The sequence below is a fragment of the Choloepus didactylus genome, chromosome 1 (genome assembly GCF_015220235.1).
Source record: "Choloepus didactylus isolate mChoDid1 chromosome 1, mChoDid1.pri, whole genome shotgun sequence".
NCBI lineage: Eukaryota > Metazoa > Chordata > Mammalia > Pilosa > Megalonychidae > Choloepus > Choloepus didactylus.
Window position 1 is genome coordinate 139082606 of NC_051307.1, and position 144179 is coordinate 139226784.

At 37.0% G+C, this 144179-nt stretch overlaps 1 protein-coding gene across 1 annotated transcript; it reads right to left on the bottom strand.

The window, feature by feature from the left end:
* Window positions 1-30547: 30547 nt before the first annotated feature.
* GMPS (guanine monophosphate synthase) lies at window positions 30548-113074 on the bottom strand. Its single transcript, XM_037842065.1, has 16 exons — window positions 112742-113074; window positions 87368-87549; window positions 76672-76786; window positions 69969-70066; window positions 66837-66940; window positions 63895-64088; window positions 63457-63622; window positions 59901-60052; window positions 59255-59428; window positions 57529-57634; window positions 55637-55752; window positions 52092-52217; window positions 48872-48987; window positions 35336-35466; window positions 32918-33090; window positions 30548-31804 (listed from the first exon to the last, which is right to left on the bottom strand). Exons 1-16 carry the CDS (start codon window positions 112766-112768, stop codon window positions 31703-31705), a joined length of 2082 nt encoding a protein of 693 aa, XP_037697993.1. The 5' UTR covers window positions 112769-113074; the 3' UTR covers window positions 30548-31702.
* Window positions 113075-144179: the final 31105 nt, after the last annotated feature.

A 144179-nucleotide genomic window follows, 5' to 3' on the forward strand; every position in this document is an offset into this window, starting at 1 on the left:
GCAGCAAACTGGCAACTCCAGTGAAGGTGTTCGATGAACTCCTCAGGAAACGCTTTGCTGGCTAGCCAAAGAAGTGACGGTCCTCTATCTATCTCACTTAAGAGTCTTCAACTGATTGGATTAAATCCAGCTGACTGCACTTTCACTGTGGAAGACAAGGCCTTTTGTTGATGTAATCAGTCACAGCTGCAGCCAACTGACTTGATGATTTAATAAACGAGCCACAAATGTCCTTGCAGTAATGGTTAGGCCAGTGCTTGCTTGACCAGACAACTGGGCAGTATCACTTGGCCAAGTTGACACATGAACCTAACCATCACATGGAGTTTGGCTGAAACCATGGTTGGAGCTAGACATAGGATGGTTGATCAGACCCACAGAGTGTGATAACACTTTCAGAGGGAAGGTGATTTATGGCAAATATTGAGTTTGTTGCAAAATCTTCTAATCTCAATTCACTTCACAACTGAGGGGTAGGTGGGTGTGTGCACAAGACACTTCCTTAAGCAACTGCTTCGGCTCTGGCTGCTGTAGGTGGCATTTATCCTTGAGATCTGAGATTTCTAAGTGGCTCTTTTCTGTGCAGGGAAGAAAAACTATCAGGGCTAAGCTAGATTATTAAGGACAAAGAAAATGATACATTGCACAAGGTGTAGTTAAGGAGCCTCCCACTTTACAGGAGGAAAAGTATTGCCAGTCTTAGAACGGGGTATAGGGGGTTGGTGTTTGAGAATCTTTAGGGTTTTCTCTTTAAGAGAGCAGAGCTTCTCAAGCGTTATGAGGCAGCTTTGTGGAATGGAAGGACCATAGAATAATTGCAGACTCAGCAATTATGGCTTGGGTTGGGAAAGGGAGATGGAGTGCCTGGGTTTTTTATTGGCTCATGATAAAGTGAGGGGCAAGGCGGGAGTGGAATAAGACACATAGTCAGAGAACCATAAGAAACCGTTGAAGCATGAAGTTGTCCAAGACTGATTTTTAGAGAGCTGATCTTCTCTATAAAGCTGGAATCAGAACATTAGGAACTGTTCTGTTGAATTTGAGGGGACCGCAACTTGTTTTACTCTAAGGGGAGATTCTCTGGTGTCACTTCCAAAACCCATGGAGAGAAAGGGATTGAAAGAGATGTGAGTGTCAAAACGCAATGAGATAAGAAAGTACAACAAAAGGGAGAACCTGCTAGATAATGTGTACCTAGTTCTACCCCCTATTAAGTATCACCACTGGATCTATTGAGACAGTGGCCAGAGTTTGGACTCTAAACAAGACTAAGGAACACTGAACTGACAAGGGTTAACTATGGTAGGTTGATTTTTGACCATGGAACAAGTAGGAATGTAAGGACAGAGGCTGGGGCATTAGACAGGAGTCCTCTTCAGCCTTTAATTAGGGCTGAGAATTGGGTTCTGGGGTTGCTGCTTTACAACAGTATGCTTGAATCCAGAGATACAGGTGGGGCCCACAGTAGTATGGACTGGACCCTGGAAAAGTTAGCATCCCTGCTTATCACAATTAGAGGAACACAGGACAGACCACAGAGAGGTCTGGAGTGAAACTGTAGTAGGATAAGGCTTGGTTGACCAATCTTAGTTAATAGAGATAAACCAAGTAGTGTCTATATTGAGTGAAGAAATGGTGATAGTAACTGGAAGAGCTTTTGGGCAATTAATGAGGAGGCTGGAGTCAAACAGTAGGGCGAAATTTGAATGGTTTCAATTCAAATGGGCACCAGCTAATTAGTGCCACACCAGATGAGGAACTGCACCACTGAACATATTGCTTTCTTTGCTGATGGTAATTGGAAAAGTTCTAGGGTGACTATCAAAGAGCCTAGAGAGAAACTCTCAAGACAAAACCTAAATGGCAAAGTTGGATTCATAAGGACAAGGTTAGGAAAGAACTAGTTTCTTAAACCTGTTGGATCAGTGGGCCCTGCCCCTGTGGGTGCTCAGATGATGCAATTCCTATGAGGTCTGATGTTATAGTTTAAAAAAAAAAAAACTAACAGATACAAGGGTGAGACAGACCAAAAGTTTGTCACATAGAAAGAGAAAACTCCAAAACACAGAATTGATGTAGACATTGAGAATTAAAACAGAAAGAAATGTAGATATAGGGAGAGAGAAGAAAAATTTCAGACACATGTAAAGGTTATCAAAAATGTCATGAGAAAGGGCAAGGAGCAAGAGAAAAGCAGTATCAGACATGTAAGAGCCAAAGAAATCAAAAGAAACCTTTCCTTCCTTCTCATTCTCTTTCCTTCCTACCCCCCGCCCCCAGACCCGACCTGTTTTCACAACCACTGAGTGCCCACAAATCAAATACTAAAGATAGAGTATAAATAAGACTAGTTTCCTGCTCTTGTGGTCATTACTTGGAGCTAACACTTGAAAGAGTGAAACCGTAAATTGCTAGTAAGGTGGACACCAAGCTTTTAAGAGGGATAAAGAAGGAGAGGCAGAGTGAGGAGGGATTACACATTTAAGGATGTGGCTACTAAATATTCCATCCCCCATGAAGATGGGAAAGTGAGCCTGCTGAGGAGAAGGGCCAGAGTGAGCATGGCAGGTGGACAGCAACACGAGTCACTTCCAGGGCCTATAGGCTCTGATGGGCCAGACATTGGGCTCCGACCCCACAGCTTGTGGTTAACTTGCCAGTGATTGACCCTTCTGGAGTAAAAGCATTGAATTGCCTGTGCTCAGAAACCCAGCCACCAACCTTCCAGTCATCTCAACAGCAAATGACTTACATCATCCCACAAGCTGTGACTTAGCTACCTTAGCAAGATGCTGCTGTCCAAATGCCTTTGGACATAGGGAAGTTTAAAAACTCTCCAAAACTGCAAAGTGTAGGAGACAAAGAGGAGATTCCACACCTGAACTTGTGTTTTGGGTTAGACTGGGCTGATTAGGGCATCACCAAGCTCCAACCTGGAGCAATCTCAATTAAACATTCTTTTACATGCAATTTGAAAATGTACTGAAGGAAGTTCTTATTTTTTAGCATTACTAACTGATATGTAAATACATTCTTTAATATGATATTGATTGACTGATGTTCAGCTCCCAAAAGACTTTTGAGGAAATGTTAACAGTACTCTCTTCAAGGTAGAAAATGACAAAAGCCACTGGAGAAGAATGGCATATATACCAAAACTGCTCAGAAACAAGAATGCGAAAAAAGATTTCAAAAGGAAGAGAAACTTCTCCTCAGAATCTTGCAATATTCTGTCCATCTACATAAAATGTAAGGAACATTTTATCCCTAGTACAGACTTAAAAAATAATAATACAGAAATATGAATAATACATTAATTTATTCTCTTGAAAGATTTTAACATACAGAACAGAGTAAAATACTGAAATTCTAAGTTCCCTCCTTCCTCCACTGACCTACCTGTAACTTGAAAGGTAACTACTTTAGACATTTTATAGTTCTTTTTTCTAGGCATTTACATAATTATATATGCACTTTCCAAATGATTGTTATTTTCCATATCAGCACATAGAGTTCTTCATTTTTTTGAATATCTACGAATATACTGGATTACTCATGAACTCGTTTTGTTTGCTCATTCTATGGATGGACTATGAGGTTTTCTCGTATCTTGTATTATTAATACTCCTATCATGATCATCTTTAAATAATTCAAGGATCTATGTGTCTGTGAATCATTACATAAACTTAAAGAGGGTATGTATAATTACTTAAAAGTCTATTATAAAGTTTTTCTTCATTACAAAGAAAACTGTGAAATGTCCCAATTGAATTAGGACCAAGAAACACACTTTTCAATAAACACGCAGGAGTAATTTTTAAAATAGATTATGTATCTGGTATGCATAGGGAAGACAGTCCAGGAAAGGAGAAATAGAGAAAAGTAGTGAGGGAGAAAGGAAAAGACAGATAAAATTGAACTGCTTTCTAAAGGTAAGTACTAATTATCCATATATCAATATACTTTCTAAAATAAATCATCTCAGCTTTTGAAATTTCAAAAATATGAGTAAATTTGCCAAAGTTAAAAATTGCTACTTAAAATAGGGAGGCAAAAACATTCCTCAGATCCCTTATTTTCTTAATTTTCAATGGAAAAAAAATTAGCTCCATAGACTAGAAAAAAATGGCTTCACAAATAATAGGAACCAGCAGTTGGATTTCATAGAATATCCTTCCCTAGCAATCCCCTAGTCATAGACTATTGTTAACAAAATATTTGGAATGTACATTACATTTGTCTACAATACCTGGGTCAGTTGATATTAAGCCAAGATCAGATTTGGGGGAGAGGTTATCCTCTTCCCTCCTGCAGTTCTAGACCCTGAACTTGACATTTTTTTAAGAATGTATTTAATAAGTGTGGTATCCAGTGGCCAAAGAACAGCTGAGGCTTTGAATTTAATTATTAATCTGAAAAAATAACTTGGCATTAATTATTTTTTATTCCTCAGAGACTGAAAGATTCAGAAATATGATTTTGAAGCAGACAAGGTCATACACAAGGTATGGTCTCAACGGGCTTATTCCTAAGTCTTTCAGTAACTCTTTTAATGTATGTATTTAACCAACACTAATACAGAACTTTCTTTAACCCAGGCTCTTCTCTACTGCCTTTGTACTCAGTGCCTGTTCCTCATCAGTAAACTGGAGATACCTATTTCATAGAGTTGTTGTGAGATTCTATGAGGTCATGTAATTAAGTCCAAAGCTACATATCTACTGCCTGGTGGAGCCACTTAGCCATGCTTTATCTCCTTTACAATTGGTTTCACCTCTTCAGCTTCTTTTAACTACTGGTTCATCCACTTTTCCCAGTCTATTCCAAAGAATGATGGAGGTGAGATGGAGTCTACAAGTTTTCTAGCACTTGTTCTTAATGAGTGCTCAGCTGAAATTTGTGATACAGAAAATATTTTTAAATCTTCATGTAAATCTTGATTTAAAATCTCATCATGAATATAAAACATAAAGGAGTCAGGAGGGCCAGAAGCAGCACCTAAGGAATTTTAAAAATAATTTTTTGGGAAATTATGAAAGCTTCCCTTTCTTTTCTTCTTATTCAACGAAAACATTGACATTTGGGATAGAAAAAAGTTTTCCCAGGCTCAGGTAGATTTGGGTAAATTTTCCAAATAAACTCTTCTGGAAAGGTACCTTATTAACTTCATATTAATTACAACAGTGACTCAATATTAAAAGTCAAAAAAAACAATGTAACCAAAGATAAAACAATGCATGCCAAAGTACTTCATTATGTGTAAGCATCCTTATGTGCACCTTACGAAAATCACTGTTTATCTTCTACAGAATGGACATTCAAGTCTCCTGGAGACCTGAGCTGTATCTTCCATAGGCTGTTAATTCATGGTTTTCCCCACTCTAATCCAGTACCCATTGTCATCTGGCTTCCAGTTAAGGATTTATGTTTACTTAAGTCAAATAACATGGAGCTCATTTGTCCTTGTAAGGTGCCCAAGTTCATTAGGTATACTTAATTTAAAACACGAGTCAAGCCTTGTGGATCACACTCCTTTTATCCAGTGTATGAATGGATGAGTAGAAAAATGGAGACAAAAACTAAATGAACATCTTCTTGACCAAAAGGGGGATGCAAAATGAAACAAAATAAAGTATCACTGGCTGAGAGATTTCAAATGGAGTCGAGAGGTCACTCTGGTGGACATTCTTATACACATTATATAGATAACCCTTTTTAGGTTTTAATGTAGTGGAATAGCTAGAAGTAAACACCTGAAACTATCAAACTCCAACCCAGTAGCCTTGACTCTTGAAGATGATAGTATAACAATGTAGTTTACGATGGGTTATGGTGTACTGTGAAGAACTTGGGGATAGCACTCCCTTTATCCAGTGTATGGATGGATGAGTAGAAAAATGGGGACAAAAACTAAATGAAAAATAAGGTGGGATGGGGGGGATGATCTGGGTGTCATTTTTACTTTTATTTTTTATTTTTATTTTTTCTGGTATAAAGAAAATGTTCAAAAATAGTTTGGGGTGATGAATGTATAACCATATAATGGTGCTATGAATAGTTGATTGTATATCATGGATATGGTATGTGAATATATCTCAATAAAACTGAATTTAATTAAAAAAATAGGGTGAGGGGGATGATTTGGGTGCTTTTACTTTTATTTTTATTCTTATTTTTACTTTTTCTGGTATAAAGAAAATGTTCAAAAAATGCACAACTATATGATGGTACTGTGAACGGTTGATTGTACACCACAGATGATTGTATGGTATGTGAATATATCTCAAAACTGAATTTTTTTAAAAAACCATTTAATGCAGCTGCAGAATATATATGTAAAATTTCATGTTAGCACACCATTTCAAAAAAAAAATCTTGGGAGAAAGCCAGGAACTGCGTGGACTGGACAACACAGAGCAATCTGACTTTGGGCAAACTTCATACAACACTCATAAAAATGTGGAACTGCTGAGATCAGCGAAATCTGTAAGTTTTTGTGGCCAGGGGACCCGCACCCCTCCCTGCCAGGCTAAGTCCCGTGGGAGGAGGGGCTGTCAGCTCCCAGAAGGAGAAGGGAGAACTGCAGTGGCGGCTCTTATCAGAAACTCATTCTACTGATCCAAACTCCAACCGTAGATAGACTGAGACCAGACACCAGAGAATCTGAGAGCAGCCAGCCCAGCAGAGAGGAGACAGGCATAGAAAAAAACAACAGGAAAAACTCCAAAATAAAAGCAGAGGATTTTTGGAGTTCTGGTGAACATAGAAAGGGGAAGGGCAGAGCTCACGCCCTGAGGCTCATATGCAAATCCCGAATAAAAGCTGATCTCTCTGCCCTGTGGACCTTTCCTTAATGGTCCTAATTGCTTTGTCTCTTAGCACTTCAATAACCCATTAGATCTCTGAGGAGGGCCCTTTTTTTTAATCCTTTTTTCTTTTTCTAAAACAATTACTCTAAGAAGCCCAATACAGAAAGCTTCAAAGACTTGCAATTTGGGCACGTCAAGACAAGAGCAAAACTAAGAGAGCTCTGAGACAAAAGGCAATAATCCACTGGCTGAGAAAATTCACTAAACACCACAACTTCCCAAGAAAAGGGGGGTGTCTGCTCACAGCCATCATCCTGGTGGACAGGAAACACTCCTGCCCGTCACCAGCCCCATAGCCCAAAGCTGCCCCAGACAACCCAGTGTGAGGGAAGGGCTTCAAATAACAGGCACACACCACAAAACTGGGTGTGGACATTAGCCTTCCCTGCAACCTCAGCTGATTCTCCCAGAGTTGGGAAGGTGGAGCAGTGTGAATTAACAAAGCCCCATTCAGCCATCATTTCAGCAGACTGGGAGACTCCCTACACAGCCCAGCAGCCCAGAACTGCCCTGGGGGGACGGCACTCACCTGTGACATAGCACAGGCATCCCTCAACAGAGGACCCGGGGTGCACAGCCTGGAAGAGGGGCCCACTTGCAAGTCTCAGGAGCCATACGCCAATACCAAGGACTTGTGGGTCAGTGGCAGAGACAAACTGTGGCAGGACTGAACTGAAGGATTAGACTATTGCAGCAGCTTTACAACTCTAGGATCACCAGGGAGATTTGATTGTTAGAGCCACCCCCCCTCCCTGACTGCCCAGAAACACGCCCCATATACAGGGCAGGCAACACCAACTACACACGCAAGCTTGGTACACCAATTGGACCCCACAAGACTCACTCCCCCACTCACCAAAAAGGCTAAGCAGGGGAGAACTGGCTTGTGGAGAACAGGTGGCACGTGGACGCCACCTGCTGGTTAGTTAGAGAAAGTGTACTCCACGAAGCTGTAGATCTGATAAATTAGAGATAAGGACTTCAATTGGTCTACAGATCCTAAAAGAACCCAATCAAGTTCAGCAAATGCCACGAGGCCAAAAACAACAGAAAATTATAAAGCATATGAAAAAACCAGACGATATGGATAACCCAAGCCCAAGCACCCAAATCAAAATACCAGAAGAGACACAGCACCTAGAGCAGCTACTCAAAGAACTAAAGATGAACAATGAGACCATAGTACGGATACAAAGGAGATCAAGAAGACCCTAGAAGAGCATAAAGAAGACATTGCAAGACTAAATAAAAAAATGGATGATCTTATGGAAATTAAAGAAACTGCTGACCAAATTAAAAAGATTCTGGACACTCATAGTACAAGACTAGAGGAAGTTGAACAACGAATCAGTGACCTGGAAGATGACAGAATGGAAAATGAAAGCATAAAAGAAAGAATGGGGAAAAAAATTGAAAAAATCGAAATGGACCTCAGGGATATGATAGATCATATGAAACGTCCGAATATAAGACTCATTGGTGTTCCAGAAGGGGAAGAAAAGGGTAAAGGTCTAGAAAGCGAATTCAAAGAAATTGTTGGGGAAAACTTCCCAAATCTTCTAAACAACATAAATACACAAATCATAAATGCTCAGCAAACTCCAAATAGAATAAATCCAAATAAACCCACTCCGAGACATATTCTGATCACACTGTCAAACATAGAAGAGAAGGAGCAAGTTCTGAAAGCAGCAAGAGAAAAGCAATTCACCACATACAAAGGAAACAGCATAAGACTAAGTAGTGACTACTCAGCAGCCACCATGGAGGCAAGAAGGCAGTGGCACGATATATTTAAAATTCTGAGTGAGAAAAATTTCCAACCAAGAATACTTTATCCAGCAAAGCTCTCCTTCAAATTTGAGGGAGAGCTTAAATTTTTCACAGACAAACAAATGCTGAGAGAATTTGCTAACAAGAGACCTGCCCTACTGGAGATACTAAAGGGAGCCCTACAGACAGAGAAACAAAGAAAGGACAGAGAGACTTGGAGAAAGGTTCAGTACTAAAGAGATACGGTATGGGTACAATAAAGGATATTAATATAGAGAGGGGAAAAATATGACAAATATAAACCAAAGGATAAGATGGCTGATTCAAGAAATGCCTTCACGGTTATAACGTTGAATGTAAATGGATTAAACTCCCCAATTAAAAGATATAGATTCACAGAATGGATCAAAAAAAGTTAACCATCAATATGTTGCATACAAGAGACTCATCTTAGACACAGGGACACAAAGAAACTGAAAGTGAAAGGATGGAAAAAAATATTTCATGCATGCTACAGCCAAAAGAAAGCAGGTGTAGCAATATTAATCTCAGATAAAATAGACTTTAAATGCAGGGATGTTTTGAGAGACAAAGAAGGCCACTACATACTAATAAAAGGGGCAATTCAACAAGAAGAAATAACAATCGTAAATGTCTATGCACCCAATCAAGGTGCCACAAAATACATGAGAGAAACACTGGCAAAACTAAAGGAAGCAATTGATGTTTCCACAATAATTGTGGGAGACTTCAACACATCACTCTCTCCTATAGGTAGATCAACCAGACAGAAGACCAATAAGGAAATTGAAAACCTAAACAATCTGATAAATGAATTAGATTTAACAGACATATACAGGACATTACATCCCAAATCACCAGGATACACATACTTTTCTAGTGCTCACGGAACTTTCTCCAGAATAGATCATATGCTGGGACATAAAACAAGCCTCAATAAATTTAAAAAGATTGAAATTATTCAAAGCACATTCTCTGACCACAATGGAATACAATTAGAAGTCAATAACCATCAGAGACTTAGAAAATTCACAAATACCTGGAGGTTAAACAACACACTCCTAAACAATCAGTGGGTTAAAGAAGAAATAGCAAGAGAAATTGCTAAATATATAGAGATGAATGAAAATGAGAACACAACATACCAAAACCTATGGGATGCAGCAAAAGCAGTGCTAAGGGGGAAATTTATAGCACTAAATGCATATATTAAAAAGGAAGAAAGAGCCAAAATCAAAGAACTAATGGATCAACTGAAGAAGCTAGAAAATGAACAGCAAACCAATCCTAAACCAAGTACAAGAAAAGAAATAACAAGGATTAAAGCTGAAATAAATGATATAGAGAACAAAAAAAACAATAGAGAGGATAAATATCACCAAAAGTTTGTTCTTTGAGAAGATCAACAAGATTGACAAGCCCCTAGCTAGACTGACAAAATCAAAGAGAGAGAAGACCCATATAAACAAAATAATGAATGAAAAAGGTGACATAACTGCAGATCCTGAAGAAATTTAAAAAATTATAAGAGGATATTATGAACAACTGTATGGCAACAAACTGGATAATGTAGAGGAAATGGACAATTTCCTGGAAACATATGAACAACCTAGACTGACCAGAGAAGAAACAGAAGACCTCAACCAACCCATCACAAGCAAAGAGATCCAATCAGTCATCAAAAATCTTCCCACAAATAAATGCCCAGGGCCAGATGGCTTCACAGGGGAATTCTACCGAACTTTCCAGAAAGAACTGACACCAATCTTACTCAAACTCTTTCAAAACATTGAAGAAAATGGAACACTACCTAACTCATTTTATGAAGCTAACATCAATCTAATACCAAAACCAGGCAAAGATGTTACAAAAAAGGAAAACTACCGGCCAATCTCCCTAATGAATATAGATGCAAAAATCCTCAACAAAATACTTGCAAATCGAATCCAAAGACACATTAAAAAAATCATACACCATGACCAAGTGGGGTTCATTCCAGGCATGCAAGGATGGTTCAACATAAGACAATCAATCAATGTATTACAACACATTAACAAGTCAAAAGGGAAAAATCAATTGATCATCTCAATAGATGCTGAAAAAGCATTTGACAAAATCCAACATCCCTTTTTGATAAAAACACTTCAAAAGGTAGGAATTGAAGGAAACTTCCTCAACATGATAAAGAGCATATATGAAAAACCCACAGCCAGCATAGTACTCAATGGTGAGAGACTGAAAGCCTTCCCTCTAAGATCAGGAACAAGACAAGGATGCCCGCTGTCACCACTGTTATTCAACATTGTGCTGGAAGTGCTAGCCAGGGCAATCCGGCAAGACAAAGAAATAAAAGGCATCCAAATTGGAAAAGAAGAAGTAAAACTGTCATTGTTTGCAGATGATATGATCTTATATCTAGAAAACCCTGAGAAATCGACGATACAGCTACTAGAGCTAATAAACAAATTTAGCAAAGTAGGATACAAGATTAATGCACATAAGTCAGTAATGTTTCTATATGCTAGAAATGAACAAACTGAAGAGACACTCAAGAAAAAGATACCATTTTCAATAGCAACTAAAAAAATCAAGTACCTAGGAATAAACTTAACCAAAGATGTAAAAGACCTATACGAAGAAAACTACATAACTCTACTAAAAGAAATAGAAGGGGACCTTAAAAGATGGAAAAATATTCCATGTTCATGGATAGGAAGACTAAATGTCATTAAGATGTCAATTCTACCCAAACTCATCTACAGATTCAATGCAATCCCAATCAAAATTCCAACAACCTACTTTGCAGACTTGGAAAAGCTAGTTATCAAATTTATTTGGAAAGGGAAGATGCCTCGAATTGCTAAAGACACTCTAAAAAAGAAAAACGAAGTGGGAGGACTAACACTCCCTGACTTTGAAGCTTATTATAAAGCCACAGTTGCCAAAACAGCGTGGTACTGGCACAAAGATAGACATATAGATCAATGGAATCGAATTGAGAATTCAGAGATAGACCCTCTGATCTATGGCCGACTGATCTTTGATAAGGCCCCCAAAGTCAATGAACTGAGTCATAATGGTCTTTTCAACAAATGGGGCTGGGAGAGTTGGATATCCATATCCAAAAGAATGAAAGAGGACCCCTACCTCACCCCCTACACAAAAATTAACTCAAAATGGACCAAAGATCTCAATATAAAAGAAAGTACCATAAAACTCCTAGAAGATAATGTAGGAAAACATCTTCAAGACCTTGTATTAGGCGGCCACTTCCTAGACTTTACACCCAAAGCACAAGCAACAAAAGAAAAAATAGATAAATGGGAACTCCTCAAGCTTAGAAGTTTCTGCACCTCAAAGGAATTTCTCAAAAAGGTAAAGAGGCAGCCAACTCAATGGGAAAAACTTTTTGGAAACCATGTATCTGACAAAAGACTGATATCTTGCATATATAAAGAAATCCTACAACTCAATGACAATAGTACAGACAGCCCAATTATAAAATGGGCCAAAGATATGAAAAGACAGTTCTGTGAAGAGGAAATACAAATGGCCAAGAAACACATGAAAAAATGTTCAGCTTCACTAGCTATTAGAGAGATGCAAATTAAGACCACAATGAGATACCATCTAACACCGGTTAGAATGGCTGCCATTAAACAAACAGGAAACTACAAATGCTGGAGGGGATGTGGAGAAATTGGAACTCTTATTCATTGTTGGTGGGACTGTATAATGGTTCAGCCACTCTGGAAGTCAGTCTGGCAGTTCCTTAGAAAACTAGATACAGAGTTACCATTCGATCCAGCGATTGCACTTCTCGGTATATACCCAGAAGGTCGGAAAGCAGTGACACAAACAGATATCTGCACTCCAATGTTCATAGCAGCATTATTCACAATTGCCAAGAGATGGAAACAACCCAAATGTCCTTCAACAGATGAGTGGATAAATAAAATGTGGTATATACACACGATGGAATACTACACGGCAGTAAGAAGGAAGGATCTCGTGAAACATATGACAACATGGATGAACCTTGAAGACATAATCCTGAGCGAAATAAGCCAGGCACAAAAAGAGAAATATTATATGCTACCACTAATGTGAACTTTGAAAAATGTAAAACAAATGGTCTATAATGTAGAATGTAGGGGAACTAGCAATAGAGAGCAATTAAGGAAGGGGGAACAATAATCCAAGAAGGACAGATAAGCTATTTAACGTTCTGGGAATGCCCAGGAATGACTATGGTCTGTTAATTTCTGATGGATATAGTAGGAACAAGTTCACAGAAATGTTGCTATATTAGGTAACTTTCTTGGGGTAAAGTAGGAACATGTTGGAAGTTAAGCAGTTATCTTAGGTTAGTTGTCTTTTTCTTACTCCCTTGTTATGGTCTCTTTGAAATGTTCTTTTATTGTATGTTTGTTTTCTTTTTAACTTTTTTTTTTCATACAGTTGATTTAAAAAAGAAGGGAAAGTTAAAAAAAAAAAAAAGAAAAAAGACAAACAAGGAAAAAAAAAAAAAAAAAAAGATGTATTGCCCCCTTGAGGAGCCTGTGGAGAATGCAGGGGTATTCGCCTACCCCACCTCCATGGTTGCTAACATGACCACAGACATAGGGGACTGGTGGTTTGATGGGTTGAGCCCTCTACCATAAGTTTTACCCTTGGGAAGACGTTTGCTGCAAAGGAGAGGCTAGGCCTCCCTGTATTTGTGCCTAAGAGTCTCCTCCTGAATGCCTCTTTGTTGCTCAGATGTGGCCCTCTCTCTCTGGCTAAGCCAACTTGAAAGATGAAATCACTGCCCTCCCCCCTACGTGGGATCAGACACCCAGGGAAGTGAATCTCCCTGGCAACGTGGAATATGACTCCCGGGGAGGAATGTAGACCCGGCATCGTGGGATGGAGAACATCTTCTTGACCAAAAGGGGGATGTGAAAGGAAATGAAATAAGCTTCAGTGGCAGAGAGATTCCAAAACGAGCCGAGAGATCACTCTGGTGGGCACTCTTACGCACACTTTAGACAACCTTTTTTAGGTTCTAAAGAATTGGGGTAGCTGGTGGTGGATACCTGAAACTATTAAACTACAACCCAGAACCCATGAATCTCGAAGACAGTTGTATAAAAATGTATCTTATGAGGGGTGATAGTGGGATTGGGAATGCCATAAGGACCAAACTCCACTTTGTCTAGTTTATGGATGGATGTGTAGAAAAGTAGGGGAAGCAAACAAAGAGACAAAGGTACCCAGTGTTCTTTTTTACTTCAATTGCTCTTTTTCACTCTAATTATTATTCTTGTTATTTTTGTGTGTGTGCTAATGAAGGTGTCAGGGATTGATTTAGGTGATGAATGTACAACTATGTAATGGTACTGTAAACAATCGAAAGTACAAAAAAAAAAAAAACGAAGGGAAAGTTAAAAAAAAAAAAAAAAAGAAAAACAAGGAAAAAAAGATGTAGTACCCCCTTGAGGAGCCTGTGGAGAATGCAGGGGTATTTGCCTACCCCACCTCGATGGTTGCTAACATGACCACAGATATAGGGGACTGGTGGTTTGATGGGTTGAGCCCTCTACCATAGGTTTTACCCTTGGGAAGACGGTTGCTGCAAAGCAGAGGCTAGGCTTCCCTATAATTGTGCCTAAGAGCCTCCTCCTGAATGCCTCTTTGTTGCTCAGATGTGGCCCTCTCTCTCTAGCTAAGCCAACTTGAAAGGTGAAATCACTGCCCTCCCCGCTACGTGGGATCAGACACCCAGGGGAGTGAATCTCCCTGGCAACGTGGAATATGACTCCTGGGGAGGAATGTAGACCTGGCATCGTGGGACGGAGAACATCTTCTTGACCAAAAGGGGGATGTGAAAGGAAATGAAATAAGCTTCAGTAGCAGAGAGAATCCAAAAGGAGCCGAGAGGTCACTCTGGTGGGCACTCTTATGCACACTTTAGACAACCCTTTTTAGGTTCCAAAGAATTGGGGTAGCTGGTGGTGGATACCTGAAACTATCAAACTACAACCCAGAACCCATGAATCTTGAAGACAGTTGTATAAAAATGTAGCTTATGAGGGATGACAATGGGATTGGGAAAGCCATAAGGACCACACTCCACTTTGTCTAGTTTATGGATGGATGAGTAGAAAAATAGGGGAAGGAAACAAACAGACAATGGTACCCAGTGTTCTTTTTTACTTCAATTGCTCTTTTTCACTCTAATTATTATTCTTGTTATTTTTGTGTGTGTGCTAATGAAGGTGTCAGGGATTGATTTAGGTGATGAATGTACAACTATGTAATGGTACTGTGAACAATCGAAAGTTTGATTTGTTTTGTATGACTGCGTGGTATGTGAATATATCTCAATAAAAAAAAAAAATTAAAAAAAAAAAAATCTTCGAAAAAAACAAACAAACAAAAAACCCAAAACACCCAGTCAACTTTGTGACTACACCAAGAGCCACTGATTGTACACTTTGTATGGACTGTATGGTGTGAGAATAAAACTGTTAAAAAACAAAACAAAACAAAACAGTCCAACATGGGCATCAGGCCAAACTACAAGGTTAGAGGTTTCCTGGCAGGCAAGTGCTTTTCTGTACTTTTTTCAGTTTTTTTGGGCTCTGGGGGAATTCATGCTCCCTTGCCCTTCATAAAAGTTTTGCTTTTATCAAGACTTGTCCTTTCCCATGTTCCCCAGCTTCTGAAAACGACTCTTAATCCATAACTTAATTTAAAATTCCTATTCCTGGTCTCTTCAGCTAGTGGTTAAGCAAAATTATACTCTAATTAAAGAACTGTTAGGTCTTCCTCTCAGAGGAGTGTCTAATATGGGGAAGGATTTTGTGCGTGTGCATTAATAGTGGGGGAATTCAGAAAATTCAAATAAACAGAAAAAAATGAGAATCCTCTAATCCCTCACTGATAACATTTTAGTGAATATCATTATAGTTTTTTTCCATATGCCTATTTTTCCAGATATGGGTTCATTTAACACATTTTATAAACTTTTTTCCCTTAACACACAAGAAATATTTTTTTGTGAATACAATTTTCAATAACATCAATTTTAATGATCCATTACATGGATAGGCTTTAATTCATTTAACCAATATGCTGCTATCCTCAGGTTACCAGATTTTGAGGACTTGAACCCAGAAGAGAACTGACACCAACCAGAGACCCCAAGAACAGGAGCCCCATAATGTGGTGGCAGTTGCCTTCTAATGGGGAGGGAGAGAGTGCATTTGTGGTTTAACGTGAGATAGGTGGATTATTTCAGGTGAAGGATTCTTTGGAACTGTATGTGTCCACTTATGAAACAAACAGTTCTATCCTATGCTAAGAAGTCAAAGTACTTAACACATTAAACCTCTTAAGGTGTCTTTCCATTTCACAGTGTAGATACTTAAAAGTCATGTTTAGCTTAAAATATATACAGCTAGCAAGATATTGAAATAACTACAGATGTGTGTGTGTGTGTGTATATATATATATATATATATATATACACACATGAGCTAGTATACATACATATATTTCCTAGCTTTATCCACTAGCAGGGCCTAGAAGCAGTGACAAACACCCTAGTAGCAATGAGCGCACCCAGCACTCAAGATTTTGGTTTCTAATACCATTCTCAAATAAAAGAAGCCAGCACTCCTTGGAGACATGTCTGATTCTAGGGCTGGGGCAGGGAACATATGAGATGAGCCTAGAGCATCTTGCAGTGCTAGAAAGTAAACTGCCAAAAAAGTGTGTGTGTGTGTGTTTGGGGGGGGGGGGGTGTCAAAGGGATATGGAAGCCAACCTGAAAGCACTCCAACGGTCAAAGGTGGAACAATGTGGAGGACAATATAAATAAAATAATATTGGATTATAATACAAAATATAAAGATCCATGATTCCATACTGATATAAATAAATGACTGCATAAATAAATGGGAGAGAACAGACAAATCTCTCTACAGAAGAACTCCAAATAATTTATGTAGGTACTTCTGCCTTCCACCACTCCCCCCACTCCAACCCATCCCTTGCTTCCAAAGAGTAGAGTACAGAAAGGAGGGGAAAAGCAAGTTTACAGAGAAGTGGCAAATACTACCTCAGCTAAGTGATCAAACAATTATCCTCAGTGGTAAGTCATACTGAAGCATGTACCCTTCGATAGGATGTCATGGGATGACTGAGGTATATGGAGTGGGCATTCAAATGTTGGCTGAATAAATAAATAAATGAATTGAAGGTATTAGATATCTTTTCTTCAAGCATATAAAAAATGATACTTTGCTTTACAAACATATCTCAGATTCAAAAATCAGTACCTATAATCTGATATAGATTAGCTTGAAGGAGGAGGGAAAGATCTTACAAATGGTGGTTGTATCTGCCTAAAGGACTTTGATCCTGCTTTAATTTTAAACTAGGCTTGACAGAGGATCCAAATGGTACTGCAGGGACCCAAGACATAGACAAGACCAACCAATGGGAAGAGGTGCTTGCTTTCAAGTGTGGTGGTGTAGGGGGTGGAGGGTATTTTCAAGGTAGAGAGACAGTTTTGTGTAGCAGTAAAGCACTACCAGAAGGGAATCCCAGGATGGGACTTCTCCCCTCAGCTCCAGATTAACCAGCTGGAGCAGAGGATGTAAATAATTAGCTTGTATAGCTGAGGAATGGACAGATATCAAAAAACATTTTTAACTTAACTAAAATTATAATTGGAATAAGTCACACTATATGAGCTCCAATAGTCTGCACCCACTGATACGTATGCCCTACTTTTGTTTTTCCTAGAAGCCAAAAGGCTCCAGAAGTACACTAAATGATAACTGTTTAAAACAAAGCAAGGCTAACTTCATATCATTTTCTTTCCAGACCTTGGTTGCAAATGTATTTTAAATTGCAGGAGGCTAACTTCTGGTGCTAAAGGAATAAGAAGAAAAGAAATCAATTAAATAGGAACTCTTCTCCAGGCAGAATCAGAAACGAAGCTGGTAAAGAGTTTTGTGCCTCACTCTGGGTGTGTGTGGGGAGATGGGGAAGATTTTGGGGGTGCTTAACCCATGGTGTGTAAAGAGGACTCTTAGGTAAACCTTAACATTGTTTCTGAACTATTAAACCAGGGTGGATTTTATAAGCTCAGAGTTTCATTGCTTAAACAGAAAAACTGAATTAAGATTTTAATTCTGTTACTCAAATTTCCAACACTTACAGCCTCATTTTGTTCATTTCACATGAGATATAAATTGTGCAACTTATAGATCCTGCTCTCTGGCTTGCTTACTCTAGGTCTTAATGCCAAGCTCCTATCCATCATAGGAGCCATGATTAGGATCTACCACCCCAGTGCCCAGTATTCTAGAACTCCAAGTGACCAAACTTGAACCTCATATGGAGAACAAACACTGCCCCTGCCATGCCTTTCCATTGCCAAAAGGATCCAGAGTCCAGGGACAGTTATACTCGCAGGTCACACTGCAGACAATTTCTCAGTAACTCCCTGTCTGGAGAACCACATCAGGCACCAACTCTGCAGGCACCCTGCTTGAGCCTATCAGATTAGTTGGACTGTCATAGCCCTGAGCAGAAGAGGTAGGAGCATCAAAGCCCACATATACACAATGCCACCTCCTCTGTCTTCTGGTGGCAAGAAGCAGGGCCACCCATACCTTCTGAAAAACTACTGAGAGCAGAGACTGTCTTCTCTCTCTCTCTTTTATCTACCACCACCCCCACCCCCCCTTTCTCTCAGCATCCCTACTCCTTTCTGCATCTCTTCTACTCTCAGTTGCCAGCTTCCCCTGCTTACACATAACCTCACCTTGCATGGGGCCAACACAGCCTCTCAGGGCCCAACTCTAACTTGCCTTAAATTTTTAGTTCCCATACCCCTACATAGAAATACCTTAGATGCAATCCCTAAGGCAGGAAATAATTATCATCCCTACCTAGGCAAAGCCATTTATGCCAGACTGTGACTCAGGTCGACTGCTACTCCATGGACAGGCTGCCTTTGTCTGTCCCTGTCAGTTGTAGCTCAGAACGTGTAGGGTCATATGAAAAAAACTGGACTACTGAGAGCAGAGGCTGTGGGTGGAGCTGGCAATATGTAAATGACCACCATTTACTGAATACCTGTTCTGTGCCAGCATTGTACTAGGTGATTCATCTAATATAAGTATCATCTCAATTAATCCCCATAGCAATTCTAATAGGCAGGTACTGTTATCATCACATTAAAAGTGAGGAAAAAGGCTCAGAAAGATTGGGTAACTTGTCCAAGATTACAGAGCTGGTAACTGGTAACAATCTCAATGAAACTCTGATACCATATCCCGTATTACTTCTACTGTGCTGACCTGCTTGCCATGTACAAACTACCATTGGTCTTCCTTCCCCAGTGCCTTGGATGATAACAGTCCTATTGCTTTTTAAGACTGATATTGGTAACTTGTGAAAACTAAAAGACCAAAAGGCAAACACATTAAAAACACATTTCAAGCACAGAAAATAACACTCATTAAGTATTTGCTGAGCACTGGTTATAAGCCAGGCACTGGTATAGCTGTTGGTAGAACACAAAGATATTTAAAACCCATTCTCTCCCTTCACAAAGTTTACAACCAAATATGGGAAATAGAGAAGCAAACAGCTGCAAAACAAGGCAAAATGAAATAAATGCCATAGGACAGAAGTTCGTAGTGTTATAGGAATACAGAGGAAAGAGAATTGAGGAGGGCTTCTACAAAGAAGTGACTTTTCAGTTGGACCATAAAGCATGAACTGGCTAAACACTGAGTATGAGGTCACAGAGCACAGCCTGGACACACACACATGGAGACAGAGAAGCCTACTAGAGTTTGAGAGGATCCAGTAACTGGAAAATAGGGTCTTATGAAGATGAAGCTGGAAAAATAGTTATATGCCAAGTAAAGCAGTCTGGGCACTGTTCTGTGAACAATGGGAGATTATTGATGTGTTCTGAGCAAAGGAAGGAGGTGACCACAACTTTCTATGAAACCATGATCTAGGTTTTGAAATGGTGATACTATCTTGAAGAGGGATCAAACTGGGGAGAGAAAACCCCTAGGTTGTCAATACAAAAAGACACATCAGAGACAACTAGTACCTGAACTGTGGAAGAAGCTGGGAATGGAAAGGACAGACAAAAGAGACATCACTGAAGGAGAAACAGTCATTTAAAAACAAACTGGGGGTGACGTCATCAAGATACAGGCATAACACATCCTGAAGAAAGTTTCTCCTTAGTTCCATCTAAATAAAATGGCAGATTCAACTCTCTTGGAACTCTGGCAGACTATCAAGTCTGGAAAACAACTCTACAAACACTTTATTGAAGGGGGGGGGCACCTAAAGGTAGGAGAGCAACAAGGCAGGTTTGTCAGTCTGAAAACCACCTCCATGCTTGAATCCAAACAGTTTAAGAGATATACAGTGATGGCTCTGTAGCCTGGACACCTCTGGCATGGTCACTGGTCACAGATCCCTCCACAGCAGAGGTTTAGAATTCCATATGAATCCAGGCACAGGGATCCAAGGTCACACAGACCCAAGCCACCTACATCCTAGCAATCTGTGCATGCATATTCAGTGCAGCTCCCTGAAACTAGAGCAACCTGCAATGGAACTTTGGGCAAGCTGTGCACACTCCCAGCCTGGACCCTAATTGCTGATGTACATAAAAAAATTGTGTCTCTGAACAATGACCCCACCTGACTCTGTGGGTCAGGATCCCTTTACTTGGGAGTTACCAAAGGCAGAAGAGCCAGATGGAAAAGAGAAGCTAAGCTGCTGTATGGCTGTGTGGGCTCAGCTCTGAAATCTGGAGTGAAAAGGCAATCCAGAGCACAGGAAAGGAGTTAAGCAAATCACAGTCACCAGAGAGAAATATCTGTATAAAAACAAAGAAAACAGCTCAGGACTCTCAGAAGAGGAACAGAGGAAAGGAACTTCTCTCCAGGAGAGGAAAGTCATGCATACTAGGGTAACCTTGAAAGTTATTGCAGACACCCAGGGCAAGATACAAGCATACAAAGATCCAAGGAAAACCAAATGGGTAACCATGGGCTGCTCTAAAGCTTCAGTATAAGCTGGGCCAAGCATTGAAGAAGAGCCTTAACACACAGCCAATCTACAATAAACCTTAGGCAGGAGTAAGAAACTGACTTTCAGAGTTACCACATCAAAATATTCAAATGCCCAAACATCAACACAAGTCATACAAAGAAACAACAAATTAAAACATCAGGTGAAGCACAACACTGGAACAACTAATCAAAGACATTCAGTCAAATAAATCTCTTAAATGGGTTCAAAAAGCTAAAGGAAAATATGGATATAGAATGAAAGGGTATCAAGAAGACCATGCATGAACAAAAGGAAGAATTAGAAAGTTTAAAAAGGAACATAACAGAACTTATGGGGATGAAAAACACAATGGAGATAAAAAATATACTAGAGATATTCAATAGCATACTTGAACAGGTGTTGTAAAAATCAGCAAACTAAAATACAGAAACATCGAAATAAAACAGTCTAAAGAGCACATAGAGAAAAGAATGAAAAAGAAAGCAAGCAGAGCCTAATGGACCTGTGGGTCAACATGCAGCATAACAACATATTATGGAGGTCCCGGAAGGAGAGGAGAAAGAAAAAGGGGCAGAAAGAATATCTGAGGAAATAACGGCCCAAAACTTCCCAAATCTGACGAAAGACATGAATTTACAAGTCCAAAAAGTGCAATGAACTGGAAACAGGGTAACCCTAACAGACCTACTCCAAGACCTATACTAATCAAAATGTCAAATGTCAAGGTAAAGAGAGAATTCTGAAAGCAGCAAGAGAAAAGTAATTTGTAACATACAAGGGACCCTCAATAAGGCTAAGTGTCAATTTCTCATCAGAATCAGGATGGCAAGAAGGCAGTGACATGATATATTTCTGGTACTGAAAGAGAAAAACTGCCAGCAAAGAATTCTGTCCAGCAAAACTGTCCTTCATAAATGAGGAAGAGTTTAAGACATTCACAGATAAACAAAAACAGAGAGTTCATCACCAAGAAACAAAAACAGAGTGTTCATCACCAAGAGATCTGTTCTACAAGAAATGCTAAAGGAGTTTTTCAGATTGATAGGAAAGGACAGGACATAGTAGCTTGGAGCAGTATGAAGAAAGGAGGCTCTCCAGTAAAGGCAATCACATGGGTAAATGTCAAACCCAGTAGTATGGTTTCCTCAGTGTGTAGCTCTTTATTTCCTAGGATATTTAGAATACAAATGAATAAAAAACAATCATATTCATATTTCTACATCATGGACATGCAAAAATAGAGGTAATGTATGACAGAAACAACAAAAAGAGTGGAAATGGGGTATAGGAGCAGACTGTATGCATTTGAAATTAGGTTGGTATCACTTTGGACCAGTAGATTATAGACTTAGGTTGAATACAAACCCCAAGTTAACCCACAAAGTATATAAAATATATACAGAAACAGAAATGAAAAAGGGATCAGTTGCATCACAAAAGATCAACTATACACAAAAGAAGGCAGCAATAAAGGAAAAAGAAGGACAAAAATATATAATATGTATAAGAAGAAATGACAAAATGGTTGAAGTAAGTCCTGCCTTATCAATAATTATACTGAATGTAAATGGATTACACTCACCAATCAAGACACAAATAGGTTGAAAATTAAAGGATGGGAAAAAAAATTCCATGCCAATATTAACCATTAAGAGAGCTGAGGTAGCTATACAAATATCAGAAAAAAGAGACTTTACCTCTAGAGACAAAGAAAGGCACTATATCAAGAAAAGTGTCAATCTACCAAGAGCATATAACAATCAAAGCATATATGACCTAATTGCAGCACCCCAAAATACATGAGGCAAATGCCAACAAAACTGAAGGGAGAAATAAACACCTCTACAATAACAGTTGGAGACTTCAATACACCACTTTCAGACAGATAATATAGACAGAAGATCAATAAGGAAACATGGAACTTAAACAGTACTATAAACGAACTCGACCTAACAGATATACATCCCCAAAACAGCAGAATTCACATTTTTCTCAAGTGCACATTGATCATTCTTCAGGATAGACTATATGTTAGGTCACAAAACAAATCTCAGTACATTTTAAAAGGCTGAAATTACTCAAAGCGTCTTCTCTGACCACATGGAATGAAGCTACAAATCAATAACAGAGGAAGAAATAGAAACTCCACAATTATATGGACATTAAACAACACATTCTTAAACAATCAATGGGTCAAAAAAGAAATGACAAGGGAAATCAAGAAATATTGTTATGTGAATGAAAATGAAAACACAACATACCAAAACTTATGAAGCATAGCAAAAGCAGCGTTCAGAGGGAAATTTATAGCTCTAAATGTTTACATTAAAAAAGAAGATCTCAAATCAGAGATACCTAACCTTATACCTGGAGGAACTAGAAGAAGAACTAACTAAAGTAAAGTGAGCAGAGGGAAGGAAAAAACAAAGATTAAAGCAGAGACAAATGAAATGGAGAATTAAAAAAAAAAACAAACAGAAAACAGATATTTGGAAAACACATATCCAATAAGGGTTTAATATCCAGAATAGATAAGGAACTCCTATAATACAACAACAAAAAGACAATACAACTCAATTAAAAATTTGAGTTGCTAAACAATTGCTAAAAGATGGAAGTAACCCAAGTGTCCATCAACAGATGAATAGATAAACAAAATACATACACAGAAATATTATTTAGCCATAAAAAGGAATAAAGTTCTGATGCATGGCACAACATAGATGAACACTGAAGACATCCTGTTGAGTGAAATAAGCCAGACAAAAAGGACAAATATTGTGTGATCACCTTTATAAAGTAAGGCAAATTCATAAAGACAGAAATTAGAATACAGGTTACTGAAGGCTAGGTGGGGTTGGAGAATGGGGAATTAATACTTAGTACAGAGTTTCTATGTGGGGTGAAGTTTTGGCAATGGATGGTGGTTATGGAAGCACAACTTTGTAAATGTGATTACCACCAGTGAATTGTATATTTGAAAGTGAAGAAAATGGGAAATTTTAGGCTGTATATATGTCATCAGAACAAATTCTTTAAAAAAAAAAAACCTATAAAACTGTACAACGCAAAGAGTGAACCATAATGTAAACTAAGGGCTACAATTAATAATATAATAATATTATTTCTTCAATTGTAACAAAGGTACCACAGTAATACAAAATGATAACAACGGGATACCATGTGTGTGCGAGGCAGGTACATGGGAACTCTGTATTTTCTGCATGATTTTTCTGTAAACCTACAAATGCTCTAAAAAAAAACAAAACAAATATATATATATATATATCCACACATATATATATATATATATGGATATGTGTGTGGAGGGTTGGGGACTGTGAGAGAGCCAGAAGAATCAAATGACATGACCTCCTCCATGCTCAAAGACTTGTTCTCTATGGAGTCTAACACTGTGCTGGGCACAAAATGATACTGCTCAATCAATGATGAATGAAGTCCATGTTAATTTGGAAGATGATAAATGTCAAGTTGCATAACCTTTTCCCCTTACTGAATAACCATAAGTGTGAAATGTTTAAATAATTATTATGACAGAAAATAAATTTCTCTTTGACCATTAATCCATAAAGTAAATGCTGCCTCTGCCTCACATATACCAGGCCACTCAGCAGCCTAACAGTACTCAGAAACCTCAGAAGATAAACACTGTAATTCTTTACTTTTGTTAGTTATGAGCTATATGGTATTCCCTTGCTGCAACAAAAGCTGAAAAACCACCCTGCACATCTGAGATTTAATTGCCTTACCTTCTTTTTAAAATTGAGCTTATCTTTGTAACAAAGTACTTTCAAGATATGCAGAAAAGAATTAAAGAGAACAATTTCCAAATGAAACCTGAACTGCCAATTAACCAGTCTAAATATAAGCATACAGAAATTGTTCCAACTACCTGATGTCAGTACTCACTCCATTTCTCTGAATTCTCTAGTTGTCTGCTTAACCAGACAGGGAGGCCCTTAACCACCCAATCTCATTAAAAGATAAGATTGAACAAATCTCCCATAATTACATGCTATTCTCCAAGCAATCATATTTTAATTTACAATCTGAACTAGAATTAAAGAAAAAAAAAATCACAGTAAGTACTTGGGGCTGTAACACAAAAGGCTGAAACTATACAAGGGAAAAATATTACTGGTTTCCTATTTGGTGATTTGTGGTGTGGAGGCATGGGTGCAGGGTAGGTTAACTCTCCTAGACAAGCTGCATTGTATGCTACTTGGAATTCTACTAGACATTTATTCCTTTGAAGCAAGCCTTATCCTCTTCTTGCACGTCTTTTTGAAAAGGCAGAAACTCCTTACAAAGATAATGAATTTGATCACTAATACCTCATTGTAAATAAGCTTATTCATTCATTCAGATTTTATATTTTATGAACCAGGATTTGGGAGTTCAAAGAAGAGTAAATCATGGACCCTGCCTTCAAGAAGTTTGCAGACTGGCTGAAGAAATATAAACAAATAATTGAACTGAAGACAGAGAATTCCTCTATGAGTAGTGAGAGCTCAGGAAAGAGTAGTCAATTCTACAGTCATGTGGAAGGACTAGGAAGTTTTCATAGAGGAGACCTTCATGTTGAGTCTTGAAGTTTGACTCGATGTTTGAAGAGGCACTCAAGGCAGAGAAGCAGTGGGGGCTGAGAAGTGAAACAGCAAGGGCCATGAGGGGATCTGTAAGTAGAGCAACCTGACTGCAAAAGATAACATAAGGATAAATTGGTGGGCAAGAGCTAGACCGTGGAGGGCCTTTAAAGCCATACTAAAGCCTTTTCTCAAATATACTCCATGCCACTTGACCCAGTCTCCACATAAATAGCATGCATAAAGTTTAGTGACTGGATGGCATCACCAGGTTTCTCATGGAGCCTTATCTACAGCAAGGGAAAAAGGTTGGTGCCACTTTCTTACAAAGTAGCTACGTTTCTGCCAGAGGGGAGATCCTTCAGCTCTTTTTGCTCTTCCAGTAGAGCTCTGAACTGAACACAATTCAATCAATCCCTTACCTGAATCACAACTCTCCACAATTTTGCCAGAACTCTCTAATCCTACCTTCCCAAAAGACCTGGGCTGATCAAAATTTATTCACTTCTGGATCCTTCTGGCCTCCACCAACCCAGACTATTCACACACCCTCTACCTCTATGTAGCCTACTTCGAAGACTCTAATTCCAGGGGCAACATAAAGTGCTTAAACATGTTAGCTTGAGGTGTTCTCCCTCAACTCAGAGCATTTTAAGGAAATCACTGCCTGAATATTTTATTCTGCAATGTCACAATCTTTCTTTTTCTAACTATGAGACTGATAGGACAAATATTTCATTATTGCACACACCACTAGAATCAGAACAGAGACCAAACTGGACATCCAATTTTTGCACTTTTCAAAGGTTGGAGATTAGAGGACAGAAGCCACTGAGTTCTGTTCCCCGTTAGTGTAATATCATTTGGCAGAAATTTCATAAAGATTGAATGTACTTATCTGTCTCTGTATAGTTCAAAGCAAATTATCCCACCCCACTCTCAAAATCTAGGGATCTGGCATGGTATAAATTTATCTGACTTCTCCCAGCTAACTGAGTACAACGGTATTATTAACCCCTTATTAATCATTTCATTTGTACTACCATCCATTTTAAATAACAGATTATGCTTAAACCAGCATTTTACAAAAAAGCATTTTCATATGTAAATGTATGCATTTCTTATATATATTTCACGCAACTTACAGCAGCGATTATTATTCCTAAGTTACATGTTGGTTAACAGATGCCACAGAATTTGGCGCCTTCCCCAAGGTTATACAGCTACATGGAAGTGGAATCAGAAATAAATCAGGTTTATCAGATTTCAGGATGATGTTGCATCAGCTGAATTAGGAACAAATATTACTTAAAAGATAGGTTTCCCCAAATTATACCTAACAACTGAACTAGGAATGTTACTCTATGTCACAGATAGCTGTCTCTACAATATTTGGAGACTTCAATTCACCACTCTCATTAATTGATAGAACATCTAGAAAGAGAATCAAAAGGAAACAGAACTTGAATAATATTATAAATGAACTAGACTTAACAGACATATATAGAACATTGCACCCCAAAACAACAGGATGTATGGTCTTCTCAAGCGTTCATGGATCATTCTCCAGGATATACCACATGTTGGGTCACAAAACAAGTCTCAATAAATTTAAAAAGATTGAAATTATACAGAGCATTTTCTCTGACAATAAAGGAATGAAGCTAGAAATCAATAACAGATGGAGAATAAGAAAATTCACAAATATATTGAGCTTAAACAACATACTCTTAAATAATCAGTGGGTAAAAGAAGAAAGTGCAAGAGAAATCAGTAAATATTCTGAGACTAAAAATGAGAACAAAACAAAACTTAAGGGATCCAGTGAAGGCAGTGCTGAGAGGGAAATTTATAGCCCTAAATGACACATTAAAAAAAGAAGAGCTAAAATCAAAGACCTAACAGCACACCTGAAGGAACTAGAAAAAGAACAGCAAACTAACCCCAAAGCAAACAGAAGAAATAATAAAGATTAGAGTAGAAATAAATAAAATTGAGAATAAAAAAACATTGAAGAGAATTAACAAAAGCAAAAGTTGGTTCTTTGAGAAGATCAATTAAAACTGACAAACCCTTAGCTAGACTGACAAAGAAAAAAGACGCAAATAAATAAAATTAGAACTGATAAGGGGGACATTACTACTGACACCATAGAAATAAAAAGGATCATGCGAGGATACATTGAACAACCATATGCCAACAAATTAGACAACTCAGATGAAACAGACACATTTCTAAAACACATAAATAACATACACTGACTCTAGAAGAAATGGACGATCTCAACAGACCAATTACGAATAAAGAGAGTGAATCAGTCATCCAAAACTTCCCAATAAAGAAAAGCCCACAACCAGATAACTTCATGGATGAAGTCTATCAAGCATTCCAAGAAGATTTAATATCAATCTGCTTAAATTTTTCCAAAACACTGAAGAGGAGAGAACACTACCTAACATTTTATGAAGCCAACATTACTCAAATACCAAAGCCACATAAAGACACTACAGGAAAAGAAAATGACAGACCAATTTATTTATGACTATAGATATGAAAACCCTCAACAAAATACTGGCAAATCAAATCCAACAACACATTAAAAGAATTATACACCATGATAAAGTGGGTTTTATCCCAAATATGCAAGGGTGGTTCAACACAAGAAAATCAATTAATGTAATACATCACATTAACAAATGGAAGGGGAAAAAAAATACACAGTCATCTGGACTGATGCAGAAAAGGCATCTGACAAAATTCAGCATTCTTTCTTGATAAAAAGACCTTGAAATATAGAAATGCAAGGTTCTTCAACAAGATAAAGAGCATATATGAAAAACCCACAACGAGCATCATACTCAATGGTGAAAGACTAAAAGCTTTCCCTTTAAGACCAGAAACAAGACAAGGATGCCTACTGTCGCCAATGTTATTCAACACTGGGCTAAAAGTTCTAGCTAGAGCAATTAGGCAAGGAAAAGAAATTAAAGGGATCCAAATCAGAAAAGAAGAAGTAAAACTTTCACTATTTGCAGATGATCTAATCCTATACCTACAAAGTTCCAAAAAATCTACAACAAAGCTACTAAAGCTAAGCTAATAAATGAGTTCAGCAAAGTAGCAGGGGATACAAGATTAACAAGCAAAAATCAGCAGTGTTTCTAAATGCCAGTAATGAGAAATCCAAGGAGGAAATCAAGAAAAAAATTCCATTTTACAATAGCAAATAAAACAATAAAATATCTAGGAATAAATTTAACCAAAGATATAAAGGACTCGTACACAGAATACTACAAAACATTGTTTAAAGAAATCAAAGAAGACCTAAATAAATGGAAGGACATTCAATGTTCATGAATTCTACCCAAATTGACTAACAGATTCAATGCTATCCCAATCAAAATTCCAACAGCCTACTTTGCACAAATGGAAAAGCTAATTTTCAAATTTATTTGGAAGGGTAAAGGGCCCCAAATAGCCAAAAACATCTTGAAAAGGAAGTTGGAGAACTTACACTTCTTGACTTTAAAGCATATTATAAAGCTACAGTGGTCAAAACAGCATGGTACTGGCCTAAAAGACATCTTGACAAATGGAATCAAATTAAGAGTTCACAAATAGACCCTCATATCTATGGACAACTGATATTCAACATCGCTGCCAAGTCCACTCAACTGAGACAGAAATCTTCATCAAATAGTGCTGGGAGAACTGAATATCAATATACAAAAGAATGAAAGAAGTCCCCTACCTCACACCTTATACAAAAACTAACTCAAAATGGATCACAGACCTAAATATAAGAGCTAGGATCATAAAACTCCTAGACAATGTAGGAAAGAATCTTCAAGATCTTGTGGTAGGCAATGGTTTCTTAGACTTTACACCCAAAGCACAAACAATGCAAGAATAAATAGATATATGGGACCTCATCAAAAGAAAAAACTTTTGGGTTTCAAAAGACTTTGTTAAGAAAGTGAAAAGGCAACCTACTCAACAAGAGAAAATATTTGGAAACCACATATCCAATAAGGGTTTAATATCCAGAATATATTAAAAAAATCCTACAAGTCAACTATAAAAAAACAACCCAATTTAAAAATGGGCAAAAGATAAAGACATTTTTCCAAAGGGGAAATAAGAAATGGCTAAGAAGCACATGAAAAGATGCTCAACACCACCAGTCACTAGGGAAATGCAAATCAAAACCACAATGAGATATTTCACACCTACTAGAATGGCCACTATTAAAAACACAGAAAACCTCAAGTATTGGAGAGGATGCGGAGAAATAGGAACACCCATTCACTGCTGGTGGGAATGTAAAATGGTGCCGCTTCTGAGGAAAATAGTCAAGCGGTTCCTTAGGAAGCTAAGTATAGAATTACCTCCCAGAAATCTCACTACTAGGTATATACCCAACAGAATTGAACACAGGGACTCAGTTATTTGCAAACCAATGTTCATAGCGCCATATTCACAACTGAGAAAAAATGGAAGTAATCCAAGTGTCCATCAACTGATTAATGGATAAACAAAATAAGGTATAGACATATGAGGAATATTATTCAGCACTGAGATGAAATCCATGTGACAACATGGATGAACCCTGAAGACACTGTTGAGTGAAATAAGCCAGACCCAAAAGGACGAATATTATATGTTCTCACAGATTGGAAATGGATGGTGGTGATAGTAGCATGTTATTGTGAGGGTAATTAACATCGCTGAATTATGTGGATGAATGTGATTGAAAGGGGAAGTTTTAGGTCATGTATGTTACTAGAAGAAAAGTTAGAAGATAAAACATGGGACTGTATAATACAGTGAACCCCACCGTGTACGATGGACTGTGGTTAATAGTACAAATTTAATAATGTTCTTTCATGAATTATAACAAATGTATGACACTATTACAAGGTGTTAATAATAGGGTGGTACATGGGAAAAAATACATCTAATGTAAACTATGGACTGTAGTTAACAGTAATATTCTTTCATCAATTTTAACAAAGGTACCACACTAATGCAAAGTATCAACAATAGGGGGGTATATGGGAATGTTATATTTTTTACATGGCTTTTCTACAAATCTACCTCTCTAATAAAATTAAAACAATAAATACTATTCTAAGTGAAAGAAATCACACACAAAGAGCTATGTATTGAGTATGATTCCATTTATAGAAAATGTAAATATAAATACATTTATAGAGACAGAATTAGATTAATGGTTATATAGGCTTGGTAAAAGGATTTCAGGGTTTGGCAATATCTCGCATGTACCAAGACTAGTCATAGTCTTGTGAGCAGTGGGTGATAAATGTATCTTAAGATTAGATCTAAGGGTTCATTTTTGAACTCTTTATTAGATGCTATAAGCACATTCCCTCTCCATCTGTAAGCCGCAGGCATGCATAATGGCTTCTGTGATATCAGAGATGCTCCCCTAACCAGCCAGACAAGAGATTAAAACTCTCCTTTTGAACTTTATGTGTGCTATACCAGAGACTTTGTTTAAATAGTCTCTCATTTCTGGAGAGAAAACAAAAACTTTCTCTGCAAGGCTGCGGAAGCTTGTATCATAAGCCTGGGAGGATAAAGCTCCTTACTAATGAGCAAGTTGACAGCAAGCCACATGGCATCTATGTGGAACGTGGTTTGAAATCATTTTATACTGAGACCACTCAGAGTTTCTTCTTCCCACAGCTGTGATATCATTAAATACTAAAGTACAAATTCCTGGTGATTCTCCATCTTAAGGTGGCTTACATTTTATAGCCCCAGTGTCCTGCAAAAGGAGCTGGAACAGCCCACCTATAAACCTCCATCTGATATGTTCACCCCTCCCCACCCTTTGAGGAATAAGGTTACTTACAGGGAAACCCAGATTCTCCAAAAGGTATACACACTAAGTCACACTGATTTATAATAGGTGTTTCTATCAACTCTTAGAAACTGGCAAGAAATGGAAGCCCATTACTACCCGCAAAATCATCCACCTTCATACATCTTCACAGAATAGAGACATCAATAGCAACAGTGAATTTATACATAAAGAACAGTGAGGCAGAGGCAAAAGCAGTTTCAATCTGTCTCAGCGTTGGCAAAGGTGCCTCAATTATTTACCCGTACAAATTCTTCAGTCCCTTTTAGTTATCCCCAACTCAGCTCTTAAACAGAATCTTTCCTGTAGAGAACTCAGATGTGATGTAGCAGCTCCAATAACTCTTTTCACAGTACTGCATATCAATACTGGGAATGGTTTCTTATCAATTTAAACTGCACACGGTACTTTAATAGACAGAACAAGAAATTTATTACTCCCACTCAGTAGTTCCTGGGGGCTTTGATGTTAAGTCATACATAATTCGAGAAATACCAGGAATCTTCTTAATCTCAGTGACCATCTTTAACACCACCTGTTGTAAAACAAAGATTATAAATAGAAGAGTAGAAGAGCCAGAAACTACTGCATGTCAAACAGTCTTATTGAGCTTGCATTTGCAATTTAAAATTAAAATGTGATATATTTTCACTATTGTCCTCTATATATGTAGGATGGTCTCTGATTAATCTTACATAGTGAACCTATTTCCCTTTATAATAGATACTGGTAACTTATCTCAGTATTACTCAAAGTGGGGTCCACAAAACAAGTACCAGTCCATGAGCTGTATTTGTTACTGGCCCACAAAAAATTATATGCAGAAAATGAGAGTAAGTGCTTAGAACTTTTATAGCAATTTGACACTGATGGGTTGTCCAAGAATGTGATTTTATCTGTTAAAGCCAATGATTCTCAAGTTATCTGGGGCTGAAACATACAATTCTGAGGCCACCAAGGTGGCACATAGTGCACTGTCATAATAATCATTGTCAAGCATACAAGAGGAGAGGAAGGGCTGCTCAATTGATGGGACAGACATTTGGCAAATTTGAGCCAAAAGGAAAACAAGACTCTAAGTCACATTCTCCAAACCATCTGTAAGTACAGCCCTGCATAATCCATCAGAATACTAGAGCAGTGACCCAACTAATAAAGTCTGACTTTGGTTTTCATTTGTTAAGGAAATAGCTCCTCTGGCACACTCTGATGGCAGGACAGTAGAAAATGGGGAAGATGGTGGTCAAAAATGTAACTGGCAGTAGACAGAACATGCAGCAATTCATGGGTGTTGGCCATAATGACATCAAAAATCACCCTTATTTCTAATAAACTCTTCTTCACTCATAGAGTTTAATTCTTTATTTGGGGAGCCTTATTTACAAAGTAGACGTTGTTAGGATTTGATAAAATTATAGATTATAGTTGGTTACTCTACACAGAGTAAATATTTGAAGGAGTATATTAAATTTAGGCCTTTTTTTTTTGCTGCAGTGTAATAATTATGTGGAGATAGAAAATAAGAGCCTATCTTACAAACAGAAAACCAACTCCATAATATTAACATTATCACAGCCTATTCTATTCACTATATTATAAAATAAATGAGGTTTTGAAAATATACATTAGGAAAAAATACATAAATTACCTCTACAGGAATCTCATTGCCAGGTGTTGCAGGTATACCAGTCATGAAGTCACTGGTAATAAAGGTTCTAATAACCACAGATCTCTGGCAAGAAGGCTGCTTTTGAAGTGGGTCCCGATCAAAATGTAAAGGTGTCAAAATCACTGGCATCTGGCTGATTTTCCCAGCATACCCTAGAGAAAAGGAAGTTAACATGTAGATACCAATCACCACACCATAGAAAGGCATTCTAACCCAGTTCAATTAAACTCCCAGACAATATCTAGAATATCTTAAGTGCACGCGCGCACACACACACACACACACACACACACACACACACACACAGTTAGGACTGTTATCATGCATTGTTTTCAGCTATTCTAACAGCATTATAAGTAGACTATCACAACTATAAAAGAATTTGATCACTGCAGTGATATCACATTGTTGTGATATATATAGATAGATACATACACACAGTCACTACTGCAACCAAATTCTCAGCCACAGGTCTGAAGTGGCTCACTTAAAAAGCCATTCAATTTACAAGAGTTATGTTTTTATCATACCTCAGGGCATAACAAGATTCTGTTGGAAATTTTAACAAAAAATCGTATCAGAAAACTATTATGTTTTTAAAGGAAGAAAAAAGAGTCTGTTTGACCTGCTATGCTTTAAAAAAGGTGAGCTCTCCTAGTTCCCTTAAGCTTTAATAAACATTAAAATGTGATGGATAGGAAATTATAATCATGACAACTATATAGGCAGAATCTCTTCTTAAAAATGGTAGAGAGAAAATGCATTTCCACTGTCAAGCAGTTCCACTACCATACAGTCTGTCTTTTCATAACATGGCTCTATTAAATAATGAATGATATAAGTTACACAGATGGCTCATTAAAATATTTTCCAACAATGTACAGGCAGTTTTTATATGTATTTGAATGGGATGGGGATTGGAAAGTGAAGAAGGGAGAGTACAGAAGGAATGAACCTGTTTAAAACAGAGGAAACTTGTACAAGTTCTGTGAAGTGCAGAATGTCCTTTTTGGTCTTTCCAGATAGGCTCTGGGAGGATGCAATGATGTTCTGCTTATACTCTTAATATGCCACCTAGAAAGCAATGCCTTAGTAGCTCAGTTTTCACCTCAGAAGTGGCTGAGTATTTGGGGAGTATAAGAGAGTAAACAAGATGGGAGTGCTTTCTGACAATTTCCTTATGTACCAGGTTATAAAGAAGTCACCAGTCTGAGACCCAACCTATATGACCAAAGAGGAAGGGAAGAAAAATGAAGTTCTTAAAAATTTTTAAGCTACGATTATGGCACTCAAAGGAAGTCTGCATAAATCAAAGTGTACTCAATATCAAAATATAAGGTATAAAACTCCACAGTACTAATTTAGTTGACGGAGGGAAGATGGGGGTAGAGGGAGGTGGACAAGAGAGAGACACATTAAAACATAAATCTACAAGTAACAGATTGGTCTTTAATGAGAAATAGGGGAGATTTATTATAATGAACCTAGACACTTCACAGAGTAAAATACAACGAAAAGGGGAGAGAAATTCTCTGAACAATACTAGCATTCCTGACCAAAGCAGGACATATAAAGATGACTGGTCAATAAAATGAACCAGCTCCTTCACCACATCTTCCTTTTTGGGTAACTTACTTCCTAGCCATTCTCCCAAAGTTCAAGAGCAGAGACAAGCCAGAGTTGCCTCCCCACTTTCAGGGCTGCAGAAAGTAGACTGGGAAAAAAAACCAGTTTTCCTGATCTGAGACACCACATTTTACAACCTCCTCACCATTCCCTAAGATTCCAATAGGGCCCAGTGTTCATTGTTTTGGCCATTAAATAATAACAATAATAATAACAATAATAATAATAATGGTAATAATATGCTCTTCTCTACTGGGACCAGAAACAAAAGAGTATGGTAGCACCAACCCTCAAAAATTACAAAAATAAACTCCAAAGCTACCTGAAGATAGTTCCATACACAGAAATACAAATAAAAGCAAAAGACAAAACCAACTGTGCTCTGTATGTACTTTCATAGGTAGTGGCTTAGCTTGCAAGGCATTTTAACAGAGGGAAAAGGGGGGTGCCAGATGTGACAGAGGAGAGGATGGAGATCAAGGAATACCCATATATGCTTGAATATAATGCTTGTATATATATGAATACACTATATTCATAGAACTAGAATCATCCTTTTCAAAGTACATTCAACACATATTAATGCATATCTTCAAAAAAGGCAACAAGCCCTTCAAACAGTGAAATAAATTTTATTCAGAAGGCAGCACCATGCAACCATCTATGAAAGCATCTAAAAATTAAAAGCTGCACCCCTCTGCTTGAAATCATAATGCCAAGCTTCCCAAAACTCGTTACACAGTGCAGTGACAAACAAAATGAGCAACTTACCTGATTCCCTGAGAATGTTATGGGCCTCAAAATCAGCTTGGCGTAAAGTACTAAGCACTCCCGTTGTCAAGAAAGTGGGAGTAACATCTGTGGGAGGTTCTTTAACTGGTGGACCAAACATATAGACAACTCTAGAAAAGAGGGGAAAATTACAAGTAACACCTTAGTATGAAAAGCAAGACACATAAAATAATACTGTTTCACTTACTCTTAGGCCCCTCTCCTATCCATTTCAACTCCTGACACGGGTAAGATAGGATATAACATGATACTATGATCTGTGTTCTGTGAACTTTCCTCAAAGTGTGTCCTCTGGAATATTAGCATCTCAGAATGTACAAAGATATATGGAACTACCACAACCCTCTTTGCACATAAATCTGGAGAAATAATTAAATAAATGGGTTTCTGTATAAGACTTCAGAAACTGTAGTACACTAATAAGCACTGTAAATCTCCAAGATGAGGCTATAGTGAATGTCCAAACTTATTTGACCATTCAATCCTTTTTTCACTTTGGGAAGCACTGATTTCAAGAGAAAGTTTCGTTTCCCCTTAATTAAAAATCAACATGGCAACATAAGACACCCCCCAGAAAAGTCCCCCTCAGAAAAAAACTCTAAAGAAAACAAATTCCACTTGCTTGGATCTCTGGAACATGACAGAGACTGGAGAAGGACTCCAACAACACTGAACCAAAGAAGGTGGGGGTGAGGGGGTGTCTGGGTGGGAGAGACAAAATCAGATAGAAGATTTGCATCCTGGACCAGACAGTCCAACAGCAGAAATGGAAGAGCCAATCATTAAATTTCTTTGGAAGGGTAAGGGGCACTGGATAGCCAAAAATATCCTGAAAAAGAAAAATGATGTTGGAGGACTCACACTTCCTGTCTTTAAAACTTATGCTAAAGCTAGAGTGGTCAAAACAGCATGGTTTTGGCACAAGGATATTTTACAGACCAACGGAATCAAATTGAGAATTCAGAAATAGATCCTCATATCTATCGGCAATTGATTTACAAGGCTGCCAAGTCCACTCAACTGGGAAAGAATACTCTCTTTAACAAACAGTGCTGGAGAACTAGATATTCATATGCAAAAGAATGAATGAGAATCCCTGTCTCACACCATATATAAAAATTAACTCAAAATGGATCAAAGACCTAAATATAAGAACTAGAACTAAAAAAACCCTTGAAGAAAATGTAGTGAAGTATCTTCAGGATCTTGTGTTAGGCAATGGTTTCTCAGACTTTACACCCAAAGCACAAGCAACAAAAGAAAAAAAATAGATAAATGAGACATCATCAAAATTAAAAACTTTTAGCATCAATGGACATTATCACCAAAATGAAAAGACAACCTACTCAATGGGAGAAAATACTTGGAAACCACATATCCAATAAGGATTTTTTTTTTAATCTTCATTTTATTGAGATATATTCATATACCACGCAGTCATACAAAACAAATCATACTTTCGATTGTTCACAGTACCATTACATAGTTGTACATTCATCACCCAAATCAATCCCTGACACCTTCATTAGCACACACACAAGAATAACAAGAATAATAATTAGAGTGAAAAAGAGAAATTGAAGTAAAAAAGAACACTGGGTACCTTTGTCTGTTTGTTTCCTTCCCCTATTTTTCTACTCATCCATCCATAACTAGACGAAGTGGAGTGTGGTCCTTATGGCTTTCCCAATCCCCTTGTCACCCCTCATAAGCTACATTTTTATACAACTGTCTTCGAGATTCATGGGTTCTGAGTTGTAGTTTGATAGTTTCAGGTATCCACCACCAGCTACCCCAGTTCCTTAGAACCTAAAAAGGGTTGTCTAAAGTGTGCGTAAGAGTGCCCACCAGAGTGACCTCTCGGGTCCTTTTGGAATCTCTCTGCCACTGAAGCTTATTTCATTTCCTTTCACATCCCCCTTTTGGTCAAGAACATGTTCTCCGTCCCACAATGCCAGGTCTACATTCCTCCCCGGGAGTCATATTCCACGTTGCCAGGGAGGTTCACTCCCCTGGGTGTCTGATCCCACGTAGGGGGGAGGGCAGTGATTTCACCTTTCAAGTTGGCTTAGCTAGAGAGACAGGGCCACATCTGAGCAACAAAGAGGCATTCGGGAGGAGGCTCTTAGGCACAACCATAGGGAGGCCTAGCCTCTCTTTTGCAGCAACCGTCTTCCCAAGGGTAAAACCTGTGGTAGAGGGCCCAACACATCAAACCACCAGTCCCCTATGTCTGTGGTCATGTTAGCAACCATGGAGGTGGGGTAGGCGAATACCCCTGCATTCTCCACAGGCTCCTCAAGAGGGCACTACATCTTTTTTTTTTCCTTGTTTTTTTTTTTTTTTAACTTTCCCTTCTTTTTTAAATCAACTGTATGAAAAAAAAGTTAAAAAGAAAACAAACATACAATAATAGAACATTTCAAAGAGACCATAACAAGGGAGTAAGAAAAAGACAACTAACCTAAGATAACTGCTTAACTTCCAACATGTTCCTACTTTACCCCAAGAAAGTTACCTAATATAGCAACATTTCTGTGAACTTGCTCCTACTATATCCATCAGAAATTAACAGACCATAGTCATTCCTGGGCATCCCCAGAACGTTAAATAGCTTATCTGTTCTTCTTGGATTATTGTTCCCCCTTCCTTAATTGCTCTCTACTGCTAGTTCCCCTACATTCTACATTATAAACCATTTGTTTTACATTTTTCAAAGTTCACATTAGTGGTAGCATATAATATTTCTCTTTTTGTGCCTGGCTTATTTCGCTCAGCATTATGTCTTCAAGGTTCATCCATGTTGTCATATGTTTCACGAGATCGTTCCTTCTTACTGCCGCGTAGTATTCCATCGTGTGTATATACCACATTTTATTTATCCACTCATCTGTTGAAGGACATTTGGGTTGTTTCCATCTCTTGGCAATTGTGAATAATGCTGCTATGAACATTGGCGTGCAGATATCTGTTCGTGTCACTGCTTTCCGATCTTCCGGGTATATACCGAGAAGTGCAATCGCTGGATCGAATGGTAGCTCTATATCTAGTTTTCTAAGGAACTGCCAGACTGACTTCCAGAGTGGCTGAACCATTATACAGTCCCACCAACAGTGAATAAGAGTTCCAATTTCTCCACATCCCCTCCAGCATTTGTAGTTTCCTGTTTGTTTAATGGCAGCCATTCTAACCGGTGTTAGATGGTATCTCATTGTGGTCTTAATTTGCATCTCTCTAATAGCTAGTGTAGCTGAACATTTTTCATGTGTTTCTTGGCCATTTGTATTTCCTCTTCAGAGAACTGTCTTTTCATATCTTTGGCCCATTTTATAATTGGGCCGACTGTACTATTGTCATTGAGTTGTAGGATTTCTTTATATATGCAAGATATCAGTCTTTTGTCAGATACATGGTTTCCAAAAATTTTTTCCCATTGAGTTGGCTGCCTCTTTACCTTTTTGAGAAATTCCTTTGAGGTGCAGAAACTTCTAAGCTTGAGGAGTTCCCATTTATCTATTTTCTCTTTTGTTGCTTCTGCTTTGGGTGTAAAGTCTAGGAAGTGGCCGCCTAATACAAGGTCTTGAAGATGTTTTCCTACATTATCTTCTAGGAGTTTTATGGTACTTTCTTTTATATTGAGATCTTTGGTCCATTTTGAGTTAATTTTTGTGTAGGGGGTGAGGTAGGGGTCCTCTTTCATTCTTTTGGATATGGATATCCAACTCTCCCAGCCCCATTTGTTGAAAAGACCATTATGACTCAGTTCAGTGACTTTGGGGGCCTTATCAAAGATCAGTCGGCCATAGATCTGAGGGTCTATCTCTGAATTCTCAATTCGATTCTATTGATCTATATGTCTATCTTTGTGCCAGTACCATGCTGTTTTGGCAACTGTGGCTTTATAATAAGCTTCAAAGTCAGGGAGTGTAAGTCCTCCCACTTCGTTTTTCTTTTTTAGAGTGTCTTTAGCAATTCGAGGCATCTTCCCTTTCCAAATAAATTTGATAACTAGCTTTTCCAAGTCTGCAAAGTAGGTTTTTGGAATTTTGATTGGGATTGCATTGAATCTGTAGATGAGTTTCGGTAGAATTGACATCTTAATGACATTTAGTCTTCTTATCCATGAACATGGAATATTTTTCCATCTTTTAAGGTCCCCTTCTATTTCTTTTAGTAGAGTTATGTAGTTTTCTTTCTGTAGGTCTTTTACATCTTTGGTTAAGTTTATTCCTAGGTACTTGATTTTTTTAGTTGCTATTGAAAATGGTATCTTTTTCTTGAGTGTCTCTTCAGTTTGTTCATTTCTAGCATATAGAAACATTACTGACTTATGTGCATTAACCTTGTATCCCGCTACTTTGCTAAATTTGTTTATTAGCTCTAGTAGCTGTATCGTCGATTTCTCAGGGTTTTCTAGATATAAGATCATATCATCTGCAAACAATGACAGTTTTACTTCTTCTTTTCCAATTTGGATGCCTTTTATTTCCTTGTCTTGCCGGATTGCCCTGGCTAGCACTTCCAGCACAATGTTGAATAACAGTGGTGACAGTGGGCATCCTTGTCTTGTTCCTGATCTTAGAGGGAAGGCTTTCAGTCTCTCACCATTGAGTACTATGCTGGCTGTGGGTTTTTCATATATGCTCTTTATCATGTTGAGGAAGTTTCCTTCAATTCCTACCTTTTGAAGTGTTTTTATCAAAAAGGGATGTCGGATTTTGTCAAATGCTTTTTCAGCATCTATTGAGATGATCAATTGATTTTTCCCTTTTGACTTGTTAATGTGTTGTAATACACTGATTGATTTTCTTATGTTGAACCATCCTTGCATGCCTGGAATAAACCCCATTTGGTCATGGTGTATGATTTTTTTAATGTGTCTTTGGATTCGATTTGCAAGTATTTTGTTGAGGATTTTTGCATCTATATTCATTAGGGAGATTGGCCGGTAGTTTTCCTTTTTTGTAACATCTTTGCCTGGTTTTGGTATTAGATTGATGTTAGCTTCATAAAATGAGTTAGGTAGTGTTCCATTTTCTTCAATGTTTTGAAAGAGTTTGAGTAAGATTGGTGTCAGTTCTTTCTAGAAAGTTTTGTAGAATTCTCCTGTGAAGCCATCTGGCCCTGGGTATTTATTTGTGGGAAGATTTTTGATGACTGATTGGATCTCTTTGCTTGTGATGGGTTGGTTGAGGTCTTCTATTTCTTCTCTGGTCAGTCTAGGTTGTTCATATGTTTCCAGGAAATTGTCCATTTCTTCTACATTATCCAGTTTGTTGCCATACAGTTGTTCATAGTATCCTCTTATAATTTTTTTAATTTCTTCAGGATCTGCAGTTATGTCACCTTTTTCATTCATTATTTTGTTTATATGGGTCTTCTCTCTCTTTGATTTTGTCAGTCTAGCTAGGGGCTTGTCAATCTTGTTGATCTTCTCAAAGAACCAACTTTTGGTGATATTTATCCTCTCTATTGTTTTTTTGTTCTCTATGTCATTTATTTCTGCTTTAATCCTTGTTATTTCTTTTCTTGTACTTGGTTTAGGATTGGTTTGCTGTTCATTTTCTAGCTTCTTCAGTTGATCCATTAGTTCTTTGATTTTGGCTCTTTCTTCCTTTTTAATATATGCGTTTAGTGCTATAAATTTCCCCCTTAGCACTGCTTTTGCTGCATCCCATAGGTTTTGGTATGTTGTGTTCTCATTTTCATTCGTCTCTATATATTTAGCAATTTCTCTTGCTATTTCTTCTTTAACCCACTGATTGTTTAGGAGTGTGTTGTTTAACCTCCAGGTATTTGTGAATTTTCTAAGTCTCTGATGGTTATTGACTTCTAATTGTATTCCATTGTGGTCAGAGAATGTGCTTTGAATAATTTCAATCTTTTTAAATTTATTGAGGCTTGTTTTATGTCCCAGCATATGATCTATTCTGGAGAAAGTTCCCTGAGCACTAGAAAAGTATGTGTATCCTGGTGATTTGGGATGTAATGTCCTGTATATGTCTATTAAATCTAATTCATTTATCAGATTGTTTAGGTTTTCAATTTCCTTATTGGTCTTCTGTCTGGTTGATCTATCTATAGGAGAGAGTGATGTGTTGAAGTCTCCCACAATTATTGTGGAAACATCAATTGCTTCCTTTAGTTTTGCCAGTGTTTCTCTCATGTATTTTGTGGCACCTTGGTTGGGTGCATAGACATTTACGATTGTTATTTCTTCTTGCTGAATTGCCCCTTTTATTAGTACGTAGTGGCCTTCTTTGTCTCTCAAAACATCCCTGCATTTGAAGTCTATTTTATCTGAGATTAATATTGCTACACCTGCTTTCTTTTGGCTGTAGCTTGCATGAAATATTTTTTTCCATCCTTTCACTTTCAGTTTCTTTGTGTCCCTGTGTCTAAGATGAGTCTCTTGTATGCAACATATTGATGGTTCATTATTTTTGATCCATTCTGCGAATGTATCTCTCTTAATTGGGGAGTTTAATCCATTTACATTCAACGTTATAACCATGAAGGCATTTCTTGAATCAGCCATCTTATCCTTTGGTTTATGTTTGTCATATTTTTCCCCTCTGTCTATTAATATCCTTTATTGTACCCATACCGAATCTCTTTAGTACTGAACCTTTCTCCAAGTCTCTCTGTCCTTTCTTTGTTTCTCTGTCTGTAGGGCTCCCTTTAGTATCTCCAGTAGGGCAGGTCTCTTGTTAGCAAATTCTCTCAGCGTTTGTTTGTCTGTGAAAAATTTAAGCTCTCCCTCAAATTTGAAGGAGAGCTTTGCTGGATAAAGTATTCTTGGCTGGAAATTACTCTCACTCAGAATTTTAAATATATCGTGCCACTGCATTCTCGCCTCCATGGTGGCTGCTGAGTAGTCACTACTTAATCTTATGCTGTTTCCTTTGTATGTGGTGAATTGCTTTTCTCTTGCTGCTTTCAGAACTTGTTCTTTCTCTTCTGTGTTTGATAGCGTGATCAGTATATGTCTCGGAGTGGGTTTATTTGGATTTATTCTATTTGGAGTTCGCTGAGCATTTATGATTTGTGTATTTATGTTGTTTAGAAGATTTGGGAAGTTTTCCCCAACAATTTCTTTGAATACTCTTTCGAGACCTTTACCCTTTTCTTTCCCTTCTGGGACACCAATGAGTCTTATATTTGGACGTTTCATATTATCTATGATATCCCTGAGGTCCATTTCGATTTTTTCAATTTTTTTCCCCATTCTTTCTTTTATGCTTTCATTTTCCATTCTGTCATCTTCCAGGTCACTGATTCGTTGTTCAACTTCCTCCAGTCTTGTACTATGAGTGTCCGGAATCTTTTTAATTTGGTCAACAGTTTCTTTAATTTCCATAAGATCATCCATTTTTTTATTTAGTCTTGCAATGTCTTCTTTATGCTCTTCTAGGGTCTTCTTGATTTCCTTTATCTCCCGTACTATGGTCTCATTGTTCATCTTTAGTTCTTTGAGTAGCTGCTCTAGGTGCTGTGTCTCTTCTGGTCGTTTGATTTGGGTGCTTGGGCTTGGGTTATCCATATCGTCTGGTTTTTCATATGCTTTATAATTTTCTGTTGTTTTTGGCCTCGTGGCATTTGCTGAACTTGATAGGGTTCTTTTAGGATGTGTAGACCAATTGAAGTCCTTATCTCTAATTTATCAGATCTACAGCTTCGTGGAGTACACTTTCTCTAACTAACCAGCAGGTGGCGTCCACGAGACATCTGTTCTCCACAAGCCAGTTCTCCCCTGCTTAGCCTTTTTGGTGAGTGGGGGAGTGAGTCTTGTGGGGTCCAATTGGTGTACCAAGCTTGCGTGTGTAGTTGGTGTTGCCTGCCCTGTATATGGGCGTGTTTCTGGGCAGTCGGGGGGGGGGTGGCTCTAACAATCAAATCTCCCTGGTGATCCTAGAGTTTTAAAGCTGCTGCAATAGTCTAATCCTTCAGTTCAGTCCTGCCACAGTTTGTCTCTGCCACTGACCCACAAGTCCTTGGTATTGGCATATGGCTCCTGAGACTTGCAAGTGGGCCCCTCTTCCAGGCCGTGCACCCCAGGTCCTCTGTTGAGGGATGACTGTGCTATGTCACAGGTGAGTGCCGTCCCCCCAGGGCAGTTCTGGGCTGCTGGGCTGTGTAGGGAGGCTCCCAGTCTGCTGAAATGATGGCTGAATGGGGCTTTGTTAATTCACACTGCTCTACCTTCCCAACTCTGGGACAATCAGCTGAGGTTGCAGGGAAGGCTAATGTCCACGCCCAGTTTTGTGGTGTGTGCCTGTTATTTGAAGCACTTCCGTCACACTGGGTTGTCTGGGGCAGTTCTGGGCTATGGGGCTGGCGATGGGCAGGAGTGTTTCCTGTCCACCAGGATGATGACTGTGAGCGGACACCCCCCTTTTCTTGGGAAGTTGTGGTGTTTAGTGAATTTTCTCAGCCACTGGATTACTGCGTTTTGTCTCAGAGCTCTCTTAGTTCTGCTCTTGACTTGACCTGCCCAAATAGCAAGTCTTTGAAGCTTTCTGTATTGGGCTCTTAGAGTAATTGTTTTAGAAAAAGAAAAAAGGATTAAAAAAAAAAAAAAAAAAAAAAAAAACGGGCCCTCCTCAGAGATCTAATGGGTTATTGAAATGCTAAGAGACAAAGCAACCAGGGCCATTAAGGAAAGGTCCACAGGGCAGAGCGATCAGCTTTTCTTCAGGATTTGCATATGCGCCTCAGGGCCCTTCCCCTTTCTCTGTTCACCAGAACTCCAAAAATCCTCCGCTTTTATTTTGGAGTTTTTCGTGTTGTTTTTTTTCTATGCCTGTCTCCTCCCTGCTGGGCTGGCTGCTCTCAGATTCTCTGGTGTCTGGTCTCAGTCTATCTATGGTTGGAGTTTGAATCAGTAGAATGAGTTTCCGATAAGGGCTGCCACTGCAGTTCTCCCTTCTCCTTCCCGGAGCTGACAGCCCCTCCTCCCCCGGGACTGAGCCTGGTAGGGAGGGGTGCGGGTCCCCTGGCCGCAAAAACTTATAGATTTCGCTGATCTCAGCAGTTCCAGGTTTTCATGAGTGTTGTATGAAGTATGCCCGAAGTCAGATTGCTCTGTGGTGTCCAGTCCACGCAGTTCTTGGCTTTCTACCTACTTTCCTGGAGGAGTAACTAAAACATACAGCTCACCAGTCTGCCATCTTGCCCCGCCTCCCAATAAGGATTTAATATCCAGAATATTTAATGAAATCCTACAACTTAACAATAATAAACAAACAACCCAATTTAAAAATGGGCAAATGACTTGAATAGACATTTCTCCAAAGTGGATATACAAATGGCTAAAATGAAAAGATGTTCAACGTCATTAACTATTAGGGAAGTGCAAATCATATCCACAATGAGATACCACTTTACACCCACTAGAACTACTATTAAAAAAAAAAAAAAAAAAAAAACAACTAAAAATAACAAGTGTTAGAGAAGATGTAGAGAAATAGGAACACTCATTCATTGCTGATGGGAATGTAAAATGTACAGGAATTGTGGAAGATAGTTTGGCATTCCTCAGAAAACTAAGTTTAGAATTACCTTATGTCCCAGAAATCCCACTACTAGGTATATATACCCAGTAGAACTGAAAGCAGGGTCTCAGATATTTGCAAACCAATGTTCACAGTGATATTACTCGCAATTGCCGAAAGATGGAGGCAACCCACGTACACAAAACAATGAATGGATAAACAAAATGTGGACTTTATTCACAAATACAATGGAACTTTATTCAACATTAAGAAGGAATGAAGTTCTGATTCATGCAACAATATGGATGAAAGTTGAAGACATGTTGAATGAAATAAGCCAGACACAAAAGGACAAATATTGTATGATCTCACTGATATGATATAATTAGAATAAGCAAACACATAGAGTCAGAATCCAGAATGTAGGTTACCAGGGGCTGGACTGGAGTAGGGCATGGAGAATTAATGATTAAATAGTATAGAATTTCTATTTGGGTTGACTGTAAAGTTTTGGTAATGTGTGGTGGTGATAGCAGCATAATATTGTGAATGTAATTAACAGCATTGAATTATATATGTGAACATGGTTAAAAGGTGAAATTACAGGGTGTATATATGTTACTAGAATAAAAATTTTTAAAAAAACTTAGGACTGTACAACACAATGAATCTTACTTTAAATGATGGACTATAGTTACCAGTACAATTATAAAAATTTTCTTTCATGAATTAAAACAAATGTACCACATTAATACAAGATGTTAATAATAGGGTGCATATGAGAACTTTGTATTTTATATATATTATCCAAGATATTTCTGTAAACCTACAACTTCTCTAACCGAGATATATAGGTAAATTTTTAAAAATAAGAAAAAAATAAAGTAAAACAAATACCACTAAAATAGAACTTGGTATACCACTACTTCTTTCCAAAAGGTATGCTTCTCTATAGCTTTAAGTACATGTTTGTTTCAAAGACATGAGGATACACTGCAAGTATTAATAAAAGCACAGTTAGAAACCTAGATTAAAGAAATTAGGATCAGACAAGTACAACAAATCAAACTCAAAGTGTATCTTGCCACTGGTTCAGAGACCTGTTCCACAACTCTCACCCAGAAAACAAGAGATGGTCAGGGTGGAAGTATGAGAGCCACCAAGCTGTCCCAACTCCAACTCCAGCCAGCAGGCAGCTCTCTCTTTCAGATGGCCCTGTCTTTAACAAAAAAAATAAATCTTGCCTAGCAACTACCATTTCAAAGTTTAAAAACAAAACCATAAAAAAGATATGCAGCTCCACCTAGATATGCCAAATGACCACAATATGATAAACCGAAGTCAACAGTAGTCCCAAAAACCTTAAAGAACACCCAGATCCCTATCTAGAACGCTCTAAGTTTCACTCACTAAGTTTATTCTTCAGAGACTTAAATCCTTTAGAGAGCTCCTATGCTAAGTCCCAAAACCCAGAGGCAATAGCCTCTTCAAGAACATCAACTAGATGTGTCCCCTTTGCTCATAAAATTGATATCCCTTTTCAACATGAACAGGTTACAGTGGTCACTGCCTAGATATACCTGAAGACTGGGAAAATGATTAAACTAGAGGAAGGGGTAGCAACAGACAAGATGGACTTTAACAAAGGATTATGGATACTGAATCTTTATATAATTTTCTTTTTCTTAGTTGCTAGGGTACTAGAATGACTAGAAGGAAAGAATTGAAAGGGTGGAACTGTAATACATAGCATCCTTTGAAATTTGTTCTATAGCTACTTATTAAATTCTAATTTGAAAGTTATATCTTCTCGTATATATATTTCACAATAAGGAAATAACTGAAACTGTTACTATAACTCATAACAACTTTGGAAATTTTTATATATCTACTTATTAAATCATACTTTGAAAGATATTATCTTTGTGTATATATGTTATATTTCATAATAAGGAAATAATTGAAACTGTGGAACTATAACCTATAATATTTTTTGAAATTTGCTCTCTAACTACTTGTTAAATTGTACTTGGAAAGTTATCACTTCTATGTACATATGTTATACTTGACAACTAAAAAAATATGATTTACTTAAAAAAGCATATGCATGTATGCATGCAAGAACTCATGCAAGTATATAAAAAGGATGAATTATAATAATTTTTTTCCTTTTTTCTTCATATTTACTTGGAGGGTAAAACACACAAAAGAAAGCAGTATCAGATCACAACCACCATTACCACCTACTTCATTGCTCCCTCCAAATATAATGTAGCAGCAAGAAGGTTTTATTCGCATGCACAGAAAGTAAGTCACACCCCTCCTAAACAATATGCTTCCTAGATTTCATTATTTAAAAAAAAAAAAAAATCCTTAAAAGAGAAAGTAATTAGGTAAGAGAATGCCATGAATCTTTTCTTTTTGCCTTATTATTTCTTACAAACAAGAAAGATCACTAGAGTGTACAGAGACAGGTAGTCTTTCACATTGTACAGAACAGTAAAATTGCAACAGTCCCTCGTGTCAAGATTCTGTGATCCAAATTAGGGAAAAAACTGGCAAAAATGGAAAAATGTTCAATTATTTTAATTCCCAAAAAAGACCACTCTTCTAAGGGCTTACTAGGTTCATATTAAAACATCTAGTTTTCTCATTATTGGCTGTTAGATACGTGATTTTTTCTCTTTTCTGGAGAAAGAAGAAGGGATGGAAGGAACAAACAGAAAAAAAAGAGAAAAGAATGGCAGAGAAACCAGCATATAAAAGGATAGAGATTAAGTTTAAAGAAGGATGAGTACTTTTTGGCAAAATAAAAATAGGGAGAGAGAGATGAACTGTTAGAATGTTGTGAAATGAAAAATATACTGGTTATACATAAAAGCAGTAGAAACAAAATCAGGGGAAGGAAATTTTCTCTATGACCTATAAAGTTTATTTAGGTGCTAGCATTCTTCAGAAGATGAATTATGAATTATTGATTTAACCAAGAAAGTTATCACCATTCAGTACAGGCAATTACAAATTTACCTGTTTGTAATTTAGGACATAATATTTCACTTTTTTTTCAGTGTGTTAAAGATGCTTCTGTATTCTGGGACCTTAGGTTCACCTGAATAGGCCTTTTAATGGTTGTGTTCCCATCAGTAAATACTTCCTTGTGACTCATCTCTAAAACCACACTTGCAGGCAGTTTAACTACATAGACCCTGCTATGGTAACACTAATGGGTGGGTTTCTAATTTCTGAAGCAAATTTGAGTAAACTGAAACCTCAAGTAATTCATTTTGGTTGCTGATAATCTAACACCCATCAAGAAAAAAGAAAAACATGTTCAACTATAAAATAAGAGCATTTATTTGGCAATCTGGTATTAAACAAGTGAGATTTTTGAAGTGTATATGGGGTAATGCAAATGAGTGTTATAAATAGATTATAAATCAGTTGTTGATACATCCAACACAAAAAATAAATATGGAAATTAAAAGAAAAACTGAATCTGGAAAACTAAATTCAATGTAAATCACACATCTAATATAATTATTTTAATACCTGGCATATGCCTATTTCTTTGATTTTCCTTGGGATTATTCTTAAACTAAACAAATTCCTATTGGTAATTCTACAACCTTTACACAAATTTTTTTCTTCTATTCTTCTTATGGAATAAAACATGTTACCATAAAACCTATAGCTAGCATAAGCCACTGATTTGGAAGATAAGTTTAAAGCTGCCTTTAGTATTTTATACTAAAATAAAAATCCTTTCTATTTCTCCTGTAAACAGAGTGTTTTTATTTAAATAAATGGATGCCTGCATTGTGAAGAAATAGCAAAAAACAAGGTAATATTACATATCTTCCCAATTGTGACCTATGTACAAATGTGAACTACAAACAGAACCCTTCAATTCTATTTACTAACACCTACCTGTGTCTACAGTTTAATCCTTTAGTCTTTCACTAATGGGAAAACCTTAAAAAGCAAATCCTTAATTATACCTCACCTCCTACCATTAACATACCTGTTAATGTTGTGACACATTCGAGGTATAAGCCTAGCCAGAAAAATAAGAGATTCCCAGTCAGGCTCATCTTTACTGGAGATTCCACACACATAACTGTAGGAACGACAGTCACCCTAAAAACAGAAATAGAAACAATTATTTCTAATGGTTTTATAGAAGGCAAAATACAGGAAAATATTTTATGCATGGTGAAACTATTAAGAGTAATTTTTTGTGTTTTTTTGAATAGGATCATAGTGTTTGAATAAACATATGCCCTGGATATTTCTCTAATGGTATAAATAAATCCCAAATTAAAATCCCATATTAAATCCTACATAATCAGTTCACACATAAAAGAAAGTATCATGGTAATTTCAAAAATTCACTCAACATATGCCAGAGGCCTATAAGGGTTTCATTCCAGTTACCTGCCCAAAGGTAGCCAGCATACGCATACTGTATTTGGCAGACAAGATCTGCCCATGTTTACTGGACAGATAAATGATTCCTAAGTGGTAGACTGAAAAACAATTTCATAACTGTTTATAAACTTGATAAACAATGAGCTTAAAATTTTAATTCAAAAAGAAGTGAATAAAAATGACAATAACACCGATTTCCTCTTCCCTTGTCGTACTGTTTAATCCAAGTAATTTCCTTTTTAAAAAATAAAATTAAACTCAAGAACAATAAAAAGTAACAGATTCATGAGATTTAACTACCTAATACCCAAAATGTCAGTAACTGAGAATATGAGAAACCAGAGTATTTGAATGCTACTCTGATAGAATTTTTCAAAGTTAAAATGTACATGTTATTTAATCCAGGAATTCACCCTACAGAAATACACAGGTAAATCATCAAAGAAATGGGATAGTCCTTGCTAAAATGCCTATAAATAGTGAAAAACTATCAGTCCATCAGGAGAGGAATGGTTTAAAAAATTATAGTATATATAACTCAGCAAAAACTGGAATGATCAATGACCGTGACTAAATGTACAAATATAAAAATATTTAAACATGTGGCAGAACAAATAAATGTCAGCCATGCAGAATGTTGAAAAAGGGATGGTAATGGGGAAAAATATAATCAAAGCAAACTGGAGTCTATGGTCAATAGTAACATTGTAATATGCTTCCATCAAATGTAACAAAGGCAATATACCAAAGCTAAATGTGAATGAGAGGGGCATATAAGGGAGAGATACAGGATTCTTGGTAGTGGTGGTGTTGTCTGACCTTACTATTATATTGTATTGTATGATATTTTATTTTTCTTTTTATCTTTTTTTATTATTCACTAAAAAAACACTTTTTAATAGTAATCAATATGTTCAAGTGCTGACTATGGTGATAAATGCACAACTATATGATGATACTGTGAACAACTGACTGTGTATAACCTGATCGGTCTCTGGAACATTGGGTATCTGTGTGATGCCTGAAACTCAGAATGTGAGTATTAGCGCATACAGCAACTGTTTAAAAAAAAAGCTGAAAAAGAGCCCAGACTTCAGTTAGAGATATGAATGAAGATCTGGTTAAGACTAGGGCAAATCGGGCCAAAGGGTAAAGGTTAAAACTGTGTTTCAAACCTCACCTTCCATGTGAGACCAAGGGAAGAGATGTTTATTTGATGCAGGATCTATATTTTCTAAACAATATAACTTCTACAGTCAGTTTGTTCAAACACTATAATTACATGGAACTTTGAATAGGAAGTGAGATCTGGTAGGTTTGTATAGGTTAGTGTGAAATAGCGACACATCCCAAAATAACTTGGGCAGAGAATAAAAATATATATATAGGGCCCCCTTGAGGAGCTGGGGGGAAATGCAGAAGTGCTGAACTTCCTCACCTGGATTGTTGATGTTGTTACAAACATTGAGGACTGAAAGTTTGGTATGCCGAGCCCTCTGTCTTGGTGCTTACCCTTATGAAGCTCATTACTGCAAAGGAGAGGCTAAACCTGCTTATAATTGTGCCTAAGGGTCCCCCCGCCCCGAGTACCTCTTTGTTGCTCAGATGTGACTCTCCCTCTCTAGCTAGGCCAACTCAGCAGGTGAACTCACTGCCCTCTACCCTACATGGGACATGACTCCCAAGGGTGTAAATCTCCCTGGCAATGCAGGATATGACTCCTGGGGATGAATCTGGACCCAACATCATGGGATTGAGAACATCTTCTTGACTAAAGGGGGAATGTGAAATGAAATGAAATAAAGCTTCATTGGCTGAAAGATTTCAAATGGAGTCAAGAGGTCACTCTGGTGAACATTCTTACACACTATATAGATAACACTTTTTAGGTTTTAATATATTGGAATAGCTAGAAGTAAACACCTGTAACTATAAAATCCCAACCTAGTAGCCTTGACTCTTGAAGATGATTGTATAACAATGTAGCTCACAAGGAGTGACAGTGGGATTGTGAAAACCTTATGGATCGCACTCCTTTATCCAGTGTATGAATGGATGAGTAAAAAAATGGGGACAAAAACTAAATGAAAAATAAGGTGGGATGGGGGGGATGATTTGGACGTTCTTTTTTACTTTTATTTTTATTCTAATTCTTTCTGGTGTAAGGAAAATGTTCAAAAATAGATTGGGATGATGAACGAACAACTATATGATGGTACTATGAACAGTTGCTTGTACACCATGGATGACTGTATGGTATATGAATACATCTCCAAAAAACTGAATTTAATTAAAAAAAAATTATGGTACAGCCATACATGGGATATGATGCAGCAGTTAAAAAGACTAGTCTATTTATAATGGCATGGAAACATAAGACATTCATGATTTTCAGTTAAGAGGAAAAAAAAAAGTGAAACACAATGTGCTTCAAAACTCCCCTACCTCATTATTTTCTTTTGAAAAGATCCCTTGGTACCTGCCCCTCAAAGCAGACACAAGCATGCCAACCCTATAGTAAATGGTTCCTTTAATTTTCACTTTTGGTTAAAGCAGAGAGATGTTGCAAAAGTACAAAATCTCAGCCTGAATATTTACTTCCTATAACTGCATGCACTCTAGAAACAATCTAGAAAACACTGCCTTTTTACTTTTCTAGACTTGCTGTATACACCTTTGATTTTCTGTATATACCTTCATATACCACTTTTCTTAATGAGCCACCTCCATATCAGTCATTCCTATTTCAATATTGCTGGAAAGAGCAAACTGCTGAAAGTTGTGTCATAGGTTAATGAGTCCAAACAACTCACCTGCACACCTACAGTTTTAATTGGCAACAAGAAGGCATTTAGTGAATGAAGACTTGTAATTTGCATCAGCTTCTCTTGATCTTCCTCTGTCGTGCAGGCTTTGACTCTCTGTAACAGTGTATGTGGCTGAAAAAAACAAGGAAACATTTAAGATTTTTAAAAAATGAGGTATTCACCCTATATATTACTTACTGGTTATAGAAGATCATAATTGGTGTCTACTTGATTTCTGAGTACTATGTATATACCAGAAATTTATTTATAAGGTCTAGGACTGTGAAAAACTTACAAAATCTCAGATCAGATTTACATATATCAAGGCCTTAACACCCTGTCACCAGTGTGACACCTCAAATCTCCCCCTTATCTCTAACAATACTTTTTGCCATAAAGTCAACTTTGCCTGCTTCATCAACTTCCTTTTTTAGTTTATTATCCCCTGGTAAATTTTTTTCCCCCATTCTTTCTATCTGTAAGTATTAGGGTTGTCTCTAGTTAGATTTTATTTTTAACCTAGTTTGATAATCTTTCTCTTAACTAGAGAAATTATTCCTTTTAATTAATTGTGGGTTAAGGTTATGGTTGAATTTCATTCTACCAACTTATTCTGTACTTTCTATTTGTCTTCCTTTTTATATTCTTTCTCCTTTCTTCGCTTCTTTTGAACTGATGATTTCCCCCAGCTCATCTTCCCCCCTTTATTGGTTTTGAATTTAAATCCTCTGTTTCTAATCTTTTGTGTTAACATGCCCCTTAAGTGCATACTTAACAAAACAGAATCAGTCTCTCTGTCCTCTTGGCAAACAATACAAGTATTTTTGAATACTTTAACTCCAAAGAATCCCTTTTGTGTCATAGTGGATTGAATTGTATACTCCAGATTGGACATGTTCTTGGTCTTGATCCTCATTCTAGTGGGTGTGGACCCACTGTAAATAAAATCTCTTCCATTAAGATGTGGCTCCACTGAAATCAGGCTAGGCTTTAATCCGGATTACTGGAGTCCTTTTAAGCAGAGTGAAAGACAGAGAGAGTGTAGCCAGGAGAGGCCACCATACGTGCTGCCATGTGACAGAAAAGCCAAGGACCAAGGATCACCAGCAGTCAACCCCAGAATGCCAGAATAGAGTCTTTGGGAAGAAAGCATATCTTTATTGACACCTCAATTTTGGAATTCTAGCCTCAAAACTGTGAGCCAATAAATTCCCATTGTTTCAGCAAACCCACTGTATAGTATTTGTTTTAGCAGCTGGGAAACTAAAACAGTGTCTTACACGCTACTCTATCTATACCTTGTTATTTTTTAACAAATGTCAAAAATTAGAAATCATTATTTTTATTGTTTTATAACAGTGCACATTTGTTTCAATTTTACCCATCTACCTTTTTCTTTGTTTATCATTTTTCTTGTATCTTAGACCTTCCTCCTGGGATTCTTTTGCTTCTCCTAAAGTCAATTCTTTTAAATAGTAGTTCTCAACCCCAGCCACGCACTTAATTACTTGGGATGTGCAGGTCTGATCCCAGCCCAATAAAATAACAATTTCTGGGGAGATGGTACTCAGGCATGGAATACTTCAAAAGCTCCCCAGGACTGGCAGTTTGATGGGCTGAGCCCTCTGCCGCGGGACATGCCTTGGGAAGACTATTGCTGCAAAGGAGAGCCAGGCCTCCCTATAACTGTGCCTAAGAGCCTCCTCCTGAATGCCTCTTTGTTGCTCAGATGTGGCCCTCAGCCCTCTCTCTCTAGCTAAGCCAACTTGGCAGGTGAAATCACTGCCCTCCCCACTATGTGGGATCTGACACCCAGGGGAATGAATCTCCCTGGCAACATGGAATATGACTCCCGGGGAGGAATCTAGACCTGGCATCGAGGGATGGAGAACATCTTCTTGACCAAAAGGGGGATAGGAAGGAAATGAAATAAGCTTCAGTGGCAGAGATTCCAAAAGGAGCTGAGAGGTCACTCTGGTGGGCACTCTTACGCACAATATAGACAATGCTTTTTAGGTTCTAATGAATTGGAATAGCTAGCAGTAAATACCTGAAACTATCAAACTACAACCCAGAACCCATGAATCTTGAAGACGATTGCATAAAAATGTAGCTTATGAGGGGTGACAAGGTGACAACGTGACTGGGAAAGCCACATGGACCACAGTCCCCTTTGTCTAGTTTATGGATGGATGAGCAGAAAAATGGGTGAAGAAAAAAAAAAAAGGCATCCAGTGTTCTTTCTTTCTTTAATTATTCCTTTTCACTTTAATTTTTATTCTTATTATTTTGTATGTGTGGCAATGAAAATGTCAAAAATTAATTTTGGTGATGAATGCACAACTATATAATCGTACTGTAAACAACTGAATGTATGCTTTATTTTGTATGACTGCATGGTATGTGAATATATCTCAATAAAATGAATAACAATAAAAAAACTCCCCAGATGATTCTCCTACCCTGTTCTATCCATATTTTCTCTTTGATGCTTTGTCCCAATTACTAGATAATTTTTCTATATCTGTCTTCAAGTTCACTAATGCTCTCTTTAGCTGTTAATAATTTCAATTATTTTCATTTCTAGAACTTACTTAGAACTTAACTTCTAGATTAAGTTCTAAATCTGCCCTATCATTTTTGATAGTTTCTTATGCCTTATTCTTATTATCAATAGCGCCTTTAATTTCTATTTACTTTATTTTCTCTACCTGCCAATTCCAGTACCTGAAGTCTTTGAAGGTCTGGTTCTGCTAGTTGTTAACTCTCATTCATGGTGACTTAATTCCACACTTGTTTTGTAATTTTTTATTGTAAGCTTGTATATGTTGGAACTCTATGGGAATTCACTACAACCTGACTGGAAAGACTTCAGAGAGATTTACATTACTTCCTGCCTGATTCCTGGACACTATACCAAATGAGGTTCACTTAAAATTTAAATTCTTGGCTGGCAGATTTTCAGATCACACAGATTATAAATTTAGGCCCAAATCTACATAAAGACTGAGTGACTTTTTCACACATCATCAATTTTTAGCCAAGATGTTGCTGAGTGTGATGATCTCTGATCCAATTCCCAGTTCTTCACGTATCCAAGGTCTCTTTCTCAGACATATGGGTATGAATGCTATTGTTAAAAAGCAAAGCTTTAAACCACATGGATTAGTAGCTGCCCCCACAGCAGCAGACAGCTGTAGCTTACTGAACTAAAGCTTCCAATTCATCCCTGGCTCAAAGGATTTCCCTAATTTCCTAGCAACCTATATGAAAGGATTTTTAAAAATACTTTATAACTAGCATTTTTAGGGATTCAGGAAATTCACTCTGTTGTATGGCTGTAAAGAACGTTTTCATTTAAGAGTCTATAAAATATTTTCTTCAAAGTCATATCCATGGTTAAATTATTCTGAAATTTCAAATAATGAAACCCTTATAAAATCAATATAAATGCTGGAGTAAAGTAAAACAGAAACCTATTCAATCTTTGGAATGATCAACTGTGTCTATTTAAAGCTCCTATGATGTATAAATTCAATGCAAATTATTACCTTCTTAACACTTGCAGAAAAATCGGCTACTATTTTCAAAATATTGTTGGTTTCAGGAAAGTCCTTACAAATATAAGGTTCTTCAGCACATATAACTCTGATTGCCAGGCCAGGACCTAAAGATAAAAGTAACAATGGTATTTAATGTAAATTTTATATTTAATATAAAAATCTAATGTTAAAATGCTGTCATTTTCAAAATATAAAATCCTTCCAAAAAGTAAAATCCATCTGCTAACATAGTTAGGTTTCTTAAAGTACTTAATTTTAAATGTAGCTGTTAGTTTCCCATCCAACTCATCATTTCTTTCAGAATATATCAATTCTCTCTATATCAATGATTTCTAGCTCCCATTTTGATAGCCTATGTACTAAGTGTCACAGAATTTTCAAACAAATATTTTTAATTCATAATACACTTGCCAATTTATTTTAAAAATTCTACTAAAGGATATTTTCAAACATACACAAAAGTAAGGAGAACAGTATAATGACCACTTTAAATTTATCACTCACCTTCAACTACCAATCAAATTTTAGGAAAAGTAGCATGCTGCTTAAAAAAAAAAAATATCAAACAAGTAATGAAAGGGTGTTTTAGTTTCAAAACATGTGAACTGGTATTTCTATTTTACCAAATACTTAAAAGGATAAGGGTACAAGATATGTACGGATTGAAGAAAAACAGAAAAGACATTTACTACTACAATTAAAGGTATCACTTGAAATGCATGGATTATAGACAAAACCATGTCCATTAATTCCTCAGTCTCATTCCTAATCTTTAGCTTACTGAAGACAGTAGTTTGCCAAATTCTTTTTTAAAGCAGCAAAACCCTTTTTGCCAATGAAATCTGACATGAAGAAAACCTGACATATAAAATAAAATCAAGTGAGTCTAGTTGAAATGGTGATGAAAGACCCAGTACTACTTGGCCTCCCTCCATTACATTCACAGACCATCCCTTGTCAGCACATAGGTTAGGCACTGAACTTCTTACATAGACAAGTGCTAATCACTTCAGGGATTATACATTGTACAATCTCTGAGGTGCAATTAGTGGGGCTAGAATTCTAATCTGCGTAACTTCTGGTAAATTGGCTGCTGTGCCTAAGTTTCCTCATATGTAAAACAGAAGAGTAGTTTCTACTGTGAAGATCAAATGAGACAATATATTTCAAGTGTTTAGCAGAGTGCCTAGCACATAATAAGTACTCAAGAAATGTTAGCTATTACTATGTTTTTTAATTTAATCAGACCATTCTCTCAATTCACCATCTAATCACTAATATAAAGAGTTAGAAAGTGAGGTAGAACACTTGCCCAAGCTTGAGAACTAGTAACAACTTCAAACAAATATGATATCTAAATTTCCCAGAAGACAGTAAATGACTATATAGAGTATTTTCTTTCTGTTCATGACACGGTTACAAATAGCATTGTGTGAGAAAGTTTTTCATCCAATCAGACAAATCAACCATAAGATAAGGAATTAAGAGAACAGTCTTCATACCACTTCGTCCATGGAAGACATTGTGGTACAGTAGAAAGAACATACAAATCCTAGCTCTATCATTAAGAATTCTATGGCAATATTATTAAAATATCACTAAGCCTTGGTCTTCTTATCTCATGGCAACACTCTACACCAGATCCCCTGGGATAATCATGTAATATTTAACTACAAATACTATGGAAAATGAGTATTTAATAAAACAAAGTATGTGCAGTAGGAACTCAAAAGAATTTGTTTATATCTCATCCATTCTTTCCTGTCTCTCATGTTACATATTCCCTGAGATGACAAATTATTTCAAAATTGTCTGAATTGATTTTTCTTCAACAGGAAGATCTAATGGCAAGTCAAACTGAATTCAACTTTATTCTTTACCTGGAAATGGATGCCTGGAAACTAACTCTTCTGGAAGTCCAAGTTCTCTGCCTAAAATTCTCACTTCGTCTTTATGAAAATCTTTCAAAGGTTCTATTACTTTTCCCTACAGGGGGAAAAAGTGAATCAATACAAATTATCAACCAACATAACATGGAAAACAAAGCTAGAATAATACATTACTGTCTTTTTTTCTGTTTGCTTTTTCCTTGAATTAAAAACAAGATAAAAATGACTATGATAGCTTCAACTAAACAGCTTTTTTTTCAAAATAAAGACCAGTAATTGCCAAAATGTAAATACAGTCACTATAACATTACAACATCCTTAGAAGTTAACAATTCAGAGATATAGCATTTAGCAAGAAATAAAAGAATACCAAGAGCAATTTCCAATATGATAAAGTTAGAAAAAGTATAGGTATTTATATGTTGTATCTTTTTTTAAAAACACATCTTTTAAAGTATTTTCTCCTATATGGTTATAAGGAAATAAATGAATATTGTAGTGGTCTTCTTATTTCTCTTTAAAATACAATTTAAATATAAACCTTTTAAATATAAACAGATAAAGACAAACCTATCCACCATCTATGAACTAGTTCCCATTAGAATACAAGGCAATTAGAAAATATCATAGCGGTCTTTCAAAATTAACTCTCCAAATGATATCATCAAGGAAGTGAAAAGGTAAGCCACAGAATGGAAGAAAATATTTGCAAATCATATACTCGATAAGGGATTTGAATCCAGAATATATAAAGAACCCTTACAAATCAGTTAAAGATAACTAAGCCAATTAAAAAATGGGCAAAGGATTTGAAGAGACACTTCTCCAAAGAAGATATACAAACAACTAATAAACACATGAAAAGATGCTCAACATCATTAACCATCAGGAAAATGCAAATCAAAACTACAATGCAATACTACTTCTTATCCACTACAATAGTCAAAATCAAAAAGACATATAACAACCTGTTGACAAAGATGTAGAGATATCAGAACGCTCATACATTGCTGACAGAAATGCAAAATGGTGTAGCTATTTTGCAGTTTGGCAGTTCATCAAAATGTTCAACATATATTTACCACATGATCCAGCAATTCTATTCCTATGTATATACCCAAAAGAAATGAGAACATACAAAAAACATGCAATAAAATGTTCATAGAAATATTACTTATAATAGCCAAAAAGTGATAACCCCCCAAATGTCCATCAACCAATGAATGGATAAATTAAATGTGGTATACCGTACAACAGAATATCATTCAGCCCTAAAAATGAAGTACTGATACATGCTACATCATGGATGAACCTTGAAAACATAATGCTAAATGAAAGAAGGCAGTCACAAAAGAGCACAAATTGTATGGTCAGATTAATATAAAATGTTCAGAATAGGCAAGTCTATAGAGTAAGAAAATTAGTAGATTAGTAGTTAGCAGTTGCCTACAGCTGAAGGGGGTGGCAGGTGAGGGGGGATGGACTGAGGGGGTTTGCAGAAAGAGGAGTGACAGCTAATGGGTATGAGGTTTCCTTTTAAGGTGATAAAAATGCTCCAAATTAGACTGTGGTGATAGCTGTTGCACAACCCTGTGAATATACTAAAAACCACTGAATTGCACACTTTAAATGGGTGAGTTGAATGTTGTCTGTATAAAGGGAGGGAGGGAAACTCTCCATGTATCTACTATATGGAAAAGTCCTCATAAGTTTTTACCTCTTCTCTCAATTTTCTGATAAGCTCTGTGTCATTGTGATGGGTTTTGATGAGTTCAGCTTTGCCACTTGCAACAAGGGATGCACTTTCGATTAGATCAGGCCGTAAAGTACCTTGGGCAAGGAATACCTCCTCTGGTTTCAAGTTCATTTCTCCAATTACTTCATTGGCAATCTATAACCAAGGGGAGTAAAACAGCCTTTTAATAGGCGACTCTTAAAAAAAAGACAGCAACATTTTATACTTTCAGCTAAATTTCTCAGAACCGTTTTGCAATACTGATCAGAAGATGATATCCACCAACCTTCAAAATAAACTCCTTTAAGAAAATGTGTGAGCATTCCCTTCAAGAGCTTGAAATCTAGCCACTGAGATATGCAAAGAATTAAAGTCCAGTATCAATTGCAAACCCCTATTTTTAAACAATTAACAACAGTAGCCTGGAAACACAAGTATATGCATTTTTTAAAAACAAACAAGTTTCTAATGGTCAGTACAGTAGCAAAATACAGTAAGATTCTTAGCAAAAAAAGAAATAATCAAAATTAGTTAGAATATTTGGTCATTTGCTATAATGACAAGGAAACCAAAGACTAAAATTCACAGAAAAAATAACACACATTAAGGATATTACAAAGAAAGCTACCTTAACAAAAGTATCCCCAATGATTTTTCTTTTCTCTTCAGGACTTGTAGTCATATTTAATGTTTTGCTAATCCTTTTTCGTGGGGTCCTGTCTTCATCTGATATAGGTAAAGTTGTTGTTCCATTGTAGAAAGAATGAGCAGCATTTATCACTGAGGGAAAGGGGACAGTATATGTTTTTAATTAAAAGATGATTTTTAAACTCCTAATTCAAACTACAGAAAGAAAACCTAAATAGATCCTTTGATCTCCCTTAAGTTTGCCCACATATTCCAAAACTACCAATAAGCCATGATTAATAGAGTTCAGATTTGGGCATGCATGGAATTTTGTTCTTTTGAAAATCCTAGGGCCATGATATCACAAATTATACTGGCTGTTTTTCTTGTGTTTAGTGCTCTACAAGAACAATAAGCAAGAGCCACAGAAGTAAGCAAAAGGCCCCACCTATATCTCTAAGCCAACTCTGCAAATGAACTCACTATCTTCTCCCCTACACCGGACATGACCCCCAGGGGTGTGAGTCTCCCTGGCAAAATGGGACATGTCTCCCAGGGATGAGCTTGGCCCTGTCATCATGGGATTGAGAATGCCTTCTTAATCAAAAGGGAGAAAAGGAGTGAAACAAAGTTTCAGTGGATAAGAGAGTTCAAATAGAGTCAAGAAGTCACTGTGGAGGGAACTCATAGGCAAGCTTCAGCCAAATACTGAAAATTGCTACAGTATGCCAAGATCAACCAAGAGTATTCCTAAAATCCCTAAAGAATACTCTGGGTTCTAAGTCTCTATAAAAGTTTTTCAGAAGCTTAAGGTCCCCAGATTGTTACTATACCAGCTAAGACCTGAAACCCAGAGGTACCAGTCTCTCCAAGAACATCAACCAGTTTCATTCCTCTAACCCATAAGGTCAACACCCCTTTCCAGCCCAAAGAAGCTAAAACAGTCATTGCCCCAGATATCCCTGAAGATTGAGAGAATGATCAAGTGAGAGGGAGGAGGTGTAACAGAAAAATTAGGATTTAACAAATGATTATGAATACTGGCTCATTATATAGATATCTCTTTTTAGTTTCTAATGTAGCAAAATAGCCAGAAGGAAACACCTGAAATTGTTGAACTGTAATCCAACAGCCTTGATCTTTGATAATGATTGTATAACTATAAAGCTTTTATCACGTGACTATGTGACTGCAAAAACTGTGTGACTGATACTCCCTTTATACACTGTATGGGTAGATGAGTAATAGACATGCAAGGAAAAAAATAATAATAGGTTGGGAATATGGGGAAAAATACCCCTATGTAAACTATGGACAATAGTTATAGTATTACTTTAATAATCTTTCATCAATTGTAACAAATGTAACTGCTGTTAAAAAAAAATAGTAGAATTACAAAAGAAGTGTTATTAATTGCAACAAATTTTCCACTCCAATTCAAGTATTGGTGGTGGGGTGCTGTATGGGAATCCTGTATTATATGCATGGTTGCTCTGTAAACCCACAACTTCTCTAATAAAAAACTGAATACACACACACACACACACACACACACACACACACACACACATACACAAATGGCAAATAAGCACATAATTTTTTTTAAAAAGGCATGGTCCCAAGAAGTCAAACACACTGGCAGATAAACAGGGAATCAAAGTCCTCAGATTTGTATACTGAAATATTGCTGTTTTTGTACATCTAGCAATCCTTGATTGTTTTTTTATATTTAAGAGCAAGGTACTAAAAAATTGAACTAAGATTTCTCTTCAGTAGTAAGGCTTAAAAACTGGTGGGCTTCACTGTAAAATAACAAGGTAACTGGCTGTTTCAATGAATGACTCCAACGAATGTGTAGATCTTTCTTTCAAATTGGTCAATTACCCCAGAGAAGATGCCTCAAATTTTCTATCGCATTCCAGTAGTTGAAATGAAGGGGGAAGGATAACCATTCAGTATATATAGGTTTTTACAGAACCTTACCCTGCCCTCAACTATGCCTGGTATTGACATGCCCAAATCCAGGCCCTCTCTTGTCCAGTCTCTCTAGAAACTAAACCTATAGTCTTCTGCTAGTGAGGGAAAACAGCTCCTGTGTAATGGAAAAGGATCTGCTTCTGTGTTCTAAGCTCACCCATACACTCATGCCCCAAATAAAACCCACTGCCTCAAAATTCCTGAACCATCTCAGAAGTCTGCAGCACAAATCAACTTGCTTTCTGTTGGATGCCCCCCATGAAGGCTTCCGCTTCCTCTATTCTACTTTCTACTATGTCATACAACAGGAATAGATACAGTTTTTTTTGTGGAGCTTGAAATTTTTACAATTAAGAGGCACCCTTTAAGAAAAAGAATAACAAATTAGGTCTCTTAAAAACCCCATATTATACTGGGATAAAGAAAAATAACTTAAATGTCCACAGAAATGACTGCAAATCACATTTATGTCACTAAACCCAAACTAAATGTATCCCAAACTTAACTGTTTCTTAGGCTGATTCAGAAATGCCTGCAGCAACTCCAAGACCACCCAGCGGAGAGCAAGTCAAGAGTACAAAGAGACAATGATCTTAATTGCAAATTAAAATAATTTACTTGCAAATTTCACAAAAGTATATGATCATGTGAACACAATGCTAGGAACCCTCCCAGGATTTGGAAAGAGTCCTGGCTAATGAGAGGCTCTGAAATTTAAGCTTCATAAACTTACCAGAGAAAATTTACTTTATCCATCTGTCTTCCACCTTCCATTCTGTTGAAACCATTACAATTTACTATCATCTCCTCTATTACTTACCCTGTGCCATTACATTTGTTTTATCCCTTAACTGTTAAGTAAGGTTTTAAGAACAGGAAAAGACTCATGTTCATTTCATGTTTAAGTTTTCATGTCTACATTCTTTAGAGTCAGCCTTTTGGCATCAATTCCAATTAATTCAATAATACGTACAATTTGTATCATTAAACTACCGACCTCTTTTCACTATACCTTGTTTTTAAAAAGTATAAAAGATACCCACAAATATAAATGTGATCAGGGCCTAAAAAGTTTACTAAATGACCTTTAAAGAAAAAGTGACTACATACTCTTTCCCACACCCCCTTCTTTGTATAAACTTTTCCATTTGCAAAATAATTTTTATATCCAAACTTATAATAGGAAGACTTGGGTGTTCTCATGTATAAATAATACTATGGACCAGGGTGGGAAAAGATAGTAAGAAAAGTGAAAATAACTAGAAGAGAACAAAATGGTAGCTGGAAAATGGTAACAATGATTTAAGTATAGCAGTAGTAATCAAGAGTTTTAAAATTTATACTGGGACCTCTCTTCAACCGAAAGTAATTCTAATGTAAAAATAAAAAACACATTCAAACTTGACCTTTTGGGAAAACTGTAATTGGTTAAGGCAATGAGCTCACTTAAACCATAAGGCTAGATTTGATTACACAAGCGCCACATCGGTTAAGGCAATGTGCTCACTTAAACTATAAGGCTAGATTAGATTACACAAGTCCCTGCCACATAAACGAACTTTTCTGAAGTTCATCAATACCTTTGACCTGAATTCCAAGCTTTCTGAGGGCCTCTTCTACAGACTGGCTCTCTCGTTTTCTCATAAAGCCATTATCAATATGCACAGCAATGATTTGATCTTGGCTCAAAGCACGATTCAGCAAGGCTGTGCAAACTGTTGAGTCTACTCCACCACTAAGTAAAACCTACAGAGTGAAATGCAAAAAAAATAAAAATAAAAATAAAATTGAGCAGAATGAGCAAAAAAAGAGAATAAAAACTAACAGACTAAACTGTTACTTAGAAGTATTATTTGTATCAAAGGTGTGTCTAGTAACTAAAAAAATACTCTGAAATGGTACAACTCACAAAGTACCTGTTAACACAGACAACATTTAAGGGCTGTGTTGAGGAATCCAGCTCTGGGTTCTAACAATATTGACATAAATCTCTGTAAACTTCCAAATGAAATACTTACCAAAACTTTTGATGTGCCTACACTCTCTTTGATCTCTCGAATGCATTCAAGTTCTCTATTCTGCACAGTGAAGGTCCCACTGCACCCAGCTATATCATAGAGGAAATTCTTCAGTATTACTTTTCCATTTTCTGTAAGGCCAACTTCAGGATGGAATTGTGCTCCATATAATTTTTTAGATTCATTTGCTATACCTTCACAGAGAAAATAACCACAAATTAACATTTTTTCATATTGCCAAGACTCAGCCAATAACGTCAATTCATTCCTCACAATTTCCTTCCCCTATTAAAATTGATACAGTTTGGTAGATTTCTGGTGGGGGGGAAATACACAATACAATAAAAACTACATTGTCACAACCTTTCTTTATAAAAGTCTTTCTTTATGTAGCACTTAATGAGCTATAAAACAGCACAACATATCCTGCACAGAGATTATTTCACAGAACCCTCACTTCTCCATTCAAGTTGTCTCAATTATCTTGTGTATTATTACAATGATAATCCAGTTTTGGTTCTCAGGTCCCATGTGGCTTTCACATGCAATGCATGTGCCACCAAAAGCTTTTTAGGCTACCAATTTTATATATTAGAAGAATCTCATATATCACACCTGTCAAAACATTCCAAGTGTTTCTTTCTTGGTTACTATTAGCAACAAACATAACTCCACATACTTCAGTATGACAATTAATTATCTACTAAGTATGACAATTAATTATCTATTAAGCAGCAGATGTTAAGCTACATATTGTATATGTGCTGTATTATTTCTATTTTATGGCTCTGAGATTAAGAAACCTGCCTAAACTTGCAGCTAATTAAGTAGCTATAGCAGACCTGGCAAGCTCCCAAACTCACACTCACTCTACTTTACCAAGGTATTTTACACTTTCTTTACTTGGCTTTCCAGGATACCATTCTCTCTTGGTTTCACTGGCTGCTCCTTCTGAATCCTTTGCTGATTCCTCCTCATCTTGCCTACCTCTACACATGGAAGTGGCCCAGTATTCAGCCTTCAAATCTCGTTTATACACCAAGTGATTTCATACTCTCGTGGCCTTAAATTCCACTCATAGGCTGGTAAAAACCCCAAATTTAGATCTCCAGTCCAGTTTTCTCCTCTAAAGTGCAGATTTATACATGCAACTGCCTACCTGATACCTACATTTCAATGTCTATTAAGGAATCTCAAATTTAATATGCAAACCCAAACTACTGCAGTCTTTCCCATCAGGTAAAAAGAAATTTTATCTTTGTGGTTGCTCAGGTCAAAAAGTCAGGAGTTAAAAGTTGATTCTCCTCTCTCTTCTCTATTCCACAATCAACCCAACAGTGAATCCTTTGTGTCTCCCTTCAAAACATCAAAATCCAATTAATCCTCACCACTTACGATTCTATCACCCTGGTCCAAGACACTATTGCCTCTCTCCTGCTTATGCAATAGATTCCTAGATAGTCTTCCTGCTTCTACCTTTGACCGTCTTTTTTCTCTTCACTGTAGCAAGGCTGAACCTGAAACCGTATCTCTCTTTTGCTCGAAGCCCCACCTTACTACAATTAAAGCCAAAGATTTTGCACTGGCTTCTAAGCTCCTGTGTTCTGGCCCCCACTACCTCTCTGACCTCAACTTTTATCATGCTCCCCACCCTTGCTTACTCTGCTACAACCATGGCAGTCTCCTTACTGTTCCGCAAACATGGTCCCATCCCAGGAGCTTTGCACTTGTCATTAACTCTTCCTAAAAGGCTCTTCCCCTAAATATCCAGTGGGGTCAGCCACACAACTTCCTTCAGGTCTGATGTCATCTTATAGAAATATCTTCCCTGAATATCCTATCTAAAAAATAATAATATCCCTAGCCATACACACATCCCCAACACCTTCTTCCTTCTGTCACTTGTTTTGTCAGTGTGCTTAAACAATGACATTTGCCATACGGTATTTGCTCGTGTATTGTCTGGCCATACTCAACTAGAATGCTGAACATAGATTTTGTCTATTTTCTTCATTACGGTATCCTTGGCTCCTAGAACTTGCCTGGCACATAGTAGGTACTCAAATATTTCTTGACTGAATTAAAAAATAAGGTTTTCTGCTGTTGACCTTTCATATGAAGCAAAGACCTTTCCATATGAAAATCATTCTTGATGATTCTACAAGCAGATTATCAATTTGGTTTATCCATAGCAAGTATTTTTCAACTTATTATTTGCATGAGGCATCGCAAACAAAAAGACTTTCATTGATAAACCCACATTTTTCTTTTCTTGATTCCCAGAACTATTACTGATTATTTACATTTACAGTCATTCAAGCAAGCAAGCCAAAATCCCAGGCTGCCAGAAAATCAATTTCTCTTCCTCAAAAACGTAGAGAACCAAAATAGTTTGAGAAGGTGTTGGCAAACTTTCTGTAAAGGGCAATATAGTAAATATTTTAGGCTTTGAGGACTACATACAGTCTTTTTTTTTTTTTTTAAAATAACTCTTCAATAATGTAAAAACCATTCTAGTCCCTGAACATACAAAAACAGACTACAGGCTGGATTTGATCTGTGGGCCATAGTTTGCCAAAACCTAGAGTTCAGAGATGCACTAAGGCATAAAAAACAGGCAACAATGAATACAACATGAAAGGAAGATGAACTGCTCTCGAATTTTTCCTGAGTTATAAAGGTATAGCTTTATTTTATGTTTGAAAAACTTATATTAGGATAAACATTTTTAAAGTATTTCAGAGCAAAACAGTGACTTCTGGATAATCCATCCAATATTAAATTCCATTCATATAATTAACAGTTGGTTCTACTACCTTTAGAATATCTTCAAAAAATAAGGAAAATCAAAAACAGTACCTCATTCAGAAACATATGCTTGGACTCTCAGATAATTGTGGGGTTTTTTTTAAGTGCAAGCTACAAACTTTTAGAATTCTCACCTGCTACGATGTTTCCAGAACGTGCCACAACCTTGAATCCATCAGCCACTTTGTCTACACTATCTCCATGTGTAAGCAAAACAATTTCTTCCTTCTGAAGGCCCCTATACATAGGAAAAATAAAGCGTAATACAAAGAGACCTTAAAGTCATGGTTGATGGGTTCTTTTGCTTTAGAAATACATGCTTGCCATATGTGTAGATCAAGAAAATAGAAAAAGGCATACAGCAGTATGATGCTGTTAGATCTTAAATTCATTCTGTTCTTTATAAAAATAAAGCAAATGAAAGAAAATTAACTCTCAAAAAAGGCAATCCATAAAAATTGAAAACTGAAACAAATGAATAATTTCAAGAAACTTTAAAACAATAATTTCAACATTTTATCTCCACTGAGATTTATCTTAAAAAGAGAAGGCATTTCAAAGATCTTACAGTTCATTCAGTAGTTATATTAGTAGTAATACTAATACTAAATGTCCTCATAAGTCTTGATTAATTAAACTGTAAATAGCTGTAAAAAAAATACCAATAATGATATTATACTGTAGCTACGATATGTATAGTATAGCTATATGTAAATTAGATTAAAACAATAATGTAATTAGGAATCAAGATTTTTGGCTTAAGAGTAAGGAAATAAAATAACCAAAGGAATTAGGTAAAAATCTACAATCTTTCATTTAAATTGAAAATAATATTATGTACTAATGATTCTGCTTTCTCTTTCTAAAAGAATACATATTTTTTAACTCTGTCCACTGAAAAGGTCTAAAGGCAATGGCAACCTGCTAACAATGTGGACTTTAAGTGCCCAAAAAGGTAATGGTATTTAAGAAAGGGCGAGGGAAGTGTTACCGATTAAGAGACATAAATAATATCAGCCACATGCAATGAGTGGACATTTTCTGGATCTTGATTCGAACAAATCAACTGTAAAAAAGATATTTTACATTAGGGAAAAATCTAAATGAGGACTGGATATTAAATACCAAGTAATACAAAATTAAATTTTAGAAAGCAAGATGATAAAGCATATTAAGGCTAAAAGGATGTTTTAGGGATATGTTATTGCTGTAATCATTGTTCTGATTGAGTCCTAGAATTTTAGAGCTAGAAATACAGACATAAAAGTTTTAAATTTTAACCAAACCTTTAGTTTTCAAGCCTCCTGAAGTATCCTACACCTTCCTTAACCACCAGCAAGATTTCTAAAGCAGTTTTCAAGACTAGTCACTGAAAATAAGGATGAACATAAGCAACACCTTTCCACCATGAAGTGAAATAAGCACTGAATTTCAAATGAACTTGGGAATGGGTAGTTTCAGTTGGCTAAATTATTTCTAGCAACCTTGGAATTTTTTTTTTAATTAATCTTCCTTTTTAAAGATGAGAATCTTTGAAAACAGATCAACTTATTTCTGCCCTTCCTCAAAAGCCTACCACAGTCAGTTTTGGGTAAATGAATTACATCTCCATTTCAGAAAAAAATAAGTTAAAGACTTGAATTTTTAAGTTTCTGATTTGTTCAATGTGGAGAAAACTCTTCATTAAGAATTTGGGCACAAGCCAATGAAGCCTTAAAGAATACATATTAATAAAATAAACTTATAACTAAAAATAGCACAGTTAAAAGAAATGATAATAAAAAGTAACACAATTTTCATGGAGATGTATGTACAGTGATGATACTGTGAACCACTGATTGTATACTTTGGATAGTTTGGATGGTGTGTGGAAGTATCTCAATAAAATTGCAAAAATAAATAAATGAAAAACAAGGTAACACGATCTGGTCACAAACTGGCATCAGCCTGCATTGTACAAACTTAATGCAGCTGGGGAAAATGTGATTTTAAAATAAAAATGAAATTTAGGTAAAAAGGAAGTTAAGAGTAACTAAACCAACATTACACTAAAATGGGCTTTACGCAAAGCATGGAAATAGTCAAATAAAGACTGCAAGTGACTAAAATTTCTGGTCTTTCACAAAACAGAACGGAAACTCAAATTTTTTATTTTTTATTTTTTTTTGGAGATATGACCCTGCTTATTCAAAGTGGATCCTAATCGTCTTTATTGGCATCCTCTATGAGAGGATAAAAGACAGACGTTTTGAAGAAAAGTCAGAGACACTTGGAGAAAATGCCCAGAGACATTGTGGAAACAGCCACTGAAACTGGAACCAAGAGAGAAGCTAAGAGATGAAATCCAGAGTCTGCTTTGGAGAAGCTAAGAGAGGACCCCCTGATGCTTAGAGAAATGCTCTAGGAGAAACAAGCAAGGATGCACAGGAACTGAGAGAGAGAGCCACTGAACAGCAGACATCGCCATGTGCCTTCCCATATGACAGAGGAACCCCACATGCCAGTGGCCTTTCCTCAGAAAAGGTATCTACCTCTTGATGCCTTAATGTGGACATTTTCATGGCCTTAGAACTGTAAATTTTTGAACTAGTAAATCCCCATTGTAAAAGTCAATCCACTTACGGTATTTTGCATTCCAGCAGCTTTAGCAAATCAGAACAAGCTCATTCATCAATTTTTAAATAGATTTAGAGCTACAGCCATCTTAAACATATAATACATGCATTATATAAGAAAGACCATACAGCAAGGTACATTTCTCTGCCTCAACACAGAGGTGAGGAAGAGGGAAATTGAACACATACTTAGTGATGAGTCCAGTAAATGGGTAGCTCTAGAAGTACCCAGCAAGAAAGGGGCTATGGCACATATATATAGCAGAATGGACAGTTTAAGACATTATCTCTTTGTCACATCTGACACACTAATGTACAGATCACACTTGGCACCAAAGAATGAAAAGGGAAAACTAAAAATGTTGGCATCACAATATGCAATACCAAACAGGGCTCCAACACTGCACAGATGCTTTCAAGCTCTTTCATAAATGCTCTCCTTATTCTTAATAAACATCACCACCCTCTTCCACCATCCTGACACTCAACTGAAAGACAAATATGATCATTACACCTGTACCCTCTACTGTGGCCTTGACTGTGTCTAAGAATTATAGAACCTCCAAATATGAAGAATAATAGTACCAACTTTAAATACATTATTACTTAATCCACTAATGTTCTCGTTCATCTAAAAAATATATATAATACCTGAATAAAGAGCAAGTGTTATCCACACTAATGTTGAAGACTCCATCTTCTCTAACACTTTTTTTGTGCACAGTACCTCCAAATACCTTATTCATCATCTGTTCAAAGAAAGAATAAATTGATGTTAATATAAATCGAAAGAAAATACTTAGTCATGGTTACACTTATTTAATAATTTATATTCTTTGTTTCCAGAATACCTGTTTTATGTTTGTGCCCCCCAAACCAAAAGGAGTTGCATAAATGTAGATAGCTTGGTATTATTAAATATAATTATAAAATTAAATACATAGGTAATAAAAATATAATTACATAATTATATTAGGAGGCCTGGTTATAAAATAAAAATGGGTTAGAAATTTGACCTGAGATTAATTTCTGATAACAACTGGCAGATTTTACATTTAGTATACTTTCACTTGTCTCTTAAAACTAGAGATTTCTTTAATACTTAGGTCTGAGGTTAATTGAAAGCATTTTAAAGGGCATTTTGAGCTATTAAAACCTTAGAAAAGGCTAGAGTAAACAACAACAAGAGCTGCAATACCAAGACTAGAAAGGTATAAAATCCTCCAAGCTATTTAATCTTTGGCCCCAAAGGAACAGTGTAAAAGCCTACAGTAGGCTGTGCTGTGGAGAAAAGATAAGCATAAAAAGCTGGTCTTTCAATTAAACTCATTTGTTCAAATCCCATACTTATACAGACAGCTATTAGAGATGGTTTCTTCATTCTGCCCCTTTGCATCAATTAATTTTCTTTTCTTATTCATCATTTATATATGCCCTAAATAAATACATACAAGATTTCTGCAAACATTAAATCTACATTGACATAATTACTTCAGCTCAGCTTGGTATGCGCATCCCACAACATGTGTTGTGAGATATCTGCTTTAACAATGCCTGATGCAGGATGACTGAGCACCCAGCAGAAAAGCATGCAGACAGAGGCTAGATAGTTAATAACTCTTCATTCTTAAAATTAATAGTGGCATATTCTTCAAAACCATCAGCAAATGCTGCCCTCTGCATTCTCCCCTTAGACATTTACAATAAATCTCCCCACAGTAAAGGGTTGGATAAGTCCAGCAGTAAAAAAAATTGCTAACCTTTGATTAATCCAGCATTTCCCAAACTAAAGACAGAGACATTTTCTGCAGGACATCTATTAACATACAGTTCAGGAAACACTGCTGGAGTCTAATTAGTCCCCTTGCCTCTAGTCTTGCCCATCTTCCAGTCAATATTCTAGAAATCTACCAATTTTAGCTGCTAAAATGCAAATACGATTGTGTAAGTCATGATTAAATTCTTCAATGGCTCTCTACTGTTTACAGCAAGGGTTGGTAAACATTTTCTGTAAAGGGTTAGGGAGTAAACATTTTAGCCTTGAAGGTCCTACTGTCTCTGTGGCAGCTCTTCAATTCTGCCAACATAGCAGGAAAGCAGGCATAAACAATACTTAAAGGAATGGGCATGGCTGTGTTCCAATAAAACTTTATTTATGGGCTTTGAAATTTGAATTTCTTATAATTTTCACATCACAAAATATTTTTTTAAATTCATTTTTATTGAGATATATTCACATGCAAAAATATCATTTAAAAAAATTTTCCCAACCATTTAAAAATATTAAAATCATTCTTAGGTGCAAGTTATTCAAAAACAGGCAGCAGGCCAGACTTGGTCTACAGGCCACAGTTTCCTGAACCCTAGACCTCAAGATAAAGTCCAAATCCCTCAAAGCAAATGTAAGACTTTTCATTATGTGGCCCCTGTCTAATATTTAGTTTCACCTCTCACCTTTCCCTTTATTTTCCACTCCAGCCACTCCAAACTAGTGTGATTACCACAACAGACCACTTTCTCCCCAACCCCATGTCTTCAGATCTCTTTACAGTCCCAGGGGCCTAGCAAATTATGTGGCCTGACCAGCCATTTAAATTTACTGAATGAGATATGAATGCTTTAACCTTTATCCTCAAGGAATCCTGTGCACTTGCCTCTTAATTAAGAAGACAAGTAAAAGATCAAGATAAACATAGCTGTTCTAAATGCCATACAAATTAAGAGTCCAAAAATAATCTAAATGAAGGCCTCTACAAAGCTAATGACTTAAGAGTAAAATTTAAAGCTATCTCAATTTCTCAGAAAGCTTTTGTGCTTATTTTTGGTTCTTGACTATCTTACTTAAGGTTGTAGGGACAAGGAATTAAGCATCCATGTAAGTGTATGTTTGGGGTATGAGAGGATAACTTTATGTATAATAATACAATTTACTTTCTTGCTAAATTTTTGGCTTAATATTCTATTTTGACTTCAGGAAATGGTTTTCAGTACAGATTCCTGATGACCCCAAGGCCCCAAGCGCCTCAAGGAAACCCAGGTAGCACTCTAGGCCCATCATCCCAATCAGATCAGCTCCTCTTTTATATTAACTTATATGCCAAGGTTTTACAACCACATTTGGATTAGGGAGGGAGAAAGGGAGAAAATTCTGCTAATAAGAAGAATTTGACAAAACCTTGCAGGGATGAAAAAAGAAGCCAAGGGAAACTATAAAGAGTGAAGAAACAAGTCACAAACTAGAAGGTATCTGCAAAATATACGACTGGCAAAAGTTCATTACCCAGCATCTATCTTACAGAACTATCAAAACCAATTTTTAAAATTCAATAGAAAAATGGGCAAAAATCCTAAATAGTAAAAATCATTACAGTAAAGCAGACATGAATGAAAAATAAACATACAAATCTTACAAAATGAAAATTAAGACTACAGTGTGATCCCATTTAACACCTTCCCAGATAGGCAAACACACAAAAAAATGTGACTATGTCAAGGGTTGGCCAGGATATAGAGCAGAAGGAATTTTTATATACTGATTTGCGAATACAAACTGGGGGGAATTATCATGTTCTAGCAAACTGAAGATGTGCATAATGACCTAGTATTTCCACTCCTGGTTACCCTAGAGAAAACTCTGTGTGTGTACACCAGGAGACAAGTACAAAAATGTTCATGGCAGAATTGCCTATAATAGCAAAAACCTGGAGAAAGACTAGTAACACTTAACACAGTGGAATGGATAATTAATTTGTGCTATATTCAAACAAATTCAATAATGAAAATACATAACTTATAGTTATTATAAGTGAGTCTCAAAAGACAAATTGAATAAAAATAATACACGCAATATGATTTCATTTCTATAAAGACCAATGGGCAAAACTAAATAACATATTATTTAGGAATATGAACATATGGATAAAGCTATAAAGAAAACAAAGGAGATAAATAAAAAAATTCAGGATGGGAAGAGAAAGGACTTTGAATAGAAAAAGGTATAAAGGGAATTTCAAAAGTTGTGCTAATACTCTATTTCTTCCACTGGGGGAGGGGTGAGTAAATGGGCAATAGAGATAAAGGGAGTAATGAGCAAGACAGAATTCTCAGCAAAGAATTACCAGGAAGCAATGAGAAAGGTTCTTCAACAGCAGAGTTCACCTAGTGGGAAAAAAAGGTACATAATACATTGAAGACTACTAATATTACAGAGCACCATGCAAAGAGAGGGGTACAAGCTAGAGGTAGACCTTTGGTGCTAGTATTACTCAACTCATGGTGACTAAGAAGTGACAGTCCTTTACAAACAGCCTATTAGCTAGATGGCACCAACTACACCAATATTTTATGCAAGGGCAATAAGCTCTGCCCAAAAGAACAAGATTGTTATCCTACTCTGAAAGTTTAGATGATGTAAAAGCAAAATTTTTTGAGCAGCCCTGACTTTTAACATCATAAGATTTGTACTTAATGATGGAAAAATATGGCCTTACAATTTTATGGGGGCTGGCATAATTGGGAAACACTCAGCCACTATCACTTCAATTAAGGAGACATTTTTCAGAAATATTTCATATTATAAAAAGGTCCTTCCTCAGATGAGTAGAGGGATGGGGACAGAAAGTAAATGAATAATATGGGGGAGGAGGGGTATGGGATATTTTGGGTGTTCTTTTCACTTTTATTTTTATTCTTGTTTTTATTTTTTGGAGTGGTAAAAATGTTCAAAATTGAATGTGGCAATGAATGCACAACCATATGATGATACTGTGAACAAATGTTTTACACTTTGGAAGACTGTATCGTATGTGAACATATTTCAATAAAAAATGATAAAAAAAATTTTAATAAATAAATAGGTCCTTCCTTACAGAATATTATAATGCCTCTGAATATACTAAAAAACATTTAACTTAATTATAAGTGTGCTATATGGTTAACATTGACTACTCTGGCAAGAGAGATCAATAAATTACATCAATACATTACATCCTCAGGCAAAGGTACGTAGGGGAAAAACAAAGAAAAGTCAGCTAGTTTACAACATTCAATGGAACCCAGTCTCTTCTAAGAAAATATAGGCATTAGAATACTGAGTGGGAAATCTAAAAATAAGTGTACACATGAAGTTATTATCCAAGTCAAATTCATACTTAACATTTAGGCTTTTCATACAATAAATAGTATGGTGAAAAAAAGCCTTTCCTCTAAAATGCTTATTGCCCACAGAAGAATTTATCTATTCTAGATTTTGTACTTTGTACTTTACATATTTTTAATGATCAATATTTCCTCTAAATCTAAGTGGAAAACCATAACAAACAATTAGCAGGAAATCAAACGTGGTATAGTTGTTAAAGATCAGTGATTTCTAATATTCTGCTCTTGAATCAAGAACAGGAATAATAAAAATATTCACATTCTTATGTGAACATTAACTTATATTTTCCTTCTACAAAAGCTTAGAGACAGGTATAAGATGAAAATACATTGATCTGTTCACGTTCTACTTTTTAAACGGCTTTCCTTTTCCTTTTGTGTAATACTCATTTTAAAGCACAACAGTTTCAATCAGATTGCTTAAAAAAAAAAAGACTCACCCTGATTTGACCACTTACTAATATTTCAAATTATCCTTACTCCAAGGACTTTAGACAATTCAATCATAGGCAGAAAGGAATACAACATCTTTATTATTATGGCAGATGTAAAAAATTGAAAATTCAATAGGTAATTCTCAATAATCAGGGAAGACAAGAATATCATAAGAAAACTTAAAACTTGATATTTTAATTAACACCAATTCCATTTTGCTCAAATTAGGGTTTCTATTCTGATCTTGTCCCCCCTTTCAGTTTAGTACATACTAAAGCCAGAAGGTGAACAAAAGGAAAAAGGTCAAAACAATTCATAAAATAAACAAGTGAATCAGTATCTGTATTCCTCGAGCTATTCTACAATAGCAGAAAATACTGAGTAAAATAAATAAATAAATATCTTGTTTCTGGTTTTAGAAAATCCTATAACATTTCAATTAACTATAATTCAGGAAATACTTTCCCAGCTAATTCAATTTTCAGATGATCTGGTTAAATAAGACAAATTGTTAAAAATGTCTTAACTAGAAAACCATTTTGCTTACAACCATCAGTGATAATTTGTCTTAAATGTATTTATTCACATTCCTACCTCCTTAGTAAATAGGTTTTACTGAATAAACTCATTCTTTGATAAGTGAGAATCTAACATGCTACTGGCTCAGTATTATCTTTAATCTTACTCAATAATATTCTACTTATTGGGTAAATCTATACTACTTAGACATAAAGTAACCAGAAAAGGTATTGAAGCAGCCAAAATAAATTTCTAAACATTTAGCCCATAGAAGAGAACCTTCTTTCCAGACTTTAATTAGCCCCTACTTGTTCTTGCTTTTGATTCAACTCCAAGTTGTGCACACTTATCAATTAACACTTCAGTGGAAACACCTCACACACATTCTCTTAACTAAATGATCAAAGTTAACATTACCAGTAAGGATAGAAATTGACAATGTGTGCCTCCTGATGAGATGCTCTGAGAGGAACACAGTGTCGATTCTACGGTACCCCTGCCAAAAATGCCTAACTTGAATCTAACACTGAGGAAACATAAGACAAACCAAAATTGAGGGACATTCTACAAAGTTACTGACCTGTATTTTCTGAAAAAAAAAAAAAAAAAACTGTCAAGGTCTTGAAAGAAAAGGAAAAACTAAGGAAGTGTTCAAGATGGAAGAAGTCTAAAGAGACATGACAACTAAATGCAATACATGGTTCTGGATTGGATCCTGGATGTATAAGAGACGTTAAATAAGACAAATGGTGAAACCTGAACAGAGTCTACAGATAAGATGCTAGCAATGAATCAACATGAACTTCCAGAGTGTGGATGCTTGTACTGTGGTTATGCAGAAGAATGTCCTACTACTTAGGAAATACGAGTAACAAACAGGGCACACATCTGCAACTTACTCTCAAATGAGTCAAAAATTTAATTCAGGAACTAGGTAAAGGGATTCAGTAGCTTTGTGTACTATTTCTGTAACTTTTATGTAAATCTGATTGCTCGAGTTTTTAAAAAAATTACATTTTGTTGTATGAAGTGATATAGTTACTTTTCTGAGAATAGATTCCCCATCAGGTCAGTTATGCCACATTAGTGTAGTAGTAATTCAATAGTAATAGGTTACAATGTGCACAAATTTTCTCATCCAATTAAATATCCTAAATATCCCAAACACAGAAACTACTAGTACAGTATGAGTCACAAACAGAATAAAATGTCTAAGTCAACTTGAAAAGATTTACAGAAGTACCTGCATGCCATAGCAAATTCCAAGGACAGGCCTGCCAATAGTGAATATTGCTGGATCAAACCACGGGGCATCTTCTGCATAGACAGAATTAGGTCCTCCAGAGATGATAATAGCACTGTGGATTTAAGCAAGAGGATTAACGAACACTCTCTAACCTCTAACTTTTATACAGTCCATCCCGTCTCCCTTGTACCACTGAAGGAGACTCAATACAGATTCAGAAGTTTTGTTATATTTTCAGTACATTTTAGCAGATCCAGATTCTATCCAACAATTAATATCCTCCTACACAGATTATTTTTACTTTACTTTATTGTAATGTATGGAAGTCTTTCAATTTTTTTTTTTTTTGTGCAAGTATGATTTATTTTTTTTTTAATCATCATTTTATTGAGATATATTCACATACCACGCAGTCATACAAAACAAATTGTACTTTCGATTGTTTACAGTACCATTACATAGTTGTACATTCATCACCTAAATCAATCCCTGGCACCTTCATTAGCACACACACAAAAATAACAAGAATAATAATTAGAGTGAAAAAGAGCAATTGAAGTAAAATAGAACACTGGGTACCTTTGTCTGTTTGTTTCCTTCCCCTACTTTTCTACACATCCATCCATAAACTAGACAAAGGGGAGTGTGGTGCTTATGGCTTTCCCAATCCCATTGTCACCCCTCATAAGCTACATTTTTATACAACTGTCTTCGAGATTCATGGGTTCTGGGTTGTAGTTTAATAGTTTCAGGTATCCACCACCAGCTACCCCAATTCTTTAGAACCTAAAAAAGGTTGTCTAAAGTGTGCGTAAGAGTGCCCACCAGAGTGATCTCTCGGCTCGTTTTGGAATCTCTCTGCCACTGAAGCTTATTTCATTTCCTTTCACATCCCCCTTTTGGTCAAGAAGATGTTCTCCATCCCACGATGCCGGGTCTACATTCCTCCCCGGGAGTCATATTCCACGTTGCCAGGGAGATTCACTTCCCTGGGTGTCTGATCCCACGTAGTGGGGAGGGCAGTGATTTCACCTTTCAAGTTGGCTTAGCCAGAGAGAGAGGGCCACATCTGAGCAACAAAGAGGCATTCAGGAGGAGACTCTTAGGCACAAATACAGGGAGGCCTAGCCTCTCCTTTGCAGCAACCGTCTTCCCAAGGGTAAAACTTATGCTAGAGGGCTCAACCCATCAAACCACCAGTCCCCTAAGTCTGTGGTCATGTTAGCAACCATGGAGGTGGGGTAGGCGAATACCCCTGCATTCTCCACAGGCTCCTCAAGGGGACACTACATCTTTTTTTTTTTTTTCCTTGTTTGTCTTTTTTCTTTTTTTTTTTTTTTTAACTTTCCCTTCTTTTTTAAATCAGCTGTATGAAAAAAAAAGTTAAAAAGAAAACAAACATACAATAAAAGAACATTTCAAAGAGACCATAACAAGGGAGTAAGAAAAAGACAACTAACCTAAGATAACTGCTTAACTTCCAACATGTTCCTACTTTACCCCAAGAAAGTTACATAATATAGCAACATTTCAGTGAACTTGTTCCTACTACATCCATCAGAAATTAACAGACCATAGTCATTTCTGGGCATCCCCAGAACGTTAAATAGCTTATCTGTTCTTCTTGGATTATTGTTCCCCCTTCCTTAATTGCTCTCTACTGCTAGTTCCCCTACATTCTACATTATAAACCATTTGTTTTACATTTTTCAAAGTTCACATTAGTGGTAGCATATAATATTTCTCTTTTTGCGCCTGGCTTATTTCGCTCAGCATTATGTCTTCAAGGTTCATCCATGTTGTCATATGTTTCACCAGATCGTTCCTTCTTACTGCCGCGTAGTATTCCATCGTGTGTATATACCACATTTTATTTATCCACTCATCTGTTGAAGGACATTTGGGTTGTTTCCATCTCTTGGCAATTGTGAATAATGCTGCTATGAACATTGGCGTGCAGATATCTGTTCGTGTCACTGCTTTCCGATCTTCCGGGTATATACCGAGAAGTGCAATCGCTGGATCGAATGGTAGCTCTATATCTAGTTTTCTAAGGAACCGCCAGACTGACTTCCAGAGTAGCTGAACCATTATACAGTCCCACCAACAATGAATAAGAGTTCCAATTTCTCCACATCCCCTCCAGCATTTGTAGTTTCCTGTTTGTTTAATGGTAGCCATTCTAACCGGTGTTAGATGGTATCTCATTGTGGTCTTAATTTGCATCTCTCTAATAGCTAGTGAAGCTGAACATTTTTTCATGTGTTTCTTGGCCATTTGTATTTCCTCTTCAGAGAACTGTCTTTTCATATCTTTTGCCCATTTTATAATTGGGCTGTCTGTACTACTGTCATTGAGTTGTAGGGTTTCTTTGTATATGCAAGATATCAGTCTTTTGTCAGATACATGGTTTCCAAAAATTTTTTCCCATTGAGTTGGCTGCCTCTTTACCTTTTTGAGAAATTCCTTTGAGGTGCAGAAACTTCTAAGCTTGAGGAGTTCCCATTTATCTATTTTCTCTTTTGTTGCTTGTGCTTTGGGTGTAAAGTCTAGGAAGTGGCCTCCTAATACAAGGTCTTGAAGATGTTTTCCTACATTATCTTCTAGGAGTTTTATGGTACTTTCTTTTATATTGAGATCTTTGGTCCATTTTGAGTTAATTTTTGTGTAGGGGGTGAGGTAGGGGTCCTCTTTCATTCTTTTGGATATGGATATCCAACTCTCCCAGCCCCATTTGTTGAAAAGACCATTATGGCTCAGTTCGGTGACTTTGGGGGCCTTATCAAAGATCAGTCGGCCATAGATCTGAGGGTCTATCTCTGAATTCTCAATTCGATTCCTTTGATCTATATGTCTATCTTTGTGCCAGTACCATGCTGTTTTGGCAACTGTGGCTTTATAATAAGCTTCAAAGTCAGGGAGTTTAAGTCCTCCCACTTTGTTTTTCTTTTTTAGAGTGTCTTTAGCAATTCGAGGCATCTTCCCTTTCCAAATAAATTTGATAACTAGCTTTCCCAAGTCTGCAAAGTAGGTTGTTGGAATTTTGATTGGGATTGCATTGAATCTGTAGATGAGTTTGGGTAGAATTGACATCTTAATGGAATTTAGCCTTCCTATCCATGAACATGGAATATTTTTCCATCTTTTAAGGTCCCCTTCTATTTCTTTTAGTAGAGTTATGTAGTTTTCTTTGTACAGGTCTTTTACATCTTTGGTTAAGTTTATTCCTAGGTACTTGATTTTTCTAGTTGCTATTGAAAATGGTATCTTTTTCTTGAGTGTCTCTTCAGTTTGTTCATTTCTACATATAGAAACATTACTGACTTATGTGCATTAATCTTGTATCCCGCTACTTTGCTAAATTTGTTTATTAGCTCTAGTAGTTGTATCGTTGATTTCTCAGGGTTTTCTAGATATAAGATCATATCATCTGCAAACAATGACAGTTTTACTTCTTCTTTTCCAATTTGGATGCCTTTTATTTCTTTGTCTTGCCGGATTGCCCTGGCTAGCACTTCCAGCACAATGTTGAATAACAGTGGTGACAGTGGGCATCCTTGTCTTGTTCCTGATCTTAGAGGGAAGGCTTTCAGTCTCTCACCATTGAGTACTATGCTGGCTGTGGGTTTTTCATATATGCTCTTTATCATGTTGAGGAAGTTTCCTTCAATTCCTACCTTTTGAAGTGTTTTTATCAAAAAGGGATGTTGGATTTTGTCAAATGCTTTTTCAGCATCTATTGAGATGATCAATTGATTTTTCCCTTTCGAGTTTTTAATGTGTCGTAATACATTGATTGTTTTTCTTATGTTGAACCATCCTTGCATGCCTGGAATGAACTCCACTTGGTCATGGTGTATGATTTTTTTAATGTGTCTTTGGATTCGATTTGCAAGTATTTTGTTGAGGATTTTTGCATCTATATTCATTAGGGAGATTGGCCGGCAGTTTTCCTTTTTTGTAGCATCTTTGCCTGGTTTTGGTATTAGATTGATGTTAGCTTCATAAAATGAGTTAGGTAGTGTTCCATTTTCTTCAATGTTTTGAAAGAGTTTGAGTAAGATTGGTGTCAGTTCTTTCTGGAAAGTTTGGTAGAATTCCCCTGTGAAGCCATCTGGCCCTGGGCATTTATTTGTGGGAAGATTTTTGATGACTGATTGGATCTCTTTGCTTGGGATGGGTTGGTTGACGTCTTCTATTTCTTCTCTGGTCAGTCTAGGTTGTTCATATGTTTCCAGGAAATTGTCCATTTCTTCTACATTATCCAGTTTGTTGCCATACAGTTGTTCATAGTATCCTCTTATAATTTTTTTAATTTCTTCAGGATCTGCAGTTATGTCACCTTTTTCATTCATTATTTTGTTTATATGGGTCTTCTCTCTTTTTGATTTTGTCAGTCTAGCTAGGGGCTTGTCAATCTTGTTGATCTTCTCAAAGAACCAACTTTTGGTGATATTTATCCTCTCTATTGTTTTTTTGTTCTCTATGTCATTTATTTCTGCTTTAATCCTTGTTATTTCTTTTCTTGTACTTGGTTTAGGATTGGTTTGCTGTTCATTTTCTAGCTTCTTCAGTTGATCCATTAGTTCTTTGATTTTGGCTCTTTCTTCCTTTTTAATATATGCGTTTAGTGCTATAAATTTCCCCCTTAGCACTGCTTTTGCTGCATCCCATAGGTTTTGGTATGTTGTGTTCTCATTTTCATTTGTCTCTATATATTTAGCAATTTCTCTTGCTATTTCTTCTTTAACCCACTGATTGTTTAGGAGTGTGTTGTTTAACCTCCAGGTATTTGTGAATTTTCTAAGTCTCTGATAGTTATTGACTTCTAATTGTATCCCATTGTGGTCAGAGAATGTGCTTTGAATAATTTCAATCTTTTGAAATTTATTGAGGCTTGTTTTATGTCCCAGCATATGATCTATTCTGGAGAAAGTTCCGTGAGCACTAGAAAAGTATGTGTATCCTGGTGATTTGGGATGTAATGTCCTGTATATGTCTGTTAAATCTAATTCATTTATCAGATTGTTTAGGTTTTCAATTTCCTTATTGGTCTTCTGTCTGGTTGATCTATCTATAGGAGAGAGTGATGTGTTGAAGTCTCCCACAATTATTGTGGAAACATCAATTGCTTCCTTTAGTTTTGCCAGTGTTTCTCTCATGTATTTTGTGGCACCTTGGTTGGGTGCATAGACATTTACGATTGTTATTTCTTCTTGCTGAATTGCCCCTTTTATTAGTATGTAGTGGCCTTCTTTGTCTCTCAAAACATCCCTGCATTTGAAGTCTATTTTATCTGAGATTAATATTGCTACACCTGCTTTCTTTTGGCTGTAGCTTGCATGAAATATTTTTTTCCATCCTTTCACTTTCAGTTTCTTTGTGTCCCTGTGTCTAAGATGAGTCTCTTGTATGCAACATATTGATGGTTCATTTTTTTTGATCCATTCTGCGAATCTATATCTTTTAATTGGGGAGTTTAATCCATTTACATTCAACGTTAAAACCGTGAAGGCATTTCTTGAATCGGCCATCTTGTCCTTTGGTTTATGTTTGCCATATTTTTCCCTCTCTCTATTAATATCCTTTATTGTACCCATACCGAATCTCTTTAGTACTGAACCTTTCTCCAAGTCTGTCTGTCCTGTCTTTGTTTCTCTGTCTGTAGGGCTCCCTTTAGTATCTCCAGTAGGGCAGGTCTCTTGTTAGCAAATTCTCTCAGCATTTCTTTGTCTGTGAAAAATTTAAGCTCTCCCTCAAATTTGAAGGAGAGTTTTGCTGGATAAAGTATTCTTGGCTGGAAATTACTCTCACTCAGAATTTTAAATATATCGTGCCACTGCCTTCTTGCCTCCATGGTGGCTGCTGAGTAGTCACTACTTAGTCTTATGCTGTTTCCTTTGTATGTGGTGAATTGCTTTTCTCTTGCTGCTTTCAGAACTTGCTCCTTCTCTTCTATGTTTGACAGTGTGAACAGTATATGTCTCGGAGTGGGTTTTTTTGGATTTATTCTATTTGGAGTTTGCTGAGCATTTATGATTTGTGTATTTATGTTGTTTAGAAGATTTGGGAAGTTTTCCCCAACAATTTCTTTGAATACTCTTCCTAGACCTTTACCCTTTTCTTCCCTTTCTGGGACACCAATGAGTCTTATATTCGGACGTTTCATATGATCTATCATATCCCTGAGGTCCATTTCGATTTTTTCAATTTTTTTCCCCATTCTTTCTTTTATGCTTTCATTTTCCATTCTGTCATCTTCCAGGTCACTGATTCGTTGTTCAACTTCCTCTAGTCTTGTACTATGAGTGTCCAGAATCTTTTTAATTTGGTCAACAGTTTCTTTAATTTCCATAAGATCATCCATTTTTTTATTTAGTCTTGCAATGTCTTCTTTATGCTCTTCTAGGGTCTTCTTGATTTCCTTCATATCCTGTACTATGGTCTCATTGTTCATCTTTAGTTCTTTGAGTAGCTGCTCTAGGTGCTGTGTCTCTTCTGGTCTTTTGATTTGGGTGCTTGGGCTTGGGTTATCCATATCGTCTGGTTTTTTCATATGCTTTATAATTTTCTGTTGTTTTTGGCCTCGTGGCATTTGCTGAACTTGATAGGGTTCTTTTAGGGTTTGTAGACCTATTGAAGTCCTTATCTCTAATTTATCAGATCTACAGCTTCGTGGAGTACACTTTCTCTAACTAACCAGCAGGTGGCGTCCACGAGCCACCTGTTCTCCACAAGCCAGTTCTCCCCTGCTTAGCCTTTTTGGTGAGTGGGGGAGTGAGTCTTGTGGGGCCCAATTGGTGTACCAAGCTTGCGTGTGTAGTTGATGTTGCCTGCCCTGTATGTGGGGCGTGTTTCTGGGCAGTCGGGGAGGGGGGGTGGCCCTAACAATCAAATCTCCCTGATGATCCTAGAGTTTTAAAGCTGCTGCAATAGTCTAATCCTTCAGTTCAGTCGTGCCACAGTTTGTCTCTGCCACTGACCCACAAGTCTTTGGTATTGGCGTATGGCTCCTGAGACTTGCAAGTGGGCCCCTCTTCCAGGCCGTGCACCCCGGGTCCTCTGTTGAGGGATGACTGTGCTATGTCACAGGTGAGTGCCGTCCCCCCAGGGCAGTTCTGGGCTGCTAGGCTGTGTAGGGAGGCTCCCAGTCTGCTCAAATGATGGCTGAATGGGGCTTTGTTAATTCACACTGCTCCACCTTCCCAGTTCTGGGACATTCAGCTGAGGTTGCAGGGAAGGCTAATGTCCACGCCCAGTTTTGTGGTGTGTGCCTGTTATTTGAAGCACTTCCGTCACACTGGGTTGTCTGGGGCAGCTCTGGGCTATGGGGCTGGCGATGGGCAGGAGTGTTTCCTGTCCACCAGGATGGTGGCTGTGAGCGGACACCCCCCTTTTCTTGGGAAGTTGTGTTGTTTAGTGAATTTTCTCAGCCACTGGATTATTGCCTTTTGTCTCAGAGCTCTCTTAGTTCTGCTCTTGACTTGACGTGCCCAAATTGCAATTCTTTGAAACTTTCTGTATTGGGCTTCTTAGAGTAATTGTTTTAGAAAAAGAAAAAAGGATTTAAAAAAAAAAAAAACAAAAAAAAAAAATGGCCCTCCTCAGAGATCTAATGGGTTATTGAAATGCTAATAGACAAAGCCACCAGGGCCATTAAGGAAAGGTCCACAGGGCAGAGAGATCAGCTTTGCTTCGGGATTTGCATATGCGCCTCAAGGCCTGAGCTCCGCCCTTCCCCTTTCTGTGTTCACCAGAACTCCAAAAATCCTCTGCTTTTATTTTGGAGTTTTTCGTGTTGTTTTTTTTCTATGCCTGTCTCCTCTCTGCTGGGCTGGCTGCTCTCAGAGTCTCTGGTGTCTGGTCTCAGTCTATCTATGGTTGGAGTTTGAATCAGTAGAATGAGTTTCCGATAAGAGCAGCCACTGCAGTTCTCCCTTCTCCTTCCCGGAGCTGTCAGCCCCTCCTCCCCCGGGACTGAGCCTGGCAGGGAGGGGCGCGGGTCCCCTGGCCGCAAAAACTTACAGATTTCGCTGATCTCAGCAGTTCCACATTTTCATGAGTGTTGTATGAAGTATGCCCAAAGACAGATTGCTCTGTGGTGTCCAGTCCACGCAGTTCCTGGCTTTTTACCTACTTTCCTGGAGGAGTAACTAAAACTTACAGCTCACCAGTCTGCCATCTTGCCCCGCCTCGGAAGTCTTTCAATTTTAACACTCACTTTATAATAAGCACAAACGTCCAAATACATAAAAATATATCTGTGAAGGTTAGCATGACATTGTAGATAGTCTTCTTCATCAATGAAAGAAATAAGTGGGAATTTTAAAGGGAAATGGAGAAAACACAGGTCTTTTGGGAACCTAGGACTCTTTGAGAAGTAAAGGAGGGCACAGAAAGACAACTGAAGGTATTATAGAGGCCTGCAATGGCTCAGGGCAAAATCATCTACAACAAAGGATGGCAGAAAATGAAGTACAGATTACCTAACTTTGCCTATTTAAAACCTGTCCAACACCATCAAGAGTTTTCCCTGAGTCCTAGGAAAGGGAGGTAACATCAGTTTTGCACCTTATGCTCTGCTCTTACAACTCAGGCTAGGAATATAACTTAGTTACATTACAATTTACAGAGCATTCTATGGGTTAACTTGGGAATGCAACTACTAAAGAAGCTGCAAACTTGAGGCCTATGTTTCTCACCTGGCCGCTGGTACACCCTGTTTAGACCTCAGCATACTCGAAAAAGTTTTTAAATTTTTAATATTAGGAATTTCACATAAAAATTCAGATTTCGGGAATATCATTAGGAAAAAATCTGGCAACACTGGCCTTTACTCCTGCATGATTGCAAACAAGCAGAACTGCAGAGGCTTGCACTTTCAGACTGCACATGCTCTCCAGTTTGCCACACATCCCCACTCACACAATGCAAGCAAACAAATTCTAAGATCTAACCAAATCTAACAAATTTGGTACACAATTCACTTTTTAATTAGTGGCTGCCTACCATGTAAAAACACAAAAGTATAATGCTAGCTTGTAATATATCCAGAATAATAATATAACGAAAGTCAAAATCATAAAAACTACTCAACAAGCTAGGGCATTAAAAAAAAAAAAAGTTTTAGAGAGCTTCAAAACTCTACCCTTTGAAATCTGTACAGATAACAGGAGATATGGTACATAATATATTGTTAGGCTATTTCCTACAAAAGAGACTGAAGACAACATATTCAAAAGATAAATGCAACGACTTTAAAATAATTCTAAAAGGGTACAGAGTTAGCCCTAAGAATAGATCTGTAACCTAGCTCCTTAAAAATGTGGAAGCTAACATTCTATAAAGTACACTTAATATCAAACCTCTAGCCTTTCAGAGGTTTAGTTTTATAAAGGTCAATCACCACGGGACTGTCCGGCACTCCTCATTAATCTACTATACAAGCTAAGGCTATAAGACTTTTACTACAACCACTAAGAAAATGTGACAGACTTAATCAAGGATAAAACTCAAACAGTACTTAAACGCTATGAAAATTCTTATCTCAACAAATCTTCAGAAGAACTAATCACTCTTTCTGAGTCTTCTATTTCTACCCTACTATTTTGGCACTAACTTGCAATCACAAGGCCCAAAAAGCCATAAATTACTCCAGATACCAATTTTATGTATTAGGCAGATAAGGTTCTAAGTTAGGCTGTCTCTCATGTCACAAAGCTAATAATTATTCTAGAAAAAGGGTAGTCAAAATGGATATCTGAGCAGAAAGGATTAATTACAGTAATAAAAGTTCCTATTCCCTTATATAGAAGACTTTTAGGCCCAAACAGGGCCTAGGAACAGAAACTGTTTCAGGTGACAAGAATATGCCAAATATGTGGCTACCCTATCTAAAACATTAACTCTGGGTTAGTTTCCTTTTCTGAGATCCAAATTCACTCTATTTCAGAACCAAAAAATCAAAGGTTAACATGCATATGTCTATGAAGTCTTTAAGCATCTTTTTACCCATTTTCCCACTGGAAAAAAAAAATATGTTTTTAAGAAAAAGAAAACATTATATTTTGGGAGAAGCACAGCATGTCTAATATCAAGGTTTAGTTTAAGAGCCAATTAAGGACAAACTGCAATTGCTTGCCTCTAGAAAATACTTTTAATAAAGAAAGAACGTTGATTTCATGAGAAAAGGCATAGCATTAACCAAAAATAGCTGTTAAAGGAAAAAACCATGAACTGTTCATTGTTTTGACTAGTTCTAAGGGTACAGGCTGTGAAATAAATATTAAACTTCAGAAATCTTTTTCACAGTTTGAAAACTGAAGTCTCTTTGGAAAGAAAGCAGAAGAGACTCATCTTACACAGAATTTTTCTCATTTGAGTAGTCTAGCCAAGTTCCTGTGTATTTTCCTTTGATTAAATACTTTGGGATCTAACTCTAAGCCACAAATCCTATTAAACATGAAATATTCAAATATCAAATTCTTATAAATGTGCATTTAAAATTAATCTTTTAAACTGAAAAGCATAAATTTTTCCTATTTTTTAAAAAATCAGAGCCATAGGGAGTCCTTGTAAAACCATCCCATATCTCTCTTCACAGAAAAATTCAGTGCCCAAGCAATTACTTATAAAATATCACATAGTCTAAGCTCAGGTGTGTCAAAAAAAAAAACATTAGCAAAAAGCCTACCGGAACCCTTGCTCTTTGATGGCAAATGCTGGTGTTTCCAAGGGGAAGATTTCAGATTGCACAAACAGTTCCCTCACTCTTCGGTCTATGACTTTTCCATATTGAGCACCAGCATCCAAAATGACAACAGCTCCTTCATAGTGTTGGTGGCCATCCTTAAGGTCTCCTCCAGCATTCTCCAGCTGCAAATATTAAGACAAATGCCTTCTTAATTATGAGAATTAGTGCTACTTAAAAAAATAGTGAATCACTGTCAGCCCCAGAAACACACAGAAATGAAAACTCAAAACACTTCTTTTAAAGGGAAATGTTTAATACCTACCCACATACAGGCCCACATAAACATTTAAACTTATAAAAACTACCATTTACAGACTATGTGATATAATCACTTTATGTATAATGAACTTTGTGCATTATCCAATGGTAGGTTGAACATACAACCCAGTTTTGTCAAAATATAGTCCTGGTTTGCACCTTTTATTCTGGTATTATTTTTTTTCATACCTTAGAAGTATATCAAGCAAACACTTATTTATATTTGTAGTGCTAATCTGTGGGATACATTCCTTTAAACAACACTTTTGATCATGTTCGCCTTCAATGTGGCACTGATACTTACAATCCCATTAACGAACAAGCATCACTTCTGTCCATTCCCATACCTTTAAGTTTGCCCTCATTATCATGTCTGTACATATTAGGTTATCATTCCCCCTTCACTACTAGCTTCTGTCTATCTCTAGGTCCCCTATATTCTACATTCTAAGACACTTATTTTACATTACTCAGGTAGTTCACATTACTGTAACACACAGTATCTCTCCTTTTGTGTCTGACTTATTTCACTCAGCATTGTCTTCAGGGTTCATCCATGTTGCCATGTTTGAGAACCTCATTGCTTATTATTGCCGCATAATGTGCCATTGTATGTATATACCAGATTTTATTTATCCACTCGTCTGTTGAAGGACACTTGGATTGTTTCCATCTCTTGGCAATTGTGAACAATGCCACCAAGAACACTGGTGTTCAAATGTCTGTTTGTGTCACTGCTTTCAGATCTTCTGGGTACATGTTGAGAATTGAAATTGCTGGACCATAGGGTAAGTCAATATCTAGTTTTCTAAGAAACTGCCAAACAGTCTTCCACAGTCACTGTACCATTTTACATTCCCACCAGCAACAAGAGTTTCAATTTCTCCACATCCTCGCCTGCATTTGTAGTTTCCTGTTTGTTTAATGGCAGTGATTTTCATTGTGGTTTTGATTTTCATTTCCCTAACAGCTAGTGAAGACGAACATTTTTCATGTGTTTTTTAAGCCATTTGTATTTTCTCTTCAGAGAAATATCTTTTCATATCTTTTGCCCATTTTATAAATGGGCTGTTTATACTACTGCTGTTGAGTTGCAGGATTTCTTTATATATGCAGGATATCAGTCTCTTATCAGATATATGGTTTCCAAATATTTTCTACCACTGTGTTCGTTGCCTCTTCCTTTTTGATAAATTTGTTTGAGTTACAGAAGCTTTTGATTTTGAGGAGTTCCCATTTATTTATTTTTTTTCTTTTGTTGCTTGTGCTTTGGATGTAAGGTCTAAGAAGCTACTTCCTAATACTAGATCTCGAAGACATATCCCTACATTATCTTTTACAAGTTTTATGGTACTGTCTCTTATATTGAGGTCTTTAATCCATTCTAGTTAATTTTTTTTATCTTCATTTTATTGAGATATATTCACATACCACGCAGTCATACAAAACAAATCGTACTTTCGATTGTTCACAGTACCATTACATAGTTGTACATTCATCACCTAAATCAATCCCTGACACCTTCATTAGCACACACACAAAATAACAAGAATAATAATTAGAGTGAAAAAGAGCAATTGAAGTAAAAAAGAAACACTGGGTACCTTTGTCTGTTTGTTTCCTTCCCCTATTTTTCTACTCACCATCCATAAACTAGACAAAGTGGAGTGTGGTCCCTTATGGCTTTCCCAATCCCATTGTCATCCCTCATAAGCTACATTTTTATACAACTGTCTTCGAGATTCATGGGTTCTGGGTTGTAGTTTGATAGTTTCAGGTATCCCACCACCAGCTACCGCAATTCTTTAGGAACCTTAAAAAGGGTTGTCTAAAGTGTGCGTAAGAGTGCCCACCAAGTGACCTCTCGGCTCCTTTTGGAATCTCTCTGCCACTGAAGCTTATTTTCATTTCCTTTCCATTCCCCCTTTTGGTCAAGAAGATGTTCTCCGTCCCACGATTGCCGGGTCTACATTCCTCCCCGGGAGTCATATTCCACGTTGCCAGGGAGATTCACTCCCCTGGGTGTCTGATCCCACGTAGGGGGGAGGGCAGTGATTTCACCTTTCAAGTTGGCTTAGCCAGAGAGAGAGGGCCACATCTGAGCAACAAAGAGGCATTCGGGAGGAGGACTCTTAGGCACAACCATAGGGAGGCCTAGCCTCTCCTTTGCAGCAACCGTCTTCCCAAGGGTAAAAACTTATGGTAGAGGGCTCAACCCATCAACCACCAGTCCCCTATGTCTGTGGTCATGTTAGCAACCATCGGAGGTGGGGTAGGCAATACCCCTGCATTCTCCACAGGCTCCTCAAGGGGGACACTACATCTTTTTTTTTTTCCTTGTTTTTCTTTTTTTTTTTTTGACTTTCCCTTCTTTTTTAAATCAACTGTATGAAAAAAAATTTAAAAAGAAAACAAACATACAATAAAATAACATTTCAAAGAGACCATAACAAGGGAGTAAGAAAAAGACAACAAAACCTAAGATAACTGCTTAACTTCAACATGTTCCTACTTTACCCCAAGAAAGTTACCTAATATAGCAACATTACTGTGAACTTGTTCCTACTATATCCATCAGAAATTAACAGACCATAGTCATTCCTGGCATCCCCAGAACGTTAAATAGCTTATCTGTTCTTCTTGGATTATTGTTCCCCCTTCCTTAATTGCTCTCTATTGCTAGTTCCCCCTACATTCTACATTATAAGCCACTTGTTTTACATTTTTTCAAAGTTCACATTAGTGGTAGCATATAATATTTCTCTTTTTGTGCCTGGCTTATTTCGCTCAGCATTATGTCTTCAAGGTTCATCCATGTTGTCATATGTTTCACGAGATCGTTCCTTCTTACTGCCACGTAGTATTCCATCGTGTGTATATACCACATTTTATTTATCCACTCATCTGTTGAAGGACATTTGGGTTGCTTCCATCTCTTGGCAATTGTGAATAATGCTGCTATGAACATTGGCGTGCAGATATCTGTTCGTGTCACTGCTTTGCGACCTTCCGGGTATATACCGAGAAGTGCAATCGCTGGATCGAATGGTAACTCTATATCTAGTTTTCTAAGGAACTGCCAGACTGACTTCCAGAGTGGCTGAACCATTATACAGTCCCACCAACAGTGAATAAGAGTTCCAATTTCTCCACATCCCCTCCAGCATTTGTAGTTTCCTGTTTGTTTAATGGCAGCCATTCTAACCGGTGTTAGATGGTATCTCATTGTGGTCTTAATTTGCATCTCTCTAACAGCTAGTGAAGCTGAACATTTTTTCATGTGTTTCTTGGCCATTTGTATTTCCTCTTCAGAGAACTGTCTTTTCATATCTTTTGCCCATTTTATAAATGGGCTGTTTATACTACTGCTGTTGAGTTGCAGGATTTCTTTATATATGTAGGATATCAGTCTCTTATCAGATATATGGTTTCCAAATATTTTCTACCACTGTGTTCGTTGCCTCTTCCTTTTTGATAAATTTGTTTGAGTTACAGAAGCTTTTGATTTTGAGGAGTTCCCATTTATTTATTTTTTTTCTTTTGTTGCTTGTGCTTTGGATGTAAGGTCTAAGAAGCTACTTCCTAATACTAGATCTCGAAGACATATCCCTACATTATCTTTTACGAGTTTTATGGTACTGTCTCTTATATTGAGGTCTTTGATCCATTCTAGTTAATTTTTATATAGGGTGTGAGGCAGGAGTCCTCTTTTTTGGAAATGGATATCCAGTTCTCCCAGCCCCATTTGTTGAAGAGACTGTTATGTCCCAGTTCAGTGGATTTGGGGGCCTTATCAAAAATCCATCAACCATAGATCTGAGGGTCTACTTCCAAACTCCTAATTCGATTCCATAGATTGATATGTCTATCTTTGTGCCAGTACCATGCTGTTTTGACTACTGTGGCTTTGTAGTAGACTTTAAAGTCAGGAAGTATAAGTCCTCCTACTTTGTTTTTCTTTTTTAGAATGTTTTTAGCAATGTGAGGCCCCTTCCCTTCCAAATAAATTTGATGACTAGCTTTTCCAAGTATGCAAAGTAGGTTGTTGGAATTCTGATTGGAATTGCACTGAATTTGTAAATCAATGAATTGCATTGAATCTGTAGATCACTATTATTATTAATAGTGCCCTCTTTCAATCTCAAAAGTGCCCCATTTAGGACAATAAATTACATGGTCATCCTATCTAATAGTCACAGCTTTCTTATGAAGGAGGTGCTAAGGACGTAACAGTAAGTTTTGCTGCTGGAGTATAAGCATGTCCAAATTTACTTTATTAGGATCTTTCACATTACCTAAGGAACATGATATATATGCACCTAACCAAACCACCAATATTAGAAATCTTATCTCTGTCAAGCATATATTGATAACACTTTCCTGGAAAGCAATTTTGCAAAACATAAAATTTTAATTATATGTACTGAAATATTTACCTGGTATTAGCTTTGAAATAAACTTAAGAGTGAACAGGTAGGTACAGATGAAAAAAGACTGGCCATCTATTGAAATCACTTGAAGATGGGTTATAGATACATCATGTTCACTACATTAGTCTAGTCTCTACTCTGTTTTTGTATATTTTAAATATTATCCAATAAAAAGCTTAAAAAATGTGTTTACCCTGGAAATTGACTTCAAGGTATAATATGATCCCATTTTAACATATTTTGTGTAAAAGTGTGTGCGTGCATATATGAGAAAGAAAAGTATAAATGGATATAAACCAAAATATTAACAGAGGTTATATCTGAGTGATGAAACTACAGATTCGATATGGATACAATAAAGGATATTAATAGAGAGAGGGGAAAAAATGTATATGACAAACATGAACCAAAGGATAAGATGGCTGATTCAAGAAATGCCTTCACGGTTATAACGTTGAATGTACATGGATTAATCTCCCCAATTAAAAGAAATAGATTTGCAGAATGGATCAAGAAAAATGAACCATCAATATGTTGCATACAAGAGACTCATCTTAGACACAGGGACACAAAGAAATTGAAAGTGAAAGGATGGAAAAAAATATTTCATGCAAGCTACAGCCAAAAGAAAGCAGGTGTAGCAATATTAATCTCAGATAAAACAGACTTTAAATGCAGGGATGTTTTGAGAGACAAAGAAGGCTGCTACACACTAATAAAAGGGGAAATTCAACAAGAAGCAATAACAATCATAAATGTCTATGCACACAAGCAAGGTGCCACAAAATACATGAGAGAAACACTGGCAAAACTAAAGGAAGAAATTGATGTTTCCACAATAATTGTGGGAGACTTCAACACATCACTGTCTCCTATAGATAGATCAACCAGACAGAAGACCAATAAGGAAATTGAAAACCTAAACAATCTGATAAATGAATTAGATTTAACAGACATATACAGGACATTACATCCCAAATCACCAGGATACACATACTTTTCTAGTGCTCACGGAACTTTCTCCAGAATAGATCATATTCTGGGACATACAACAAGCCTCAATAAATTTAAAAAGATTGAAATTATTCAAAGCACATTCTCTGACCACAATGGGATACAATTAGAAGTCAATAACCATCAGAGACTTAGAAAATTCACAAATACCTGGAGGTTAAACAACACACTCCTAAACAATCAGTGGGTTAAAGAAGAAATAGCAAGAGAAATTGCTAAATATATAGAGATGAATGAAAATGAGAACACAACATACCAAAACCTATGGGATACAGCAAAAGCAGTGCTGAGGGGGAAATTTATAGCACTAAACACATATATTAAAAAGGAACAAAGAGCCAAAATCAAAGAACTAATGGATCAACTGAAGAAGCTAGAAAATGAACAGCAAACCAATCCTAAACCAAGTAGAAAAAAACAAATAACAAGGATTAAAGCAGAAATAAATGACATTGAGAACAAAAAAACAATAGAGAGGATAAATATCACCAAAAGTTTGTTCTTTGAGAAGATCAACAAGATTGACAAGCCCCTAGCTAGACTGACAAAATCAAAAAGAGAGAAGACCCATATAAACAAAATAATGAATGAAAAAGGTGGCATAACTGCAGATCCTGAAGAAATTAAAAAAATTATAAGAGAATACTATGAACAACTGTATGGCAACAAACTGAATAATGTAGAGGAAATGGACAATTTCCTGGAAACATATGAACAACCTAGACTCACCAGAGAAGAAACAGAGGACCTCAATCAACCCATCACAAGCAAAGAGATCCAATCAGTCATCAAAAATCTTCCCACCAATAAATGCCCAGGACCAGATGGCTTCACAGGGGAATTCTACCAAACTTTCCAGAAAGAACTGACACCAATCTTACTCAAACTCTTTCAAAACATTGAAGAAAATGGAACATTACCTAACTCATTTTATGAAGCTAACATCAATCTAATACCAAAACCAGGCAAAGATGCTACAAAAAAGGAAAACTACCGGCCAATCTCCCTAATGAATATAGATGCAAAAATCTTCAACAAAATACTTGCAAATCAAAACCAAAGACACATCAAAAAAATCATACACCATGACCAAGTGGGGTTCATTACAGGCATGCAAGGATGGTTCAACATAAGAAAATCAATCAATGTATTACAACACATTAAAAATTCGAAAGGGAAAAATCAAATGATCATCTCAATAGATGCTGAAAAGCATTTGACAAAATCCAACATCCCTTTTTGATAAAAACACTTCAAAAGGTAGGAATTGAAGGAAACTTCCTCAATATGATAAAGAGCATATATGAAAAACCCACAGCCAGCATAGTACTCAATGGTGAGAGACTGAAAGCCTTCCCTCTAAGATCAGGAACAAGACAAGGATGCCCGCTGTCACCACTGTTATTCAACATTGTGCTGGAAGTGCTAGCCAGGGCAATCCGGCAAGACAAACAAATAAAAAGCGTCCAAATTGGAAAAGAAGAAGTAAAACTGTCATTGTTTGCAGATGATATGATCTTATATCTGGAAAACCCTGAGAAATCGACGATACAGCTACTAGAGCTAATAAATAAATTTAGCAAAGTAGCGGGATACAAGATTAATGCACATAAGTCAGTAATGTTTCTATATGCTAGAAATGAACAAACTGAAGAGACACTCAAGAAAAAGATACCATTTGTAACAGCAACTAAAAAAATCAAGTACCTAGGAATAAACTTAACCAAAGATGTAAAAGACCTATACAAAGAAAACTACATAACTCTACTAAAAGAAATAGAAGGGGACCTTAAAAGATGGAAAAATATTCCATGTTCATGGATAGGAAGGCTAAATGTCATCTACAGATTCAATGCAATCCCAATCAAAATTCCAACAACCTACTTTGCAGACTTGGAAAAGCTAGTTATCATCAAATTGATTTGGAAAGGGAAGATGCCTCGAATTGCTAAAGACACTCTAAAAAAAGAAAAACGATGTGGGAGGACTTACACTCCCTGACTTTGAAGCTTATTATAAAGCAACAGTTGTCAAAACAGCATGGTACTGGCACAAAGATAGACATATAGATCAAAGGAATCGAATTGAGAATTCGGAGATAGACCCTCACATCTATGGCCAACTGATCTTTGATAAGGCCCCCAAAGTCACTGAACTGGGTCATAATGGTCTTTTCAACAAATGGGGCTGGGAGAGTTGGATATCCATATCCAAAAGAATGAAAGAGGACCCCTACCTCACACCCTACACAAAAATTAACTCAAAATAGACCAAAGATCTCAATATAACAGAAAGTACCATAAAACTCCTAGGAGATAATGTAGGAAAACATCTTCAAGACCTTGTATTAGGCGGCCACTTCCTAGACTTCACACCCAAAGCACAAGCAACAAAAGAAAAAATAGATAAATGGGAACTCCTCAGGCTTAGAAGTTTCTGCACCTCAAAGGAATTTGTCAAAAAGGTAAAGAGGCAGCCAACTCATTGGGAAAAATTTTTGGAAACCATGTATCTGACAAAAGACTGATATCTTGCATATATAAAGAAACCCTACAACTCAATGACAATAGTACAGACAGCCCAATTATAAAATGGGCAAAAGATATGAAAAGACAGTTCTCTGAAGAGGAAATACAAATGGCCAAGAAAAACATGAAAAAATATTCAGCTTCACTAGCTATTAGAGAGATGCAAACTAAGACCACAATGAGATACCATCTAACACCGATTAGAATGGCTGCCATTAAACAAACAGGAAACTACAAATGCTGGAGGGGATGTGGAGAAATTGGAACTCTTATTCATTGTTGGTGGGACTGTATAATGGTTCAGCCACTCTGGAAGTCAGTCTGGCAGTTCCTTAGAAAACCAGATATAGAGTTACCATTCGATCCAGCAGTTGCACTTCTCGGTATATACCCAGAAGATCGGAAAGCAGTGACACAAACAGATATCTGCACGCCAATGTTCACAGCAGCATTATTCACAATTGCCAAGAGATGGAAACAACCCAAATGTCCTTCAACAGATGAGTGGATAAATAAAATGTGGTATACACACGCGATGGAATACTACATGGCAGTAAGAAGGAACGATCTCGTGAAACATACGACAACATGGATGAACCTCGAAGACATAATGCTGAGCGAAATAAGCCAGGCACAAAAAGAGAAATATTATATGATACCACTAATGTGAACTTTGAAAAATGTAAAACAAATGGTTTATAATGTAGAATGTAGGGGAACTAGCAATAGAGAGCAATTAAGGAAGGGGGAACAATAATCCAAGAAGAACAGATAAGCTATTTAATGTTCTAGGGATGCCCAGGAATGACTATGGTCTGTTAATTTCTGATGGATATAGTAGGAACAAGTTCACAGAAATGTTGCTATATTAGGTAACTTTCTTGGGGTAAAGTAGGAACAGGTTGGAAGTAAAGCAGTTATCTTAGGTTAGTTGTCTTTTTCTTACTCCCTTGTTATGGTCTCTTTGAAATGTTCTTTTATTGTATGTTTTTTTTAATTTTTTTTTCATACAGTTGATTTAAAAAAGAAAAAAAAAGTTAAAAAAAAGAAGAAAAAAAAAACAAGGAAAAAAATACATAGTGCCCCCTTTAGGAGCCTGTGGAGAATGCAGGGGTATTGGTCTGCCCCACCTCGATGGTTGCTGGCATGACCACAGACATGGGGGACTGGTGGTTTGATGGGTTGAGCCCTCTACCATAGGTTTTACCCTTGGGAAGATGGTTGCTGTAAAGGAGAGGCTAGGCCTCCCTATAATTGTGCCTAAGAGCCTCCTCCCGAATGCCTCTTTGTTGCTCAGATGTGGCCCTCTCTCTCTGGCTAAGCCAACTTGAAAGGTGAGATCACTGCCCTCCCCCCTACGTGGGATCAGACACCCAGGGGAGTGAATCTCCCTGGGAACGTGGAATATGACTCCCGGGAGGAATGTAGACCTGGCATCGTGGGACGGAGAACATCTTCTTGACCAAAAGGGGGATGTGAAAGGAAATGAAATAAGCTTCAGTGGCAGAGAGATTCCAAAAGGATCCAACAGGTCACTGTGGTGGGCACTCTTACGCACAATTTAGACAACCCTTTTTAGGTTCTAAAGAATTGGGGTAGCTGGTGGTGGATACCTGAAACTATCAAACTACAACCCAGAACCCATGAATCTCAAAGACAATTGTATAAAAATGTAGCTTATGAGGGGTGACAATGGGATTGGGAAAGCCATAAGGACCACACTCCACTTTGTCTAGTTTATGGATGGATGAGTAGAAAAATAGGGGAAGGAAACAAACAGACAAAGGTACCCAGTGTTCTTTTTTACTTCAATTGCTCTTTTTCACTTTAATTATTATTCTTGTTATTTTTGTGTGTGTGCTAATGAAGGTGTCAGGGATTGATTTAGGTGATGAATGTACAACTATGTAATGGTACTGTGAACAATCGAATGTACGATTTGTTTTGTGTGACTGCGTGGTATGTGAATATATCTCAATAAAATGAAGACTAAAAAAAAAAACTTAAAAAAAAAAAGATGTTATAATCAAACTGTCAAGTGCCAAAGATAGAGAATTGAAAACTGCAAGAAAGAAATAACCTGTCACATACAAAGAATGTTCAATAATTCAGTGCCTAGTTCTCATTGGAAACCATAGAGGCAAGAAGATAGAGGGAAGACATTTAAAGTGCGGAAAGCAAAAACTTGCTAACTAAGAATTCTATATCCAGCAAAACTGTCTTTCAAAAATGAGGGAGGGATTAAGACAAAAAAGCTTGGGGACTTCATCAGCATTAGACCAGCCCTAAAAGAAATGCTAAAGGAAGTTCTGCAGGTTGAAAGGCAAGGACACTAGATAACTGACTAATGCCACAGGAAGAAATAAAGATCTCCCGTAGAGATAATAGCATGGGTAAAAATACACACCAGTACTATTGTATTTTTGGTTTGCAACTCTATCTTTTACTCCCTACAGGATCTAAAAACAAAGCATAAAATGTAATGATAAAGCAATGGTTTTGGACTCATACTATATAAATATGTATTTTGTGACAAGAACTACATAAAGGTGGGGGATAGAGGGCTATAGGAACATAGTTTATATATGCTATTTGTTAAGTTGGTATCAAAGCAAATGAGATTATTATAGATTTAGGATATTAAAACTAAGCCCCATGGTAACCACAACGAAAATATCAGAGAATATGCAAACTTCATAAAGACAGAAAGTAGAGTACAGGTTTCAGGGGTGGGGGGCAGGGGCAACAGGGAGTTAAAGCAAAATGAGTGTAGGGTTTCTGTTTGGGGTAAATGGAAAGTTCTAGTAATGGATGGTGGTGAGGGTAATGGAACAATGTCAATGTGATTAATCCCACTTTATGGTATTTTGGGGAGGGCTTGGGATGGGAAAATCTATGTTGTATACATGTTTCCACATTTTTTTTCTTTTTTTAAAGGAGCAACTAAAGAGATAATAACAATTAAATGTAATACATGATACTGGATAGGACCTAAGAATGGAGGAGAAAGGGCTCAAAAAGATATTATTAGGACATAAGAAAAAACTGAAATATAGAATGTAAGCTTTTTATCGATGTTATATTTCTTGAACTGGATAACTGCATTTTTGAGAATACATAAGCAAATATAAGTGACTATCTTTGTTCATAAGAAATGTACATGGAACTATTCTGTTCAAGGAGTATGATGTGTGCAACCTGCTCTCAATTTTCAGAAAATGAGAGGTAGATTGAGACAGAGACAGGGAAAGAAAGAAGGAAGGTGGGGGGAGAACGAAGGAAGGGAGGGAAGCGGGGAGGAGGGAGAGAGGGAGAGAGGGAAAGGTGGGAAAATGCTAAAATTTGTGGATCTGGGTATCTGGGGGGTTCTCTGTACCAGATCTGTATTATTTTTGCAACTTCCTGTAAGTGTGAAATTATTTCAAAATAAAAAGTTAAAAAAATAACAATGTTGGCAAAGATATGGAGAAACTGGAACTCTCACATATTGCTGGTAGGAATGCAAAAATAGTGCAGTCAGCTGCTTTGGCAAACAGTCTGAAAATACCTCAAAAGTTACACACAGAGTTAGTTACCTTATGCCCCAGCAATTTCATGCCTTGTAATAAAGAGAAATGAAAACATATCTATAAACTTGTATGCAAATGTTCATAGCAGCATTATTTAAAATAGCTACAATGTAGAGACATCCCAAATGTCTATCAACTGATGGATGGATAAATGAAGGGTGATATATATCCATAGAATGGAATATTATTCAGCAATAAAAATGAAGTATTGATACATGCTTCAACATGGGTAAACCTTGAAACTATTATGTTTAGTGAAAGAAACCAGTCACAAAAGACCATACATTATATGATTCCATTTTATGAAACGTTCAGAACTGGCAAATCTGTAAAGGCAGATTAGTGGTTGCCTAGTACTAAGGATGAGGAGTGACTGTTAATGGGTATCAGTTTCTTTTGGGGATGATAAAAATGTTCTAAAATGTACTGCCATGATGGTTGCACAACTCAGTGAATACATTAAAAACAATGAATTATACACTTTAAATGGGTGAATTGTATAATATGTGAATTATACCTCAATAAAGATGTTTAAAAATAAAAAAATTCAGGGCAGCTTTTTGTAGAATGCCCAACAACCACAATCTGTTTGTTGCCTCATGATTAGATTCCAGATAAACATTTTTTAGCAACAATTTTACACAGGTTATGTTTTTATGCTTCCTCCTGATGTGATACAATGGGGATACATCATTTTTTTCCACCACTGGTGATGCTAAGATTGATCACTTGGTTAGCATGCCAGGGTGCTTAAAAAAAAAAAATTGATTCAAACTTTCCCTTGCTTATAATCCTGGAGTGACTTCCTCATATAAAGTCCAATAAAATCCAATACACTTTCCAAGCCCTATGAGGCCCTGTATCTGAAAAGCTTCTGTTGATACCTTCTGGTAAGATAAGGGAAGTGCTAGCATCAAAACTTGCGGAATGAGTTGTCAGTGGCCTGGAAAATATTCCCAAAGGTAGCTGAGCACTGTCAAGAAATAGTGAGTCACCAAAATTCTCAATGACATAGATGATGCTGGAAAAACGAGGACCTGGACAACTTGAGCAAAAAAAGTGATTCAAAAGAGTCAGACTCTGGTGGTTGGATGGGTTGAGCCCTCTACCATAAGTTTTACCCTTGGAAAGACGGTTGCTGCAAAGGAGAGGCTAGGCCTCCCTATGGTTGTGCCTAAGAGCCTCCTCCCGAATGCCTCTTTGTTGCTCAGATGTGGCCCTCTCTCTCTGGCTAAGCCAACTTGAAAGGTGAAATCACCGCCCTCCCCCCTACGTGGGATCAGACACCCAGGGGAGTGAATCTCCCTGGCAACGTGGAATATGACTCCCGGGGAGGAATGTAGACCCGGCATCGTGGGACGGAGAACATCTTCTTGACCAAAAGGGGGATGTGAAAGGAAATGAAATAAGCTTCAGTGGCAGAGAGATTCCAGAAGGAGCCGAGAGGTCACTCTGGTGGGCACTCTTACGCACACTTTAGACAACCCTTTTTAGGTTCTAAAGAATTGGGGTAGCTGGTGGTGGATACCTGAAACTATCAAACTACAACCCAGAACCCACGAATCTCGAAGACAGTTGTATAAAAATGTAGCTTATGAGGGGTGACAATGGGATTGGGAAAGCCGTAAGGACCACACTCCACTTTGTCTAGTTTATGGATGGATGAGCAGAAAAATAGGGGAAGGAAACAAACAGACAAAGGTACCCAGTGTTGTTTTTTACTTCAATTGCTCTTTTTCACTCTAATTATTATTCTTGTTATTTTTGTGTGTGTGCTAATGAAGGTGTCAGGGATTGATTTAGGTGATGAATGTACAACTATGTAATGGTACTGTAAACAATCGAAAGTACGATTTGTTTTGTATGACTGCATGGTATGTGAATATATCTCAATAAAATGAAGATTGAAAAAAAAAAAAGAGTCAGACTGAATGTGAAGGTTTAGATATACCAAAACTAATTTATTTCACTTTTTAAAATTTACATATAAGTAGTATATGATTTTTTAAGTCTGTTTATAAGTCTCTCAACATACATATAAAATAAAATTTCTAGGTGCAATTATTGAACATGGGTGACAGTTACACAGCTATTCATATTATGTAACAAATATAAAAAATGCCTTTAGGAAATGAAGTTTTATCTAAGAAATTCTGGAAGTCATGAGACATCCCCTGATGCAAGAATACACAATATCAGTTCTACATTTAGTTGTACAAGCAAGGCTTACCAATCATCAACTGTTTTGTGTTGCCTAAGTTATGACAGTCAACTTTTGTTCCATTTGTCTTATAATTTCAACACATTCACATACATTAAGCAATATAAACAAATTTTGATCACTTAATTCATCTGAGTGAATTTTTTCTCTATCTTCTCTAATCCAAGTATACAATCAGAGGCTTATACTGGAATTCCTTCAATGAAGTTTTCAGTGTTTCACTAGGTTTCAGAAACACAGGTCTCTAGTGACATATAGTGTTGCCTTAGCCTTTTACTGTTTTTGTTTTGTTAATGACTTTGTACAATGAAAAAACTCTTTCCCCTCACTAGATTACAAGCCACCAAGCATTCATTAAAGACTCCTCCCTAGCTTCTAATGTTATGTGGGACAAATCTAACATCAATCTCCATATTGTTTCCAATTCAATTATTTTCCCTCCTTAACTGAACCAATTTGTACTTCTGATGAGAGCATCACTTCTTTTGACTAACCAACCATATATCTTGGTTCTTCAAAGCCATTCTAAACCCTATTCTAGCCTGTCTATAAGGCACCAAAAGTTCCTTTCAAGTTCAAATGAGCACTGTTCCCAACTATAATGAATACAGTCTTAATGTACTATCTAAACTAATGAATTAAAAAACAGTTTATCTGTCCCCTTGAGGAGCCTGTGGAGAATGCAGGGGTATTCGCCTACTCCACTTCCATGGTTGCTAACATGACCACAGACATAGGGGACTGGTGGTTTGATGGGTTGAGCCCTCTACCATAGGTTTTACCCTTGGGAAGATGGTTGCTGCAAAGGAGAGGCTAGGCCTCCCTATGGTTGTGCCTAAGAGCCTCCTCCCGAATGCCTCTTTGTTGCTCAGATGTGGTCCTGTCTCTCTAGCTAAGCTAACTTGAAAGGTGAAATCACTGCACTCCCCCCTACGTGGGATCAGACACCCAGGGGAGTGAATCTCCCTGGCAACGTGGAATATGACTCCCGGGGAGGAATGTAGACCTGGCATCGTGGGACGGAGAACATCTTCTTGACCAAAAGGGGGATGTGAAAGGAAATGAAATAAGCTTCAGTGGCAGAGAGATTCCAAAAGGAGCCGAGAGGTCACTGTGGTGGGCACTCTTACGCACACTTTAGACAACCCTTTTTAGGTTCTAAAGAATTGGGGTAGCTGGTGGTGGATACCTGAAACTATCAAACTACAACCCAGAACCCATGAATCTCGAAGACAGTTGTATAAAAATGTAGCTTATGAGGGGTGACAATGGGACTGGGAAAGCCATAAGGACCACACTCCACTTTGTCTAGTTTATGGATGGATGAGTAGAAAAATAGGGGAAGGAAAGAAACAGACAAAGGTACCCAGTGTTCTTTTTTACTTCAATTGCTCTTTTTCACTCTAATTATTATTCTTGTTATTTTTGTGTGTGTGCTAATGAAGGTGTCAGGGATTGATTTGGGTGATGAATGTACCACTATGTAATGGTACTGTAAACAATCGAAAGTACAATTTGTTTTGTATGACTGCGTGGTATGTGAATATATCTCAATAAAATGAAGATTAAAAAAATAAATAAATAAATAAATAAGACACACACACAAAAAAACATCATTGTTCTTAGAAATATTTGTGTGAATATATACACTGCAATAAAGTCAATGTGTTCTTTCTGCTCAAAGAAAAATGAATTAACAAAAATTTTACCTTAGCATTTTATATAGCATTATTTTTGGTATTCATTCAAAAAAGTCATTTGAAGTTACCTGTGGATCCACAAAATTTTCAGAGAATAGAATAATCACTATTTCTTAAATCTAGCAGATGACAGAATATTCTTCTCTTTTTTTGGCTATGACAAATTTTCAACTACTTGGCATTTTATATTTTATTGTGGGCTTTTTTCTTTCTTTTCTGTCCTTTCCTTTTTGCTGTTGTTTTTGTTTGTTTGTGGGCATAATTATAATTAATAAAAAAACTGGTAAAATTAAAAAAAAAAAAAAAAAAAAAAAAAACAGTTTATCTTGGAATCAGGACCTGCATATTACTTCAAGCACACACTGAAAGAGAGCCAGAACTATATATCGGAATGTGATTAAAAGGGAAAATTTTAGGTTGCACGTATGTTACCAGAATAAAAATTAAAAACACATAGGACTGTAACAACATAGTGAACCCTAATGTAAAACCAAGGATTATAGTTAATAGAAATTGTACTATTAATATAATATTCTTTCATCAATTTTAACAAATGTGTCACTCTAATGCAAGATATTAATAATGGGTAGGGGGTATGTATAGATATGAGATCTCTGTATTTTCTGAATGATTTTTCTGTAAACCCACACCTTCCCTAATAAAAAAAAATCATTAAAAAAAGAGAGAATGAGATCCTCTCCACACAAATACTAACATAAAAGTGGTTGAGGAATTCCATCTTCTAAGGTAAACTAAATACTGTTCTCATGGATTTAATCTATAAATCAAGAACTCAGTAAGAATAAAAAACCACACGTTTGTATTTAACTTTCTCTTTTGACTTAAAGACAATCAAATTTAGCCCAGGGTCACAATATCTAATACCAAATTTTAAACCTATTTTCTCCTTGGGTTTCAATTATCCTAAAACAGGTCTTTCCAGAAAGTTAAGGCAATGTTATTTAATGTTATTTGGATGAATGAACACAATGAACTACAGTCATGTAGCCAGTTCTAAATTAAAATAACTAAGAAAATCTGGCACTGTTGGCGAAAAACAAAGTACACTGTTCTTTCACCTTGTGATTTTTAAATCCCTACAAGCTTTATCATAGCTAGTTTTCCCATCCAATAATAACCATTAGCCAACTGAGTATCAAGGTATCTCTGGATAAATATCAATCAGCCCAAATCAACCTGCTTGTTCTACAAGACTGAACATTCAGTAACAACTCTTAGCATACTATCAAAATATTGGAAGGAAAAGTTATGAACTATTTTCAGCCTGATTAGTTCTGCTCAATTAGACTCCTCAATTTGTGTTTTTGTTTGTTTGCTTGTTTGTTTGTTTGTTTTTAAGTTGACCTGTAATTGTCCTGACAAACTTTGTACTGAATTTGAGAATCAACAAAAAATAGTTCTTTTTAAGTGATTTCAAGTGCATACATGTGTGGCCTGTTCACACCAACAAGGACAAAATGTGCTTTGCAGAGAAGCAAACTAACAAATGGAAACAATACAAATATACATCCAAACTTTCACTTCCTCTCTTAGGTTCATCTCCCCATAATATTAGCATACTCAGGATGACAAGACACATTCCATGCAGAGATGAAAGATAATCAAAATGGCTATCTCTTCCTAAACATACTGAGTTTGTGAACAGTCTCAATTTTGCCCCCTCATATCACTTTTCCTAAAATACTTTCAAAACATAACTTTAGCTTAGAAGGAATTTATACGCTTTTTTCTTCAAAAAAATGTAAAGCTGAAGTAGTAGAATATCACAATTTCATAGATATTTAGTACGTGGTCCATTTTTAAGATGCTATTGTTATACTTCATAAACCTAGGGTCCTTGCTGCATGTGGCCCTATTCTAGTGCATGCTTGAACTATACTTTGTAGGAAATAATAATGAATAAAATTTTTGAAAAAAACTATTTAAAAATTGGTAAAAATAATCAAGCATTTATTCTGCCTTTCCAATATGAATTCTACCTCAGGATAACCATATAGTTGATGAGGGAAAGTTTCTCACAAAAGAATTCCATAAAGAATAGAGGTAGAATATCACAATGTGTAATCCCTAATGAAATAATGGATCTAATAAGCTACTATAGTCCACAAAAGAAATACAGTGCTGATCTGCAACCTGTTTGTCACCAGCTGGGATAAGAAAAAGTAAATAAATTTTAAGTAAGCATTTTAAACTTGTATAACAAATTGACAGAGTAATTTTATTTCTGCTGAATCCACAATAAAAATTTGGTATGTTTGATTTTCTAATCTCATTTGTCTAGTATTTTATCGTATTTTACAAAAGTAATAGTCCTCAGTGGATTCAAGAATTTAAAAAAAACTCAAAATTGGTCCTTCATGGCAGAGGTTTGAGAAGCACTGAACTAAGCACTGCTAATTAAAACTTTGGTGAAAGGCTGATGAGAAACTTGACAACGTGATACATAAATTGGCAACACCAATTTATACACAAAAATAGAGGCAATAAGATATATGTAATTCTTAATGTGATGCACTAAGTAAAAAATGACCTATGAATTATTCTTAACAAAAATAAATAAATAAATCTGATCAAATTTATACCAATTTATGGGAAATAGAGGCCAGAGGAACGTGTTAATGGATACCATGAGAAAGCAATCAGCAAAATACAGACTTTGGAAATTTTTATAGGACAAATTATGTGATTTCTTCAATAAATAAAAGCAAGTGGGGGGAAGGGAGCAGAAAATCCAAAGTTAAGAGAGACTTGAGTATAAACCAAATGTAATGGGTGAACATCTGTTGGTTCCTGACTTGAACTAATCAACTGTAAAAATATTTTATGAAAATTGGGAAAAACTGAACACTAGTTAGATATTTGATGGTATTAAAGAATCACTTATTTTTAAGATATTATAATAAATCTTAATATTGTATAACAGAATTGTGATTATGTTTTTTAAAAGTCATCTTTAATATATATGTTTTGGAATTTGTATCAAAATAATCCACTTGTTGGGGGATTATTATACGATACACGAAAGAAGACTGACCTCGTGTTGATAACCACTTAGCTGGATAATAAAGGCATGAGGGATCATTATACTATTCTCTCTACTTCCGTCTAAGTTTTCAAATTTCCATATGTAACAAAATGCATTATAAGCCCTAATTATTCACTATTCCCTATATCTAAGCCCACTGTCATGTGACTTTGCAGTTCATCCTACTATATTAAAAAAAAAGTTTACTATATCTTCAGGTATCAAGTAGCCTACTGTTGCAGACTAAGTATTTCACACTGTGGTAAATGTGGGATACCAAAACTTATTAGGAGCTATCCTATGACCCAGGATTCCTCTGCCAGATATTTGCCCAAGAAAAATGAAAACCTATGTCCCACGTATTTGTGTAAATAAACAAACTCTGATATATGCATGCACTGGAATACCACTCAACAATTAAAAAAAAAAAAACTAATACACAAAATATGGATAAATCTCAAAAACATGATGCATAACATTAGAAAAGAGGCAAATCTAATCTATGGTTATAGAAATCAAAGCTCTAGATCTTGACTGAGGTGGTATTTACATGGGTATACACATCTGTCAAAAATTTAAACTATACACTTAAAGATCTGTGCATTTCACTACATACACATTTTACCTCAATAAAAACAAACAAAAGAAAAATACCCCTTAGTGGGCTTTTCCAACCACCACCCCTCCCTATAAACTGAAAGACACTGCCACAATGAGCAACTGTTACCATAGAGAATGGCTCCGCCTTCAGGGGTGCACTGAAAGGTCAAGCATTGCCATAGTGTCAATAACAAGACCAACATTCACCCAAATATGAGAGCTAGTCCATTAAAAAACCACAAATCTATTTGGTTAAATCCATATTTTTAGTTGATAAATTAGTCATTCATTAACCTGTACTCTTATCCCTAAGAATTTTCAGTCTTTATTCAACCTATACCCACTCAAAGTATACCAACTACCTTTAGCAAATAGTTACCTTCTCAGCCTTGAGCACTATTTCACATAATCAGATGTTGGAGTTGGAAGGACATATTTCACAGATCATTATAATATTGCAGCAAGATGAACATGGTCCACCAAAATGTAACTTAGGATCTCACACCAAAACTGATCGGGTTAAGTGACTATAGTAAATAGCAACTCATTCTGAGTTGTCCTGATACCAAAACCAGACAAAGCCATCACAAAACAAGGAAACAATTACATGAATATAGATGCAGAACTCCTCAATAAAACACCAGCAAATCAAATCCAGCAACATAAAAAAGGATTACACGACATGACCAAGTGAGATATATTCCAGGAATGCAAGGTTGGTTTAACATCCAAAAACCAATTCCTGTTATAGACTATATGAACTGAATAAAGGACAAAAAGCGCATGATCGTTTCATTAAACACAGTAAAAGCATTTGACAAAATTTAACACCCCATCAAGATGAAAAATACTCAGCAAACTAGGAATGAATATAAAGGAATTTCCTCAACCTGATGAAGGACATCTACAAAAAACTCACAGCTAACATTATATTTAATGGAGAGAGACTGAATGCTTTCCCCTAAGACCAGGAACAAGGATTTCTGCTCTTGCCACTTCTATTCAACATTATACTAGAGGTATCACTCAGGACAATTTGGCAAGAACATGAAATAAAAGGCATCCAGAGTGGAAAGGAAAAAAAAACAAAACAAACAACAACAAAAAAAACAAAAAACTGTATCTGCAGATGACATGACCTTGTACATAAACTCATAAGGAATCCACTCAAAATCTGTTAGAACTAATGAGTTCAGCAAGGTTGCAGAATACAAGATCAATATACAAAAATCAATTTTATTTCCGTATACTCATAATGAACAATTAACAATGAAAACAAGAAAACAATTCCATTTATCATAGCATCAAAAAGAATAAAACACTCAGATAATTGTAAAACATATTCAAAAAGCTAGATAACATTGTTGAAAGAAGTTAAAGAAGACTTAAATAAATGGAAAGCTTCCCATGTTTAATATTGTTTAAACGACACTACTTCTCAAATTAATCTACAGATTCAATGCAATCCTTATCAAAATCTTTGCAAAAATTGATAAACTGATTCTAGTAACAGGATAGACAAAATAATCTTGGAAAAAAAGGAAGAGTTAGAAGGCAAACAAACTGCAAAGCTATAATGCTCAAAACAATATGACAGTATAAAGATAGGCATATAGACCAATACAACAGAATTGAAAGTAAAGAAATAAATCCTCAAATTTATGCTCAATTGGTTTTCAACAAGGATGCCAAGACCATTAAATGGGTAAAGAATGGTATTTTCAACAAATAGTGTGCTGGGACAACTAGATAGCCACACGAAAGAATTTAGATCCTTACCTCATGCCAAACAAAACTGAACTCAAAATAGACCAGACAACTAAATTTAAGAGTCAAGACTATAAAGCTCTTAGAAGTAAACATAGGCAATTACGCAACTCTTCATGACCTCAGCAATGGTGTCTTAGATATAACACCAAAAGCACCAACAAGAAAAGAAAAAAGATAAATCACACTTCATCAAAATTAAGACTTTGTCCAAAAAAAAAAAAAAAAAAAAAAAAAAAAAAAAAAAAAAAAAAAAAAAGCCTATGTGTTTAATAGGACCCCATTAAGAAAGTGAAAAGACAATCCACAGAATGGCAAAAAAGATTTGCAAATCAAATATCTGATAAGAGACCTGTCTCTAGAATATATAAAAAAGTCTTACAACTTAACATCAAACAGACAAACTACCCAATTAATAAATGGGCAATAGACCTTCTCCATAGAAGATACACAAATAGCCAATAAACACATGTAAAGATACTCAACATCATTAGCCATGAGGGAAACTCACAACAAAATCACAAGGAGATACCATTTCACACCCACTTGAATGGCTATTATTAAAACAATGGAAAAAGAATGGCTATAATTAAAACAATGGAAAATAAGTGTTGGCAAGGAAGCAGAGACACAGGAATCCTGTACATTGATGGTGGAATAAAACGGTGTGACCACTGTGCAAAATAGTTTAGCAGTTCCTCAGAAAGTAAGTATAGAATTACCATATGTCTCCACAATCTTACTTCTAAGTATATACCTAAAAGAAATGAAAGCAGGGACTAGAACAGGTATTTGCATGCCAAGGTCCATAGCAGCATTACTGACAATGGCCAAAAGGTGGAAGCAACTCAAGCATCCATCAATGGATGAATGAATAAACAAAATGTGGTATATACATAAAACAGAATATTACTCAGCAGAATGCTACAAATATGGATGAACATTGAAGACATCATGTTGAATGAAACAAGCCAAATACGAAGAACAGATTTGGTATGATTTCAATTATATGAAATTATATGAAATAATTGCAATAGGCAAATTCATAGAGATTGAGAGTAGGGAGTCAGTGCTTAGTGGATACGGAGTTTCTGTTTGGGGTGCTGAAAAGGTTTTGGTAATGGATAGTGATGATGGTGGTACAACATCATGAATGTAATACCATTACCACTGAACTGTATACATGAAAGTGGCTAAACTGGGAAATTTTATATGTTATCACAATAAAATTTTAAAAAAAGAAAAAAGAAGTCTGAGGCTTCCATAGGAGCAAACAGTGGGAAAACTTACACATCACCTAAAGAACACTACTCTGATAATGCTGCCTTAAAAAAACTGAAAAAATTATGTTAAATACAATTTTGACATAGGTTATAAAACATTTTTCAAGAAAAGCTATTCATCTGTGCTCTGGTTTTTATGTTAAATAACACCTTTATCTAAATAACCTTAAATGAGTTCCTTAAATAAGAAAACAAGTCTTTGCCTTGGATGGGTAACCAAAGCAGCCTGGAAGAAAAAGAAAAGTTAGGTTCTAATCTCAGCTTATTTTTTCAGTTTATGGAGCCAGAACACACAAAAGTCCTTTCCAGCTCTAAAATGCAACTCTGTACATAAAACTAATGAAAATAGCACAAATGCTTTTAAAGCTGTTAGGTCTCTCCCTAATTTTTATTAGGCAAAAATGCTGCTTTAGAGAATCCTGTCAAACTGTAATGTACCAGAAACAGTAATCAAAGCCATCCCTTTCTTCACTTTAATTTTTTAATTAGAATTTACACACGACTGTCAAGGCACAATCAATGTAAAAACTTAGGTCTGGATACAGTACTTGTATTTTACTCCCCGGTCAAAGGCGGTTCAGCGCTAAACTATGGAAAATAGACACCTACTCAAATTTCCAGGTAGATCTCTTAAAAAAATCTTATTTCATCTATTTTAATAAGAATTTTTCCTCATATTTAAACATATCTTTACTTGAAAGGTTCCTTAGATCAATGGCACATCAGGGTTTAATTGTCAAGATTTTTTATGTTGTTTTATCTTAAGGGTACATAAAATAGTCACAGATTTGATGAAATATGTTAATTTCCTGGATTGTTCCTCAGGAAAATGTTTCCAGTTTGATCCACATCTAATGTTTAATTATGTTATAAAACATAAAGGACCTTGATAGAAAAATAAGTCCATCACAATTTTTCAATCACAATTCACCTTAGGCTCAAATATATCAAATTGATGAAAATTCTCTTTAAAATTCCAAATAAAAAAAAAGGAGGAAAAAAAAAAGCTAGGAAAAAAACTGTGTTATATAATCCTGAGACAAATAAATTGGTTTGGAAACTAAATCATGAATTTTCTGTTGTCACTCAACTCAAATGCACTACTCATTTTTCAAAGTCTGCAAATTAGGTTTGAGTGCTTCTAGTACCATAGTTTCCTCTAAGACTACTTGGAAAGCACCAAGATGAATCTTTCCCAATGAGCTGTAAGGCTCAAAATTAAAGGCTGTGATTATACCAAGAGTCATTGATTTGGGATGGATTATATGGTGTGTGAATAAAACTGTTTAAAAAAAATTAAAGGGGGAAGCAAAATGCTTTGCAAGTCAAATAATGTACAGGAAAGGGCTGAGCACCGAGGTATACATTAACAGAGGTCAAAAGCTAAAAGTTTGAATGTCTTCATTCAGCTTTATAATACTGAAAATAAGCGCCAACTAGTCTAAGCATCAGTTCCCTCGGTTTAAAAGGGCTACTTTATAAGCTTCACTCATTTGTTCAACAAGCATTTTTGAATGTTTACCAGGTCCTAAGCAATCGTTCACAGCGAGTGAGGATCCATTAGATGTGACAACATCTTCGTAAGCGAATTTTAAAACTCTGCCTGAATAAGGCACTCCTACCAGACTCAAAACACCAATCCCCACCCGAAGTTTAGAACTCCACGCACCCGAATGAAATTTAATGAAGTGATTTCCTAAACTCAGGCCATAAACATCACATAGAAGGAGATACATCTTGCTCAAGTACGTCCCAATTCAAAACTGTGCGGTTTCCCGCTGACAAAGCTGTCTTTATGAGGGTTTGAAGGAACACCAGGCCAACGACAATTTTAATGTAGAAGTGAAAGCAAAGGTGTCCAATTTAGAAGTCGGACGAGGGAAGGAGAAGGGTCTAAAGAAAGTTAAGTTGGAGGCGACAAGAAACGCAACAGCGGCCCAAACGTGCTCTCCCCTCTATGCACATGAAGTGAGCAACTTTTTCAGCACCCCGGGACTCCCGACTCCCAAGCCTGCCGGGGTGGTGGCAGCGGCGCGTGTCCTGGAGATGGGTCCCCATGCCAGGGGAGCAGGTTCTAGCACATAAAATAGAGAGCGGGCAGGATGGGGGCAGGCCTGGATACACTTTTCCTTATGCCCTTTACCTCAGAGAAGACTAGCCGGGAGGGGCCCGGAATAAGGACCCGCAGGACAGAAGTCCTGGCGAGGGGCTGACTGATCGAGGGGTGGGCCGTCTCAGGCCGTCCTCCGCCGCGGGCTGGCCCTGCCGCCGCTGACCCCAAGGCCCTCGTGGGGGAACCCAGCGGGCCTCCCCGAGTGGCAGGCGGGAAACAGGGTGGCGGGAAGGCGAGAGCTCTCGAACGCCCCACGCGAGGCCCACAACCCTGTCCTGCTTGCGGCGTGCCCGGGGGTCTCCACAAAAGCTCCCCCCTACCCCCGCGTGCCTCCAGCAGGCACGGGGTGGGGGCTTGAGGAAGCCCACACACACACACACACACACACACACACACACACACACACACACACACACGCAAATCCGTTCGCCTCCCTACCCCCACCCTCGGGCCGCGCTCAGCCAGCTCCGCGCCCAAGTGAGGCGCGGGGGAGGCGGGGGCCAGCAACGCGGCCGCGAGGAGAGGACGCCCTCCCCGACGCCCGGAGCTCGGCGGGCGCTAGAACCCCGACACGCAAACAAAATCAACAAAGCATCCACCCCGGAGGAGAAAAACATGCCACAGGCCCCGACCGGGGACTCTCCGACGCGCCGCTGCCAGAGCCGCAGGGCTGCACTGACGGGCCGGGAGGAGGGTCGCGAGGGCCCCGCGCGGGGGCTTTCGAACCCCAGAGCTTCGCCCCCGCCGGGAGGCAGCAAGACAGAGACCCTCAGCCAGAGACTGACCTTGGAGTCTCCGTTGCACACAGCCATCGGGGCCAGAGCCGGGGCCGCGGCGGTAGCGACGGGAATATGAGACGGGGCGGGGGAGCGCCGGCGGGGTCGACACCGTGGGCCGGTGCTGGGAAGGAGGCCTGGTCGAGGAGCGGGCGGGTGCCAGCAGCCTGCGAAGCACCGAATCGAGCAGCAGCCGCGGAACGCGGGCCCCAGTGCCGCGGGAGAGACCAACAGCGCGCACGCTGCCCCCACCTCCTGCTTCCGCCCGGGCTGGCCACTGGGAGGAGCCCGAGTCCGTTCGCCTTGGCAGCTGAGCCGCGGACGGCCTCCAGCAGCAGCTGCGGATCCCGCCCGCCTTCGCGAACAGGGGCCGGAGGCGCTAGGCCCCGCCCACCAGGCCCGCCTCCATCTCGGAGGCCCGCCCCCCAAGAGAGAAAAAGTCCCCTGCCCCGCCCCGCCTGCTACTCCTCCGTCTCCGGAGGCGGGGCGGATGGCTGTTGGCCGGCCTGGTTGCTGCTTTCGCAGGCAATTCCGAGGAGTCCTCCAGAGAGCAGATTCCCTGAGGGAACTCCTAGCTGGTGGCGCAGCCTCACGTTAGGTTCCGGACATGGGGAAGGCCAAGGCAACTTTGAAGACTTGCGTGGTCACATCTCAAGGGCAGTCAATGTGGGGACTGATCACTTAGGTCCCTCAAAAGTTCTATAGCTCCCTCAAAATTTCCAAAAAGAACAGATTTGGGAGCAGTTGTTTGGACTAGTCATGCAGCTGTTTGCACAGCAAACAATGTTTTTATTTAGATTGTATATGGGGACGGGGCTGCAGTCCCTACAGCCACCGCTTGGCAGCCGGTCAAGAAGTTCACTCTAATTTTAGTTACCTGGGGTCTAAATCGGGGTTGAGAAAGGAAAGTGTGGAATATATTTGTAAATATTAACACTTAAAACGGCTTTCAGTTAACCTTTCAGCAAATATTTAGTTATTATAATACAGCTACCAGTTTCTGCACTCATGCTATATGTGTCAAGCTCTAGAATAGCTATTAAGAAGCCAGAGTGAGACAATCCTGCCTTCGAAAACTCATTTTATTCTAACCAACCCCATGAAAGTAGTAAGGTAATACTGAAGTTCTTATCCCGCTTTTTACAATTGGGAAAATTGAGACTCGGTGAGATAATGTGCGCCCAAGATATAGGGGATAAGAGGTACCCAAACTGAAAACAGATAAACAGTTTATTAATAAAATAGTTACAGGAATAAAAAGCCCAAGGCCTTAATGGGACTAAGATTTAAAGAAAGTATTTCACTTACTTTTTTCTGAGCTGAAAAATTGATACTTGAACTCTCCAAGGCCATAGATACTGGGTTCTCTTGGTAGTTTCTATGAACAATCCAAAGAACAGGATGGTAACCAATAGGAGAGCCTCAACTTGCCTCATTGTCAAGCAGGAATGGAATGGAATGGAATGTGATGTGCCGGCATTAAGGATTGGCTAAGTCCCATCTATATTAGACAATGCCTACTTCATATTCTAGAGGTCAGGTATTTATCATTAAATGTAAACTTGGCTTCCTTGATAATGCACTATAGAAGTGTCTTTTCACCTCTTTGCTTTTACTCAGTTACCTTTGCTTGCTCCTACTTCTCTATCTATCCTTTAGAAGGAGCCTTAAGTGCTGGTTTCTTCAGTATTTCCACTCCCAAACTTCTCTCATCTTACACTCCATTTGTGTTTCCCTAGGACACTTTTTCTTTTTTAATTACAGATTTCCAGGCTTATTCCTATAGAATTTGATAAAGTAGGCCTAGGGTAGGGCCAGAAATCTGTATTTTTAACAAGTGCTCCAGGTGATTCTGGTGAACTGGTTTCAAATACTCTTAATAGGAGCTATATTCTGACAGCTTTCTCTTATGAGCTCCAGATCCACGTACTTCCCATCCCCAGTTAGGTGTCCTGTTTTATGTTGTTGTCTAAACTCAACAAGTCTAAAATGAAACTTTTCTTTCTCTCCCAAACATCTGTGCTACATCTCACTGGTACCACAATCATTTGGTTGCCTCTAAAAGAAATCTGGAAATCATCCCAAATCCTGCACCCTCTCATTCACCCTACATGGTTTATCACTTCTACCCTCTAAATTATAATCTGTTGATTATCACCATAACCACCTTAATTCAAGCGCCATCCTCTTATACCTGTATTACTGCAGTGCACCACCCTCTCCAACTGATCTTCCTGCTTCCAGTCTTGCAATTTCCTGATCTATCCTCCACATCTAAACAAGATGAGCTTTAAAAGTTGTGGTCCTCAAACTGAGGTACAGTTTTTAAACTGAGTGAGGATGACCAAGAGGTACTTGTGTGCAAATAGTTTTAAGAAAATCAGTTCACAGATACTAAGAACAGTCCTGGTTCATTGAATTCTTCCACTTTACAAAAGATTGGCATACCCCTTACTCTTCCTAGTCACAGGATTGAAAACTTCCAGAGACCAAACAAGGGACAATTTTTAAAATTAATTGGAAGAACCATTTTTTTAATAAAATGAAATATATGTGACTTAAAATTTTTAAACAGCTTTATTGAGGTAAAAATTGATAAACAATGAAATGCACATACAAGGCATATTTCAGATATATTGCTGGTTCTGTTCCAGACAACTGCAATAAAGCAAATATCACAATGAAGTTAGACACACAATTTTTTTGTTTTTCCAGTGCATATAAAAGTTGTGTTTATACTATACTATAGTCTATTAAGTGTGCAAAAATATTACATCAAACAATGTACATATTTTAAAATGTGACACAGAGACACAAAGGGAGCACATGCAGTTGGAAAATGGCACCAATAGACTTCCTCAACAGAAGTTGCCACAAACCTTCAATTTGTAAAAAATGCGGTATCTACGAAGCACAACAAAGCAAAGTTCAATAAAACAAGGTATGCCTGTACTTAAGATGTACAATTTGATAAGTTTTGACATAGGGATACACCTATAAATCGTCACTACAATCAACACAGTGAACATATCAATCACTCCCAAGTTCCCTTGTGCCAATTTAGAATGCCTTTTTCCCATGCCTCCTTACACCATACACCCCCTCACAACCAATGATGTGTTTCCTGTTACTATAGATTAGTTTTGCATTTTAATGACTTTTATATAAATGAATTCATACTCTTTTTTGGTCAGGCTTCTTCCACTCACAATCATTATGATTCATCCATGTTACAGCATGTACCAAAAGTCCATTCCCTTTTACAGCTGAATAGTAATGCTATTGTATATCTATACTACAATTTGTTTAGCCATTCACCTGTTTTTGACTACTACAAATAAAGCTTCTATAAAATAATCATGTACAAATCTTTGTATGCCCATGTGCTTCTATTCTCTTGGTTAAAATTCCTGGGAATGGAATAGGTAGACTATATTGTAGTTCTATTTTTAACTTTTTTAGAAACAGATTGTAGTGTGTTAAATAGTGTCCCCCCAAAATTCATGTCCACCCAGAACCTCGGTGTATTAGTTAGAGTTCTCTAGGGAACAGAACCAACAGGAGCAATCTGTAAAAATGAGATTTTATAAAAGTGTCTCACACAACTGTGGGGATGTATGAGTCCAAATTCCATAGGGCAAGATGCAGGAATCCAAATTCCATAGGGCAGGCAGAAAGCTGGCAACTTCAATGAAGGTGTTTGATGAACTCCCCAGGAGAGGCTGGCTGGCTGAAGAAGACATGAAAGTTCTCTCTCTTCTCCCTTAATTCTTCAACTGATTGGATTAAATCCAGCTGATTGAATTCTCTCATTGCAAAGACATGCCCTTCATTGATGTAATCAGCCACAGATGCAGTCAACTGACTGATGATTTAATAAACCAGCCTTCTGGTTTATCAACCAGTCACAAATGTCCTTGTAATAATGGTTAGGCCAGTGCTTGCTTGACCAGACACCTGGGCACCAAGACCTGGCCAAGTTGACACATGAACCTAACCATCACACTCAGTGTGACCTTATTTGGAAATAGGACGTTGCAGATATAATCAGTTAAAATGAGGCCATACTGGCTTAGAATAGGCCCTAAATTCAAAGACTGGTAACATTCTTTCAATAATATTCCTTATGGATAGTATTAAAATACCCACTCCTATGTTCCTTGACTAGTGTTGGTGTGGTATATCTTTCTTTCTCCTTTTAACATCAAGTTATTTGTATCTGGGGTAACTGAAGAGCTCACTGTTTGTTTCACTGTCCTTTGTTGCTTGATGTCCAGTCCAGCACCTTGAAACCATTGTTTCAAATATTTTGTTTGGGTTTTTTTTTTTTTTTTTTTTTTTTGGTTGCTTCATGCAGGAGTGTAAATTCAGTCCCTGTTACTCAGCCTTTGGCAAAAGCAGAAACCTGAAAACCGCTTTTAATGATTAGCTGAAGCACCTTAAGCCTATAAGTTCCTTCTTCCTTTACTTGTCTTACACATATTTTTGTTATAAGGGTGAAGTTTGCCCTGAATTCACAACTCAGGCAGCATAGAATAGTGATTCTAAATGTAATTGTATGGCTTCTGAGAGTAATATAGTTTTCATAATACATTTGATAAAACTCACAGATAAAAATTTTACATGACTTTTCAGATTTGGTATGCATCATGTCATAAAATAACTATTTCAAGTATAATCTGTGCTCAGCTTCATCTTTAAAAATGCTTAAGACTTTAAGTTTCTCATTAACAAAAAAATTAACTTATAAAGTTATACAAAATATTAGATGTCAACTTAAAATGGAGAAGGTACCTTCTCCTAAAATTTCAAAAAAATTGTAGGGGGATATGTGAGATTTAAAACACACACACACACACACACCACAAACACACAACTAAAGACAACTGTTCCAAAATACAAATTTGACCACATATCCCTTGATCCAAATCTTTTTTATTGCTCTCCATTGCTCTCAGGATAAACTCGAAACTTCTAACATTGCTGATTGGGTAACTGGAGATTTGGCCAGCCCCTGTTACCTTGCACCTCCTCTGTTGCTGCAACCACCGTCACTCTTTTAACTATATTAAACTGCTTTCAGTTTCTTAAACATCACATTTTCTCTCAACTCTGGCCCTGTGCACATAAATATTTTCTGTCTAGAATATTTCTGTCACTTTCCTCACAACTCTGAAGCCTTGGGTTAGATGACTCTTCCTGCTTTGTGCTCCCATAGCTCTTCCCCCCTTCATCAGTACACACCACCCTGTACTGCATTTATCTGTTTACTTGTCTCTCCTCCACATGGCGGCAAGCTCCTAGAGGAAAAGACTATGTCTTGCTCATTGTTGTATTCTCCAGTGCTTATCACAATGTCTGGCACATATTAACAAAAAGTTATTGAACCCAATCAAATTGAATCAAAGAACACTTACTCTCTTATAAGGACATTTAAGACTGGATTTTTTAAGAAAGAGAGAAGGCTCATTATAAACTTAGGAATTGAAAGTTTATAGTTTCAAAAGATAAAAAAAATAAAAAAGAGGACCAGATGACATAGAAGGAGATGCAGTTGACCAAAGATGTCTTTAAAATGACACCAGAGTTGAAAGCTTAAAATGGATGGATCAAAAATACAAGTGTAATGGAGGTTGATGATAGTAGCATAACACTGTGAATGAAATTAACACCTCTGTATTGTATATTTCAATGTGGTCAAAATGGGAAATTTTAGGTTATATATGTGTTACCAGGATAAAAAATTTTAAAAACCATAGAAGTGTACAACACAAATAGTGAGCCCTAACTTAAACTTTGGACTACAGTTTATGGTACAATTATAATAATATTTTTCATCAATTGGAACAAAAGTACCACACTAATGCAAAGTGTTAATAATAGGGACAAACTGGAGGGGGAAGGTGGTGTACGGGAACCCTGAACTTTCTGCATGAGTTTTCTGTAAAACCACAACTTCTCTAATTTAAAAAAAAAAAAAAAAAAAAAAGCATAAAATGTTAGAGCAGGAAAGGACATTGCTTCTAAAATCTAGACCCCACATTTTCAGATGAGAAAACTGAGGCTCAGAAAAGTTAGATGACTTCTAATTATCCCAGCATTCTTAAAACCATATGCCCCCTAACCAAGTAATTTCTCACTCATTTTTCACAGCGTATGTAGATGCTGTTGTGATCAATAAAATTCTAATTCAACCAAAGGTGTTATTGCTAATTCAGACTAGCCTTGTGTCATTATATGTTTCTCAAGCAACAGATAAAACCACTATAAATAATATAAGTGAAGATTCTTGGAAGCTTTTTAATGTTAAAGAGATGTCTTTATGCTTAGTAAGTTAGGGACCTGGGAATATCTTTTTTGAGGTTTGTACATCAGAACCATGCCTAATCTCTGAAGTCCAGAAGGCTTCAGTGAAGTTAGGCTGTACATCATGAAAAGTTGCACTTCAATTAGCAAAAAGGAGAATTAACTACATTTTTAAGAGAGGAAATTATCATTTTTTTCAAACACATTGCTTTAAATCATTTTCATTAAATTAGATTTTTATCTCTTTAACATATCTAAAACTAAACATCATTTTTCTTAAAATTTTCTCCTGACTTTCCTATTTCTCTTAATGACACATTGTTCCAATAATACTAAGAGCACTTGCTGTGCTAAAAGAGAAAATGTATATTTAAATGTGTACTCTAAACAACAAAGTGTCATCCAAATGTTAGTTTATTATAACTTTTTCATTTTGTATCCCTTTGCATAACAGATATTCCAAAAGTATTTATCGAGTAAATTCATTTTTTTCAAAGTGTACTGTTAGAAACCCTGTTTTGTTTCATGAATGGAACTGAAAACTTCACTAATTTAGAACATACATTACATTATGTATCATGATTTTAATTATCCAAAGTACAGCTAGTCTCTATTTAACTAAATAGTCAAAATCTTAAAATTATTCCTTTATTTAACTCTATTTTTACCAACAAATGAAGAATTACACCAAATAGAATTTGCTACTTTTTAATAAAATAAGTTTATCATTTTTTAAAGTATTTCAGAGAAGGACTATAATATCAAATGTTTTTGAAGTAATTTTATGGGTTTATTTTTTTCTATCAGAGGCTAGTCTTTTTTTCCTTTTTTCTAAAAAATGCAAAACAAATTTTTTAGAAAGTAATTTATACAAGAAATCATTTTCAGGATCAAGAAACTGTAACAGTGACTTTTAGTCTTCTCATCAACATAATATTTGTACAGTATCCTATAACGAAAAATAGATATTCCCTTGGAAGTTGAGTGGGGACAAATGCAGGTGGAAATGTACTTTTTATTTTGGAAATGGCATGCAAATTTTTTACTTTCATCATTTAAAATGAATGTTGAACTTCCTTCCTTATTTACTTAATAATAAAGTCAAAAAGTCATTAGGCAGGGCCAAGCAAGGAGCACAGTGAAGCCAGGAAGCTGAGGAAGGTGACCAAGTGGGACAGAAGCTCAGCAGGGGAATTGACAAAATAAATAAATATACCGAAGATACTGAAGAGAGCCAGTTTTCTCTCTACCAGAGGTGGGAGTTACAAATATGATGAGGGAGAAAGCTACAATGAACCCATTGGAATTGGAGGTTTTGGTGTGAACTCACAGTTTTTGATATATAGAGAGATATAAAGAGAGATGAGAGATAAATATAAAAATAACTATCAATGTATAAGTATGTATATGTATCTAAGTGTAAATATAGTACATCCATACATTTATTTCATAACTGTCTCCTGAGAGCCCCTGGAAACAGTATTTTTCCAGTAGCAACAAACACACCTAGCACCCAGATATTCATTCCTAAATACCATTCTCTAGTAAGAGGAACCAGGGCTTGTTGGAAAAATGGCTAATTTCAAGACCAGGGCAGGGACATGGTAATCCCAACCCATCTTTTTGTTCCAGAAAGAAAGGAAGTACTCAAAGAATGATAGGGGTCATGTCAGAAAGACACGACAGTTTAAAAGGGCTTTTACAGGCTAAATAGGGGACAAGATATCAAAATAAATAATGATAATAAACAGATTATATCCATTTATTATATCAGAATCCATGACCCCATACTAATATAAATAAATGAATGCTTAAATAGAGAGAAGAAAAACTATTCCTTAGCTTATAGAATTCCAACTAATAAAAGTAGAAGGAATGATTGAATTAGGAAATCATCATTTGGCAAGCATCATAGAAATAATTTCTGCCAGAAACACAAATGAACGGTAAAACTTGTGGGTGAAAGTTGAACGAGGAACAGGTTAATTATATTGTCTCAAAGTATCACCCCCAAATGAAAAAGAATAACTTAACAGTGAAAAAACCTGAAGGACACCTCCTTACTCCAGTGATCAAAGTTAACATCACCTATAATGGAACAACTTAACATCATGAATCAGCTAAAGGGATGCAGTAAGATGAGCACAGTATTATTTCAGTGGTGTTTTGCCCAAAAATGCCTAACCTGAATCTAATTGTAGCTAAACATGAGATAAATCCAAATAGAGGCACATTCCACCAAATAACTTTTGTTAATAATAATTGTTACAGTTATCTATTGCTATGTAACAAAAACCCCAAAACATAGTGACTTTAAACCTCAACACTATTTTGGGCAGGGTTCTGTAGGGACAACTCTTCTCTGCCCCACTCTGTCATTCAACCTCAGCTGTAGTGTGGCTCAATGGCCAGGGACTGGAATCATATGAAGGCTTTCACACATCTCTGACACTTGGGCTGGGAGACTGGAATTCAAACAGCTAAGCCCTGGGACAGCTGCAGCCTTTCAGCCTCTCTCTCACTATGCCATCTGTCCGTCACTGTGGCTTCAGGGTAACTGGATTTCTTAAATGTCCGCTAGGACTCTCAGGAATTGGGAGAGGGGGGAAGATGTGGAGAGAGGTTTAAGCTGTTACGAAGCTTCAGAAATCACACAGGTTAATTTCCACTACATTCTATTTGTTCATAAAGTCATAAAGGTCCATCCAGATTCAAGATGATTCTGGAAGAACATCTGCAACTGGAAATGTGGAGCCATTTTGAAAAATATGATTAGCCACAGTTATCTTAAAAAAATTAAGAGGAGCTGTTACAGATGGGTAGAAAAATGAAGACAAAAATTAAATGAAAAACAGGGTGGGATGGGGGGATGGAAAGTTTTGGTTGTTCTTTAAACTTTTGTTTTTATTCTTATTTTTATCTTTTTTTGGAGCAATGAAAATGTTTAGAAATTGATTGTAGTGATGAATGCATGACTATATTATGCTACTGTGAACAACTGATTGTACAATGTGGATGACTGTGTTGTATGTGAATATATCTCAATGAAAGTGAATAAAAAACAAACAACAAACAAAAGAGGAGCTGTTACAGATTGAAGGAGACTAAAAAACATGACAGCTGGGTGAAATACATGACCCTGGATTGTGTCCTTTTGCTTTAAAGGATATTATTGGGACAATTGGCAAAACTTGGAATGGCCTCTCCAAAATGAAGGGTATATGGGAATTCTCTGTACTGTTTTGCAACCTTTCTGTAAGCTGGAAACCACTTAAAAATTAAAAAATAAAATGTACCATAAGAGCTCATCATTTAAAGAACCTATGGTTAATTCTTTCTTAAAGCAAGACATGGTTGTGTAATAAAAATAACCACTCACATTCCATATATGATACATTCATTTTTTAAATATCATGTTTTATTAAAGCAGAAGATCACTGAATGTTTTTATTATATTTTCATTGATTACCCCTGCTATATCTTCTGTCCCACTTACTCTCAAATTTTGGTCACCTTCTGTCAGAGCCAAACTGACAACCCCCACTGGTGAGAACTGGTACAGCCAAACCCAGTTCATTCTCCCTCTCCAGGAAACAGAGGGATACAATTTTAGTGTCTTGCCTTTGAAAGATTTTTATACCTAGTAAAGCATAACCCCCTTATTAATTATAATTGTAATGGCAGTAGTAGCAGTAGTAGTAAACCTTATACTGCACTTTATGTGCCAAGGCACTATTCTAAGTGCTTTACATATATTAACTCATTTAATCCTCACAACAGTCCAGTGTTGTGAACTATTATTAACCCCCTTTTATGGCTGAGAAAACTGATACAGAAAATTATTAGCTCAAGGTCATTGTTCCAGTTTTCTAATGCTGCTGTTTTGCAAGACACCAGAAATGGATTGGCTTTTATGAAGGGGGTTTATTTGGTTACAAACTTACAGTCTTAAGGCCATAAAATGTCCAAGGTAAGGCATCAACAACAGGATACCTTCACTGGAGGATGGCCATTGGTGTCCAGAAAACCTCTGTTACCTGAGAAGGCACGTGGTTGGCATCCACTTGCTCCTAGGTTGTGTTTCAAAATGGCGTTCTCCAAAATGTTGCTCTTGGGGCATTTTGTCCTCTTAGCTGCAGCTCCTCTTCAAAAGGTCACTCTCAGTTGCTCTGAGGTCCCTCTGTTTGTGAGCTCTTTTAATAGGACTCCAGTGAACTAATCAAGACCAATCATGAATGGGCGGGGCCACATTTCCATGGAAATATTCAATCAAGAGGTCATACCATAATCAAAGGTGTCACTTGCAGTTGGGTGGGTCCAACTCCATGGAAACAGCCTAATCCAAAGATTCCACCTTAACACTAATACATCTGCCCCCACAAGACTGTATTAAAGAATATAGCTTTTTGTGGGGGACATAATATATACAAACCAGCACAGTCATACAGCTAATAAATCACAGAACCAGGGTTCAAACTAGGCAGACAGGCTCTAGCCTTTTTATTGTTTGTTAAACTTTCAAACTATACTTTGTCAAGCTACCTTTAAAGTCACAAGTATCATTAGGCACATGTTAAAGAACAATGGCCCCATTACCACTCTCTCTTCCATGTGTTTGCATTGATGTGATTTTGATGGGATTTTTGAATCACTGTGCCAGTTTTAATGTATTATGTCCCCTAAAATGCCATAATCTTTGATGCAATCTTGCATGGGCAGATGTATTAGTGTTGATTAGATTGTAATTCTTTGATTGAGTGTTTCCATGGAGATGCTACCCACCCAACTGTAGGTGATAACTCTGATTAGATAATTTCCATGGACGTGTGACCCTGCCCATTCAGCATGGGCCTTGATTAGTTTACTAGAGAACTAAATAAGCTCAGACAGAAGGAGCAAGCTTGTGACAGACAAGAGGGACACTTTGAAGAACGCACAGGGGCTGAGAGAGGAGCTGCAGCTTACAGAGACATTCTGGAGACAGCCTTTGAAAGTAGACTTTTGCTGCGGAGAAGCTAAGAGAGGACAAATGCCCCAAGAGCAACTAAGAGTGACATTTTTGAGGAGCTGCAGCCTAGAGAGGAATGCCCTGGGAGAAAGCCATTTTGAAACCTGAACTCCAGAGCAGAAGCCAGCCACATGCCTTCCCAGCTAACAGAGGTTTTCTGGATGCCACTGGCCATCCTCCAGTGAAGGTACCCACTTACCTTGGACACTTTATGGCCTTAAGACTATAGTTTTGTAACCAAATAAGCCCCTTTTATAAAAGCCAATCCATTTCTGGTATTTTGCTTAACGGCAGCATTTGCAAACCGGAACAGTTACTCTTGACAAAATTTACGGCATAAATTCACTGGGAATTCAAATATTAAAAAGAACAAATATTAAGAATGAAATATGATAACTCATAAAATAGCTTACAGTGAAAGTGAAGAACATGGAGATTTTGAAATGTACTCTTCTTATATAAGTAATGAAAAACATTAAAGGAAATTCTTGAACTTAGGACTTCAAGCTGTTTTCATATATTAAAATCACTTATCTTCATATAATGTCCATGACTTTAGTATTGGGGCAATAGCCATCAAAATACTTATATAAGCACAGAGCTGAATTTGTAAACAATAAATAAATTGATGTTTTTAAATTTCAAGATCTTCCTAGTAGTGCCCTGGTATTTTGCTTTATATTCAGTTTCAATTTAATATAGATGCCACAAATTTGAAGGGACTGGAAAAGAACAGCATGGTTCCCCTCTGCCTAGGGGCTGTAAAGAGATCAGAAACTCCCTGAAAGGAGAAACTTCACAACGTCTGTCTTTCCAACCTTCTCCAATTTTATCTAAGATAAGACTTCAAAAGCAATCTTCCCTAGAGGTGGTGATGTGGCCCAAAGAAAATTACTTCTCTGGGAGCAAGTAGATATTGAAAAAGGTATGTAGTCAGTTAATTAACAATTTCAAAAGACTAGGAAAATGTGAACATGGTCTATAAAGTCAGATACCCAAGGGAATTTCAGAGTGGGACAAACATGTTTACCCAACACTCACTGAACTTCCTCCTTTCTCCACAACTCAGCCTCCCACTTGCATGTTTGGCACCCCTTTCTCCAACTTTCTCCAGCTACCTGAACACATCTTCCTTTGTCAGTTCATCACTCATTCTCAAATTCTCTCTGCCCTTTAATTAGCTACAATATACACATGAAAAGAGTGGTTGTAGGTGGTTGTGATTTTTTGTCTTACTTATTTATATATAATTAGATTATATATATACACATATATATAAAAGAGCTTTGTAAATGATAATGCACGAAACAAAATATTAGTTACTTTCTGAGAAAAATTCAACACTAGCACATTGATAGCCAATAGATGGTTGTCAAATGATTTAATAAAGCTTTATGTACTCTGTCTTTATCCTTAAAAACATATACACTAGTACATTTTAAAAAGCAAACAAGAAAATTGGGGAAATTTTTACATCAAAAGGATACATATGAGAGAAACTAAGATGGCGGCTAGGTGAGACAGAGCAAAAAAACACTTCCGTGAAAAACACTAGATAAAAACCAGAAAGTGACCCAGAATACCGGTTACAGCAATGTGCCAGCTGGACGAGGTCTGCTTGTATCACAGGGGCCGTATACTTGGTGAAACCGGAGTCCACATTCTGAAACAAGTGAGTAAGCTGGCTGGAAGACCTGCAGCTGCGCAGCGTTGTGGGGAAGCCAGGGCTTGGCGTTTGGAGACCAACTGGCTCTTTTAAAAAAAAAAAAAAAAAAAAAAAAGGGAAAAACCCAGGAGCAGCTGCAGTTGTGGGAGTGGGAAACACGCAGTAAAACACAGCAAGAGGGGGCTGGGCCGGCCTCTCGGTGTCTGCCCTGAAGGATAGTCTGCTGCAGATACCCTTGGGGCCAGGGGAATGGAGGGGAGAGACGTAACCTGAAAGAAACCCTGCGGCTCACAGCTGGCTCCCCGGAGGGCTGGATAAACTCCTGCCCGGGGCCGTGCCCACAGGCCAGAGCTCCGCCAGTTGTCCCAGAGCTGGGAAGGAGGAACTGTGCGAGGAGGGGGGGTTGAGACACCCCGTTCAGCCATTTTTGCATCAGGCTGAGAGTGCCCCTGCACAGCCTGGCAGCCCGGGGCTTCCCTTGAGGGACGGCACACACTTGTGACGTAGCATGGCATTCTCTCAGCTGAGCTCCTGGAGGATCGCGGCTGGGATGGGGGACCCGCTCAGAGAACCCAGGGACACTACTCCAAGTCCGGTGGTTTGTGGGACAGCGAGAGAGAGGGTCTGGGGCTGAAAAGAAATGAAGGTTTAGACTCTTGCGGTGGCCTTGAATCTCCGGGAACCTGGGGGATTTGAATATTAAAGCTGCCCTTCCTCCCTGGCCACCCATACACACGCCCCACATTCAGGGCAGACGGCTCCAGCAACACACCCAAACTGAGTTCTCCAACTGAACCCCACAAGAATCATTTCCCCACACACTGCAGGAACAAGGTTGAGAACTGACTTGAGGGGTATAGGTGACTCACAGACGCCATCTGCTGGTTAGTTAGAGAAAGTGTATGTCACCAAACTGTTTCTGAAAAATGAGATTGGTATCTTTTTTTTTACAACTTGAAAGAACCCTATCAAGCAAAGCAAATGCCAAGAGGCCAAAAACAACAGAAAATCTTAATGCATATGATAAAAGAAGACGATATGGAGAATCCAACTCCAAACACACAAATCAAGATATCAGAAGAGACTCAGTACTTAGCAGAACTAATCAAAGAACTACAATCGAGGAATGAAAACATGGCAAAGGATTTAAAGGACATGAAGAAGACCATGACCCAGGATATAAGCGACATAAAGAAGACCCTAGAAGAGCATAAAGAAGACATTGCAAGAGTAAATAAAAAAAAAGAAGATCTTATGGAAATAAAAGAACTGTTGGCCAAATTAAAAAGACTCTGGATATTCACAATACAAGATTAGAGGAAGCTGAACAATGTCTCAGTGTCCTAGAAGTCCACAGAACAGAAAATGAAAGAACAAAAGAAAGAATGGAGAAAAAAATCGAAAAAATTGAAATGGATCTCAGGGATATGATAGATAAAATGAAACGTCCAAACTTAAGACTCATTGGTGTCCCAGAAGGGGAAGAGAAGGGTAAAGGTCTAGAAAGAGCATTCAAAGAAATTGTTGGGGAAAACTTTCCAAACCTTCTACACAATATAAATACACAAAGCATAAATGCCCAGCAAACTCCAAATAGAATAAATCCAAATAAACCCACTCCGAGACATATTCTGATCAGACTCTCAAATACTGAAAAGAAGGAGCGAGTTCTGAAAGCAGCAAGAGAAAAGCAATTCACCACATACAAAGGAAACAACATAAAACTAAGTAGTGACTACTCAGCGGCCACCATGGAGGCGAGAAGGCAGTGGCATGACATATTTAAAATTCTGAGAGAGAAAAATTTCCATCCAAGAATACTTTATCCAGCAAAACTCTCCTTCAAATTTGAGGGAGAGCTTAAATTTTTCACAGACAAACAAATGCTGAGAGACTTTGCCAATAAAAGACCTGCCCTACTTCAGATTCTAAAGGGAGCCCTACCAACAGAGAAACAAAGAAGGGAGAAAGAAATATAGAGAATTTTAACAGACATGTATAGTACCTTACATCCCAAATCACCAGGACACTCATTTTTCTCTAGTGATCATGGATCTTTCTCCAGAAGGGACCATAAGCTGGGACATAAAACAAGCCTCAAGAAATTAAAAAAAAAAAAAAAATTGAATATACTCAAAGCACATTCTCCAACCACAATGGAATACAAATAGAAGTCAATAATTTTTGAACTATAACTCCACTATTTACTTCCTACATGATATAAAATACACAAACTCTAATGACAAATCAGTGGTTTTGAACTCAATGTAAAATATGTAATTTTAGACAACTATATAAAGGTGGGGGAATGGAGGAGTATAGGAATATATTTTATGTGTCCTATTGAAATGAAGGTGGTATCAAAGAAAAACAAGATTGTTATGGGATTTAAGAGGTTAATTTTAAGCCCTACAGTAAACATAAACAAATTATCAGAGAATATAACCATAGAGATGAAAAGTAGAGTATGGGTTAAGAGAAATGGGGGAAGGGGCAATGGGGAGTTAAGAAATGAGTGTAGGACTGCTGTTTAAGTTGAAGGGAAATTTCTAGTAATGGATGGTGGGAAAGAGCATTACAACATTCTAAATGTGATTAATCCCACTAATGGAAGGCTACAGAGGGGGTGGAATGGGAAGATTAAGGCTGTATATATGTTTCCACAAGTGAAAAAAAAAAAGACAGTCTAAATAGATGACAATTGAATGCCAAGGATGAACCTGGATGGGATTGGAGGATGGAGGACAGGAGGCTCAAACGGACACAGCTGAGACATAAGGAAAAGGAAATATAGAATGTAAGCTTTGTATCATTGTTGAATCTCTTGTACTTCTTAGCTGCACTTAATGGGATTGCATAAAAGAATGTTCTTATTCATGGGAAGTGTATATGTGAATTATAGTGTTTGTTCAAGGGTGTGTGCAGCTAGCTCTCATATGTTCAGAAGACAGAGCAATAGATGATGGATGATAGATAGGGAAGGAGGGAGGGAGGGAGGGAAGGAAAGAAACAGCGATGTGACAGCATGTTGAAGTTGGTGGATTGGGCTATCAGGGGAGGGGGGTCAGGGTATGATGGAATTCTGTGTATGGGGTTAGTATTGCTTTTGCAACTGTTCCTATAACTTTGAATTTATTTCAAAATAAAAAAATAAAAAAAATAAAGGATACATATGTTAATCTCTAGAGTATGGAACATATTCTGAATAAATTAATTTAAAAACACCTAGACCTGAATAGAGGAAGGGGGAGATAAAATTCACAAATCAGGCAATACAAATAGTTAATATACATAATATGCTACTTAAAACATTTTGTTGTCATTTTCCCAAATTTCTGAACTACCATAAAATGACTGAAGAAAAAAAAAAAAACAGAGAGTCACTCTATAGCAATAAAGGAAACAGAGTAGGAGGTTGTGATGGTTAGGTTCATTTCTCAACTTGGCCATGTGATGGTGTCCAGCTGTTCTGTTAAGCAAGCACTGCCCTAATTGTTACTGTGAGGACATGTTGTGCTCTTAAATTATCAGTTAGTTGATTCCATCTATGGCTGATTACATCTATAATCAACTGAGGAGACTGCCTTCAAAAATGAGAGATATTTCATCCAATCAGTTGAAGACTTTACAAGAGGAGTGATGATTTCAGCCATGAGAAGAGAGAACTTCCATCTCTACTTATGCCAGCCAGCTTCTCCTGGAGAATTCATCGAGGACCTTTATTAGATTTCCCGGCTTGTAGCCTATCCTACAGAATTCAGACAATCACATGAGATGGTTCTTATAAAATCTCATAATATTTACAGATTATCTCCAATCGGTTTTGTTTCCCTAGAAAACCCTGATGCCATAAGCAGAGAAAACTTTTGCTGGTGGACATTTAAAATAAATTGTTTTGGAAAACATTTTGGTAGTTTCTTATCAAACGACCAGCAATCTTAACTCCTAGGTATTAGCCCAAGAGAAATGAGAACTTATTTTTACACAAAAAACATGCAAACTTATATACCAATGTTTTTTTAATGGAATTTTATTGAGATATATTCACATACCATACAATCATCCAAAGGGTACAATCAATTGTTCACAGTATCAACATATAGTTGGGCATATATCACCATAATCAATTTTTTGAACATTTTCATTACTCCAAAAAATAACAATAAAAATAAAAGTAAAAAAAAAACACCCAAAACATCTCATTCTTCTTTTTCTCCCCTATTATTCATTTACCTTTTGTCCCCCTTTTTTCTACTCATTTGTCCATACATTGGATAAAGGGAATGTGAGCCACAGGGTTTTCACAATCACACCATGTAAGCTATATAGTTATACAATCGTTTTCAAGAATCAAGGATACTGCGTTGCAGTTTAATAGTTTCAGGTATTTCCTTCTACTTATTCCAGTACACTAAAAACTAAAAAGGGATATCTATATAATGAATAAGAATAACCTTCAGAATGACCTCTTGACTCCATTCGAGATCACTCAGCCACTGAAAGCTTATTTTGTTTAACTTGTCTTCCTCCTTTTGGTCACAGAGGTTTTCTCAATCCCACGATGCAGGGCCCAGGCTCATCCCCAGGAGTCATGTTCCATGTTGCCAGGGAGATTTACATCCCTGGGAGTCATGTCCCATGCAGTGGGGAGGGCCGTGAGTTTACCTGCCGAGTGGGCTTAGAGAGGCCACATCTGAGCATCGAAAGAAGTTCTCTGGGGGTGACTCTTAGGCACCATTGTAAGTAGGCTTACCCTCTCCTTTGCATGTACACCAATGTTAACGGTGGCTCTATTGATAATCACCAAAAACTGGAAACAATCCAAATGTCCTTCAACTGGTGAATGGATAAACACACTCTGGTAGTCATATAATGGAATATTACTCAGGGAAAAAAAAAAAAAAAAGAGGAGGGCATGGGGAAGGAACTATTGATACAGGCAGCAACATGAATCTCAATGCATTATACTGAGTGAGAGAAGCTAGACTCATATTGTATGAATCCATGACATGCCATTTTAGAAAAAGCAAAACTATAGGAAGTGAAAACATATCAATGGTTGCAAGGGGAGGATAACTCCAGATGGGCATAAGGGAATTTTTTGGAGTAATGGAGTTGCGGGGTAACAATGATGCATTTGTCAAAACTCATAATACTTAATTGATTTTCTTGTGTTGAACCACCCTTGCATACCTGGAATAAAACCCACTTGATCATGGTGTATAATTCTTTAAATTATATTCTATTTGCAAGTATTTGGTAGGATTTTTGCTTCTATACTTATGAGAGAAATTGGTCTGTAGTTATTTTTCCCTTGCAGTATCTTTATCTGGCTTTGATATTAGGGTGATTTTGGCATCATAGAATGAGCTAGGTAGTGTTCCTCCCTCTTAATTTTTTGAAAGATTTTGAGCCCAGTTCTGGGCTTCTCTTTCTTGGGGGTTTATGATGACTGCTTCAATCTCTTTACTTATAATTGGTCTATTGAGATCTTCTGTTTCTTCTAAAGTCAGTGTTGGTCATTGTGTGTTTCTCAGAATTTGTCCATTTAATCTAGGTTGTCTAATTTGTTGGCATACAGTTGTTCATAGCATCCTCTTATGATCTTTTAATTTCTGTGGGGACAGTAGTAATGTCCAACCTCTGATTTCTGATTATTTGCATCTTCTCTCTTTTTTCCTTTGTCAGTCTAGCTAAAGGCTTCTCAATTTTATTGATCTTTTCAAAGAATCAACTTTTGGTTTTGTTAAATCTACTGTTTTTTTATTCTCAATTTGATTTATTTCTGCTCTAATCTTGCCTCCTGCTTGTTTGGGGATTGGTTTAGTGTTCTTTTTCTAGTTCTTCCAGGTGTGCAGTTACATCTTTGATTTTAGCTTTTTCTTCTTTTTTAATGTGTATAGAACTATAAATTTAGCTCCCAGCACTGTCTTTGCTGCATCCCATAAGTTTTGATAAATTGTGTTCTCATTTTCATTTGTCTCAAGATATTTACTGATTTCCCTTGCAATTTCTTTTTTGACCTACAGACTAAGTGTATTGTTTAACTTCCATATGTTTGTGGATTTTCCAGTTCCACCTTTTATTGAGTTCCAGCTTCATTCCATTATGATCAGAGAAGATGCTTTGTATAATTTCAATCTTGTTTAAATTAATCAAGACTTGTTTTGTGACTCAACATATGGTCCATCCTGGAGAACGGTCCATGTACACTTGAGGAGAATGTATATCCTGCTGTTCTGCAGTGCATTGTTCTGCATGTATCTGTTAGGTCTAGTTCATTTATCATATTATTCAAGCTTTCTGTTTTCTTATTGATCTTCTCTCTAGATGTTCTATCTATTGATGAGAGTGGTGAATTGAAGTCTCCAACTATTACTGGAAAGGTGTCTATCTCTCCCTTCAGTTTTACCAGTATTTGCCTCATGTATTTTGGGGCACCCTGGTTAGATGCATAAATATTTATGATTGTTATTTCTTCTTGGTGGACTGCTCCTTTAATTAATATATAGTTTCCTTCTTTATCTCTTAAAACATCTTTTGACTTGCAGTCTATGATGTCTGCTATTAGTATTGCTACCCCAGCTATTTTTTGGTTAATATTTGTATGGAATATTTTTTCCATCCTTTCACATTCAACCTATTTGTGTCTTTGGGTCTATGGTCAGTCTCTTGTAAACAACTTATAGTTGGATTGTACTTTTTTATCTATTCTGCCAATCTGTGTCTTTTAGTTGGGAAGTTTATTCCATTCAACATTCAATGCTATTACTGTGAAGGTAGTACTTATTTCAGGCATTTTGTCCTTTGGTATTTAAACATCATGTCTTTTTTTGTCTCTCTTATCCTTTATTACAACAGCTAACATCATACTAAATGGTGAAAGACTGAAAGCTTTCCCTCTAAGATTGGGAAAAAGACAAGGATGCCACTGTTACCACTGTTATTCAACATTGTGCTAGAAATACCAGCTAAAGCAACTAGGCAAGTAAAGGAAATACATGAATGTGGTTAATAGTACACATATAAGAATGTTCTTCCATGAACTAGAACAAATGTAAGTCACTAGGGGTCACAAGATATTAATAATAGTGTGTTATATGGGAAAAATACACCTAATGCAACTACGGACTCTAGTTAACAGTAATATTTCAATATTCTTTCATCAATTGTACCAAAGGTACCACACCAATGCTTAGTATTAACAATCAGGGGGGCAGGGGGGTCCTTATAAAGGGCATGGGGTTTTTCTTCTCAGGGCAATGAAAATATTCTAAAATTGATTGTGCTGATGAAAGCACAACTCTTTGATTATACTGAGAGCCACTGTTTCTACACATTGGATGGACGGTATGGTATGCAAATAAAACTGCTTTAAAAACACTCATAATACTGTATCAGTGAATTTTACTATATTTAAATTATGCCTAAATAAATCTGACCTTCCCCATATAAAAAATTAATAACTAATTTTTAAAATGTTGATGAATATATAGAAGATATAATTCAGATGATAGTGAACTGACTAGAAAAGCAGCCAGGAAATTTGCAACCACAGATAGGTATAGGAAGGGACCACTAGATGGTGATACTAATTTTATAATACAACCTGGGAAAAACCAAAGACCTGGCAGTGGAGCAATTTTTTAGAAAATTTCCTGTAAGTCCTTTAAGTTTATAACTATGACTCCTGCTACCTAGTCTTGAGCCTCCTTGGTTTTTGCATTAAGCTAAAGGGAGGCCACCAATACGTGTCTGGAAGCCCACCAATATGTGTCTAGTAAAATCTCTCTTCTCTTTTTTTCTCTCCTCTGCTCTTCTCTCTCTCTCTCTGTTTATTTTTGTTTTTGTTTTTGTTTTTATACAGACTGAATAGCAAAACTATTCAGCCACTGGTAGTGACTGTTACCCAATCTAGTTCTTTTGTTTTTTTCCTTTACTTTTTACATGGAAGATTTTTAATATTACAAAATAAACAATCATATATCAATGTACACATCACCAGCTTCAACAATTATTTATAACCTGCCATTCTTCCTTTGTAAAACCTCTACCACTCCTCACCACCCACATTACAAATAGTATTTTTATAGCCCTTTTTTTAAAATGAAATAAGGCAGATTTTGAATTGTACACATATTCACTGTACACAATTCTAATTGGTCTTTGGTGGACCTAGTTTGGAAGTTTCCAAGAACACAGAATAAAAAGCAAAAGGAAAATTATGAAAAAAAAATATAACTCAAAATGAAGAGAGGCCCTCCGAGGAATGAAGCTGTGAGACACAACTAGGTGAATGGATCTTGAGGACAGCATTTTGAGTGAAGTACACCAGAAACAAAAAGACAAACATTTTAATGCCTCACTAATATGGACAAACTATGATGCATAGACTCTGAGAATTGAATCTTACAGCACAGCTTATCAGGGGATGCTTATTGTAATTGTTCCTAGATTGTAAGCTCTTACAGCAGACAAATCTATTCCTGACTTGTAATGGTTATCTCTAAATTCTGAGATGCTGAGCTGTTTGTGTATAACCTGGTCAGTCTCTGGAACTTTGGGCATCTGTGTGATACCTGAAACTCAGAGCTACAGCTTGGCAGCTATGAATGTCAGTATTACCTCATACAGCAACTGTTTAAAAAGCTGAAAAAGAGTTCAGACTTCAATTAGACATATGAATGAAGTGGACCTAGTTAGGTCTTAAGGCAAATCAGACTAAAGGTAAAGGACTATATTGACTGTGTTTTAAATTCAACTTCTGTGTGAGACCAAGGGAAGAGATGTTTATTTGGTGCAGGATCTATACTTTCTGTAGCACACTAAATAATTTAACTTGTACAGTCAGTTTATTCAAACACTATAATTACATGTAACTTTGAATAGGAAGTGAGATCTGGTAGGTTTGTACAAGTTAGTGTGAAATTCCAATACATCCCGAAGTAATTTGGGCAGAAAGTAAGGATATATTTGCAGAGATCCCTGGGGAACTGGGGAAGAATGCGGAAATGTTGGACTTCCCCACCTGGGTTGTTACTGGTGTTCTGGCAAACATTGAAGACAGACTTTGGTAGGATGAGCCTTCTTCTTGGGCAAGCCGTTGTGAAGCTTTTTGCTGCAGGTGAGAGGCTGAGCCTACTTATAATTGTGCCTAAGAGTCTCCTCCAGAAAACCTGTTTGTTGCTCAGATGTGGCCTCTCTCTCTAAGCCCACACGGCAGGTGAACTCACTGCTCCCCCAGCACCACCGTGTGGGACTTGACTCCCAGGGTTATACATCTCCCTGGCAACGTGGGACATGACTCCTGGGGATAAGTCTGGAACCAGCATTGTGGGATTGAGAAAGTATTCTTGATCAAAAAGGGGAAGTAAAATGAAACAAAGTTTCAGTAACAGATTTCAAACAGAGTCCAGAGGTCACTCTGGAGGGCATTCTTATGTGCTATATAGATATTCCTTTTTAGTTTTTAATGTATTGGAATAGCTGGAAGGAAATACCTGAAACTGTTCAACTGAAACCCAGTGGTCTTGATTCTTAAGATTATTGCATGACTATGTAGTTTCCACGGTGTGACTATATGATTGTGAAAACCTCGTAGCTCATACTCCCTTTGTCCAGTGTATGGGCAGATGAATAGAAACTAAATGAAAAATAGGGTGGATGGAATGTTTTGGGTGTTCTTTTTTACTTTTATTTTTATTTACTTTTTTTTTTTTTTAGTAAGAAAAATGTTCAACAGTTGATTCTGGTGATGAACACACAACTATATCATGGTACTGTGAATACTTGGATGACTGTAGGGTATGTGAATATATCTCAAAAAAACAGTATTTAAAAAAAAAAAGAGAGGCCTTCCCCTGATCAAGATGGCAGTGAGAGACTTAAGGGCTCTGTTCCCTTACAGAAGCTTTGAACAACCAGCAAGAATAGGCAGAAACATCTTTCTAAAAGCTTCAAAAAATAGTTAAAGGACTGCAGGAACAGGGCAAGTGCCAACTCAAGGAAAAGGCCACTTAAATATGATAGGATCTCCTGTTGCCACAGCTGGCCCCCTCCCCCACTCCTCAGTATCTTGGTACAGAGCTGGCCAGCACTCCCAGTGAAAATCCCCAAACCCATTTCTGGAGGGAGCAGAGTAACCTTCATGCATATACTGGGAGCATTATATCTGGCCCAATCTGTCTGGTGGTGGCCTGGGGGGCTTGCTGAACTAGAATTTGCCCTGCATGTAGAAAACTACTCACAGAATTCTACAACAGAATGCATTGTGAAGGTAGTCAACTTGTTCTGCCTGGAGCAAAGGATTGCTGGCAGTAAGAAAAACAGTGCATGGATCATGAGGAAATCATTTCTTAGGGAAGAGGGGACATTTATATCCTGTAAACAGAGAAATTCCTAGGTCACATGTGTATGCCCAAGACAAGAGGAATATGCAGAAAGGATCAGGGAGGCCCCTATACTTACCCTGGAGCTATTCTCTAAACTCATTGAATGGATAAGACCTGAAGGAAAGCACTCACATAGGACAATATTCAAAGACTGGGAAAGGTGTTTTCTTTTTTCCTTCTTTTTTATTCATTTTCTCCTGGCATTTGAGGAAAGCTTTTCATATTACTTGCTGGAAACAAGCTTTAGGAACAGATGCCTCAGAGTCTAAATTTCAGCAATAACACATTAAAGTATCAACATGTCCATGTGTTCTAGTTTGCTAATGCTGCTGGAATGCAAAACACAAGAAATGGACTGGCTTTTACAAAAGGGGATTTATTTGGTTACACAGTTACAGTCTTAAGGCCATAAAGTGTCCAAGGTAACACATCAACAATCCGGTACCTTCACTGGAGGATGGCCAATGGCATCTGGAAAACCTTTGTTAGCTGGGAAGGCATGTGGCTGGCGTCTGCTCCAGAGTTCTGGTTTCAAAATGGCTTTCTCCCAGGACGTTCCTCCCTAGTTTTCAGTTCCTCAAAAATGTCACTCTTAGTTGCTCTTGGGGCATTTGTCCTCTCTTAGCTTCTCCAGAGCAAAAGTCTGCTTTCAAAGGCAGTCTCCAAAATGTCTCTGTAAGCTGCAGCTCCTCTCTCAGCTCCTGTGCGTTCTTCAAACTGTCCCTCTTGGCTGTCGCAAGTTCACTCCTTCTGTTTGAGCTTATATAGTACTCTAGGAAACTAATCAAGGCCCACGCTGAATGGGCAGGGCCACATCTCCATGGAAATTATCCAGTCAGAGTTACCACCCACACTTGAGTGAGGTGGATCTCCATGAAAACAACCTAATCCAAACATTCCAACTTAATGAACACCAACATGTCTGTCCCCACGAGACTGCGTCAAAGAACATGGCTTTTTCTGGGGGACATAATATATACAAACTGGTTTCAGCAAAAAATAAAACACACAAAGAGACAAGAAATGATGGCCCAGGCAAAAAAGAAGGTTAAAGCATCAGAAACCATCAATGAAGAAGATCAGACCTTGGACATTCCAGACAAAAACTTTAAAAACATTTCCTAAATATGGTCAAAGTGCTAAAGGGAAACATGGACAAAGAACTAAAGGAAATCAGGCAATTGACAGATGAACACAATAAGAGTATCAATAGAGAGATGGAAACTATGAAAAGGAATCAAACAGAGTTGAAGAGCACAGTAACTGAAATTGAAATTTCCTGGGGGGGGGAAGGGGGTTGGCAGGGGGGTTCAACAGTAGATTGGAGCTGGTAGAAGGAAGAATCAGTGAGTTTGAAGATAAGACAATTGAAATCATCCAGTCTGTGGAGCAGAAAGAGGAAAGAATGAAGAAAAGTAAATGGAGCCTGAAGAACCTATGGAATACCAATAAGCATATCAATATATGCACTATGGGAGTCCCAGAAGGAGAAGAAACAGAAAAAGGGCAGAAAGAATATATTTAAAAAAAAAAAAAAAGCTGAAAATTTCCCAAATTTAGTGAAAGGCATGAATGTACACATCCAAGATGATCAATGAACTCCAAACATGATAAACCCAAATAGATCTACATTATGGCATAGTATAGTCAAACAGTTGAATGACAAAAATAAGTTTCTGAAAGCTGCAAGAAAGAAACAACATGTCACTTACAAGGGAGCCTCAATAATTCAGTGTTGATTTCTTTTGGAAACCATGGAGGCAAGAAGGTAGTGGGAAGACACTGAAAGTGCTGAAAGCAAAAAACTGCCAACCAAGAATTCTATATACAGCAAAATCATCTTTCAGAAATTAAGGGTGGGTTGACTCCACGAAGAGCAGCAGATTGTTCCCTGGAAGGAAGTGTTCTGACTTCACTGAAGAAGAACCTGCCTTCATTTCCCTCCCTAAAATACAACACCAATGAGACATGAACAAATCTGAAGGGACTTGAAAAGAAAAGAAAAGAAAAGAAAAGGGACTTGAAAAGAAAAGAAAGGGACTTGGAAAGGAAGCAAACTGTCATTTTCAAAAAATAAATAAATAAGGGTGGGATTAAGACATTCCCAGATAACAATAGCTGAGGGATTTCATCATCACTAGACCAGCCCTACAAAAAATGTTAGAGTTCTGCAGCTTGAAAGGAAAGGATACCAGACAATTGACTGAAGCCACAAGAAGAAATAAAGATCTCCAGTAAAGATAATGCCATGGGTAAATATAAATACAAGTACTATTGTATTTTTAATTTGTGACTCCACTTTTTACTTCCTAAAGGATCTAAAAGGCAAATAATAAAATGTAAAGATAAACTAATGGTTTTGGATTCATGATGTATAAAAATGTAATTTGTGACAAGAACTACATAAAGATGGGGGGGTGGAAGGGTACAGGAACATAGTTTACATATGCTTATCCTCTTTTACAACTTTAGAGCCTTATAATCACAAAGCAACTCCCTATTAGTGTACCATACCAATACTATAGGCCAATAATAGGGGTAATAAGGAGTATGGGAGGATTTGGTTTTTCTTTTTTTTTTTCTTTCTCTATTTTAACTTTATTTATTGAAACATTAAAAAACAAACAAACAAAAACACCCCAACATTTCAAACAAAGGAATAAGAAAAATAACCTAAAATAACTACTTTGCTTCCAACATGTTTCTAACATACCCCAAGAAAATTTAAAAAATAAAAAATTTCTTTTTCTTTCTTTTCTGGAGAAATGAAAATGTTCTAAAATTGACTGTGGTGCTGTATCCACAACTATGTTATGATACTGTGAGTCACTGATTATATACTATGGTTTCTATGATGTGTGAATATACCTCAATAAAATTGCCTTAAAGAAAAAAAAAAATTTCAACAGATCAGGCCTCATTCATTCTGTCTCACCTATCTTGCCCCAAGACCTCTTAAACCTTGACTGAATATCAATGAACCAGTTAAGACAGCTTTGGGGGAGGGATTCAGTGCAGAAAGATGTGGAATGTAGGTTTGGTTTAGAATTCTTTCATCTGGGCCTGGAGATCAGTAATGGTAGGCACAGGGGAAATGTGGCAGAATAGGCCATACTTGTTCTGAAAAAAGTTCCCAATTAAAAAATTTTTTTGCAATAGATTGGGGTGATGGATGCACAACTATATGATGGTACTGTGAACAGCTGATTGTACACCATGGATGATTTCATGGTATGTGAATATATCTCAATAAAACTGAATTTAAAAAATCAAAAAAAATCGTTTTTGCAATAATACCTTTGCAACAGTAGTTGCAATAAACAAATCATTTTTAAAACATAAATAGCCTTGGGATAAGGGTAATTGAATAAAATCTAATTGCCCAATTTCTGTAGGTAAAGGAAAATATCCTTGAGAGCTATGGAAAAGTTTTCCTGAATTTATGCTTGAGACAAATTAAACAATTACAGCATATTTTCTGGAATTTGATAGTTAGCATGCTTTTGAGGTTGTTCATAATTTTAGGAAATCGTGTAAACAAAGAGATTTCTTTAACCTCCATTGCGGGAAAAAAAAAGCATGCAGGGACAACGTCTATCCCATTTGTGTTTCTATGATGACCTTTGAACCAAACAATTATAATTATATTCTACTTGGGTATGTTCTCCCTAAATGTATACATATTTACCGATAAAAGAAGAATCTAATAGATATAATGCTAGCTTAAGAAGGTGAAAAATGTAAGTTTGTGTTTAATGAAGTTGTTATTTTGACAAACTTTATTTTAGGAATAAATATACTTTGCAGGATGTTTGAAGACAGCATCAAAATCTTTTTGATAACTTAAGGTAAACAGGTATGTAAAGTATACTGGACGTGCTTTGTTAAAGAAGAGTATAGTTTTATCCATATGAATGTATAGAACAAAGCCTGGGTGAATATGGAAAGTTGTGAAAGGTTTCTGGAAGTGAATTTTGTTTGTTGTAGTCAATGCTAAAATTTGAGAGTTTTATATCAAAGTATATAGTCATGCAAAACTAGAATTTGGTTTTCTCAATGTTAAAATAATAAAATTTTCTCAGATTAGACTGTTCTTAATAGGAGTTTACAAAAGTTTTTTTTTAACCACTTGAGTATTCTGCCTAAAACACAAAGATTCTACGTCGTATCAGAGTAATATCCTCATTGATGTTTATGTCGACCTTAGCCTTTATTGGTTTACATTTTGCCTTCCCAAAATCAAACCCTAAAAGATATCTTTTTATATCAAACTGTTGCAAAGGATTTGTTCTTTCACCTCTTAAAAAGAGAGGTGCTAAAAATAGTTGGGTTCATTTAATCTGTTACGAGCTGCATGTGAAGTATTATAAAAATTAAAAGGGATTTTCTAACCTGTTGGGTGAATTTTCATGGGTGAAATGTTATTTATATGAATACTCAGAAATTGTATAAAATTCCTAGAGACTGGACAATGTTCTTACTGTCCATGTTATGCTCTGACACTGATCTGCACCATATTAGACAACAGTTTAGAGTCATGGTTTTAGTTATTTTTTTTTTAAATGTTATGACAGACAACCAAATTACCTGTCAGATACATTGTTTACTCTGATGCTTTGAAAGTGCATGTGGTCAGCTACAGGTCAGAACTTCAACAAAAAGAGACTCTAAAAGAGAAACAAATAAATATATAACTTATGTTCTACCTGTTAATTAACATAACTCTGATAAAAATGTAAGGATAAAACAGAACAAAACTTCTTCTGTACTCTAATTAATGACCTCAAAATAAGTTAATTGTCAATTTTTTTATTTCCAGAAATAGTTTTTTTAAAAAACCACCTCATCAGGGAATTAGGACATAGACTATAAGCTCTTGCAGCAGTCACATTTGTTCCTAAGCTTTAATTAGTCTTTCCAAATGCTGAGATGCTTTGCCCTGGGTGTTAACCCAAAAGCTCCCTGGAACTTTGGGTGTCTGCATGATACCTGAAAGTTGAAGTTCTCCAACTCTAAAAGTACTAAAGAAGCAGCATTAATTATAAAAAATGACTTCATACAACAATTGTTAAAAAAACTAAAAAAGAATCAAACTTCACTTGAAGAGATGAATGGGGCTAATATAAAAAAGACTAAAGTGAATCAAGATACAAGGTAAAAAGTAATATTAACTGTATTTTAAAACTTTAATGTCTATGAAAGACTAAAAAAGAGAAATTTATGTATCAAAAAGTTTTTCAACTTTCTATAGCACACTATCTAATTTAACCTGTCTAGTCAGTTCATTTAAACAACCTAACTCAGCTTTATTTAGCATTAAACCTAAGATGGAGAATAAAAACTTAGTATTCTGTACAGTTAACATAATACCCTGATACATTTCAGAGTGCTTTACACATAAAAAAAAAATATATTTACAAAGTCCCTTGAGGGACTGGAAAAAAACAAAACTACTAAACCTCCCCACCTGGGGAACTCCTGCTATTCTCTCAAGCAATAGGGGCTCCCAACTTACAAAAACTATAATCAAGAAACTGCAAAGTCTAAATCAAGATCTACTCCTGGGGGTGGAGCAAGATGGCGGCATAGAGAGGTATGAAATTTAGTTAGTCCTCTAGAGCAACTAGTAAATAACCAGGAATAACTAGTAAATAATCTGGAACATCTGTGTGACACATGAGACTTGGAGCTAGAAAATGGCAGCTATGAATGTCAATATTACCACATAAGGCAACTGTTTAAAGAGCTGAAAAAGAGTTCCGACTTCAATAAGACATATGAACAAAGCGAATATGGTTAGGACTAAGGCAAACCAGGCCCAAGGTTAAAGGACGATACTGACTGGGTTTTAAAACTACAACTTTTGTGTGAGGCCAAGGGAGATGTTTATTTGGTGCAGGATCTATACTTTCTGTAGCATACTAGATAATTTAACCTGCATGATCAGTTTGTTTGAACACCATAAGTGCATGGAAAGGGAAGTTTGACTTGATGAGTTTGTACATGCTGGGGTAAAATCCCAATACATCCCAGCGTGATATGGGCAGAGAGTAAAAGTGTATTTGCAGTGCCCCGAGGAACTGGGGAGAAAAGCGGAGGTGTTGGACTTCCCATCCTGGGTTATTGCTGATTTTCCGCAAACATTGAGTACTACCAATTTAGCGGCTGAGCCCTCAATCTGGGGGCTCTCCCTTGAGGCTAGTTGTTGCAAGGGAGAGGCTAAGCCTACTTATAATTGTGCCTAGGAGCCCACCCCCACCCACAAGAGAACCTCTGTGTTACTCAGATGTGGCCCACTCTCTCTCTAAGACCATTTGTCAGGTGAACTCACTATCCTCCCCACTACGTGGGACATGACATCCAGGCGAGTGAATCCCCCTGGCAATGCAAGAAATGATTCATTGAGGACAAGCCTGGACCCAGCACTGTAGGATTGAGAGGATCTTCTTAACCAAAAGGGGGAAGAGAGATGAAACAAAATACAGTTCCAGTAGCTGAGAGATCTCAAATGGAGTTGAGAGGTCACTCTGGAGGGTATTCTTACATGCTATATCGATATTACCTTTTACTTTTTAGTGTGTTGGAATGGCTAGAGGGAAATACTTGAAGCTGTCAAAGTGCAACCCAGTGACATTGATTCTTGAAGACGATTATATAACTTTACAGCTTGCAGAGTGTGACTGTGTGATTGTGAAAACCTTGAGGCTTGCACTCCCTTTATACAGTGTATGGATGGATGAGTGGAAAAACGGGGACAAAAATTAGGTGAAGAATAGGGTGGGATGGAGGGGATGGAAAGATTTAGGTGTTCATTTTTCTTTTATTTTTATGTTGGAGTAAGGAAAAGTTTCAAAAATTGATTCTGGTGATGAACACACAAATGTATGATTGTGCTGTGAATAATCAATTGTACACTGTGGATGACTTAGGGTGGGTGAATGTATCTCAATAAAACTGTATTAAAAAAAAGATCTACTCCTTTTCAGAAAACACAAATTATCCCAATTTATACTTGTAATGGGGAGACCTACATAAAAAATAAAGTCTAAAATATTTAAGCCCTGCCAAACAAAAAGAAATATGCTAATAAGCCAAGTCCTCAACCTTGAGGCTTGCAGTTATAAAACTTATTTCTGTAAAGACATAACCACCTGAAAAATCTCGTTACTCAAATGTGCCCCCCCACACACCTCCCACAAACCCAACTCTGCAAATAAACCCCCTACCTTCCCCCCTACATAGGACATGACTTCCAAGGTAACTTTTCTGGCACCATGGGATTAGCAATACTTTTGTGATCAAAAGGGGGAACAGAAATAAAACAAAGTTTCAATGGCTAAAAATTTCAAATAGAGTTGGGAAGTCACTCTAGAGGTTACTGTTATGCAGGCCTCAGCCAGATTTCCAACACTGTTTCCGACAACCCTAAGGAACACCCCAGCTCTATCTAAAAATCTATAATAAATCACCTAATCACCATCCTTCTACTCCTTTTATCTAAACCTGTAATTTTGATTTAACAAATAATTATGGCATCTAAATCATTATATAGATGCCATTTTCTTACTTTCTAATATATTGAATAATAGCCAAAAGGAAATAACGAATTACTGAAACTACTGAATTGCAAACTGTAAAACCTTATGACTGGCTCTGCTTGTACCCCCTTATCCTGTTTTACAATGTTAGGATCTTATAATCACAAAGCAACCCCCTAATGTTAATGAAGTAAGGAGTCAGCCTAGAACTAAATACTGACTGCGGTGACATCAGTACTTACTGTAATGGTTATTCTAGCTTAGTTGTAGTTTAGCTCCTCTCCTTTACATTCGTAAATTAAGTCATTAATACTTGTTATTGTGATGAAAACAACTCCATCTCCCTGTCTGAATCCATAAACTTAAACTAGGTAAAGGCACATTTTAGGCCCATCAGCCATAACTTTTCACGTTGCAATAAACTCTTTCTCCCTTTGAAAACCTGGTGTTATAAACTGGCCGTTATGCCATTAGGCAGAGAACTCTTTAATGGGTATCGATCCCAGGAAAAAAATAGATACTATGTGTCTTAGAAGTC

Excerpts from the sequence above, each read along its gene's own strand:
- GMPS (XM_037842065.1), bottom strand. The coding sequence starts at position 112,768 with ATGGCTGTGTGCAACGGAGACTCCAAG. Across the intron at positions 87,550-112,741 it reads TGTGCAACGGAGACTCCAAG|CTGGAGAATGCTGGAGGAGA; the intron begins GTCAGTCTCTGG and ends TAATATTTGCAG. Across the intron at positions 59,429-59,900 it reads TTGGGGATACTTTTGTTAAG|ATTGCCAATGAAGTAATTGG; the intron begins GTAGCTTTCTTT and ends CCTTGGTTATAG.